The sequence below is a fragment of the Moschus berezovskii genome, chromosome 12, assembly GCF_049115385.1.
Source record: "Moschus berezovskii isolate FMDL1 chromosome 12, NW_MosBer_1.0, whole genome shotgun sequence".
NCBI lineage: Eukaryota > Metazoa > Chordata > Mammalia > Artiodactyla > Moschidae > Moschus > Moschus berezovskii.
The window spans coordinates 79973321-80117499 of NC_142471.1; the positions used below are offsets into that span (position 1 = coordinate 79973321).

Here is a 144179-nt window from a genome sequence, read left to right on the forward strand (position 1 = left end):
ACTGGATAATCCACATATCCACTAGCTGATGATTGAATGAACAAAATGTATTTTCAAACACTGGAATATTATTTGGCCACAAAAAGGAATGGCATACTAATACATGCTATAACATGGATGAACCTTGAAAATATTAACTCAAAAAAGTCAATAACAAAAGACCATGTATTATATTTCATTTATATGAAATGTCCAGAATAGGTAAATCTACAGAGACAGAAAGATTTTTTCTTGCTTATGGTAGTCATTGGCTGGGGGGAGGGGAGCATAGGCCTAGGGAGTTATTGTTAATGGGCATGGGAGTTCTTTGGGGGGTGATAATATAAAATTCATTCTGGCAATGGTTGAATAACTCTGTAAGTATACCAAAATCCATTGAGTTGTACACTTTAAATGGGTAAATGATATGGTATGTGAATTATAATTCAATAAAGCTATTTTAAAAACCCAGAATTTAGCACTCTTTCCATGGATAAAAGACACTAATAAAAAAATTGGCTGATTTAACAAAACAAGGGTATTTGGCCTTTAATCCCCTTCCAGACACTGTTGCTTTTAGTTCATTTACAGTTTTATCTGCTTATCCTGTGTGATATGTAATCAGAGCCTGGAGCCTCGGAAGGAAGTCCACAACAGTTTTTCAAACAAACTTAAAAAAACAGTTTAATAACATTATCTGATAGTGTATTAAAGCATTGCTTTGAGCATTGCTTTATGATTTTAAGCTCCTTGCTTTCCATTTTGAAATAGCAGAAGGACTTACACAGATAATGTATTTTGACTTTATGAAATTTCTTTTTTCATTGGAAAAAATCTATCATATTTAGGACAAAGCAAATAGTGTTCTTAGCTGTTTTTAAATCCCTATGTAATCTACAATAGCTTGATAAGGATTTAAACCACAAAATGCAGTCAAAATAGAAGAGCAGTACTTATATAAACCAAATTTGATTTAAATGAGCTTGTTAAAGACCGGTTCAATTGATCACTCATGAACTGTTTACATATTGTTTCTAAATTAGTTTCACGTGTATTCTATTTCATCAGCTAGCTCATATAACTCCAACCTACCCCAATATCCTTTCTCCATATATAAAGCTACATAAATTTATCTCTTAATAATTTTACATATATTAGCTTTCTTTTCCAGCCCCCTAAGGACATGCTAAGCTCCTCAAAGACAAGGATTTTGTCTTAAATGTCAACATCTCAGATATCCCATAATTATAATGCTTCTCAAGGTTCAACACTTAGCCCAGTTCTCCTGTCAAGCTGTATATATTGTTCATATATGTATTAATATATGTGTTATATATATCAATATCTATCTCACTTTTACTTCATTTCCTATACATGCTGCTAACACCCAAATCCTCAAAAACTTTCAATTTTCTTCAGAATAACCTCCAAACCCCTCAGTAGGGATATCAGAGTTGTTTGCCATCTTCCCCACCTATTCTTTCTAGCCTGAGCTTCACTTGCCAACATACCAATTGCTCAAAGCTCCTCTTCCACACCCTACATCTGCAGTTCCCAACCTTTTTGGCACCAGGGTCTGGTTTTGTGGAAGAAAATTTTTCCACAGACTGAGGCAGGGGGAATGGTTTCAGGATGATTCAAGTGTATTACATTTATTGTGTGCTTTATTTCTATTATTATTATATCAGCTCCACCTCAGATCACTGGGTATTTGATCTGGGAGACTTCAGGACCCCACTGTCTCTTAGTTTTCTCTCCAGCCTATGAAAAGTCTGTTCTTTTAAGGGCTTTGTAAAAAGTCATCTTCTCTATGGACTCTTATCAGAATTAATTCTCCCTTTGAAGTGTTTGGTATTATATCAGTTATCATGGCTGGATTTACATGGTGCCTGGAGACATGTCTTTCTCTTCTAATATTACTTTTTGACATTGAAGACTATTTTATTTATGTGTGAATTTCTGGACAAAGAACATATTTGTATCCCTTTTGCCTTATGCAGAATAAAACTCAATAAATCTTTATTCGATTGAATTAGTCTCACTTTTTTCCCCACAGCACCAAAAAAAGAGTGTGGGCACACAGCAGTTATCAATCAACAACAAATAATGTTGACTGATAGACTATAAGTTCTGGGAGGGAGGATTCAATTACTTACTGATTTTAGTGACCAACTAAAGTGATAAAACTTGACAAAAAAAATTTACTCTTTAAATTGATCATATACTGAAGTAATAGACATTTTAATATACCAAAACAATCAACTGAATAGTTTCAATATATTTTCATTTTTTGTGGTTCTTCTGGAATCAAACTATTTTTGCCTGAGGAAAGCACATAAAAAAGTTTTGGAAGTCAAATTCTTATAATATAGATGGATTTTTCACTGTTTATTCAATTCATTCAAGCATTTACCATCTGTTAGAACTGTCTCTGAACCAGACTAGACACTGAAATAAGCCCTGCCCTGAAAGTGTTTATAATGCCCCAGGTGAAGAATCGCAAAAGAATTTGGGTTTTGGTGCTGGTATAATTAGCTCTATATCAATGAATCTGGAAATTCTTGAAAATATACTTTTCCAAATTCCAGATTATAGTATTTACATAGATATTAAAAACTGTGTATATAAAAAAATATATATATAAACAGTATATATTAAAAACAAAGCTATAGAGATATTCTATTTAGAAAGCCCATTTTGGATTTATCAAAACAGCAAAAAAATGCAATTAGGGGCTAACAATCAGGGCTTAGAACTAGTGTGAGGCAAGAGAGATTTCCTAGTGTTGAGTTTGAGAAGATACTCTCAGCGTCATACAAACATGGGGTCAGCCTTAAAATTAAGACTTTCAACTTTTGCTTTTTTAAATCTTATACTCTAGGCATCTCTCCTGCCTCACCCTAGTTCTGGCCTAGCTATGACTGTTTAACAAAAGAATAAGTCTGTGTTACACACGGTGTTGTATATTTGGTCTACTCCATAACAAGTGTTTTATAAATTATTTGTGGCTTACCAAAAATAGAAATGTGAAATCATAAAGGATTGAGTTCCTAGGCAAAGACAGTATGTCTACTTTCTGGAGAAGGGGTATATACTAGTGGAAAGATGAAATATAATTAGCATATAAAATGACTACTAAGTTAAAAGCTTCTATCTAATCACATTAGAATGAATGGAAAGATGAAATATAATTAGCATATAAAATGACTACTAAGTTAAAAGCTTCTATCTAATCACATTAGAATGAATTCTCTTACTAGATCATTCTATTATTATCCATAACCATTAACTTATAATTTTGTTGATTTCAAATAACTCCTTATTTGGAGTTTTTCTAATATCAATACCAAATGAACTGAATGAACAAGAATAAAACCACCAGAAAAGTTACAAGGCAAAATCAATAGTCTTTGAAGACAGATAATTTTGGATATTAGTACTTGAAGCTCCCTGGTCCAGTATAGATGGTTGTTGTTGCTATTGTTCAGTTGCTAAGTCGTGTCCAACTCTTTGCAACCCCATGGACACCAGCATGCCAGGGCTCCCTGTCCCTCACTGTCTCCCAGAGTACAGATGGTTATTCAGGACCAAATAAGTAAATTCTTGATGTATCTGGTTCACAGGAATATAACTCAACTGAAGAAAGCCAATAATTTAGGAAAACCAGTTTCATATTTAGGGACATTAAAAAACGCAGGGAAAGTGATAAATAACTTAGAAATAAAAGGCACTGACATCAAGTAGAAAAGGTTTTCCTATTAAATCAAAGTCATGATAACTTGAAAACAACCTGTCATGTATTACTGTAACTGGTAATTGAATATTTAATGTCAGATTAAGAGTATCAAGGAGCTTTCTGAAAAGTCCCAAATACATGTAACGTGTAGTAAAGTATTTTCCCCTGCATTGGCTTAACTCTATTTCTCCCTCTCTACTCCTGTTTAGGCTGTTCAAGAGCTGCCGTCCATTTAATTTTTTTCTTCTTTTGTTTTACTTTAAAACTGAAAATTTTTACCTACCAAATTAGGTTGTTAGGCTATTAGAACTAAGAATTTCATATACAGTTCTCAATAGAGCCTTGAAAAGTTTGGTTGTTGCGACTTATTTATAAAATAAATCCCATTTTTGGGATGGTCTCTAAATGAGGTTGTGCATATTCTGCAATAATAACAGCAAAACAAAATCATTCTAAGCTGCCATAAATGGACTATTGTGTAGAAAGATGTTTCTGTACTAGAAAATGAGACAGCTGAGGCTGCTCTTAAATAACATGCCTGGATTTCCAAAGTAAAACATTCAAAATCATGAAAAATCTTTTTGCCAATGAAAAATACAATTCTAGGAAAAAACTATTACTCAAATAATAAGTAATAACCTTAAATGACTATACTATACTGTCTCCCCCATGTTAAAAATTCCTTTATTTGTATAGTCTTTCTAATTATAACTCTTAATAACTTATAAAGTTTAAAACACCAAGCCCAAACAAGTCAAAATATTTTAAATACGTAATTGAAGTCAACTGAGAACATACTTACACTGGATTTATTACTACTAGGCCCCCAAAGCTTTTCCTCCCTTAATGTGATCCCTGTTAACAATTACCTCCATAACAAAGTAAAATCCAAGGTTATGAAAATAAACTTCATTGACAGTACCATCCTTCTGGTGACTGAAACTGTTATGGAAAATAATTTTCTATTAAAACATTTATTAAGAAATCCCTAAATTAATTTCATTGTTAGAGGTAATGCAAGAATTGTTGTTGTTGAGTTGCTAACTCATGTAGGACTCTTATGACCCCATGGACTGTAGCATACCAAGCTCCTCTATCCATGGGATTTCCCAGGCAGGAATACTGAAGTGGGTTGCCATTTCCTCTTTCAGAGGATCTTCCCAACCCAGGGACTGAACCCATGTTTCCAGCATTGGCAGGTGGATTCTTTATTTCTGAGCCACCAGGGAAGCCCAATGCAAAAAATATATTTAAACTCCATTAAAACATTTAAAACACGCATTACCCCAAATTTTCATTTTGGATCAGCTACTTAATCTCTGTTGGAGTGATCAAGATTCATAAATAAATTACATAATCTCACTTAAAAAATTACAGTCTAAGCAAACAATCCAGATAAACATTCATGCGAGCTTTTCTCCATCCTTTATTGGGTAATTATCTAGGCTCTCTGAGTCATCTTCAGAGTCAAATGTTCAATTACTGTCACTGAAATTTTATAAAATTGCATAAACATCAATTACAAATCCTAAAAAAACAAATGACACTATAGCATATTTAAGATTAATTTATTTAAGTATGCATATCATATAAATTTTCTATCTCATAAAAATACACCCCATATTAAATAATTTTAAAGATACGTAATTACTTATATATAATGCTTTCGATCTAGTTCATTATCATAAATTCTTTGGTTCCTGAATTTTGTTTCCCCTCCTACTGCTGGATGCAGAATACAACAGCCCCCACAAGAAGGGGCAAAAAACAAAGGTACTAGGCTGACCAGTCTCAGTTACCATGGATGATGCCAAGATGCTCTCCACAGGCAGCACTATGAACATATTATGCAAATGTAAAGGGGAACGTAAGCAGAATGAGTGACCTTCAAGAGGCTTTTCACATAAAGTGTACTTCATTATCACTGAAGATTTAACCACTAACAAGTGTGGTCTAAGTTATTTAACTGTTTCTGAGCCCTTTGAGGTCATGTCAATATCCAGCTTCCAGTTTCCACTCTTGAAAATATTTCTCCATTGTGCGTCTAGATTTCAAGGTGCCCACATTCACAGTAGGTATGATTTTCTGGGGCTTCAGCCACTGAACAAAACGTTTCATCTCTAGGTAGCTGCTGTGTTCACTGTAAGGAATCCCTGCAACACAAAAGATAGTGCCTACTAAACATCAAACTAATAAAGAAAACTGCACACACCCAAAATAAAATAAAACAGAAAAAGAGAGAAATCTGAGTATTTTTGCCAAAAACTCCTTGGTGCAATTTTTGTGATAACAAAATTTGCTAGTATTTTTTACACATTGTTTTTCCTTTGTTCAGTCGTTAAGTTGTGCTCGATTCTGTGCGACCCCACGGACTGTAGCACGCCAGGATTCTCTATTCATGGGATTCTCCAGGAAAGAATACTGCAGTGGGTTGCCACGCCCTGCTCTAGGGTATCTTTCCAGGTGAGGCATCGAACCTATGTCTCCTGCCTTGGCAGGAGGATTCTTTACCACTGAGCCAGCAGGGAAGCCGTCTTTTACAAATAATAAAGATTAAAATTGCATAAACACTTTTGAACAGTAAAAAATGCTATTACTTTTCTACGTGGGCTTCCCTGTGGCTCAGATGGTAAAGAATCTGCCTGCCAATGAAGGAGAACTGGGTTCAATCCCTGGGTCTTTTCTACTTTTCTATGTAGATACTTAATAATATGCATTTCTATAGATTCTTATTTGTAAATGGATTCTTTCTTTTTCAACAATTCTTCCCTTAAGCACTTCGCCCAGCTACTGATTTCACGAAAATTCTGGAAGAAATATGAGTAAAACCTGAAGGGTAACAAGCACAAGATTCTTGATTTCCAGAGCAAGTAAGCAGATTCCTTCCCCAAATACTGTACACATAAAAAGGGAAAAGAAAAAAGATTAAGTATTCAAAATCTCATTATCTTCTTTCAGTTCAGTTAAGTTCAGTCGCTCAGTCGTGTCCAACTCTTTGCGACCCCATGAATCATAGCACTCCAGGCCTCCCTGTCCATCACCAACTCCCGGAGTTCACTCAAACTCATGTCCATCGAGTCAGTGATGCCATCCAGCCATCTCATTCTCTGTCGTCCCCTTCTCCTCCTGCCCCCAACCCTTCCCAGCATCAGAGTCTTTTCCAGTGAGTCAACTTGTCACAAGGTGGCCAAAGTATTGGAGTTTCAGCTTCAGCATCAGTCCTTCCAATGAACACCCAGGACTGATCTCCTTTAGAATGGACTGGTTGGATCTCCCTGCAGTCCAAGGAACTCTCAAGAGTCTTCTCCAGCACCACAGTTCAAAAGCATCAATTCTTCAGCGCTCAGCTTTCTTCACAGTCCAACTCTCACATGACCACGGGAAAAACCATAGCCTTGACTAGACGGACATTTGTTGGCAAAGTAACGTCTCTGCTTCTTAATATGCTATCTAGGTTGGTCATAACTTTCCTTCCAAGGAGTAAGCGTCTTTTAATTTCATGGCTGCAATCAGCATCTGCAGTGACTGTGGAGCCCAAAAACATAAAGTCTGACACTGTTTCCACTGTTTCCCCGTCTATTTCCCATGAAGTGATGGGACCAGATGCCATGATCTTTGTTTTCTGAATGTTGAGCTTCAAGCCAACCTTTTCACTCTCCTCTTTCACTTTCATCAAGAGGCTTTTGAGTTCCTCTTCACTTTCTGCCATAAGGGTAGTGTCATCTGCATATCTGAGGTTATTGATATTTCTCCCAGCAATCTTGATTCTAGCTTGTGCTTCTTCCAGCCCAGCGTTCCTCATGATGTACTCTGCATATAAGTTAAATAAGCAGGGTGACAATATACAACCTTGACATACTCCTTTTCCTATTTGGAACCAGTCTGTTGTTCCATGTCCAGTTCTAACTGTTGCTTCCTGACCTGCATACAGGTTTCTCAAAAGGCAGGTCAGGTAGTCTGGGATTCCCATCCCTTTCAGAATTTTCCACAGTTTATTGTGATCCACACAGTCAAAGGCTTTGGCATAGTCAATGAAGCAGAAATAGATGTTTCTCTGGAACTCTCCTGCTTTCTCCATGATCCAGCGGATGCTGGCAATTTGATCTCTGGTGCCTCTGCCTTTTCTAAAACCAGCTTGAACATCTGGAAGTTCACGGTTCACATATTGCTGAAGCCTGGCTTGGAGAATTGTGAGCATGACTTTACTAGCGTGTGAGATGAGTGCAATTGTGCGGTAGTTTGAGCATTCTTTGGCATTGCCTTTCTTTGGGATTGGAATGAAGACTGACCTTTTCCAGTCCTGTGGCCACTGGTGAGTTTTCCAAATTTGCTGGCATATTGACTACAGCACTTTCACAGCATCATCTTTCAGGATTTGAAATAGCTCCACTGGAATTCCATCACCTCCACTAGCTTTGTTTGTAGCGATGCTCTCTAAGGCCCATTTGACTTCACATTCCAAGATGTCTGGCTCCAGGTGAGTGATCACGCCATCGTGATTATCTTCGTCGTGCAGATCTTTTTTGTACAGTTCTTCTGTGTATTCTTGCCACCTCTTCTTAATATCTTCTGCTTCTGTTAGGTCCATACTATTTCTGTCCTTTATCGAGCCCATCTTTGCATGAAATGTTCCCTTGGTATCTCTAATTTTCTTGAAGAGATCTCTTGTTTTTCCTATTCTGTTGTTTTCCTCTATTTCTTTGCACTGATCGCTGAGGAAGGCTTTCTTATCTCTCCTTGCTATTCTTTGGAACTCTGCATTCAGATGCTTATATCGTTCCTTTTCTCCTTTGCTTTTCACTTCTCTTCTTTTCACAGCTATTTGTAAGGCCTCCTCAGACAGCCATTTTGCTTTTTTGCATTTCTTTTCCATGGGGATGGTCTTGGTCCCTGTCTCCTGTACAATGTCATGAACCTCAGTCCAGAGTTTATCAGGCACTCTATCTATCAGATCTAGTCCCTTAAATCTATTTCTTACTTCCATTGTATAATCATAAGGGATTTGATTTAGGTCATATCTGAATGGTCTAGTGGTTTTCCCTACTTTCTTCAATTTAAGTCTGAATTTGGCAATAAGCAGTTCATGATCTGAGCCACAGTCAGCTCCTGGTCTTGTTTTCGCTAACTGTATAGAGCTTCTCCATCTTTGGCTGCAAAGAATATAATCAGTCTCATTTTGGTGTTGACCATCTGGTGATGTCCATGTGTAGAGTCTTCTCTTGTGTTGTTGGAAGGGGGTGTTTGCTAGGACCAGTGCATTCTCTTGGCAAAACTCTATTAGCCTTTGCCCTGCTTCATTCCGTGCTCCAAGGCCAAATTTGCCTGTTCCTCCAGGTGTTTCTTGACTTCCTACTTTTGCATTCCAGTCCCCTATAATGAAAAGGACATCTTTTTTGGCTGTTAGTTCTAAAAGCTCTTGTAGGTCTTCATAGAACCGTTCAACTTTGGCTTTACTGGTTGGGGCATAGGCTTGGATTACTGTAATATCTTCTTTACTGAAGACCAAATACCACAGAGAAAGGGTCCTGGTTAGAGTAAACTAGGGTCCAAAAATGTCTCCATTGGCCATTATAGTCATAAGCCAACTTCTGGGGACAGAAATGGTTCGGTTCAGTTCAGTTCAGTTGCTCAGTCGTGTCCGACTCCTTGCGACCCCATGCATCACAGCACGCCAGGCCTCCCTGGCCATCACCAACTCCCGGAGTTCACTCAAACTCATGTCCATCGAGTCGGTGATGCCATCCAGCCATCTCATTCTCTGTCGTCCCCTTCTCCTCCTGCCCCCAATCCTTCCCAGCATCAGATTCTTTTCCAGTGAGTCAACTCGTCGCATGAGGTGGCCAAAGTATTGGAGTTTCAGCTTTAGCATCAGTCCTTCCAATGAACACCCAGGACTGATCTCCTCTAGAATGGAATGTACTCTAACGATGAAAAAACTGAAGTCAAGTCTGTAGCTCTTGCTGTCACCACGTCCATCACTGTCTTCCTATTCTCAGTGCCACAGCATCATTTAAAACACAGGGGTACCACCCACCTCTCCTTTCGAGTAGTATACTGGGTTGGCCAGAATAACGTCACTGATAACACACGTGGGCTCCTCGGTATTAGTCATTGTCTATTAGCTGCACTCCTTGAGTTTACAATGTACTAAAGATACAGGTTTAGAAAGTGAGGAGCAATTTTCACCTGTTAAATTCTTAAAGATACTTTGGTGCCTCTTTTTTTGTTAGATCTTAATTTTACTGCTTTTTTTTAAAAAAAAAATGTAAACGAATTACAAATATTAAGAGTAAAAGCAAAATGAATATACCATATATTGAAATGTTTCCTTTGGTTTGGGGAATAATATCTGCTAGACTAGTTAACTTGTTAGAATGCGTCCAACCTGTAGGTCGAAAAGCCAAAATCTGGTTGTATTTCCCACCACACTTCTTCAAGTGATTCTGTAAACCCTGTTAAAAAAAAAACACAAGATATTTATTTAATGGTCAGTGAAGATGGGCAATGTGGAATAAAACCAGAATGATTAAAATGTTGCGTCGGCACAGTTTTGGGGAGTCTTCAGTTGGTGAGCATTGGAAATACCTAGTGCTATGTTCCTCACCAGAAAATAAAATAAGTGAAAAAAAAAATTTTCCCCTTTACTTTTCTGAAGTTGTGTGTGTGTGTTTGTGTGTGCGTAGCTCAGTTGTGTCTGACTTTTTGCAACGCTTATTAGAGATATGATAGTAACACTGATAAATGTGAGTCCATACTCTCCAGGCATTTACACCAACAGAGGACTGACAGATGGATATAACGATGGAAATGACTTTATAACTGCATCATACTCAGCACAGACACACATTTTAAGATGCACAGTAGCTCTTTTCAAATGTTTACTCCTTTTCACACTTTATACATGTACTAGAATAACTGCAAAACTTCTCAGGCTACTGTAATTAGAAATAAAATGGTAATACATTTTGAGTAGAATAGAACTTTCCAGACTAAGGTTGTCACTAGTGAGGACATTAGGTAAGATTCTTAGAAAATCAATGACCAAGGTTCAACCTTCGAAAGATAAGAAAAACCCAGATAAAGGCAAAACGGCATGAGGGATATTAAAAAAAAAAACTAATACTTTTTGGCTAAAGACTAAACCCAGAGTGTCAAAGGCTTAGTGTAAATTTATAATAACATCCTAGTTTTATTTTATTCCTTGGAGAAGGAAATGGCAAGCCACTCCAGTATTCTTGCCTGGAGAATCCCAGGTACAGAGGAGCCTGGTGGGCTGCCGTCTATGGGGTCGCACAGAGTCGGACACGGCTGAAGTGACTTAGCAGTAGCAGTTTTATTTAAAACAATAAAAAACCTAAACAGTATGTAGTGTCATCTTGGATTTCTAGAAGTCTCCTTTTTCTTCTTTACCCATACATATAAACTACTGAATTTTAAAAAGATGCTGGCAGGAAGTTCTGAAGAAATTGTAAATACAAATCCACTCATCTACCTATTCATTCATCCAATAAGGATCTGTTCCAGGGGCTGATGTTCGAGTGGTCAGTGAGACAGAGCCTTCACCTTCTGGAAGCCTCCAGCACAAGGGGAAGACTTCAATAAACACCACTTTCTGAATCTTTTTCTTTTTTTTAACGGAAACAATGTGCCCTTTCTTTTGAAAACTCTCATCATCTATTACACCATCAGCACCCGGAACCTCAGACTGATCTCTTCAGAAAGGACTTATTTTTTAACAAACTCGTAGAAATGGAATAGCGAGGATTTGTCCCTAATTTCCTCTGTAAGTGGATGAAGAGTGCCACTTTCTCTGAATACTACCTTTTTTAAAAGTATGCCTATTTGGTAGAAGACAAACACATCATTGTGTTTCATTAAAAAATTTTTTTCTTCTTATTATCTAGAGGCTTATGACTTTATTGTGTTTATCAGACATTAATATTTCACTGGTAAATTAATAATAACCACTTGGTTTCTCTTTTATATCAAATAATGATCTTTTGCTAATTTACACACTTAACATTAAACAGTCATTTATCTTACCAACTACTATCCCTCCTCCAAAAAAAAAGTTTCAGTTACAGATACATAAGTTTTCATTACCATATCCCTGGCTCTGCAAATTTCCAGGTTTCTGTCTTGCTTAGTCTAGGATCTAGCTAATGTAATACTGTTTGCTTAATTACTAATCCTCTTCTCTTCCTGTCCTCACAAAGAAAATGACAGGAACCAGGTTTAGAGCAATTATACATGTAATATCATAAACGAAGAGTCTAACTTTCAAAAATAGGTCATCAAATTTATCCATTCTTATGTGTCTCTGTAAAAACACTCGGGAGAACTGAATCAGAAGTAATTTCTGCTTTTCGTGAAACAAATTAGAATTACCACAAAAACATCATTAACCTGTGCCACAAACAAAAACGTACGACATCATCATCTAAGCCAAGCACACAGAAAAGACTGCAACCACCACTAGTCATTCATTAACCACAGCCGGAGGACTACTATCATGAGGAATTTTATTACGATTTAGTCAGCATCAAGTCCCTGATCTATGACTTGTTCCTCTGTTTATTGGTAACCAGTTTGTGATAAAAATGCCTTCAGTAGATGCTACTAAAGTTATTTTTCAGTATGTAAGTTAATCATCTGTAACTAATGTTTTACCACATCCCATCAATCAGGGATGGTAGCCAATTACGTTCTTACGTATATGACCATACATATATGAACATATATGAACCTGGGTTGTTGAACGAGGTAGCATGAGTGCTATTATTTATAGCAAGGGTTTCCAACCCTGGGGTTTAATGTTTGATGATCTGAGGTAGAGCTGATGTAATAGTAACAGAGATAAAGCACCAAGAAATGTCATGTGCTTGAATCATCCCCAAACCATTCCCCTCCCACCTCCCAGTCTGTGGAAAAACGGTCTGCCACGAAACCAGTCTCTGGTGTCAAAAAGGTTGGGGAGCCCTGGTTTACAGTGTGTCTAAGTCTTTCAAGCCTGCCTTGGAAACCCTGACAATTGTACCATGTTTCCATGTTCACAAAAAAGTCATCATCTCTGATGCAATAAAACTATTGTGCCTAGTTTAAAAAATTGCTTTAAGTACTAACTAAAATGTAGCCTTACAGTAACCACCTGCTTCCGTTCCACCTGCGCTTTGAAGATATGAAATTGAAAAAAGAATATCATCATTATCACTTTAATGGAAGAAAGGGAAGGGCTACAGAAAAATACCAACAACATACAACAAATAATGGAAATAAGACAAAGATTTCAGATATTCGTTTTTGTTTTTCTTCAAAGCAGGTAACTCCCAGTTTTTGGTTTTTTTTTAAGCATACAGTGCAGTGGTTGTTGGTATAGTAACAAAGTTGTGTGACTATCATTGCTGTCTAATTCTAGAACATTTTCATCAATACCTCCACCTGCGCCCCCCCCTCCACCCTGTCGAAAGAAAACATTGTTCTCTTTAGCAGTTGCTCCCTATCTCCTCTCCTTCAAGCCCTGGAAACCACTAACCTACTTACTCTCTCCAGATTTACCTATTCTGGACATTACATATAAATGAAATCACAAAATATGTAGCTTTTTGTGTCTCTTTCTCTTGGAATCTTCTCAAGGCTTATTCATACAGTAGCATGAAACAGTAACTGATTTCTTTTTACAGCAGAATATTTCTGTTTTATGTATATAACACTTTTTTTTTATCCATTCATCATTTAATGGACACTGGAGCTGTTTCCAGTTTTATGGCTACTATGAACTATGCTGCCATGAACATCTGTGTAGAAGTTTTCGTGTGGACATTATGTTTTAATTCTCCTAGGCATATACCTAGGACTGCATTTACTGATCATATACTCACTCCATGCTTAACTTTTAAAGACATTAACAAATTGTTTTCTAAAGCAGCTCCACCACTTAACGGTCTTATTAGCAATACATGAAGTTCCAGTTTCTCCATATCCTCATCAACAATTGGCACTATCTTTCTTCCTACAGCTATCCCTGTGAGTGTAAAGTGGTATCTCACTGTGGTTTTGATTTAGTTCCCTGATTGCTAACAGTGCTGATCCCCTTTTTTTCATGTGCTTATTGGCTATCCATATACCTTCTCATTCATGCCTTAGCCCTCTGCTGCCTCTGGCTTCCTCCAACACTACTTCACTGAAATAGTCCTTGTGAACCTCATCTTTTCCTTATATGACCTCTCCACCGCACAAGGTACTCTTAAACATTCGTTCCTGAAAACTCTAGCCCCTTCACTTCCATAATATTCTGAGTCCCCTACCCGTTTTATCCCCTTAAATGGTACATTTGTTCAAATGAAACAAATTAAGCAAGAAATAAGACTGTAAGATAAAAATCATAAACATATGTTATACCCTCCTCAGGATATCAGTGTTCACTTTTTGATTAAACAACATTCTCATTAGCCTCCATGCAAACTGGATACCTCTCAAATGTAACATATGTTTGCAAAGTTGGCTTAAACACTAATGGACAACACTATGACTTGATTATCCTTGACATTTTTATGAATTACATACTCACGGAAATAGGTGCCAAAAGGATTTTATCATAATCTCATGAAAAGAGGAGAATTTCCTTACTCAAGGGATAGAACTAAAATACTAATTTTCCTTACACCATATCAGTGTTCTTATTTATGACAGATATAGTAATCAATACCTACTAAGCTATTTCAAAAGGCTCCATAAAATTGTTTAATTGTTTCATAAACATTATAACAAAATTAAAAATATACTTTTTGGTGTCATCATGTTAGGTTTGATGTATTCCTCTGCAAAGTGTCAAATGTTAGTAAAAGGAATGAATCTTAGTATCTGAATAAATCTGACAAACAAACCCCCATAAATTACAGGGAGGTCACATCATATGTATCTTAATTTATACCTCAGAACTAACACTAGAACTTTCTTTTAAAATACACTTCTACTATTTCATTTAATCCTCATATATATTTTTTCAACATATATCAATGGTATAGTGGCTTAATATTATACAGAATAGACCTGAAGAAAAGTAAGAATGCCTTAGAATTCTTCACGCATTTCCCCACTCATCCAGGAAGAAACGGAAAATAATCTTACAAACAGAAGGTCTGAATGACCAGAGAGATGCATACTTTTTTCTATTTTTGTTTCTTCCTTCCCTAGCTCCTAAACTCCTGGTGAGCATATGAATCACTCTATACAGCTACACCAAAAAAACTTAAAAACATTGCAAATTCCACTTAAAAGATTTTCTAGGGCAAACTTTACTTTGACTCCGTTGTAACTGAATTCCTCTACCTTAAATGCAAGTAAAATGGCATTCTAGTTTACAATCATCAGATTGCCTTTTCTAGTTCATCCTAAGACGTATCTCTTGCATACTTACTTTAAAATTAATTTGCATCATTGGGAGAAGGTGAACCAGTGAATTGCACATGTCTGTAGTGATGAGGGAATTGACTTCTGGTATACTGAAGCACTGTAATGTGTTGTATTTTTCTTTGGACATGCCTACTTTTGAACCTAGAACATCAGCAATGGCTACAGGAAAAGTTCAAAAATAGTAAGTTATAGTTCATGAGAAGATTAAATAACAACTTAATCAACTTTAAAACAAGAATTTACCAAATAGAAATTTAAAACAGTCATATGTTCGCAATAATATCTCAAAAAGGCTGAATAATTTTCTTGGTTAACCATGAAGAATAAATTGTGAGAAATACAAGAACTTATTTTTAAAGAACTAGTCATTCAAAATTGTAAAAGATGGATGGAAAGGGGTTGAGAGAGGGGGAAAAAATAAGGTTGCAGGAGTTAAAAACCTGACTTTATTGTTTTACATCTTAGTATTTGACATTATGGGACCAGAGTTAAGAAATGGAAAATACTTTGCAAAATAGTACCGTACTATCTAGAAAAATTACAGTTACATTTCCAGAAATCATTTAGGACAAAAACTAAACCTGTTCTCTAAAATAATTAATTGATAGTTATCATCAAAAAATGTAGTGAAACTATGCACTAGTCATCTCTCTGTCTGCTAAAATATTAATGTAGCATGGACTTTTGCTCTATAAATACTTTGTAGATATAAAGGCTACCATAAACATACTTATCAAATGTTTCCATTAAGTCTTTCAAAGTTTAAAGGAATTAAACTCTATCAAATTTTTCTTTAGCTTCAAAGGTAATACTGATCTGTTTCAGGAAATAAATATTGAGCACAAGAACGACGCCTGAAAAGGCTTTATGAAAAAAGAATCTGATCCTTGTAATAGAGTAATGTAAATTAGCTATAGCTATCACCCACCTAGGAAGATTTTCTCTTTTCCAATAGAGTAAGTGCCACAGACAACAAGAGCCCGTGGGTTTAGAGTTACAGTCTCAAAGGCAGTGTTGATGGCAAACTGGATAACCTCTTGCTGAGACGGAAAAGAGTATTCTGGGCTGCAATATCTGTAATATGTAAATACAGTCTTACTAAAAAAACAACAAGAAAGCCATAGCATTAAGTCGGATGTTATTTTACAAAAGAAGCTTTATCAAAATTACACACAATAGCAGTAGAGTGTATTAACACCACTGCAGTTACTTCTCCAGTGCCTGTGGTTAAAATATTTGTTAACAGATATTGATTATTTATGATGGAATTACACATTTTCAATATACCTTTTTCACTGTATTTCTTTTATCACTCTCAAATAAAGAAACTGCATTTTCTTCCTTCAAGAATATTTCTAGCTAGCTATTTCAGCTATGAATTGCAAACCTTAATATCTTTTTTTAACCCCAACCCCTATCAAAGAAAATACTACTGATAGGGATTATCTTTATGTTCTAAAGAATTCTGCTTTATCAAATATATATATTTTTAATAATGAAATGGCACATGAATTTGATGAAGTAGCATTAAATCAAATAGTTAATATTCACATGGTTGTTATTCTCTCTTAGGAGATACAGAAATATAGCAGATCTAGTTGTGTCTACCTCAATATAATAACACCCAATGAAAAATACTACTAATAGTATTAACCCTAACACTACTAGTTATAGATATCTGACATGAAAGTTCAGCACTTTTTCAGTAAAAAACTCATAAACATCAAAGAAACATACTCTTTGCTGGTCAGCTGTAAGAGTAGACAAAAAACTCCATCCTCTCTTCTATAAAAACCCATAAAGAAATTAAGAATGGTATGTAGACTAAAGTAACAATAAAAAGGTTTCTTTTAAGACATTATTTTCTTAATTTACCTAGTATTTCAGTACATATTAGCTATAGTGTTAGAAAACTGGATATGGAAGATTATCTCTTACTAAAATATGCCATCCAAACTCAGGTCTTATTGAGACAGACTGAAATAGTTAACATCATTTCTGAAAAACCGATGAGAGGTATTTTAACAATAATAAAAAGACAGGGATTAGATCTGACAGAGTGCCTGAAGAACTATGGACGGAGGTTCATGACACTGTACAGGAGACAGGGATCAAGACCATTCCCAAGAAAAAGAAATGCAAAAAGGCAAAATGGCTGTCTGAGGAGGACTTACAAAGAGCTGAGAAAAGAAGAGAAGTGAAAACCAAAGGAGAAAAGGAAAGGTATACCCATTTGAATGCAGAGTTCCAAAGAACAGCAAGAAGAAATAAAAATACCTTTCTCAGCAAGCAATGCAAAGAAATAGAGGAAAACAATAGAATGGGAAAGACTACAGATCTCTTCAAGAAAATAAGTGCTACCAAGGGAACATTTCATGCAAAGATGGGCACAATAAAGGACAGAAATAATATGGACCTAACAGAAGCAGAAGATAGTAAGAAGAGGTGGCAAGAATACACAGAAGAACTGTACAAAAAAGATCTCATGACCCAGATAATTACGATAGTGTGATCACTCACCTAGAGCCAGACATCCTGGAATGCAAAGTCAAGTGGGCCTTAGGAAGCATCACTAAGAACAAAGCTAGTGGAGGTGATGGAATTCCAGTTGAGCTATTTCAATCCTAAAAGATGAAGCTGTAAAAGTGCTACACTCAATATGCCATCAAATTTGGAAAACTCGGCAGTGACCACAGGACGGGAAAAGCTCAGTTTTCATTCTAATCCCAAAGAAAGGCAATGCCAAAGAATGCTCAAACTACCGCACAATTGCACTCATCTCACATGCTAGCAAAGTAATGCTCAAAATTCTCCAAGCCAGGCTTCAACAGTACGTGAACTGTGAACTTCCAGATGTTCAAGCTGGATTTAGAAAAGGCAGAGGAACCAGAGACCAAATTGCCAATATCTGTTGGATCATCAAAAAAGCAAGAGAATTCCAGGAAATCATCTATTTCTGCTTTATTGACTATGCCAAAGCCTTCGACTGTGTGGATCATGACAAACTGGAAAATTCTTCAAGAGATGAATTCAGACCACCTGACCGGCCTCTTGAGCAATCCCTATGCAGGTCAGCAAGCAATAGTTAGAACTGGACATGGAACAACAGACTGGTTCCAAATAGGGAAAGGAGTACGTCAAGGCTGTATATTGTCACCCTGCTTATTTAACTTATATGCAGAGTGCATCATAAGAAACACTGGGCTGGAAGAAGCACAAGCTGGAATCAAGGTTGCCGGGAGAAATATCAATAACCTCCAATATGCAGATGACACCACCCTTATGGCAGAAAGTGAAGAACTAAAGTGCCTCTTGATGAAAGTGAAAGAGGAGAGTGAAAAAGTTGGCTTAAAACTCAACATTCAGAAAACTAAGATCATGGCATCTACTCCCATCACTTCATGGCAATAGATGGGGAAACGATGGAAACAGTGAGAGACTTTATATTTTTCTGGGCTCCAAAATCACTGCAGATGGTGACTTCAGCCATGAAATTAAAAGACGCTTATTCCTTGAAAGAAAAGTTATGACCAACCTAGACAGCATGTTAAAAAGCAGAGACATTACTTTGCCAACAAAGGTCCATCTAGTGAAAGCTATGGTTTTTCCAGTAGTTATGTATGGATGTGAGAGTTGGACTATAAAGAAAGCTGAACGCAGAAGAATTGATGGTTTTGAACTGTGGTGTTGGAGAAGACTCTTGAGAGTCCCTTGGACAGCAAGGAGATCCATCCAGTGTATTCTAAAGGAAACCAGTCCTGAATATTCATTGGAAGGACTGATGCTGAAGCTGAAACTCCAATACTTTGGCCACCTGATGGGAAGAACTGACTCATTTGAAAAGACCCTGATGCTGGGTAAGATTGAAGGTGGGAGGAGAAGGGGACAACAGAGGATGAGATGGTTGGATGGCATCACCGACTCAATGGACATGAGTTTGAGTAAACTCCGGGAGTTGGTGATGGACAAGAAGGCCTGGTGTGCTGTAGTACATGGGGTCGCAAAGAGTCAGACACAACTGAGCGACTGAACTGAACTGAAAAAGACAATGGGGCTTCCCAGGTGGCGCTAGTAGTCAATAACCCCCATCCAAGGCAGGAGACATAAGAGACATGGGTTCTATCCTGGGTTGGGAAGATCCCCCTGGAGGAGGAAATGGCAACCCATCCCGGCATTCTTGCCTGGAGAATCCTATTAGTCAGAGGAGCCTCGTGGGCTACTGTCCATGGAGTAGCAAAGAGATAGACACAGCTGAAGCACCTTAGCGTGCATGCACTCAAAAAGACAATGGCTTATACTATTATGTTGATAGCACTTAGGAATTCAAGACTATTGCTTATAGATTAGCTTTCGGAGAAAGGAACAATGTAATTCTGAATATTCAGACACAGACCTCATTCTCTGTTTTCTTTTCTTCATAATCACACTTAATTGTTACACAGATACTTTAAAAGGATAACCTTAAAGGATGTTTTCCTAAAGTTTGCGCCCAAATTTCAAATTTCTCTTCCTTGTTTCAGCAACAAGATTCTCACATAAACCATATTTTCAAAGGGATATTATAAAAAAAAATGAGCTGGAGTCAATTAAGACATGTAATCCCAGATTTATCCTGTCTGGTTTTTTAACCATCTTTCTGATAAATACTTAAAATGATAATTGACAATAAGTCATCACTTTGATTACCTAAGCACAAGCTCAAATTATTCACAATATACAGGGAAATGCTGTCAGTAGAAAAAAGCAGCACACAAACAAAGCTTCTCTTACGTTGTATCTAAGTAAAGCGTGTGGACTTTCTGGCATGCAAGTCGAGAACGTTCCATGCTGGGGTCTGCTCTGAAGTCTCCCGTGTGTAGTATGACATGACCGTTAGGAAGATAAAAAAGGATCATGACAGCACCTGGACAGCTGAACACAAACATTTCAAAGGAATATTATTTACACAGATCAAAGCATCTAAAGAAAGAGTATTCATTTCAACATCAACAAGTTAACACACTTTATTAACTGACCACAATGATATAGCATTGTACTACAGAGAAGTGTAGCATTTTAACTTACAGGAATTTATGTCACACAGACACAAAATTGGTGTGCAGGAAAAGGTTAATTCAGCAGGCCAAGGCTGATAAAACTCCACACATCCTCAAGAAAGGCCTGTCTCTAGGACTAGTCCTTGGGAGATGAGTTTTGAGTCCTTGGAGCATTCTGCCTGCTAAGAGTGTTTTGGATGCCTCACCCACTGGGCCATGTGTTACTAGTTGACCCGATAGTTACTAACAGTGGTGAATACTTGTTTTTTGCTTTAGTGGACTGGAGTCTGAGTACCGAGGTCAGTCACATCGGTGCTAGAATTATACACTACTGAATTTTAATAAAATCCCTGGATACTAAGGCTCAGCTGAGCTTCCCTGCTTGGTCACAGGTCCCATGTGTTGTTAGGGCTTCCCTGGTGGCTCAGATGGTAAAGAATCTGCCTGCAATGCAGAAGACCCTGGTTCGATCCCTGGGTCAGGAAGATCCCCTGGAGAAGGGAATGGCAACCCACTCCAGTATTCTTGCCTGGAAAATCCTATGGACAGAGGAGCCTGGGGGGCTACAGACCATGGGGTTGCAAAGAGTCAGACACAACTGAGCGATCAAACAACAGCAAGAATGCCACTCTACTAGAAGAGGACGCCTGGAAGCTCAGACCTGGTTTCTCCTAAATTCACCCTCACTGGCCTTTTTCCCTTTGCTGATTTTAATGTGTCCGTTCACTGTGATAAGCTGTCACCACAAATAAAACAGCTTTTCTGTGTCCTGTTAGTCCTTCCAGTGAGCCTTGAGGTAGTCTTATGGACCCCTGACACAATGGGGTTTGGAAATTACTGCCAAAACACAGAGAACTTTTAAATTCTAGGAAAACACAGGACATAATTACAAACTTCCCTTTACTTCCCTGAACCCAAACCCACACCTCAGTGACTTCACTGGGCAATTGTATGAAACATTTAGGAAAGAAATAATTACAATTACTACATGACATATTTCAGAAAATAGAGAAGGGAATACTTCATGAGGCCAGTATTACTCTGATATCAAAGTAAGACAAAAGTATTATTTAAAAACACCTGTAGACAAATAGGCATTGTAAAAAAGACAAAATTCCTTAACAAAATATTAGCATATCAAATCCACCTATAAATTTTCAAGAAGGAAGACTAAGTGAAGCCTAAGTGGGGTTTATCTCAGTAATATAAGGCTGGTTTAAATTCATCTTTGTCATTTACCACATTAACATTATAGAGGAGAAAAATCATATTATAATCTCAATAGATGCCAAAGAAACATTTGACAAAATTCAACAGCCATTCGTCATCACAAACTTCCAGCAGAGGGGATTTTCCTCAAAACTGATAAAAGGCATCTATGAAAAACCTACTGCTAACGGCTGGAGAAGACTCTTGAGAGTCCCTTGGACTGCAAGGAGATCCAACCAGGCCATTCTAAAGGAGATCAATCCTGGGTGTTCATTGGAAGGACTGATGCTAAAGCTGAAACTCCAATACTTTGGCCACCTCATGCAACAAGTTGACTCACTGGAAAAGACTCTGATGCTGGGAAGGTTTGGGGGTGGGAGAAGGGGACGACAGAGAATGAGATGGCTGGATGGCATCACTGACTCTGTAGACATGAGTTTGAGTGAACTCCGGGAGTTGGTGATGGACAGGGAGGCCTGGCGTGCTGTGATTCATGGGGTCGCAAAGAGTCGGACATGACTGAACTGAACTGAACATCATACTGGTTCCAAATAGGAAAAGGAGTATGTCAAGGCTGTATATTGTCACCCTGCCTATTTAACTTATATGCAGAGTACATCATGAGGAACGCTGGGCTGGAAGAAGCACAAGCTGGTATCAAGATTGCTGGGAGAAATATCAATAACCTCAGATATGCAGATGACACGACCCTTACAGCAGTAAGTGAAGAGGAACTAAAAAGCCTCTTGATGAAAGTGAAAGAGGAGAGTGAAAAAGTTGGCTTAAAGCTCAACATTCAGAAAACTAAGATCATGGCATCTGGTCCCATCACTTCATGGGAAATAAGTGGGGAAACAGTGGAAACAATGTCAGACTTTATTTTTTTGGGCTCCAAAATCACTGCAGATGGTGATTGCAGCCATGAATTTAAAAGACGCTTATTCCTTGGAAGGAAAGTTATGACCAACCTAGATAGCATATTAAAAAGCAGAGATATTACTTTGCCAACCAAGGTCTGTCTAGTCCATGCTATGGTTTTTCCCGTGGTCATGTATGGATGTGAGAGTTGGACTGTGAAGAAAGCTGATCGCCGAAGGATTGATGCTTTTGAACTGTGGTGCTGGAGAAGACTCTTGCAAGTCCTTTGGACTGCAAGGAGGTCCAACCAGTCCATCCTAAAGGAGATCAGTCCTGGATGTTCATTGGAAGGACTGATGCTAAAGCTGAAACTCTAATAATTTGGCCACTTCATGCAAAGAGTTGACTCACTGGAAAAGACTCTGATGCTGTGAGGGATTGGGGGCAGGCGGAGAAGGGGACGACAGAGGATGAGATGGCTGGATGGTATCACTGACTCAATGGACACGAGTTTGAGTAAACTCCAGGAGTTGGTGATGGACAGCGAGGCCTGTCATGCTGTGATTCATGGGGTTGCAAAGAGCCAGACATGACTGAGCGACTGAACTGAACTGAACATCATACTTAATGGAGAAAGACTGAATACTTTCTTAAGATCAAGAACATGGGAACATGTCTGGTCTCACCACTTACATTGGACATTATCTGAAGGTCTAATCCAGTACAATAAATAAGAGAAAAAATACCACTCTAAATGGAAAGAAAGAAGAAAAACGAAATCATCTTTATTTCTGGATGTATGTGGAAAATTTTCAAGAATCTATTAATACAAAAAAACCTACAACAACTAATGATCAGGTTTAGCAAGGTCTCAGGATGCAAAGTCAAAAAACAAAAATCAGTTGTCCATCAAGAACTGAATGGATAAAATAATTGTATTATATCATTCAGTAGATACTATGTAGTAATAAAAAGGAACACATAAAAGCATGGATGAATCTCAAAAATACAACACGTGACAGAAGCCAGACACAAAACAGGAGTTACTATATGATTTCATTCAGATGAATCCCTAGTAAAGACAAATCTAACCCACAGTCACAGAAAACAAGGTTTTCTGAGTCCGAGTTGGCATTTGGGATTGACTGGGAAGGAACAAGGAAAACTGCTGTGGTAGGGAATATTTTCCATATTTTTATTGTGGTGGGAATTACATGGGTGTGTACTTTTGTCAAAATTCAACAAAGACTTAAAATAGGTCCATTTTATTTATGTAAATTACACCTCAATAAAGTTCACACAAAAAAAATCGGAACTGGAGTTGTTATAATTGGTGATTAAAAAAATAAACAGCAGCAAAGTTAGCAGATAAAATCTCACAGGCAATCTGAAAAAAAAAGCAGTGGCCTGGAATTTAGGAGACTTTGGTTTAGTCTTAATTTTAATTCTCTAGGTATCTATGATCTCTAAAGGTACATAAGGATAACATTCCACGGAAAGTGTAAAGACACGTAGCTGACTGACAGTTGTATTTTGGCACTGTGAATCCTGACAGTACTTAACATTAAAAAAAATGAGGTGAAAAAGAAAAAATTATTTCAAGAAGAAAATCTTTAGTATCAAAAACCTAAAGGATTTCTTAAAGGAAAAAAAAAAATCCTCTAGAATCTAAATGGAGTACCAGCTGTTAATTTATATAAGTGATATTAAAGAAAATGGCAAAAGGTTATCTCTTAAAGAACAGCAGCAATAGGTTAAAAGATTAAAAAAAATAGGATAGAGTGTCATATGTAAAGCACAGTAGTTGAAACTGTATTTAAAAAGGGTTAGAGAACACTTAAGAGAATCTCTCTATATTTAATTTTTGTTTCTTTATTGGGTGCATTTTGTTTTTTCAAAAGAAGAAACACGTTTTACTTGTTTTAAGAAATATCAAGCATAATAGTTTCAATAAAAAGTTCTTAAATAACCATGCAATATGTTTTCCTTTTGCATATTTAAAAACAGGTTGTCAGTAAGGTAACTTTAATACTTACTGATTGGCATCTAGCAAAATAACCTTGATACCATTCACTATACATTCAGTGTCTACTGGCAATGGATGAATATATTGTTCTTGTACGTGAAGCTTCCTCTTCAACAAATTGCCAGTTATCTGCAAAACAGGATGTGCTTATTGTTGATACATTAAAACACTAAACAAGTCTTTTATTTCATATCTACTTAAGAACTCATGCATCTTAATAATTTCCTTGTTCTCTCACTTTTATTCATGTAAACCTACCAGAATGCCAGGAAGAACTTTCTAAAATGACCGCATCACAACTTTGCTTAAACACTATCTCCGACTTCTCCCTCAAGTGTAAAAAGTCTATTACCCCAGCAAGGATGTATATTGTCACCTTGCTTATTTAACTTATATGCAGAGTACATCATGAGGAACGCTGGGCTGGAAGAAGCACAAGCTGGAATCAAGATTGCTGGGAGAAATATCAATAACCTCAGATATGCAGATGACACTACCCTTATGGCAGAAAGTGAAGAGGAACTCAAAAGCCTCTTGATGAAAGTGAAAGAGGAGAGTGAAAAGGTTGGCTTGAAGCTCAACATTCAGAAAACAAAGATCATGGCATCTGGTCCCATTACTTCATGGGAAATAGATGGAAAAACTGTGGAAACAGTGTCAGACTTTATTTTTTTGGGCTCCAAAATCACTGCAGATGCTGATTGCAGCCATGAAATTAAAAGACGCTTACTCCTTGGAAGGAAAGTTATGACCAACCTTGATAGTATATTAAAAAGCAGAGACATTACTTTGCCAACAAAGGTCCGTCTAGTCAAGGCAATGGTTTTTCCCGTGGTCATGAATGGATGTGAGAGTTGGACTGTGAAGAAAGCTGATTGCCGAAGAATCGATGCTTTTGAACTGTGGTGTTGGAGAAGACTCTTGAGAGTCCCTTATACTGCAAGGAGATCCAACCAGTCCATTCTAAAGGAGATCAATCCTGGATGTTCTTTGGAAGGACTGATGCTGAAGCTGAAATTGCAATACTTTGGCCACCTCATGCGACGAGTTGACTCACTGGAAAAGACTCTGATGCTGGGAAAGGTTGGGGGCGGGAGGAGAAGGGGACGACTGAGAATGAGATGGCTGGATGGCATCACCGACTCTGTGGACATGAGTTTGAGTGTACTCCGGGAGTTGGTGATGGACAGGGAGGCCTGGCGTGCTGTGATTCATGGGGTCGCGGAGAGTCGGTCACGACTGAGCAACTGAACTGAACTGAACTGAACTGAACCCCAGCATGACACAGAGAAGCCTTCATGATTTGGCCCCTAACAGTTTTATTACTGTTATTCCTTAGGTTGTTTTTAGCAACTGAAGTTCCTGGAATGGCTATACTTCTCAGGTGTCTGTTCCTTTACACATATTCCTCTCTACCTGGAAGGCTCTCTTCTCTTTCTTTTCCCTGGATCTGGAATCAGACAGACCTGTGTTCAAATTTTGTGTCTGTCATTACTAGCTCTGTGACTTGAGCATGCTACTTAACCGCTCTAAGCCTCAGTCGCTTCACTAATAAAAAGAGGATAATTGAAGAATACTTGAGGATTAAATAAAATTCTAGCCAAAGTCCTTAGTAGTACACATTAAAATGCTTACCTTTTAATAATTAGTTCAAGGTGTCTCTTTCACCATGAAACTTTTTCTAAGCTTAGCCTGTTGCTGCTGCTGCTGCTAAGTCGCTTCAGTCGTGTCCGACTCTGTGCGACCCCATAAACAGCAGCCCACCAGGCTCCGCCGTCCCTGGGATTCTCCAGGCAAGAACACTGGAGTGGGTTGCCATTTCCTTCTCCAATGCATGAAAGTGAAAGTGAAGTCGCTCAGTCGTGTCTGACTCTTAGTGACCCCAGGTACTGCAGCCCACCATCCATGGGATTCTCCAGGAAAGAGTACTGGAGTGGGGAACCTTCACCTAGGACACAGTAAAGCCCCTGACTTCTCCCTACTTCTAGGCATTCTGTTTACTTTTCTACTACAAATAGAGAGCCCACAGGAGTACTGTTGAATATGTAGGCTGTAAGCTCCCTGAAGTTAGGTATTTTGCCATGAGTATCTTTTTAGGCATTCAGTAAATATTTACTGAATGAAACGTGTTTCAGTACATCATGAACTAGCTTATCTTTGTCTCCATAAAATAAAGCATATTTTAAAAAATCTAGAGCAACTATCGAAAGTAACTCATTTGATTTTAGAGTCTCAATGTGGAATCTGCATTTTTTATATATTTTCTAGAAAAATGATCTTACAATTTTAATTATTTTTTAACCAGACTGCTTAGAAATTCACTGCATTCCATAAACTCAGAATTTAGAATACTAGAACTTACCTGACTACAATAAATGGGAAACGTGAAGTTTTTAGACAATCCAGCATAATGATCAGAATGGAAATGAGTGAGAAAATAGGCAGTGCAACCTTCAACCCATCCATACTGAAAGGCATCGACTGTAAAGCCAGTTCCTACAATGAAAACACCAAAGCAGCCGCTTTAGCAAGAGTGAAGTAAAAGTTACCCAATTTGCTTATATAGCAAACCGTCTTACATCTTTACATCTCATGTCCAACTTAACGATTTAAAAACCTACGCCACATAAATTCACCAAAGGATGATCCTAGAGATGAAAATGAGTCTTGTAAGTTTACGCTAAATATACCCAGTATAGTATTTTTTAAGAATAACTTTGCCAAAAAAAAAAAAAAAAGTACTAAGCTACCAGTTATTTGGCTAGCTGAATATTTTCATGATACTTACTAGGCACCTAAAAATCCTTTACTTCTGTGAAACAGCAAAAGGAGAATGCTGTCTTTCTTCTAAAACATGAAATCTCAATGGGGGTGACACTGACCTGCTTCTGGCAGGAGAAAAATGGTTGATGACCCAAATGATCTCATTGGCCCTCCAAAGAGTCACAGAACAACAACAGGTAAACAGATATCGGTAGAATTTGAATTTCATTGTGGGAGGTGGGGAGGAGAAAGGGAAATGAGAGAAAAAAAAAAGTCTAAAAAGGCTCCCTAGAGCAGCAATTATGAAAAAAAAAAAAGACTGAGCTGTTCTAAAATATGCAGGCAAATAAGCATACCTCCACAATTCTACAGAGGCCTATCCACACATGGCCCACTAGTTCTGGGCTCACTTTAAATATACAAATTTAATCAAAATGTGCATAAATACTTTTCTTTACATAAATATTTTGAGAAAATTATACATCTATAGTCTCAAAATGGCAGCCCACTCCAGTGTTCTTGCCTGGAGAATCTCAGAGACGGTGGAGCCTGGTGGGCTACCATCTATGGGGTCGCACAGAGTTGGACACGATTGAAGTGACTTAGCAGCAGCAGCAGTATCAAAAAAGCACATTAAAGAATCTTCCTGAAACCAAGTGCATTTTGGCAGTTTTATATTCTTTTCAGAAGGTTACCTGGTTTCTTCAATAATAAAATTCATTTTACTATATATTTTTCTATTAGCTCTTCTATGAAGGCACAAGAAATTAAAAAATATGAAAAGATTACAAAACTAAGTTATGATACGGTTTAAAAATGATTAGCATTTATTATGACCTGTATAACCCATGACATTTTCCTTCTTTGAAGCTTTTTAGTACTTTGCATTTTTCTTCAGGTCTTAGAGGCTATTACTATGGTTACTTACAGAAATCCTTTCCTTCCTCTGTATTAAGCTGATCTGTACTAATTTTTGTTAAATCTGTAATATCTATATAACTAGTACAGTATCTTGTATATGGTGGTGGTGTTAGTCACTCAGTTGTGTCCAGCTCTTTGCGACCCCATGGACTGTAGCCCGCCAGGCTCCTCTGTCCATGGAATTCTCCAGGCAAGAATACTGGAGTGGGTTGCCATTCCCTTCTCCAGGGGATCTTCCTGACCCAGGGATCGAACCTGGGTCTCCCACATTGAAGGCAGATTCTGTACTGTCTGAGTCACCAGGGAAGCCCCATTTTGTATAAAGAATATGTTTAATAGAAGTTTGCTGAACTAAACGGACCAAAAAAAGATTAAATAGGCAAAAAAAAAAATCTGTGACAGGTCAATGAGGTATAAAAAATGAGGGAAACATAAAAAATTGTTTCACATGCACACATGAGCAATGAACATGAAGTTTAAAGAAGTTGCGTCTTTGTAGATATATTAAGCATTGATACTTCGACTTACCAGGTATTTTCTTATAGAATGGACATGTCTTTTTCCTTAATTCTCCTGCATTAGACGACTCTGAGATTTTCGTGTTTTCTCTCTGCACCTGGCCATGAGCTGATTTTATGAAGGCTTTGTCTTTACTTAAATTGACTGTTCCAGATACTGTCTTCTTAGGGTGACCTGGATTCTTCTGACGTCCTCCTTCCTGCAATGAATCTGACTTTTTAAGTCTCTTTCTTTGACGCTGTGACCCCTTATCAGAAAGTTCCACAGAGGGCTGACTTTCACTTAAATTCTTTGCCTCTAATTCTAAATCACTTAAAGATTTTTCTGCTTTCCTCTTGCGCTGCTGGGACCTCTTTTCATTAGGACTTACTGCTGTATTGACGTTCATCCCTTCTAATGAACTTTCCTCCAGCAATTTCTCTTTTCTTTTGGGTGGCAGTCCAAAATACACACCTATATCCATCTGCTTCATTACCTTAGTAGAAGGCTGTGTTACATGACACTTATGGCCAGAAGGCAACATTTTCGAAGGCTTAGCAACAGTAGGTGTACTAGAAAATGTTTCTGAATTTAAAACTGGAACTTTATTGTCCAGCATACCATCTAATGCCTTTCTGCAGAAACATGTTGAATTTGCATTGTTCTTAGCATTGGAATTCTTATTTGATAATTCTCTAGTTTTACTTTGGGCTGGGTGGAAAGAATGACACCCTCCTCCCTGGTTTTCAAAAGGTTTTGACATTTTACTCTTAAGTAATGGAAGAGAATTTTGATTGTAAACAGCTGATTCTTCAATCACCTGTTTCTCTTTATTTGATTGAGATGAGTGAAATCCTGGCTCATCAGGTTTTGCTTTAGAGGCTTGGTAACTAGAAGTAAACCTCTCTGCTAATGCAGGTGGAAGCAACATAAAATCATCATCAGTATATGCTGGATGACCATGTGAAACAATTCTCTTATTTTGGAAAGTAAGTTGAGATGCATCATTAAGAGAGTTGCATTCATACAATTCTTCATTGTATTTATCCTGCGTTAAGAAGCTATCCACTTCGGGGCAGGCCTCCTGGTCCTTCATTAAGGGGTCATACCGTTTTTTAAACAAAGTGGAACTGCTGTCATCTTCTTCTCGGTTGTCCTCTTTAGAGCTTTCCATGAAAAATGGTTCCTGTTGTGAATCATCCAGTTCATTATATGCATCGTAAGTTTCTTCATCACTTTGAAGTGGAGAATAGGAGATTTCACAGTTGCTAAAGTCATTTTCTGGCAACGGCAAATTTCTGTGTTCTGGGTTGTTTTGGCTGTCTAATTCTTCAGCAAGAGGCAAACCAACTCTTACCAGTTTGTCACTGTTAACACGTCCCGTAAATTGTGGGACTTGTTGGGAAGTTTGGATATGTATCGAAGAGGAAATCTTTTTATCGGTTTCAGTTGGAGACTGAGAGCTTTTCAGACATTGGGTCACTAACAAGGGATCAGGTGAAACATTTTTTAAGTTTTCTGTTTGTTTCTGATGTAGAGACCATCTTTCCTCAAGGCTACAAAGAAAGTCTGAATTAGTCTCACTGAAACTCCGACTTGACCCATGGGAAGGATCCCTGAGAGGACTATTACCAGCCCTGCTTTGAGCTAGCAGAAGATGAGTGTATCTCTGGTAATGAGAAGGAATTGTTGAGGAACACTGAAGGCCATCAGGACACTCTGAAAATTTTAATAAAGAAAAAAGTGTTACTGGATCAAAGCACAGACTAAGCTTTGACAGTATCAGCACTATAAATTAACAGGTAAGTGGTTTTACAGCCCTACTTTGCAGCCTTAGGACAACAGCTATCTTTATACCAACAAAAAGTCTACACACAATTATCAGTAATCAAGTATGGTTTTACAAGGTGCTAGTTACTATTTTTAAATCAAATATTCTTCTAAGTTTCCTTTCAAATACTCTTTTATTGGAAAAAAAAAGTTAAGACTAACACCTTTTTCTCCCCACTAAAAACTTTCACAAAGATGAGCTCCTCCAAAATGCATGTCATGCTTGCACGAGAAATCGATCCCATCAGTTTCACTACATCTCTATTGCTCAGGCAAAAAAAGAGTAGAGAAAGCTGGTATGTCTGTATCATAAGTTTAAAATTCCACAGACTAAAATTCTACTCCAATTTTTGTGTTATCAGGCAACACAGAGGTATGACAACTGCAGTAGCAAACTAGGTTCCATTATTTAATAGTCACCCTGTATACAAAAACAATAATCGCAATCTTAATCAGAGCTGTCCATACACTAAACATTTTAGATTCTATTGTAAGATTTGCAATTAAATTTGATAAATTGGCTAATAATAAGGCTTACGTAATCTGGAAACTTCCCTGTCATACTATAATGATTGAGCAACAAGATGGAAACCATCTTGGCACAACCTCCCCCTTGTATGTCACTTTCCAGGCCTATCAAAAAATGACTCCCTCCACCTCCAAAGGGCCAGCCTTGTGGCTCACCTGGTAAAGAATTCGCCTGCAATGTGGGAGACCTGAGTTCCATCCCTAGGGTGGGAAGATGCCCTGGAGAAGGGAAAGGCGACCCACTCCAGTATTCTGGCCTGGAGAATTCTATGGACTGTATAGTCCATGAGGTCACAAAGAGTCAGACATGACTGAGCGACTTTCAAGTCCAAAAAAGATATTATATTAAATTGGAAGACTTCATTGCTTAAAACTTAAAACTACCTCATAAAAGTAAATGTTAAAGAACTCAAGAACAATCCACCTGAGATTCTGTTCAAAGGAGTTTATCAGTGAAAAGCAAAGAGAAAAATCTCTTTGAGGTGGCTTCATCTGTAAGACATTTCACCCTGAGGGGCTCATTATGGGACTTCAATTTCTGATTTTCAAGCCACTGAAAATCAAATTACTAGCATTTGTTGAGGCTTTCACTTTTACAGGAAAGGCTAGTGCCAGGTGTTTTTTTTGTTGTTGTTGTTATTTTGCATCTCTGCAGTACTTTGAAATGAGAACTAGAGGTTAATAATAAATGTCTTTTGAATCATAGTTAACATGAAAGCCATATTGAATATTACTTTTATTTTACTGAATTTCAATTCTTTTGAGATTTAAAATTTTACATATGGTATATAACTTTAAAATATACAAAACAAATCATTAATAACAACTCATTCTCCATATACTATAAGTAGGATTTTCTACATATTAAACATGACATTTACTATATAGTTTAAAAGATAACAAAAACATAATATTACTTCAGTTCTCATTTGGCACAATTTTGTTTACTAGAATCTTAATAAACTAACACTCTTCCTAGTTCTTCTTTCTGTACATTAAGAAGAATGTACAGCATTCTTGACTTCAAGAATCCTGTGGACTACATTCATGATTCTCTAAAAGTCTGTTTCATAAAAGATAAAATGGGCAAATTGTTCAGCTTTTAAGAACACTAAGTGCAGACTGCCGGGAGAAATATCAATAACCTCAGATATGCAGATGACACCACCCTTATGGCAGAAAGTGAAGAGGAACTCAAAAGCCTCAAAGTGAAAGAGGAGAGTGAAAAGGGTGGCTTGAAGCTCAACATTCAGAAAACAAAGATCCCATCACTTCATGGGAAATAGATGGCGAAACAGTGTCAGACTTTATTTTGGGGGGCTCCAAAATCACTGCAGATGCTGACTGCAGCCATGAAATTAAAAGACGCTTACTCCTTGGAAGGAAAGTTATGTCGAACCTAGATAGCATACTAAAAAGCAGAGACATTACTTTGCCAACCAAGGTCCATCTAGTCAAAGTTATGGTTTTTCCCGTAGTCATGTATGGATGTGAGAGTTGGACTGTGAAGAAAGCTGATCGCCGAAGAATTGATGCTTTTGAACTGTGGTGCTGGGGAAGACTGCAAGGAGATCCAACCAGTCCATTCTAAAGGAGATCAATCCTGGCGTTCATTGGAAGGACTGATGCTAAAGCTGAAACTCCAATACTTTGGCTACCTCATGCGACAAGTTGACTCACTGGAAAAGACTCTGATGCTGGGAGGGATTGGGGGCGGGAGGAGACAGGGACGACAGAGAATGAGATGGCTGGTTGGCATCACCAACTCGATGGACATGCATTTGAGTGAACTCCGGGAGCTGGTGATGGACAGGGAGGCCTAGTGTGCTGTGATTCATGGGGTCGCAAAGAGCTGGACATGACTGAACGACTGAACTGACTGACTGACTCAAGTGCTCAGATGGTAAAGAGTCTGCCTGCAGTGAGGAAGACCCGGGTTCTATCCCTGGGTCAGGAAGATCTCCTGGCCAAGGAAATGGCAACCCACTCCATTATTCTTGCCTGGGAAATCCCATGGACAGAGGAGCCTGGCAGGCTACATCCATGGGATTGAAGAGTTGTAAACGACTAAGCAACTTCACTTTACCTCTGTTCTGTTCAGTCGCTCAGTCATGCCCGACTCTTTGCGACCCCGTGGACTGTAGCCTACCAGGCCTCTCCATCCATGGGATTCTCCAGGCAAGAATACTGGAGTGGGTTACCATTTCCTTCTCCAGGGGATCTTCCCAACTGGATATCAATTGCTGTTCTTTAGTCACTAAGTTGAGAAGAGCATGGCAACCCACTCCAGTATTTTTGCCTGGAGAATCCCTATGGACAGAGGAGCCTGGAGGGCTGCAGAGTCTGGGATTGGAAAGGTTTGGACAGGACTGAGTGACTAAGCACAGCACAGTCACTAAGTCATGTCTGACTCTGCGACCCCAGGGACTGTAGCCCCCCAGGCTCCTCTGTCCATGGGATTTCCCAGGCAAGAATACCAGAGTGGATTGCCATTTCCTTCTCCAGATCTTGCCAACCCAGGGATTGAACCCATGTCTTCTGCATAGGCAGGTGGATTCTTTTACCACTGTGCTACCTGGGAAGCCCATTAGAGGTCAACACCACCTACCTTATGCAGGTGAAAGTAGCCTAATATGTGCTCAATTAGCATTTATGAAAAATCACAGGTGTTTTGGAACTCTTATGAAATAATAAAATGCATTAAAACTTTCTTTTTTGACCACGGGTTATAGGATCTTAGTTCTTGAACCAGGAATTGAACCTGTTCCACATGCAGTGGAAGAAAGGAGCCCAATCCACTCACCACCAGGGAATTCCCCATTCAAACTGTTTTCAGGTTTGCAACAGTCTCTACAGTTATACCAATGACTAGTATCTTTTTGCCCTCACAGGAAGGAACAATGCATTATCTCCTTTCCTTCAAAGGTGAGTCTGTAAGAATGGGTTACAAGTCATTCTTAGAGTATCTCATCTCACTTCCAGTTTACTACTTATCTGGTTTCCTTCCTTCCTTCCAGATTGATAAGTCTGGCCTCATGCAGGTCTTGTTGACTATTTCGAGTCCACTGTCTTTTTTGGAATCTTACCTGTTCCGGAGACTGGTGTGGAATCCAAACACTCAAAAACATGCCATCGAGGTGTTTGACCTAGCAAGGAGGAAAAAGGCATCTGGCAGTTGGGACAGTACCCATCATAAACCGGCCGTGTCTTTGGAGACACGTGTTTGTTTTTGTGAGTCTTACAGCGCTTTTCTGGAGTGGCCTCCGTGTCTTGGCACTGTTGAATACCATCTCCACAAATGGAGTTCTGACTGGAAGCTACAGAAGTCTGACTGTCTGTTTCTCTAAGGCACGTTTCCGGGGTCTTGACCTTCTTTTTAGTTTGTACAGTCCTTTTTTTATTTCTATTTCGTTTTGACTGGTGTTGTCCATCTGTTGCTTTTTCAACAGATTCTGGAATATTCTCAGAGCAATTATTTGGATGTACTCGTTTTGGTTTTCTTTTGGATTTGTATTCCCAGATGTCTTCTTCCAAAAAACCATCTTCTAACATGGCAAAATGATTCTGATCATTAAAAAAGCACTAATCTTAAGCAAATTGACAGTCTGTTTCTTGTTACAAAATTATTAAAGGGAATTTTGCTGAGGAAAAAAAAGTAACAAAAAACTAACTTGATGGGACTCTAAAGCTCTGGTAATGAATATATTGGCAAACTTCAAACCTTATACCTAAGAACACTGTGGTGATCCATTTATAGCACAGTAAAATTAACAGGGATAGCATCTGAGTTTTCCATTGTGTATACTTCATTCAGGTCTCTTGGCTTTTTCCAGGACTTGATTCATAAAAATAAGAATCAGTAATACTTTGAATACCAAGCCCTAATGGAAATCATAGGTTTAACAGGCTAATTTTAGAGGGAGCTTTGTAAAATCCTTATAAAGCTCCTGTCAATTCTTTTTCAGCTGGACAGCTGTCCAAATCACCTATCCAAGCACAGTCCCTAGGCAACTGACTCAGCAGGTGTTCCAAATACTTAATGACTACTTCAGCTTGCTAGTAACTCTGCTGCTGCTGCTGCTAAGTCACTTCCGTCGTGTCCGACTCTGTGTGACCCCATAGATAGTCACACCATAATCAAATGTGTGTGATTGGCAAAAGAAAAGTAATCGCCCTTATCCGTGACTCCAGGACATTCAACAACTTCGGTTTCCTGGGTCAGTCCAGTATCTTCCTCCAGCGGCAATGAACAAAGGCTGCACAGTGAACAAACAAAATTCAAGTACGTGAAGTTGTACCTGCACCGAGGCCACCCACACGCCTAAGATCGCAGAGGTGATCTGCCTGCAAGTGATCAGCTTTCTTTCCCACCCAGCCTCAAAAACCAAGGTTCACCTGCCGATGACACCCACCGGCTCGACCTCCTGTTTGGGCATTAGAGGCGGCAAGGCCAGCGGAGGGGCCCTCGTTCCCCTCCCCACCCGCAGGGCTGGGAGTGAGGGAGCTGCCGACACAGCCCGCCCCGCAAAAGCCGTCGGTGCCCCGGCCCTCTTCTGAGGGCGGACGCCGGGCCCTCAGGGACCCGCGCAGGCGCCCGCCTGCCGCCCCGCGAGGAGCTGCGGCCGCGGCCGCTCCTCCCGGCGCGCCTCGCCCGCCGGGTGCCCGCGTTCGCTCCTGCACTGTCACGGCACTGCCTGCTAATAAAACGCAGCGTTGGTGTATAAGCCAAGCCACTGGCTAGTCCCTCCCAACTTAAAAAAGCCTGTTCTTTACCTTTCACGTCGTGGCGGGAACAGCGTCCCGTGACCAACGCTGTGTCGAATCTGCTGTTCCCGCTCTAAAAGGGGAACTTTGAAAAGGAAAAAAAAAATTGGGGCCCTTTAAGGCCTACAGATGTATTTTGTTTTATTTTAGTTCTAAAACCTGCTAATTTCCAAACGGAAGGAGGGGACTTGTTCTCTGGGGGCTCCTAGAACGCCGGCCCGGGAGCCTTCTCCGTGTCGAATCCGGCGTCCTGAACGTCCAGGCTCCCCTGGGGCGAGGAGGCTCAGCGGGGCGGGGTAGCTCGGGAAGGCAGTTTAATTACGGGCCCGGGAGTTGCGCCGATTTACACCTCAGGCTTTGAACAAAGTGCCGTTAGCGTGGAGTGGGGCTGGTGGAAGGGGAGGCGAATGTGCGGTTTGGAAACCAAAGAACAATAAGCGTTCCCTCTCTCTCTCTCCACACGAGCCAGTTGCGCGGGCTGCGCGGCCGCCCCTGGGCCGTCCGGAGAGAACATGGCGGCGCCCGGAGCCCGGAGCCGCAGCCTCGCGGGCCTGCTCCCGGCTCAGACCTCGCTGGAGTACGCCCTGCTCGACGCCGTGACCCAGGAGGAGAAGGACGGCCTGGTCTACCAGTATCTGCAGAAGGTGGACGGCTGGGAGCAGGACTTGTCGGTGCCCGAGTTTCCGGAAGGTGAGGGGCTGGCTTCGGGGTGGGACCCTCCGGAACCTCCCCTTTCTCGCCGACCGCGCCCTCCCCTGAAGCGGTGGGCCAGGCGGCTGTGCAGCCGAGCCGCGGAGAGACGCCTCGCCGGGCGGAGACTCTGTCCCCAGGCGGCAGCGAACGAGGGTTTGTGGAGGGCGGGAACCTGCATCTTCTCTATCCTCCGTCTCTGCCCGGGCCTTGGGTTAACTCAGTACAGCGAGTTAAGGTTTTGTGGCCCCCGTTGGCAGTGATTCCAGGGCCCACGCCATCCTGTCCTTTCAGTCTGGTTGCCCATCATCATCATCATATTTGTGTATCATCCAGGCTACGGATCACTTGTGGGCCACACAGAGTCCTAAACACAAAGTATTTGTTATTTAATCTTTGCGAACCACCGAGGTGGACTTATTGCGTGGGTGCTTAGTCACTCTGCCGTGTCCAACTCTTTGCAGCCTCATGGACTGCAGCCTGCCAGGCTCCTCTGTCCTTGAGGATTCTCCAGGCAAGAATACCGGAGTGGGCTGTCATGCCCTCCTCCAGGGTGTCGTCCCAACACAGGGATTGAACACAGGTGTCCTGCGTTGCAGGTGGATTCTGAGCCACCAGACAATCCCGAGGTGGTCTTGTCAGCTCTGTTTTACAGTTGGGAAACTGAGGCCCGGGAACAGAGTCGTTTGCCTAGGGCCTCGCCGAAGTTGGATTATATAGGCGCTGCCTCCCATGTCGGCCGGTTTCTTAACTGGGCCACACTCCTTTCAAAGTTGTAAAACTTGTCATTTTAAAAACCTAAATCAACTACGGCCCATCTCCAGGTTTGAATCCTGTTGCTGTCAATGTTTGGAGCATGAGAGAACTGATATTCCCAGCAGTGCTGTTTGTGAAGCTCGTCTTGCTATGATAAACGAAACTGAACTTTACCTTCTTTGGTTGGGACTGGCATTGTTTTGCCTGATGGTGTTGGCATGTCTCCTGGCATGACACTGAAACCACATGTATAGTTAATTGGTTGGCTGTGGCAGGGTTCAGTGTCTCATGGGAGGTCTGTTGGAACCCTGCCTCTGATGACAGCCTCGTGTCTTTCCAAGCCTTTTGCTCTGGCCTGCAGAAGTGCTTGTTTTTTTCTGTTATTAATCCTATACTGGACTTGAATTATTGTAGAGTTCTGTCCAAGGAATTGGGTGCATTAGTGCTTATTCTATTCAAGAAACTTTAAAAGTTTATATACATGTTGTTGTTGTTCGGTTGCTAACTCTTGTTGAACTCTTTGGGACCCTATGAACTGCAGCGTGCCAGGCTTCCCTGTCCTTCACTATCTCCTGGAGTTTGCCCAGACTCATATCTGTTGAGTTGGTGATGCTATCTAACCATCTCATCCTCTGCCACCTGCTTCTCCTTTTGCCTTCAGTCTTTCCCAGGATCAGGGTCTTTTCTAACGAGTCGGCTTTTCGCATCAGATGGCCAAAGTATTGGAGCTTCAGCTTCAGTATCAGTCCTTCCAATGAATATTCAGGGTTGATTTCCTTTAGGACTGACTGGTTTGATCTCTTTGCAGTCCAAGGGGCTCTCAAGAATCTTCTACAGCACCACAGTTCTGAAGCATCAATTCTCTCAGCTTTCTTTATGGTTCAACTCTCACATCCATACTTGAGTACTGGAAAAACCATAGCTTTGACTGTACAGACCTTTGCTGGCAAAGTGGTATCTTTGCTTTTAATACACTGTCTAGGTTTGTCATAGCATTCCTTCCAAGGAGCCTGCGTCTTTTAATTTCATGGTTTCAGTCACTCTCCACGGTGATTTTGGAGCCCAAGAAAAGAAAATCTGTCACTACTTCCACTTTCCCCTCTTCTATTTGCCATGAAGTGATGGGCCTGGATGCCATGATGTTAGGCCAACTTTTTCACTCCTCTTTCACCCTCATCAAGAGACTCTTTAGTTCCTCTTCATTTTCTACCTTTAAAGTGGTATCATCTGCGTATCTAAGGTTGTTGGTACTTCTCCGAGCAGTCTTGATTCCAGCGTGTGCTTCATCCAGCCCAGCATTTGAAAAGATGTACTCTGCATACAAGATACGTAAACAGGATGAAAGTATACAGTCTTGTCATACTCTTTTCCAAATTTTGAACCCATCAGTTGTTCCATATGAGGTTCTAACTGTTGGTTCTTGACCTGCACACGAGTTTCTCAGGAGACAGGTAAGGCGGTCTCTTTAAGAATTTTTCACAGTTTGTTTTGATCCACATAGTCAAAGACTTTCACATAGTCACCAAAGGAGAAGTACATGTTTTTCTAGAATTTTCTTGCTTTCTCTACAATCCAACAAATGTTGGCAATTTGATCTCTGGTTCCTCTGCCTTTTCTAAACCGTGTTTGTACATGTAGAAGTTCTTGGTTCATGTATGATTGTATGGTAGTTTGAACATTCTTTAGCACTGCTCTTCTTTGGAGTTGGAATGAAAACTGTTCTCTTCCAGTCCTGTGGCCACTACTGAGTTTCCAAATTTGCTGATGTATTGAGTGCAGCACTTTAACAGCATCATCTTTTAGAATTTTAAGTGGCTCAGCTGGAATTCTATCACCTCCACTAGCTTTATCTGTAATAATGCTTCCTGAGGCCCACTTGACTTCACACTCCAAGATATCTGGCTCTAGGTGAGTGACCACATCATCATGGTTTTCCCAATGAACATGAACAGTGTGAAAAAACAAAAATATTTGACACTGGAAGATGACACCACCACCACCCCCTCAGAAGGTGTCCACTGTGCTACTCGGAAATAGCAGAGGGCAAATACTCATAGTTCCAGAAAGAATAAAGAAGCTGAGCCAAAGTGAAAACAGCACTCAGTTGTGGACCTGTCTGGTGGTGGAAGTAAAGTCTGATGCTGTAAAGAACAATATTGCACAGGAACCTGGAATGTTAGGCCCATCAATCAAGGTAAATTGGAAGTGGTCAAACTCCAGGAGATGGCAAGAGTGAATGAGCATCAGCATTTTAGGAATCAGTGAACTAAAATGGACTGGAATGGGTGAATTTAATTCAGATGACCATTGTATCTGCCAACTGTGGGCAAAAATCCCTTAGAAGAAATGGGGTAGCTCTCATAGTCAACAAAAGTGTCCGAAATGCAGGACTTTAGTGCAGTCTCAAAAACAACAGAATGGTCTTGGCTTGTTTCTAAGGCAAACTATTCAACATCACAGTAATACAAGTCTAGGCCCCAAACACTTATGCCAAAGAAGATGAAGTTGACCAATTCTATGAAGACTTACAAGACCTAGAAATAAAATTTTTAAAAGATGTCTTTTTCATCGCAGGGGATTGGAATGCAAAAGTAGGAAGTCAAGAGATACCTGGAGTAACAGATAAGTTTGGCTTTGGAATACAAAATGAATTGGGGCAAAGGCTAACAGACTTTTGTCAAGAGAACACAGCAATCATAGCAACACCTTTTTCCAACAACACAGGAGATGACTCTATGCATAGACATCATCAAGTTGTTAGTACCGAAATCACCTATATATTGTACACTGTCATAAATCAGCATGCCAGCGGCTAGGATTTTGCCCAGTGCTTTTATTTTCTTGTTGGTATTTACAATGAGTGTATTTTATTACCATGAGATTTGATCTCCATGACTCATACATAATATAATAACAAAATACTCAGTCTTTGTTTTTAACATAATTACTGAGGACAGATTACTGGATATGAGTTTTTTCTTGGTTTATCAATTATGGTAATGAAGTCATAAACATAACTCTCAAAAATACTTTGTTCATTTCTTAAAAGAAACTTGTTTTATGGGAAGCAGCATAGTATAAAGGATTCAGACAGACCTGGAATTAAATCCCAGTTATTCCATTTGTTAGCTATATGATCTTGAGCAAGTTATTTAACTTCTCCAAGCCTTACTTTTCTATTATAAAATGGAACCAGTATTTACTTTTCAGGTTTATTATGCAGTACGGAAGTAATATATCTAAAGTTCTTACTTCATATAAGAGCTCAGTAAATGTTAGCAGCTTTTAACATTCATTGTTATTTTTATTATAAAATGCATTATTATTATTTAAGTCTGGTAAGCACCTAGCACAATAACTGACATATATAATAATACTTTCCCTACTTCCCTAATCTAAATCGCTGGATTATTTATAGAAAATATATTTGAGACTCATAAATATTTTAAAATTAGGGAATATGAAATACACATTAATTAGTTTGAAGTTTTATATGGTCATTTGATCAGGTATATAATTAACACTATTAAAGTTGATAATTAAGACCTTACTGTACTCTGAAACCTCACTGTTGTGCTTAGTCTTTCGTTGTGTTCGACTCTTTGCGACCCTGTGGACTGTAGCCCACCAGGCTCCTCTGTCCATGGGGATTCTCCAGACAAGAATATTGGAGTGTGCCATGTTCTGCTCTAGGGGATCTTCCAACCCAGGAATCAAACCCAGGTCTCCCAGATTGCAGGCAGATTATTTACTGTCTGAGCCACCAGGGAAGCCTCACTAGGTTGGAACAATTGACAGAAATACTAGTTTGATTTGCAGGGTTTTTTTTTTTTTTAGATTTTGTTTTGAGTAACTCCAGTTGCCGTTATCAGTTGTTCAGTTCAGTTCAGTTGCTCAGTCGTGTACGACTCTCCGCGACCCCATGAATCACAGCACGCCAGGCCTCCTTGTCCATCACCAACTCCTGGAGTTCACTCAAACTCATGTCCATCGCATCGGTGATGCCATCCAGCCATCTCTTTCTCTGTCGTCCCCTTCTCCTCCTGCCCCCAATCCTTCCCAGCATCAGAGTCTTTTCTAATGAGTCAACTCTTTGCATGAGATGGCCAAAGTATTGCAGTTTCAGCTTTAGCATCAGTCCTTCCAATGAATACCCAGGATTGATCTCCCTTAGAATGGACTGGTTGGATCTCCTTGCAGTCCAGGGGACTCGCAAGAGTCTTCTCCAGCACCACAGTTCAAAAGCATCAATTCTTCAGCGATCAGCTTTCTTCACAGTCCAACTCTCACAGCCATACATGAACACTGGAAAAACCATAGCTTTGACTAGATGGACCTTAGTTGGCAAAGTAATGTCTTTGCTCTTCAATATACTATCTAGGTTGGTCATAACTTTCCTTCCAAGGAGTAAGTGTCTTTTAATTTCATGGCTGCAGTCAGCATCCTCAGTGATTTTGGAGCCCCCAAAAATAAAATCTGACACTGTTTCCACTGTTTCCCCGTCTATTTCCCATGAAGTGATGGGACCAGATGCCATGATCTTTGTTTTCTGAATGTTGAGCTTCAAGCCAGCCTTTTCACTCTCCTCTTTCACTTTCATCAAGAGGCTTTTGAGTTCCTCTTCACTTTCTGCCATAAGGGTGGTGTCATCTGCATATCTGAGGTTATTGATATTTCTCCCGGCAATCTTGATTCCAGCTTGTGCTTCTTCCAGCCCAGCGTTCCTCATGATGTACTCTGCATATAAGTTAAATAAGCAAGGTGACAATATACAGCCTTGACGTACTCCTTGTCCTATTTGGAACCAGTCTGTTGTTCCATGTCCAGTTCTGACTGTTGCTTCCTGACCTGCATACATGTTTCTCAAGAGGCAGGTCAGGTGGTCTGGTATTCCCATCTCTTTCAGAATTTTCCGGTTTATTGTGATCCACACAGTCAAAGGCTTTGGCATAGTCAATGAAGCAGAAATAGATGTTTTCCTGGAACTCTCTTGCTTTCTCCATGATCCAGCGGATGTTGGCAGTTTGATCTCTGGTGCCTCTGCCTTTTCTAAAACCTGCTTGAACATCTGGGAGTTCACGGTTCACATATTGCTGAAGCCTGGCTTGGAGAATTTTGAGCATGACTTTACTAGCGTGTGAGATGAGTGCAATTGTGCGGTAGTTTGAGCATTCTTTGGCATTGCCTTTCTTTGGGATTGGAATGAAGACTAACCTTTAAGTGTTATTATTCACTTGTTCCACCCAACTTTGGTTTTAGTAGGTACATTTATTTACTTATAAGCAACAAACTCATTATCTTTGTTTCTTAAATTGGTAACAGAGATGCTGCGCTTTTAATCTACTTTTGTTTGACAAAATTTTTCTTCATAGTGTGTAGTTAAAGTTGTAAATTATGGTCTAGTAATTATAAATTCTGACTTATGAAAGCACAGATAAATGAGATTTTATTTTTCTTTGGAGAGAAGGGAACATGCTCTTCAATATTAATATTGCTTTCATGAAATGTTTAACTGTGTTTTGCTTAACTTTTCATTTAAAATATTTTGTATTTAAGGTCTCATTTAAATCCAGAGCATTTTAGCTCTTTCTCTTATGAAATTGGCTTAGGTATTTTGTATGTCTATGCTTTGGTGGCAAAGGTCCATATAGTCAAAGCTATGGTTTTTCCAGTAGTCATGTACAGATATGATAGATGAACCATAAAGAGGGCTGAGTGCTGAAGGATTGATGCTTTTGAACTGTGGTGTTGGAGAAGACTCTTGAGAGTCCGTTGGACTGCAAGTAAATCCAACCAGTCCATTCTAAAGGAGATCAATCCTGGGTGTTCATTGGAAGGGCTGATGCTGAAGCTGAAACTCCAATACTTTGCTTACCTGATGCGAAGAGCCGACTCATTGGAAAAGACAGTGATGTTAGGAGGGATAGAAGGCAGGAGGAGAAGGGCATGACAAAGGACGAGATATTTGGATGGCATCAACAACTCAATAGACAGGAATTTGAGCAAACTCTGGGAGATGGTGAAGGACGGGGAAGCCTGATGTACTGCAGTCTGTGGGGTCGCATTGAGTTGGACATGACTGAGGGACTGCACAACAGCATGTTTATCTTTAAAGTTTAACACTGTTCCTTTTTGATATTTTTTCTATTATTAAGGTTGACTTTCATTTTAAATAGCTCATTTGTACCTAATCAGGTACTTAAGTCCTTTTTAATATTGATTCTTCCTCCCTATAGTTTACCTAAATATGTTGATCTTCCTTTCACACACAGACTAATATGCTGTTTCTGGAAGAATTTAGTAGCTTTTTCTTACTGTATTTGCAGACTGCCTCATAATAGTAGCTTTCTATGTATTAACCCCCCTCTCCCTACCTGTCCCCCCATCGTTTCTTAGAAATGATAATGGTTCACATTTTAATGGAAATTTTAGGTAAATTATCTTCATTGTTTCCTTTAATCATTATTTATTTTGTGTAAATTTCAGGATTAGAATGGCTGAATACGGAAGAACCCATTTCTGTCTATAAGGATCTGTGTGGAAAAGTGGTCGTCCTTGATTTCTTCACCTACTGCTGCATAAACTGTATTCACCTGTTGCCTGATCTTCATGCATTAGAACACACATACTCTGATAAAGGTATCTGCTCTTTTTAATTGGTTTCTGACAGACTGCCCTGGCATAGTCACTGGAGAGTGGCTGACTCATTTTGCTCATAGGAGAATGAACATTTGGCAAGACTTCAGTGATTCTGCAAGTAATTTCTAATCTGTGAATTAAGGACTCGGTGTACCTTTTTGTGAAGAGTTAAGCTTAGTGATAATGGTTTGCCTTCCTAAAGAACCAGCATTTAGTATATGATTTTTCTTTAAAAATAAGGATAAGTTTACTTTTTTCATGATCAAGTATTATAAAAATGTCATTTTGTACATCTAGACTTACCTAAATTTGTTCCTTGAAAAAGAAAATAAAATTCATTACTAATTTTATACTCTTCTCACTCTGATAAAAAGGTTTAAAGTTCTTTTTAGGAAATATAACTAGGCTTCCTTTAATTTCAACTGACCTAAAACTACTACTATTTTAGAAGGCAGAATATTATAACAGATACTTTTTCTTTGACCCTGCTTTATTTATTTATAAAGGTTAAGGCTTTCCAGAGCACACTAGGAAATCCTTTTTTATGGTATTACAAATTTTGAAATTTTAACAAGAGATTATGCTTAGTATTTTCTGTAAAACTTTGACATTTTTCAGAATATGTTTCTTGTTTACTTCTTTCAATAAAAAGAGAACATGTGGAGTAATGAAATAAAGACTCCATTTGATGAGGCTTAAATTAATTGGAGCTGTCCTCTTTGCAGTGACTAAAAAGTGGTCACTGATCTTGTGAGAGTAAAAATGAGAATAGAGTATATATGTACAAAAATGAAGGGTATCGTGAAACTTAGTTATAAAAAAAAAAGAAATGTTGAATAAATCTTCAGTGCAAGTGAAACTTCTGATGCTTCTAATTCGTAATGGACTATATTGGAATTACCTGTTAATGAGATTTATCAAAAACTCAAATATTCCCAGTAATTAAATCATGTTTTTAAAAATTCATCTATATTTAAGAAATAAGAATATTTCATTGTCTCCTAGGTTTGAGATGCTTGTGTATCTTGTTCAAGTCCATGTAATACATGCATTTATTGAGTATGTATTATGTGCAGGATACTCTTAACTGCCAAGGAAATATATAACAAAGTTGAATTAAAGCAGTGGGGAAAGGAGTGACTCACTTTGCCTAAAAGCTTTGGAAGATGTTTCTCAGAGGAGACGATTAGAATGAAACTTGAAAAATGAGCAGAAGTATAGCTGAAAATGAAAATGGGGCAGGAGGGACACTCCTGGCTGAGGAAGTGACAGGTAACAAGCAGGGAAGCAAAGAGGGACTAAAGTTGAAGGAGGAAGACTAGGTTTACATTTTATATCTGTTTGAATTTTTGCCACGTGAATGTATTACCTTTATATAAAATGCTTTTATAAAAATTTTAAAAGAAAAAGATTAAGCATCTTAAAAATTATTTAAGTTAGATTTATAGCTAATGTAAGAGGTAATTAATTCCCCTGATCCATTTAATCAAATTAGGAAGTTTTACAATAAAACAATTAAACAGTGATACTCTGTTCATATAGTCAAAGATTAGAAATGTCCATGAAATGCTTTACTTACAATCCTCCTTCTAGGAAATTGCAAACATTTTCATCTCTCTTAGATACCAAATGGAATGAGTAGATTTGGGAGTGGAAAATAGTTTAGTGTGGCAAGATTGTACGGGCTTCTCGGAAAAGTGAAAGGAGAGAAAGGTAGATTAGGTTCAGACTCACTATGAAGAGCTTTGTATAACATTCTTAATAGTTAAGTTAATAGACTTTTTCATCCATTGAAAATACAGAGACGTTTCAGGTTGTTTTTATTTGCATAATAGGAGAATGACAATATGATTTGTGTCTCAGGATGGCATTTACAGACTGGGTTAAAAGTCCCAAAGTTAACCATTTCTACTTCAGATCACTATTAATAAACTCTTAGGTTAACTCAGTTGGTTAACTTCTATCTGAAGCAAATTCAGTGGCTTCTTAGAATGGATCCTTATAATCTCTTTACTAGTTTTACTGAAAACTAAACTAAGATTATAAGGATTTTACTTTGTGACAAAAAATAATAACGATTTTTACATATAAATACACTTCTGAAAAGTAAAATACTTTGTTAGTAGTTTCAACATTGTAATTTCAAAGAAACAATACTTCAGCAATATGCTACTGTATTAAAATTCTGGTAACTTAGAAATAAAAGATTTTTATATTGCTTAGAAGATAAGTTCAGTTCATATTCACAAAAGCAGGCATAATCAGAATTATCATATGAAAGTTCAATAAGCTGGCACTAAATTAATTTGCTTTTTGCTGCTAAGAGTCTTTTTAAAAAAATTTTTATTGGAATATAGTTGATTTATATGTGTTAGTTTCAGGTACAGCAAAGTGGATCAGCTGTATACACACACACACATATATATGTCCTTTTTCAGATTCTTTTCTCATATAGATTATGTTATTACAGAATATTGAGTAGAATTTACTGTGTTTTATAGTAGGTTCTTGTTATTTATTTTACATATATTAGTGTGTATATGTTAATTCTAGTCTCCTAATTTATCACGCTGCTGTGTCTTATCTCAGTACTATCTGATATATTTATGAATGTATCTGCAGCCATGTTATTTATGTCCTTGAAGAGGCATTCAGCAGCCTGTTCTTATTTCATGGAATTTCAGTTCATTTATCAGTAAGCCAGAAATGCTCAGCTGAGTAAGTGGATTTTAATTTAAAAACACTCTGAAAGAGGGCCAATTTAATACTCAGTCTCCTTCCTCTTTAAAACAGCTTTTAGAATCAGGTTTGTAATCGTGACCAGTATCACTTTCACAGTAGCATATAAGAAATTATAAATGTCAAAGATCTAAAGCAAAAGTAAAAAGATACTTAATAGTAGTGAATGGTTCTCATGTTCAAACAGTTTTTAAGAATGTAGCTGGGCCCTAAGCTTGTTATTAATTCATAATGAGTTAGCATATATTTGTATTAAATTGACAGGTACCTGTTTTTTTTTTCCCTTTTCTCCTTGAGGGTTTCTAATTTTTTTTTAACCTCTTTATACCGGGTATGTTAATGGTGTATTTTTATATAACACGCAAATTTAGCACAGTGGCTATCTAAGGAAAAGCACTGATTTTATAAGAAAACATCTAGTAGGAAAATTTGGCATACTTTTAAATGTGCTTACTAGGTGAATGTTAATATATAATTAAATCAGACTACAGAAATCTAAATTCCATAATACTTTTGAGTAACCACTGGTATTCTCATTATGTAGTATATGCTATTTTTCTGTTTCATACTTTGTTAAAAATTAGAAGAATATATTTCTGATTTTACAGTGAAAGTAAATGTTTAAAAATTTATTTATTTTTAGTTGAAGGATAATTACTTTACAACATTGTGTTGTTTTTTGCCATACATCAGCATGAATCAGCCATCGTTATACATATGTCCCCTCCCTCTTAAACCTCCCTCCCACCTCCCACCCACCCCTCTAGGTTGTCACAGAGCACCAGTTTGAGCTCCCTGAGTCATAGAACGAATTCCGAATGACTGCCTATTTTACATATGGTAATATATAGTTATGACCAACCTAGATAGTATATTAAAAAGCAGAGACATTACTTTGCCAACAAAGGTCCGTCTAGGCAAGGCTATGGTTTTTCCCGTGGTCATGTATGGATGTGAGAGTTGGACTGTGAAGAAAGCTGATCGCCGAAGAATTGATGCTTTTAAACTGTGGTGTTGGAGAAGACTCTTGAGAGTCCCTTGGACTGCAAGGAGATCCAACCAGTCCATTCTAAAGGAGATCAATCCTGGGTGTTTATTAGAAGGACTGATGCTGAAGCTGAAACTGCAATACTTCGGCCACTTCATGCGACGAGTTGACTCACTGGAAAAGACTCTGATGCTGGGAAAGGTTGGGGGCGAAGGGAGAAGGGGACGACAGAGAATGAGATGGTTGGATGGCATCACCGACTCTGTGAACATGAGTTTGAGTGAACTCCGGGAGTTGGTGATGGACAGGGAGGCCTGGCGTGCTGTGATTCATGGGGTCGTGGAGAGTCGGACATGACTGAGCGACTGAACTGAACTGAATATATATATTTCTATGCTACTCTCTGCATTCGTTCCACCCTCTCCTTCCCCGACTGTGTCCACAAGTCTGTTCTGTATATCTGCATCTCCATTGTTGGCCTGGAAAGAGGTTCATCAGTACCATCATTCTAGATTCCATGTATATGCGTTAATATACAATATTTGCTTTTTTCTTTCTAACTTCATTTTGTATAATAGGCTCTAGGTTCATCCACCTCATTAGAACCGACTCAAATGGATTCCTTTTTATAGTTGAGTAGTTTTCCATTGTGTATATGTAACACAGCCAAGCTAGGTTGCTTTCATGTCCTGCTGCTACTGCTAAGTCGCTTCAGTCGTGTCCGACTCTCTGCGACCCCATAGACGGAAGCCCACCAGGCTTCCCCCGTCCCCGGGATTCTCCAGGCAAGAACACTGGAGTGGGTTGCCATTTCCTTCTCCAATGTCCTAGCGTTGTAAATAGTGTTGCAGTGAACATTGGGGTACATGTGTCTTTTTCAATTAAGTTCTTTCAGGGTATATACCCAGTAGTGAGATTGCTGGGTCAAATATGGTAGTTTTATTTCTAGTATTTAAAGGAATCTCCATACTGTTCTCCATAGTGGCTGTATCAATTTGCTTTTCTACCAACAGTGCAAGAGGGTTCCCTTTTCTCCACACTGTCTCCAGCATTTATTGTTTGTAGACTTTTTGATGATGGCTATTCTGACTGGTGTGAGGTGATACTTCCTTGTAGTTTTGATTTGCATTTCTCTAATAATGAGCGATGTTGAACATCTTTTCATGTGTCTGTTAGCCATCTTGAGAGTCCCTTGGATTTCAAGGAGATCAAACCAGTCAATCCTAAAGGAAATCAATCCTGAATATTCGTTGGAAGGACTGATGCTGAAGCTCCAATACTTTGGCCACCTGATGCGAAAAGCTGACTCATTAGAATTTCTAATAAGACCCTGATGCTGGGCAGGGGGAAGAATTGAAGGCAGGAGAAGAGGGTGACAGGATGAGATGGATGGCATCACCGACTCAGTGGACATGAGTTTGAGCAAACTCCAGGAGATGGTAAAGAACAGGGAAGCCTGTCGTGCTGCAGTCCATGAGGTCACAAGGAGTCCGTTGGAATACCACCAAACACAGAAAACAACAACAAAGTAGCTCTGTATGTCTTCTTTGGGAAACGAAACTTCTAATGAGTCATTCTCTGATGATTTTACTCTGTCAGGGTTCCCAAAACCACCCCAAGGTCAGTTCTTTAGGAGGACTCATAGGACTCAGCATGCAGTTGTACTCCTCGTGGCTACAATTTTTTACAACAAAGCAAAATCAGCCAAGGGAGAAGACACGTGGGGCTGAATCCAGGGGAGACCGGGAGCGAGTTTCCAGAGTTGGCCTCTTGATGGAATCACAGAAGATGTGCTTAATTCCCCCAGCAGGGAGTTGTTAGGATAAGTTTGAGATGTTGCCAACCAGGGAAGGTCATTAGAGACAGCACCTGAGGTTTTTGTTGGGTGCTGGCCACAGAGGCATCTTCTGCCTGGTACCATGTACCAAAATTCCAGACTCCCAGAAGGAAAGCAAGTGTTCACCATAAACCATAGTGTTTGTACAAACAGTTTAGGTCTTGTGTGCCACTCTTATCAGTTCTGGGAATGGTGGGAACACTCCCAAAATCCAGGCAAGGACCAGCCCTGAAAGCAGACCTTTGAAAGAATAGCAGTGGGGCCTGCTGTGTTAACTCTTTTTTGTACACACTTCATATTTTCTTTTTGCAGCAACCCATATGTTTATTATTCTTTGTTCCTAAAGTATGATGAAAATATTGGCCAATTTATGATAAACTTCCAATGTTTAATGTGGACACAGGGAAATGTCAGTGTTTGAAATTTAAAAAACATTCAAATTGGCTTCTGGCCTCTGCTTTAATTCAGTGTTCCGTGACTGTGATTTTTTTTTCACCTCATGTTTTCAGTGCTCTTGGTGTAAAACCTAAAATCCTCTCTCTCCACACCTTTCTTGCTTTCTCTCAGGGTCTTCTAACCTCCCTTGTCTGCCTTCATCCTTTCTTGTGTGTGCAATCTCAGTCGCTAAGTTGTGTCTGACTTTTTGCGACCTCGTGGACTGCTGCCTGTCAGGCTCCTCTCTGTGGAATTTCCCAGGCAAGAGTACTGGAGTGGGTTGCTGTTTCCTACTCCATTGGATCCTTTTTTGCTTAGTACTAAAGTCACACTTGTCTTAGATCTCAAGATGTGTCAGTTTACAGTTTTTGTAACAGTAAAACTCCTCAATTATTTTTAGGTTTTGCTTTGAACTAAGTTATTATACTGCCTGTAATCAAACTTTACTGTCTGCTATATACTATATATACACAATATATGAGGCTTTTCAGTGCAGTGGTGAAGAATCTGCCCGCCAATACAGGAGGCACAAGTGATACGGGTTTGATCCCTTGGTCAGGAAGAACCCCTGGAATAGGAAAATGGCAACCCACTCCAGTATTCTTGCCTGGAAAATTCCATGGATGGAGGAGCCGTGTGGAGTACAGTTCATGCGGTTGCAAAGAGTCAGACATAGCTGAGCAACTGAACATACACACACACACATATATATATACTGCTATATATAATTGTATCTATATATCTATACATTTCACAAAAATAAGACCTTAAAAGTTTTTTTAAAGTCTTAACAGGTGTTTGACTGCTTCTGCAAACATCCCCCAGCCAATGATGTGTTAAAAACTTAACTTTATTACTAATATTTTGGAAGCTGTTGCTCTTTGTTTCACCTTCCTTTTTCCCCTTTCTTCTTCCTCTTCCTCTCTCCTCACTTTCTTCCTTTTCCCTCTCTTCCTTTTCTTCCTTCCACATTTTATTTTAAATGCAGTAGTTTTGATCCATGTGATGGCAAAAAATCCAAAAAGGAAGAGTCTTTTACATCCTGTTTTATTTTTTGTGTATGATTAACAGAACAAGCGAAATATTTTAAGAAAAATCTCTGTGTGTGTACTTTAAGGTTGTTGACACTGAAAAAAATTAGATGCAATTATTTGGCAGTTGTTCTTGTATATAGATCAATATAGATATCCTATTTTGTCAATATAATATGGCTTATTGCACACATAAAAGTTCCTTTAGCATTTATACCCTGTTCATTCATTACCTACTTTGTACTAAGCACTGTGCTGGTAAATAATAAAATGGTGTATGGTCCCTAAATAATTATTAGGAATTACAGTCTAACAAGGGGAAAAGTTAAATAACCACATAAATATTTTTATAATTTCTGATTAGTGCTAAGAAGGAAATTACAGTAATCTGGAAGAATAGAAAGTTTTTTCTTCTTTATTGCAGTATATTTGCTTTGCAATGATGTGTTAGTTTCTTCTGTATAGTGAAGTGAATCAGCCATATATTCCCTCTGTCTTGGATCTCCTTTCCTGGACTCCCAAGCCCACCCATCTAGGTCATCACAGAATACCCAGCTGAGCTTCTGTGCTATCTATAGTAGCTAGATATCTAGCTAGTAGATACCTAGTATCTATCTATCTCTCCTTGCTATTCTTTGGAACTCTGCATTCAGATGCTTATATCTTTCCTTTCCTCCTTTACTTTTCGCTTCTCTTCTTTTCACAGCTATTTGTAAGGCCTCCTCAGACAGCCATTTTGCTCTTTTGCATCTTTTCCATGGGGATGGTCTTGGTCCCTGTCTCCTGTACGATGTCACGAACCTCCGTCCAGAGTTCATCAGTCACTCTATCAATCAGATCTAGTCCCTTAAATCTATTTCTCACTTCCACTGTATAATCATAAGGGATTTGATTCAGTTCATATCTGAATGGTCTAGTGGTTTTCCCTACTTTCTTCAGTTTAAGTCTGAATTTGGCAATAAGTAGTTCATGATCTGAGCCACAGTCAGCTCCTGGTCTTGTTTTCGCTAACTGTATACAGCTTCTCCATCTTTGGTTGCAAAGAATATAATCAATCTGATTTCGGTGTTGACCATCTGGTGATGTTCATGTGTAGAGTCTTCTCTTGTGTTGTTGGAAGAGGGTGTTTGCTATGACCAGTGCATTCTCTTGACAAAACTCTATTAGCCTTTGCCCTGCTTCATTCCGTGCTCCAAGGCCAAATTTGCCTGTTCCTCCAGGTGTTTCTTGACTTCCTACTTTTGCATTCCAGTCCCCTATAATGAAAAGGACATCTTTTTTGGGTGTTAGTTCTAAAAGGTCTTGTAGGTCTTCATAGAACCGATTAACTTCGGCTTCTTCAGCATTACTGGTTGGGGCATAGGCCTGGATTACTGTAATATTGAATGGTTTGCCTTGGAAACGAACAGAAATCATTTTGTCATTTTTAAGATTGCATCCAAGTACTGCATTTCGGACTCTTTTGTTGACCATGATGGCTACTCCATTTCTTCTAAGGGATTCCTGCCCGCAGTAGTAGAGATAATGGTCATCCGAGTTAAATTCACCCATTCCAGTCCATTTTAATTCACTGATTCCTAGAATGTCTATGTTCACTCTTGCCATCTCCTGTTTGACCACTTCCAATTTGCCTTGATGCATGGACCTAACATTCTAGGTTCCTGTGCAATATTGCTCTTTACAGCACTGGACCTTGCTTCTATCACTGTGCTTCTATCACCTTGCTTCTATCCTCAGTGATCAATGCAAAGAAATAGAGGAAAACAACAGAATAGGAAAAACAAGAGACCTCTTCAAGAAAATTAGAGATTCCAAGGGAACATTTCATGCAAAGATGGGCTCGATAAAGGACAGAAATGGTATGGACCTAACAGAAGCAGAAGATATTAAGAAGAGGTGGCAGGAATACACAGAAGAACTGTACAAAAAAGATCTTCACGACCAAGATAGTCACGATAACGTGATCACTGACCTAGAGCCAGACATCTTGGAATGTGAAGTCAAGTGGGCCTTAGAAAGCATCACTACTAACAAAGCTAGTGGTGGTGATGGAATTCCAGTTGAGCTATTTCAAGTCTTGAAAGATGATGCTGTGAAAGTGCTGCACTCAATATGCCAGGAGATTTGGAAAACTCAGCAGTGGCCACAGGACTGGAAGAGGTCAGTCTTCATTCCAATCCCAAAGAAAGGCAATGCCAAAGAATGCTCAAACTACCGCACAATTGCACTCATCTCACACGCTAGTAAAGTCATGCTCAAAATTCTTCAAGCCAGGCTTCAGCAGTATGTAAACCGTGAACTCCCAGATGTTCAAGCAGGTTTTAGAAAAAGCAGAGGCACCAGAGATCAAATTGCCAACATCCGCTGGATCATGGAGAAAGCAAGAGAGTTTCAGAAAAACATCTATTTCTGCTTCATTGACTATGCCAAAGCCTTTGTGTCGATCACAATAAACTGTGGAACATTCTGAAAGAGATGGGAATCCCAGACCACCTGACCTGCCTCTTGAGAAACCTGTATGCAGGTCAGGAAGCAACAGTTAGAACTGGTCATGGAACAACAGACTGGTTCCAAATAGGAAAAGGTGTACGTCAAGGTTGTATATTGTCACCCTGCTTATTTAACTTATATGCAGAGTACATCATGAGGAACGCTGGGCTGGAAGAAGCACAAGCTGGAATGAAGATTGCCGGGAGAAATATCAATAACCTCAGATATGCAGATGACACTACCCTTATGGCAGAAAGTGAAGAGGAACTCAAAAGCCTCTTGATGAAAGTGAAAGAGGAGAGTGAAAAGGTTGGCTTGAAGCTCAACATTCAGAAAACAAAGATCATGGCATCTGGTCCCATCATTTCATGGGAAATAGATGGAAAAACAGTGGAAACAGTGTCAGACTTTATTTTTTTAGGCTCCAAAATCACTACAGATGCTGATTGCAGCCATGAAATTAAAAGACGCTTGCTCCTTGGAAGGAAAGTTATGACCAACCTTGATAGTATATTAAAAAGCAGAGACATTACTTTGCCAACCAAGGTCCGTCTAGTCAAGGCAATGGTTTTTCCTGTGGTCATGTATGGATGTGAGAGTTGGACTGTGAAGAAAGCTGATCGCCGAAGAATCGATGCTTTTGAACTGTGGTGTTGGAGAAGACTCTTGAAAGTCCCTTAAACTGCAAGGAGATCCAACCAGCCCATTCTAGAGGAGATCATTCCTGGATGCTCATTGGAGGGACTGATGCTAAAGCTGAAGCTGCAATACTTTGGCCACCTCATGCGACGAGTTGACTCACTGGTAAAGACTCTGATGCTGGGAAAGGTTGGGGGCGGGAGGAGAAGGGGACGACAGAGAAGGAGATGGCTGGATGGCATCACCGACTCGATGGACATGAGTTTGAGTGAACTCCGGGAGTTGGTGATGGATTGGGAGGCCTGGCGTGCTGTGATTCATGGGGTCGCGGAGAGTCGGACACGACTGAGCGACTGAACTGAACTGAACTGAACTGATCTATCTGTCTATTTTACTAGCTATCTATGGTATGGAGATTCCTTAGAAAACTAAAAATAGAACTGCCATATGCCCTAGCAATCCCACTACTGGGCACATACCCTGATAAAGCCGTATTCAAAAGGACACATGTCATGGAAACAAGAAAGCCTTTTTAAGAGTAAAAATGGAGCTTGAGATCTAAAAGACAGGTATGACTTTACCAGGTGAGAGCATTCCAGACACAGAGACACTGTCACGAAGCTTTAAAGTGAGAGAAGTAATGAATGGTATTCTTGAGGCGCTGAAGAAAGCCCTGGTTGCTCGAGCACTCTGAGGGAGGGAAAGGAGGATGTGGAAGAACAGGCGGAAGACAGGACAAGTGGTTTTTGTATGTGGAACGATGGAACGCCCCTGGCCGCTTTTCTGCCAGAGGGTGATGTGATCCGATTTGTGTTTTGTAAAGATCCGTTCCTCTCCTGGGTGGGTAACTGTTAATTAGTGGAGAAGAATGGATCTGTGACAAGGCTGTTGTGTTCCCGGTGAGAGATGATGATAGCTTGAAGTCGGTTTTAGGTAATAAGATCAATAGGACTTGATCATGGATAAACTATGGGTGGTGATAGAGGGCTGGTTGGTTATGACAGAGGTGCCGTAGATAGTTTTCTGGGTTGTATAATTGGGCAGATGGTGGAGCCGTTCTGTGACAGGAAATGCTGTAGAAAGGTCAAGTTTAGAGGGGACGTTCACGAGTTTAGTTGGAAGTATCTTTGAGACTTGCACTTCATTCTTCATCTGACTTGCGTTGTTTTTAAGAATGAAGATCTCCGTGCTTATATGACTCATGAGGCTGTCTCTGTCTGAAGTTTGGTTCTCATCTTGTCCAGTGCTCCCCTTTGTTCTGTGTGTTTACTCACTGACCTTCAGTCTCTTCTGCGTGTGTTGCTCTGTCTCCCTGGAATCTCCTACATTGCTCTCTTCACGCAGGTGACATCTTCTCATCTTTCAAATCTCACCTTACTCATCACTTTTTTGAAGAAGTATTGGGGTTATTGACCAGAAGAAAAAAAAATACATTTTTTGAAGTAATATGATACCATTTCAGTTGCTCAGTCGTGTCTGGCTCCTGGAGACCCCGTGGACTACATACAGCACGCCAGGCTTCCCTGTTCTTCACCCCCTCCCCGAGCTTGTTCAAACTTATGTCCTGTGAGTCGGTGATGCCATCCAGCTGTCTCATATAATGTATATATGATATAAAATATATTTGGACTCAACTCATGAATTCTTGTTTTTACAAAGCATCGCTGTCATTATTTATTTTGATTTTCATAGTTTTCCTATTTGACTAATAGGATCACCTTCAAGCTATTCTATCACCTGTGTCCTTTTGTCCTTATCATTCTCTGCGCACTTCTTGTCAATAACAAAATATTTCCAGGTTCGTCTGGAACTTCCCCAGCCCCATCTCTGAATCAGCCATTTTTCTGATTCCTTTTAGTATTGAATATTTAGAATGGTTTTGAGAAAATAAGGTCTGGACACTAGATGTGCTTGTTGCTACTGGGGCGTCTTTGCTTCTGGTCCCTCTCAGCTAAATTTAAAAATTATTTAAATTAGTTCCTCCGACCCTCCATGAGATTATGTTATTCATTTGAAGTACAGCTGGATTCATTTGTTTTATTTGTATTTTTAGCCCCCCTTCCCCCATTTTTGTTTGATACTGTTTGTTTTTAAGTATGGAAAACTATGGGCTTCCCTGGTGGCTTAGACAGTAAAGATCCTGCTTGCAATGCAGGAGACCGAAGTCAGGAAGATTCCTTGGAAAAGGGAATGGCTACCCACTCCAGTATTCTTGCCTGGAGAACCCCATGGACAGAGGAGCCTTGGAGGCTACAGTCCATGGGGTCACTAAGAGCTGGACACGACTGAGTGACTAACACTTTCATTACTTCATGAAGAATTATAACTTGGTCTAAAAGTCAGAACCACACAGAAAATATAGTTCCATCCACCCATCTCTTCTGCTTATTCTTACCTTCTCATTCTTTCTGTCCTGTTCTTTTTCTTTTCTAAATTTCTTTTTTTAATATTTTATATTATTTTAAGTGACATACCATTGACATTTTTGTGCACTTTACTTTTTATCATGTAAGTTTTCCTGGCAGTCACTCCATATAAATTTATAGAAAACTTCCCGGTTATTTTTAGTAGCTGTGTAGTAGTGTGTGTGTGTGTGTGTGTGTGTGCGCGCGCACATGCGCTATGATTTATTCAGCTACTCTCCTGTCCTGTGTATTGACCCTCCTTGTTGTTCCCTGGCTAAGTTGTGTCTGACTCTTTGTGACCCCAGGGACTGCAGCACACCAGGTTGTTACATTGTTTCTAATATTTAGCAGTTACAAACAGTGAATAATCTTGTGGATACATTTTTGTGCTGGTTAGTTTGTCTACCTGTAGCTGTTGCCTGTATGTCTGATGGCTCTACTCAAAGTCAGAAGGTCAGGCAGTTGAAAAGGAAAGATGGATATGAAGTAGGGGAGAACAGGGCAAACTACAACCTATATTCCTGAACTGGAATCCCTTAAGGATATGTTTGTTTGCTTCATCGTGGAGCTAATAGCTCAACCTGGTCCAGGAGTTGGACACGCTGAGGGAGGCAATCTGGCCAAAGCTGGTGCAGCTGCTGGGGGCCCAGCCGCTCCCCTGCAGCCCTCCAGGTGAACCTACAGGTGAGGAGAGTGTGAAGTGGTGCCCTGCACTAGTCTTCCCATGGAGAGGATCGGGCTGCTGCTGCCTTTTATACCTTCCAGTTCTCTCACAAAATATCTTGTGGTCCAGGATAACCCAGAACTAGACAGGGAATAGACTACTGGAAGAGTTCCAACCTAGCTAAATCAGCAGAATACAACCCAAGAGATGAAGAATAATATAAAATCATATATTCTGACTCTGATGCTGGGAAAGGTTGGGGGCGGGAGGAGAAGGGGACGACGGAGAATGAGATGGCTGGATGGCATCACCGACTCTGTAGACATGAGTTTGAGTGAACTCCGGGAGTTGGTGATGGACAGGGAGGCCTGGCGTGCTGTGATTCATGGGGTCGCGGAGAGTCAGACACGACTGAGCGACTGAACTGAACTGAACTGAACTGAACTGAATTCTGACAGAATTAGAAAGAATGCAGCTAAAGAAAAATGGAACTAAAAGGGAAAGTGGGTAAACAGACTATTGATAATTGTGTAGGTAATAAGTGGCAGTTAAAGAATACCATTTAAAAGTGATAGACCAGATCATAAAAGATGATAAAAATGGGAATTAATACTTTTACAATATGATAAAAAAAAATACTAATAGACAATAACCAGTGGAACAAAAATACATACCTTCCTAAAACCCCAAAAAAATCTTAAAGGAAAGTGGGCATACCAAATAGAGAAACACACTGTAACATAATATACAGTAATTACAGCATAGAGAAATACAAAACGTTTGATCGACAAACCATCACATCAATAAATGTGATTAAGGTTAACTTTCCTACTGAAAGAAAATACCCATCAATTCCTATTTTCTGTTTTTCAGTTTTTTATATTTTTTTGTCAGGAAGTGAATGCTGAATTTTAAAAAACATTTTGTGTCTTATGAATTTCTTGTTTATTTTTATTACTTACTTTCTTTTGATTTATTTTCTTTTCCTGACCATGATTAGAAGCTTGATTAGTTCAGGCCCCTACCCCCTCACCCCCCCCACCTCCCATCCCTCTTCTCCAGAAAGGGGAAGAGGCTGGAAATGGAGTTAATGATGGACCATGCCTCTGTGAGGAAGCCTTTTTAAAATTTCCAAGGGTATAGAGCTCAAAGAACTTAAGTTGGTGAACGCAGGAGGAGCTGGGGTAGTAGCAGGCTGGGAGCGTACATGGAAGCTCTGTACCCCTTCCCACATACCTAGCCTTGTGTTCTCTCTTCCATCTGGATGTCTGGCTGTATGTTTTATCATACTCTTGTACAATACACCAGTAAAGCATAAGTGTTTCTCTGAGTTCTGTTATTCTAGCAAATAATCTAATCCAAGGGAAGGGTCACGGAGATCTGATTTGTAGCCAAGTTGAACAGAAGTGTGGGTAGCTTGGGAACCTATGACTTGCTGTTGGCATCAGAAGTGGGAGGGCAGTCTTGTGAGTGACTGTCCCCGTGTTAGAATTGAGAACACCCAAAAGTTGTCACAAACAGTTGCCTAGTGTGGGGGGAAACACCCACCCATCTGGCGTCAGCAGTGTTGTAAGTGGTATTAGTGTAGGAGTAAAGGAGAAACATGCAAGAATAGTGGAGTTTTTCTGAAACAAAAGACAGTTTTTTTGTTGTCAATACCAGTTTTACTGTATTGTGGTTTAGAATGTAATCTTTGTAATCCTTTCTTTGTGATCAGTATTTATAAATATCCCATGTACAGTTGAGAGGAAAGTATATTTTTTATTATCGGAGTGTGTCTGCTTTATCAAGTTGCTTCCTTTATTGCTTGGGGGTATTCCTAGTTGTTTTATCTTTGTTGAAAATGCTTTTCACGTGAAAAAATTTCTTCCTTTGTTTAATGCTGTGAGGATTGACATCTACCTTGTCAGATATATCCTACTGCTGCTGCTAAGTTGCATCAGTCATGTCCGACTCTGTGCGACCCCATAGCCAGCAACCCACCAGGAGCAATCCCAGGCTCCTCTGTCCCTGGGATTCTCCAGGCAAGAACACTGGAGTGGGTTGCCATTTCTTTCTCCAATGCATGCATGCATGCTAAGGTGCTTCAGTCATGTCCGACTCTGTGCCACCCCATGATAGCAGCCCACCAGGCTCTTCTGTCCACAGGATTCTCTAGGCAAGAATACTGGAGTGGGTTGCCATTTCCTTCTCCCAGATATATCCTACTTACCAGAATTACACCCTTCTGTTCCTATCCTTTCATTTGTCCACATATCTTTATTTTTTGCTTTTCTGATTCACTTTGTTTTCGATGTGTTTCTGATGTACAGAATGTGTCCAAATCTTTTTAATAGATGAATTAAACCCATTCACATTTATTTTAAAGTATTATTATGTATAGTTACGTGTTATTTTGTATATTAGCTTTTATTTGTTGTTTCTCAATATGCTATGCTTTTTTTCTATTTTACATTACTAATTTCTTTTGATACATAGAAAATGTTATATTTCTTTTTTATTGGTTATCTTTGTACTTATAACTTAAATAATAATAGTGAACATTTGTTGAAGTTTTACAGTGTGCTAGGTACTATGCTAAATGTCTTATACAGATTATATCCTCAAAGTTGGCCTGTGAGGCAATTTACTATTATTTTCCCATTTTACAAATAAGAGAACTGATATACGGAGAGATTTAGTGCCATGCCCGAGGTAACTCAGCAAGTAGTAAAGGCAGAATTTGACTTCAGGGAGCTTATCTGTTTTTTTACGACCCTTATTGCTGCATGTTTGACATACAGTGTGTTTTAAGTGTGCAGGCCTTCCCGCTCCTCCGCACTGCCCTTCTATCTGGTTCTCTGAGGTGCCACTCATCCCTGCATCGTTTCTTCTGCAGCTGCTTTCAAGACGGTTGTGGGTTTTTTTCAATCTTTGGTTTTCAAAACTTAATGATGTGTGTAGGCATGGTTTTCTTTTAGTTTATCTTCTTTAAGCTGAACTAACCTTCTTGAATTCTTTGAATTTATATCTTTAATTACATTTCGGAAGTTCTGGTGTTACGTACTTTTTCTGCCCCAGTCTCTTGCTCCTCTCCTTCTAAAATTCCTGTTGCATGCATAGTAGATCTTCTGAAACTTCCACAGGCTCACTGGGGCCCATTCTCAAAGCAAAGCTGTGAAAGGGGAAACAAAATACAGCTGAAAACTCGCCCGTCTGTAATTTGCTTTTCCAAGTTCTGACCCCTCTCTAACAGTCTACCTGCTTTTGTTTACTATTCTCAGTCGTCAGGCATGTGTTTGTGTATGTGTTTTGATTTGGAGTTATTATTGTAATGGAAGGATGGGGGCTGTCTGGTACTTAGACCTCCCAATTCGTGTGGTTTATTTTTTCTTCATACTGGTTTGTATAGTTTTTAATGAATATGTTGGGAGATTATAATTTACATGGCTATTATTACCTCTATCACCTTGGTAGTCAATACTGAGTTTTTCTCTGAATCCAGCCTAACACTTCATACTTTTTTTAGGTAAAAGAAATATGTTGCTTTTAGTTTTCGGCAATTCTGTTGTCTATAATATGGTCTGTTCTAAGAGCTATACATAGGAATTTTAAATAAGTCAAGGATCTTATGGAAACATCTTGTTCCTGTTCATTCTGTTAATCTATGATGTAGTTAGATCAGAAAAATGTAAGAGGATAATATGACAGTCAGTACCAGCAGAAAGCAATAATAGTCTTTGTGAATTTTAAAGGAGCTTAAAATAGGTGGGAAAAGGTTACAAAATTTCAACATCTTTTTAATAAAATAAAAAATTATTTTACAGCTTTATCTAGGTAAAGGACACAGGGTTTTAAACTTAAAGTTGCTATATGATTTTGATCATATGTGGTTTTTATGTAGTTATCAAGATTGAGTTTAGATTTAAATGTTAATTTTTTATTCATGAGTTTAAATACAGTTGAAGATACTAATTTAGTCCAACTTCTCTTTTTTTATCTGTTTATACTTATTAATGACCCCAACCCTAATATATGGATGGTGATAGTCAGATTTTAATACTTAATAATGTTCAACTTTTAATTTTTCGCATTTAGATGGTCTTCTGATTGTTGGTGTTCATTCGGCTAAGTTTCCAAATGAAAAAGTCCTGGATAACATTAGGAGTGCTGTTCTTCGATACAACATCACCCACCCTGTGGTTAATGATGCAGAGGCCAGCCTTTGGCAAGAACTAGAAGTTTCCTGCTGGCCAACTCTGATCATACTCGGACCCCGTGGAAACATGTTGTTTTCTTTGATTGGAGAAGGACAGAAAGAGAAATTATTTTTATATACTTCAATAGCTTTAAAGTATTACAAAGACAGGGGACAAATCAGAGCTAATAAAATTGGAATAAAACTCTATAAAGATTCCTTGCCACCTTCACCATTGCTGTTTCCTGGCAAAATAACAGTGGACCATGTTTCTAATAGACTGGTAATAGCAGACACTGGACATCATAGAATTTTGGTCATCTGGAAGAATGGACAAATTCAGTACAGCATTGGAGGTAAAGTTTGCTGATTATGATATATAATGTATTTTGCATTATATATGTAAAAATTATTCAGAGAAATTATTAAAATGGAAATTTATAAATAACTATAGAAGGGCAATATATGTTGACTGTTAACTTCATCAGAAATTATTTTGTTAATTACTGTGGGGTATCTGAATTAATGTCTTCTCCTCAAAAACAACCAAAACTACCTAAAAAAATTCCGTTAAGATCAAAAGGAGGAAATCTTTTGTGTAATTTTCAAGTATATCTGTATATCCCATCTTGTTTTTTCAAAAACATGCCACTTTATTGTCTCTTATGAAAATGTTGTATACATTTTAGATTTGGGGCATTTTATATGGAACTATTATATTTCCCTTTCTTTGAAAATACAGACTTTTTTTTTTAAGACCAAGATTATACCCTAAGAACTTGAGACTTAGATTATAAAATAAATAACCTAGGATTTATGTAACATTATACCTTTCTCTCCGTCCATAAGAACTTAGGCATACTTTTGAACCCATTGCCTTTGGTTGTAGCAAAATTAAAGTATCATATAGGCAGAGGTCATTTTCTTCCGTATCTCCCTGGTCTGTATTTAAGAAGGGCTCTTATTGACATCTTACATAATTAATAAAATCTACTAAGTACACTATTAATCCTGCTCATCCAGGTGGAAATGACATCCAACAACATATTAGTCAAAGAGAAAAGTAATTCATCTCTTTGCAGTCTTGATTTAGTCACACATATACTGTTAGTACCCAAGGTAGGATGCAAATAAACTAATCATACCCTAAGCCCTGGGGCTGTTCTTATTATGCCAAGATAATATTCCCTTAGCTCTTGAATGCATTTGTTTGTTGTTCTGTTAGAGTTTGTGTGTGTTCTGTGTTGTTTATTTTGCTTTGGCAACTTTGTATTTTAATTTATAACAGGCAGAGAAGTTTTACTCAAAAACGTGTTATAGCAAGTTACATTTAAATAATTAAAAGTATTTTTAATAGCTTCTAAAATTTTCAAAGTAGTTTAGATGGATATTCTCCTTTGTTAAACAGAGAAACCAGTAGCAAACACCTTTTCCAAGAATGTTTCTAGCAGTACTGTTATCTTGTGATGAATTTATAGTTATTCTGCAAGTTTTAAAAGAGAATTCTATGGTCAGATGCACTCAGGAGACACTGATCGGATGTGCTTTAAAAGGTTCCTGGTGGCGATGGTCTCGTTCTACGTGATCTTTTACTCTCCTAACATGGCTCAGGAGTATATGCGAAGGGATTATATAGTACAAAGGACTCGCCAATCTGAAGTGACCGCAGTACTCTCCCTTTTTTGTCCCTCAGAGAGCTCTCATCATCAATAATAATAGTGTTATTAATAATGACAAAAAAAATGCCTGGCATTATTCTGAGCACTTTACCTGTATTAATGTACACAGTGCTATAAGTTAGGTATATTATTAGTTCCATTTTACAAAAGAGAAACTTTCGTAAACTTTCATCACACAGAACATGCCTAGGTCAACAGCTAAGTAGAGCTGGGGTTTAAACCAAATCTGTTAAGTCGGGATTCATGGGCTATTAAGAAATGCTTGAATGATCCTCATGACCTGTGAACCCCTTGAAATTGTTTGTGACATTTAATGCTGCTGTTGCTAAGGCACTTCAGTCGTGTGCGACTCTGTGCAACCCCCATAGACGGCAGCTCATCAGGCTCCTCCATCCCTGGGATTCTCCAGGCAAGAACACTGGAGTGGGTTGCCATTTCCTTCTCCAATGCATGAAAGTGAAAGGTGAAAGTGAAATCGCTCAGTCGTGCCCGACTCTTAGCGACATGGGCTATAGCCTACCAGGCTCCTCCATCCATGGGATTCTCCAGGCAAGAGTACTGGAGTGGGTTGCCATTTCCTTCTCCAGACATTTAATGGGCATGTGTATTTTTGTAAGGGAAGGGCTCATAATTTTCATTGTTATCATCAAAGGAGTTTATCTTCCAAAATTGTTAAAAATTATTCATCTAGATGCTGAAAGATTTAAATTATTTTTAATTCTTTCTAGTCTAGGTAATAGATGCCTTTTGAATTAATTTCTGATCCAAACTCCTAAAGTATTCTAGTAACCATTATCTAGTAAGTCCTGTCACTTGCAAAACTTATTCCTGAGAAAAACGGGTGTCTTGGGAAACAGTTTAGTGTTTAGGTGGTCGTTGCTGTTCAGTGGCTCAGCCATGTCTGACTCTTTGCGACCCCGTGGACTACAGAACTATCACTTATATTAAAATCCCAGCTTTAAATACAAGTTTTTGTTTTGGGGTTTTTGTTTGTTTGTTTTACTTTGAGATAAGAAAATTTTTCTCTTATGGTTGTTTTGTCTTTTAGGACCCAGCCCTGGAAGAAAAGATGGAATCTTTTCAGAGTCAAGTTTTAACTCACCACAAGGTGTGGCCATAATGAATAATATCATATATGTGGCAGATACAGAAAATCACCTTATAAGAAAGGTAATTTTCCATTTTGAATAAAGTTTTAATACTTCTAATCAGAAAGACATACATATTTGCTACATAAATATTTGAAATGAGAGGGTGTTGCTTAAATATTTCACATCATCCTCATTCAGTTTTTCTCAGAGGTACTTGCTGTAACTTTATTCTTATGTAACTTGTGTTTCTGTGTGTCAGCATATTGTCACAGAGGGCAAATCCATCAAGTCCTTTTTTTAATCCTTTATTTCAAAGTCATGTGCCTAATCACCCTAAGGCTCCTCATTTTGAGGTATTTCCTTAATCAGTTTGTAAAGTGGTACTTTGTCCCTTTTCAGTTAAATTTTCTCAAATCTAAGAAAAAAGCAAACACTCCTGCCTCCCTTCAGCTCTTACGTTTTCTCTGGGAATACTTATGTGTCAATTAGACTTAAATATTTTTTTAGTCTCATTATAGTAGTAATATATGATCTCGTGTTTTTAAAAGGATGTAATACTTAAAGACTTTAAAAGTCCCCAGTGATCTATTTGGACTCCCCAGTGGTAACCACGGAGAAGGCAATCGCAACCCACTGCAGTACTCTTGCCTGGAAAATCCCATGGATGGAGGAGCCTGGTAGACTGCAGTCCATGGGGTCACTAAGAGTCGGACATGACTGAGCGACTTAACTTTCACTTTTCACTTTCACACATTGGAGAAGGAAATGGCAACCCACTCCAGTGTTCTTGCCTGGAGAATTCCAGGGATGTGGGAACCTGGTGGGCTGCCATCTATGGGGTCGCACAGAGTTGGACATGACTGAAGTGACTTAGCAGCAGCAGTAGTGGTAACCAACCATTGTTAAAATTTGTGTTTTCAGAAGTTTTCTACTCATACACAAATTAATTTTGTCTTTAGAGAATCTTCTTTTTTAAACAAATGGAATCGTAATGAATATACATAATTTTTGCATTCTTCTTTAACTTTTTTTTCCATATTAGTCATATGAATATGACTGCATAATATTACCTAGTTATTTTAAGCATTTCTAACTGATGAGTATTTTGGCTGTAATTTATTGGTCTTTAACTTATTTGGAAAATAAGTTCATCTAACCCATTCTGTCTGAACATACTATTTCAGGCACTTCCCTTGCTTTTCTCACTATTTCGCTCTCTTGATGTTTTTGCCTACTTACACTGACAAAATTGTCAACTAATATACTTAGTTGATAATTATACATAAAATAGGAAAAAACATGTAGAACATATAATGATAATCACTGTAATGTAAATCCCCACACGGGCATGAAATTTGTTTTCTTTACTACTGAAATCCTAAGCACCTAAAACAGAGCCTGGCCCACAGTAGGTATATTTAATAGATATTTATTGAATGAATTTATGAGCAAGTAACATCTGTTGAATGAGGCATTTTCTAAAGTGTATATTCATCCTAATATGAAAAGATGTTACATGAGAAAAAGATTTTGTGGCTTTGTAAATTAAAGCAGATTTGTTTTTTAAACACCTTAGAGAACTTCTTAGATTTTAATATGCCAGTATATTGTGTATACATTAGTGGGGGGATATGTGTGCATTATTTCTAAACTTACTTGACCAAGAAGCCCTATCTAGCAGAACTTTTCATAGGACTAATAACTTAATGTTGTGTACTTTGGGCAAATGTGGTTTTACGTTGCTCTGTAAAGGTTAGTATTTCTTTATCATTATCTTTTTTGGGTTCCGTGCTTCAAAAATTTATCATAGTATTGTAAATATCAAAGAGAATAATGAGGTAGTAAGGTATTTAGCCCACAAGGTAGAGGGAATACTTGTCCTTTTTTGATTACACGTTAATTTCTCTTGCTTTAGAACTTAGTGGGTTTTAGAGTATTGATAGCATAATCATAACAAATATAGGTTACTTGGAGTCATTTTTATATTTTATGACAGTTTAGTATCTTCAGAAAATGGAAATGATGTAGAATTATTTATTTCTCTCTTTTTAAATCTATAAAAATGTTTATTTTATGTTTTTAAGATCTCATTTACAGAGGGTGGATCATACTCCTATATTTATACCTCACGAACATCATTGTTCCATGTCAGCCTGTTTCCTGTTAGAAATAATTTACTTACTTATTTGTAAATTTGTACACCTATAGGCAGCCTTTCTGATGTGTATAATTTGCATCTTTTTATTTGTTTGTGACCTTATAAAACCTGTAGTATTTTATTTGGGTGACCTTATAAAATCTGTAGTATTTTAAGAACTTTATTGTGATATATTTTCCATAGAATAAAGGTCACCCATTTCAAGTATGTAATTTAGGAATTTTTAGTAAATTTAACAAGTTGTGAAACCATTATCATAAATCATTTTTAGAACATTTTCATCTTCCTACTAAGAACCCTCATACCGTTATAATTAATCCCCTTTTCCATTCCCCAGTTTCTATCTCTATAAATTTGCCTCTTTTGAACATTTATATAAATAGAATCATATAATGTATGGTCTGTGTGTCTGGCTTCTTTCATTCTGTGTAATGTTTTTGAGGTTCACTGATGATGTAACATATCAGGAGTTCCTTTATACCGCTGAAGAGCATTCCATTGCATGTATAAACCACATTTTATCCAGTAACCAGTTGGTGACATTTAGGGTGTTTCCAATTTTTGGCTATTACAGATAATTCACATAGAAGTTTTGTGTGGGCATACATTTTTATTTCTTTTGGGTTCTTGTTGTTCAGTCCGACTCTTTGTGAGCCCCATGGACTGCAGCGCGCCAGGCTTCCCTGTCCTTCACCATCTCCTGGAGCTTGCTCACACTTATGTCGATTGAGTCGGTGATGCCATCCACCCATCTCGTCCTCTGTTGTCTCCTTCTCCTCCTGCCTTCAATCTTTTCCAGCATCAGGGTCTTTTCTAATGAGTCAGTTCTTTGCATCAGGTGGCCAAAGAATTAGAGCTTCAGCATCAGCCCTTCCAGTGAATATTTAGGACTGATTTCCTTTAGGATGGACTGGTTTGCTCTCCTTGCAGTCCAAGGGACTCTCAATAGTTTTCTCAACACCACAGTTCAAAAGCATCAGTTCTTCAGTGTTCAGCCTTCTTTAGGGTCCAACTGTTATATCCATATGTGACTACTGGAAAAACCATAGCTTCGACTAGATGGACCTTTGTCTCTGCTTTTTAATATGCTGTCTAGGTTTGTCATAGCTAAGGGTTCAACTTCATTTTTTTACATGTGGACATCCAGTTATCCCAGAACCATTTATGGAAGAGACTGTTCTTTCTCCTTTGAGTAGTCTTGGCAGCCTTTAGAAAATCAGTTATTCATACATGCATGGGTTTATTTCCAGACTTTCACATCTATTCCATTGGTCTCTTTATCTGTCTTTATGGTAATATCACACTGTTTTGGTTGCCATAACTTAATAAGTTGTGAAATCAGAAAGTATGAGTCTTCCTACTTACTTCTTTGTCAACATTTTTTGACTGTTCCTGAATCCCTCGCGATTCTATATGAATTTTAGGATCAATTTATCTATTTCTGCAGAAACTTCTGTTTCTTTCTCATGTGAATATATTGTTTGAAAAACACACAAAACAGTTTTATCTTTTCCCTCTTCATTTTTATACTTCATTACTTTTTATTATATTTTTTTAAGTGTTATGGTAATAGTAGATATCTTGTCATGCTCATAGTCTTAAATAGAATGCAAGTAAACTTTCTCCAGAAGTTTGCATGCATTTTCTGTAGCTTTGGAAAATAAAATATTTATGAAGTTAAGAAATTTTCTCTTAGTTACTAAGAATTATTATATGATTTTATTAAATGCATTTTCTATATTTATGAAATAATTGTATACTTTTTTGCCCTTAGTATACTGGTGTAATGAATTATATTATTAGGTGTATTTGATGTCGAATCATCTTTTTATCCCTGGAATAAAACTTACCTAATCATGATTTTTTAAAAGCCAAATTAGATTTGATTATCCAAAATTACATTCAATGTTATAAATTCATATTCATAAATTCTATATTTTCTTGTACTGTTCTCACCTGATTTTGGAATCAAGGTCATACTGATCTCATCAAGTGAGGTTTTTTTCTTTTTTTCTGTTTTTTTGGAATAATTTGTCTCACATAGGAATTAATGGTTCTTGAATATTTATTAAAACTCCTATAACATTACCGAGGCCCAGGTTTTCTCCAAGAGGAATTTTTAAATTATCCTATCAGTTTCTGTGAAAAGAAAGTGAAAATGAAGTCGCTCAGTCGTGTCCAACTCTTTGCAACCTCATGGACTGTAGCCTATCATGCTCCTCCATCCATGGGATTTTCCAGGCAAGAGTACTGGAGTGGTTTGCCATTTCCTTCTCCAGGGGATCTTCCCGACCCAGGGGTCAAACCCAGATCTCCCACATTGTAGGCAGATGCTTTACCACCTGAGCAACCAGGGAAGTCTTAAATCAAGATCTATTTCAAGAACCCATCCCTGGCTGCCTATTGTATTTTTGCAGATTATATGTTGCAATAAAAATATAAAGTTACATTGATGAACATGTTTTATAATTTCAGAAGATTATAGAGCAGCTACTAAAAATAATGCAAGAGGATATCACCAAAATAAATCAATGTAATTTACCATAATAGAATGAAATAGCCATCTGATGCTTTACGAGATTCAGAAATACACTGGAAAACATTTAATCATGTTAAAATTAATAAACCTGAAATGGAAATGAATGTCCACAGTAGATAAATATCATCTACAAAAAGCCTACAGCTACACTTAATGCAAAGTATTGAATACTTTCGCCTCATGACTGGGAACAAGACAAGGCATGATCACGTTCATCATGCCTGTTAAACATTGTACTGAAAGTACTAGCTATTATAATGAGGGAGAAAAGAGGAACAGAAGGCATATAGGATAAAAAGGAAGAATAACAACTATTTGCCAGAGACCTGTCATGTACATAGAAGATTCTGAGAAATCTATACAAAGTTACTCAAACTAATAAGTGAATTTGGAAGGTTACAAATTACAAAGTCAATATAAAAAGACCTATATTTCTATATACTAGTAACAGTCAACTGGAAATGGAATTTTAAAATTCTGTTTATTTAGCAACCAAAACAGAATATTGGAATACATTTTTAGAAATGCATAGCTATAAAACATTGCAGTCACTGCAGGTGGTGACTGCAGCCATGAAATTAAAAGACGCTTGCTCCTTGGGAGAAAAGCCATGACCAGCTTAGACAGTATATTAAAAAGCAGAGACATTACTTTGCCAACAAAGGTCCATCTAGTCGAAGCTATGATTTTTCAAGTAGTCATGTATGGATATGAGAGTTGGACCATAAAGAAAACTGAGCGCTGAAGAATCGATGCTTTTGAACTGTGGTGTTGGGGTAAACACTTTTTTTTTTTTTTAATTTTATTGTAGTGGTTTTGCCATACATTGACATCAGTCTGCCACGGGTGTACATGTGTTCCCCATCCTGAACCCCCACCGTCTTCCATCCCCATCCTATCCCTCTGGGTCATCCCAGTGCACCAGCCCCAAGCACCCTGTCTCATTCATTGAACCTGTACTGGAGATCCATTTCACATATGATAATATATGTTTCAATTCCATTCGCCCAAATCATCACACCCTCGCCGTCTCCCACAGAGTCCAAAAGACTGTTTTATACATCTGTGTCTCTTTTTCTGTCTCGCTTATAGGGCCATTGTTACCATCTTTCTAAATTCCATATATATGCGTTAGTATACTATATTGGTGTTTTTCTTTCTGGCATACTTCACTCTGTACAATAGGCTCCAGTTTCATCCACCTCGTTAGAACTGATTCAAATGTATTCTTTTAATGGCTGAGCAATACTCCATTGTGTATGTGTACCACAGCTTTCTTATCCATTCATCTGCTGATGGACATCTAGGTTGCTTCCATGTCCTGGCTATTATGAACAGTGCTGCAGTGAACATTGGAGTACATGTGTCTCTTTCAATTCTGGTTTCGTCGGTGTGTGTGCCCAGGAGTGGGATTGCTGGGTCATATGGCAGTTCTCGGAGAAGGCAATGGCAAGCCACTCCAGTACTCTTGCCTAGAAAATCCCATGGATGGAGGAGCCTGGTGGGTTGCAGTCCGTGGGGTCGCTAAGGGTCAGACACGACTGAGCAATTTCACTTTCACTTTTCACTTTGACACATTGGAGAAGGAAATGGCAATCCACTCCAGTGTTCTTGCCTGGAGAATCCCAGGGACGGGGGACCCTGGTGGGCTTCTGTCTATGGCGTCACACAGAGTCAGACACGACTGAAGTGATGCAGCAGCAGCAGCAGCATGAATCTTCACACTGTTCTCCACAGTGGTTATACTAGTTTGCATTCCCACCAACAGTGTCAGAGAGTTCCCTTTTCTCCACACCCTCTCCAGCATTTATTGCATGTAGACTTTTGGATAGCAGCCATTCTGACTGGCGTGAAATGGTACCTCATTGTGGTTTTGATTTCCTTTTCTCTGATAATGAGTGATGTTGAGCATCTTTTCATGTGTTTGTTAGCCATCTGTATGTCTTTTTTGGAGAAATGTCTGTTTAGTTCATTGGCCCTTTTTTGATTGGGTCATTTATTTTTCTGGAATTGAGCTGCAGGAGTTGCTTGTATATTTTTGAGATTAATTCTTTGTCAGTTGCTTTGTTTGCTATTATTTTCTCCCATTCTGAAGGCTGTCTTTTCACCTTGCTTATAGTTTCCTTCGTTATGCAAAAGCTTTTAAGTTTAATTAGGTCCCATTTGTTTATTTTTGCTTTCATTTCCAATACTCCGGGAGGTGGGTCATAGAAGATCCTGCTGTGATTTATGTCGAAGAGTGTTTTGCCTATGTTCTCCTCTAGGAGTTTTATAGTTTCTGGTCTTACATTTAGATCTTTAATCCATTTTGAGTTTATTTTTGTGTATGGTGTTAGAAAGTGTTCTAGTTTCATTCTTTTACAAGTGGTTGGCCAGTTTTCCCAGCACCACTTGTTAAAGAGATTGTCTTTTTTCCATTGTATATTCTTGCCTCCTTTGCTGAAGATAAGCTGTCCATAGATGCGTGAATTTATCTCTGGGCTTTCTATTTTGTTCCGTTGATCCATGTTTCTGTCTTTGGAGTTAACTCTTGAGCATCCCTTGAACTGCAAGGAGATCAAACCAGTCAATCCTAAAGGAAATCAGTCCTGAATATTCATTGGAAGGACTGATGCTGAAGCTGAAGCTCCAATTCTTTGGCTACCTGATGCAAAGAACTGACTCATTTGAAAAGGCCCTGACACTGGGAAAGATCGAAGGCAGGAGGAGAAGGGGATGACTGAGGATGAGATGGTTGGATGGCATCACTGACTCAAAGGACATGAGTTTGATTGCGCAAGCTCCAGGAGCTGATGCTGGACAGGGAGGCCTGGTGTGCTGCAGTCCATGGGGTCACAAAGAGTCCGACATGACTGAGCAACTGAACTGAGCTGAGAAAAATTAACTCAGTACTGAACTGCAAAACTCAGAATTCATTTTGTTCTAAATTGATCTGTAGACTTAATGCAGTCCCAGTGCAAACACCCTCAGACTTTTTGGGTAGATATTAACAAAAGGTTTCTAAAATTTATGTGGAAATGCAAGCCAAGGATTATTACATCTAAAACAGTGTTGAAAAAGAACAAAGTTAAAAGACTTGTACTACCTGATTTCAAGACCCTATGATTCTATGCAGTATACTAATGCTATACTATATACTAATCAAGACAATGTAATAGTTTTGTAAGGATAGATATATAGATCAGTTAAAAAAGAAAACAGCACCCAAGGTAACCATACTACTACTACTACTAAGTCACTTCAGTCGTGTCTGACTCTGTGCGACCCCATAGACGGAAGCCCACCAGGCTCCCCCATCTCTGGGATTCTCCAGGCAAGAACACTGGAGTGGGTTGCCATTTCCTTCTCCAATGTGTGAAAGTGAAAAGTGAAAGTGAAGTCGCTCAGTCGTGTCCGACCCTTAGCGACCCCATGGACTACAGCCAACCAGGCTCCTCCATCCATGGGATTTTCTAGGCAATAGTACTGGAGTGGCTTGCCATTGCCTTCTCCGAAGGTAACCATACACCTATGCAATTACTTGTATTTCTAAAAAGCATCAAAGCAGTCAGTCGGGAGAAAGGAGAGTCATTTCTGCACATTGTGCTTGAAAAACTAATTACCCACATGGGGAAAAAGTAAACATGACCCCTACTTCACACACCAAGTGCAAACATCAGTTCAAGATGCATCACAGACCAAAATTAAATGCTAAAACTATGAAGCTTTTAGAAGAAAACGTACAGGAATATCTTTGTGACTTGCATGTAGGCAGAGGTCTCTCAAAGACAGGACACAGTAACAAAAATCACAAAAGAAAAAAATCTGTAGATTCAAATTTATCTAACTATAAAACTTCTGCTTATTATTAAAGTTTTACTGTTCAAGTGAAAAGCCGTGGGAATTCCCTGGCGGTCCAGTGGTTAGGACTCTGTGCTTTCACTTCTGAGGGTCCAGTTCGGATCCTAGTTGGGGAACAAAGATCCCACAAACCACATGGTGTGGCCACAAAATTATTAAAATAAGGTGAAAGGCCACAGTCTATTAGAAAATAGTCACAAAAATTCACAAAAATACATCTATGAAGAAGATTAGTATATGTGTAATATAAGGTATCTACAGCTGAAAAATGGGATGACAACCCAATAGAAAATGAGCCAAAGATTTTAACATTTTTCAAAAGAAGAGATGACAATAACCACAAGTACAGAGAAAAATGATCAACATTGTAAGTTGAGAAGGAAATGTGAGTTCAAACCACAATAAATATCACTGTATATCCACTGTAATGATGAAAATTAAAAAGACTGGGAGATGGGAGGGAGGTTCAAAAGAGAGGGGATATATGTGTACAAGACTCTGATGCTGGGAGGGATTGGGGGCAGGAGGAGACGGGGACGACAGAGAATGAGATGGCTGGATGGCATCACCGACTCGATGGACATGAATTTGAGTGAACTCCGGGAGTTGGTGATGGACAGGGAGGCCTGGCGTGCTGTGATTCATGGGGTCGCAAAGAGTTGGCCACGACTGTGCTACTGAACTGATGACTGATTCATGTTGAGGTTTGACAGAAAACAGCAAAATTCTGTAAAGAAATTATCCTTCAATTAAAAAATTAAAAAGACCGACAATACCAGAGGCTGGTGAGGATGTGGAGCAATTTGAACTCTCATACATTATTGGTAGAAATAGAAACTGATAGACCATTGGAGAGACCTTCTGGAAGTTTTTATATCAAGCTGCTAATGTACCTGCCCTTTAACATAGCAGAGATTATCTTGCGTACATACCCAAGAAAAGTGAAAGCATGTCCACAAAAAGGCTCATATAAGAATATTAATAGCATCCCTACTTAAAGGGCCCCAAGCTGGAACTAGCCCAGGTGGCCATCAGTAAGAAAATATATAAATGAGGGGCTTTGTAGTCCAGTGGTTAAGACCCTGAGCTCCCAAGGCAGGGGGCCCAGGTTCAATCCCTGGTCAGGAAGCTAGTTCTCACATGCTGCAACTAAAGATCCCACATGCCTCAGCTAAGACCCAGTGCAGCCAAATAAATAATAATACATTTTAAAAATATGTAAATGAGCTGTGATATATTCCTTCGATGGAATACTATTCAGCAATCAAAAGGAATATGAATAAATTTCAAACATGTTAAATGAAAGAAGCCTCACACAAAGAGTTCATTACTGTATCATTTATCTGAAATCCTAGAAAAGTTACAGCTCATCTATGATGGAAAAAAAAATTAGTACTGTTTGCCACTGGGGTTGGGGATGACTGGAAAGAGGTGTGAGGGAACTTTCTGGAGTGATGGTAACACTCTGTATGTTTATGTATGTTGGGGCTACACAAGTTTTTGTATCTGTGAGAATTTATCAGATGGTACACTTATGATTTGTACATTTGTTGTAAATTTTGCCTCAAAAAAAGGAAAACGGATCTCGGAAAAAATGAAGTTCTTGAGTTAAATTCTTTTAGCTTTTCTCTGTGTTTGAAAATTTTCATAAGATGTTGAAAAGTCTCCAGAGATGAAACCAGAGTATCTTTTTTTTCAGTGGAATGCGTTAGTTTTTTGGTTTATGAAGCAGAGGCATGTAGTAGAGCTGGAAGTGGTTCAGATCCAAGATTCTGGACTTACTGGCTGTGGGGTGTTGGGATCTTAGTTAATGATCTGTGCCTCAGTTTCCTCTGAAATAATCAAAATCACAATTGTAGGGATATGTGAGTTTGGATGAATAGATGAGGTCAGTGCTTGCCACATGTTGAACTTTAAATGTGTTAATTACTAACCAAGCACAGTTGAAATATACGTTTAATTTTAAGAAGTGTTTTTCTTGATGCTGCTTTACATTTTCAAATGTCACCTTCTTTTAAAATATTTTATAGTTGAGATGAGTTCAATACCAGTTTTGGTAGAGGCATGATGAAGGTGAGTGAGTAAGGGGAAAGTTGGGGAATGGATGGATAGAGAAATGAAAAGGACTAAGTTTTATGCATTTTAATAACAAGATCACCATGTACTTGATAAGCCTTTTTCTTAAGCTTTTTTTAAAGTATTTATGTTGCACATGTTTCCTTTTTTATTTTACATACTAAAACCACTCAGTTTTTTAAATATATAATAAGTTCACACAAAGTATAAATAAAGCACATGTTTTCTATATGTTCTATTGGAAATAAATGCATTGTATACAACCTGTATTAATTTCTATAGATTGACCTAGAAGCTGAGATGGTGAGCACTGTGGCTGGCATTGGAATTCAAGGTACAGATAAAGAAGGTGGAGCTCAAGGAGATGAACAGCCCATTAGTTCCCCTTGGGATGTAGTTTTTGGAAGGTCAGGTATGTAAACTTGATATTAAATAAGTAAATGTTGCTTAGTTAAAGTAAGATTTTTAAAATATAGGAACATTCATTTGGATTAATCGTTGCTAGTTATTTTATGCTTTTATATCCATGACTTGGGATTTGTTAATTGCATAAAAGCAAAGCTACCAATAATATATAGAAGGTAGGATAACTATATCATTATATATAACGTGACATTGCATGCATATTTTATATACAAGATAGATTATATATTTCTCAAATGTTAAAGAATTTCATCTTAGTTGCAGTTTTCAATTAAGATAGTTCTGAATATCCTTAAATTGGAAGGATTATAGTTTCAAAATTTCAAAAGGTTATTCATGCAGTATACTGTTTAACAGTGTCTGTTTTATTTACTGCCATGTGAAATACAAATCAAGAAATAACTGGGGCTTTTTTAGATTATTAAAATTTTAATTTAATAATTATAGCTTATTTTGAGTAGTTTAAAAATAATAATAATACTTATATATAATGGAATATTGCTCAGTCATAGAAAAGAATGAAATCTTGCCATTTGTGACAACATGGATGGACCTGGAAGGTGTTATATTACGTGAAGTATATCAGAGAAAGACAAATACTGTCTAATTTCGCCTATAATCAGAATTTATATTGTTTAAACACAGGGTGTACTTTACCAGATGCTTTAATATGTTGGGTTCACTTAGTAGAGTACTTACATATTTTTCTAGGCTAAAAATTTTTTGGTCCTACTTTATGGCATGGAATTTCTGGTTGTTTATCTCATATTGAGACTGTACCCAAATTGCTTTCTAAGAAAAATATTGGCTGTTGACAAGTACTCCCTCAGCTTCCAACTGGAGTGATGTGCTGAGGCTTATATCTTTATTAGGCTCAGTTTTTAGAAAGGAAATGAGTGCTACCTTAGCTCAATAGATCATTAAAAGCATGTGTACGTGCTAAGTTGCTTCAGTCATGTCCGACTCTGTGCGACCCTATGAAGTGCAGCCTGCCAGGCTCCTCTGTCCATGGGATTCTCCAGGCAAAAATACTAGTGAGGTTTGCTGTGCCCTCCTCCAGAGGATCTTCCTGACCAAGGGATCAAACCCATATCTCTTGCATCCCTTGCATTGGCAGGCAGTTTCTTTACCTCTGGTGCCACCTGGGAAGCATCATTAAAAGCATATGGCTCTGCATTTAACTTAACAGTTTAAAGAGATGGGAATACCAGACCACCTTACCTGTCTCCTGAGAAATATGTATGCAGGTCAAGAAGCAAGTTAGAACCAGACATGGAAGAACGGACTGGTTCCAAAATGGGAAAGGAGTATGTCAAGACTGTATATTATCACCCTGCTTATTTAACGTATATGCAGAGTACATCATGAAAAATGCTGAACTGGAATCAAGATTGCCAGGAGAAACATCAGTAATCTCAGATACAGATGACACTACCCTTATGGCAGAAAACAAAGAAGAACTAAAGAGCCTATTGGTGATGAAAGTGAAAGAGGAGAGTGAAGAAGTTCGCTTGAAACTCAACATTCAAAAAACTAAGATCACGGCATCCAGTCCCATCATTTCATGGCAAATAGATGGGGAAACAATGGAAACAGTGAGAGACTTGATATTTTTGGGCTCCAAAATCACTGCTGATGGTGACTGCAGCCATGAAATTCAAAGACGCTTGCTCCTTGAAAGAGAAATTATGACCAATCTAGGCAACATATTAAAAAACAGAGACATTACTTTGCCAACAAAAGTCCATCTAGTCAAAACTATAGTTTTTACAGTAGTCATGTATGGATGTGAGAGTTGGACTATAAAGAAAACTGAGCACCAAAGAATTGATGCTTTTGAACTGTGGTGTTGGAGAAAACTCTTGAGAGTCCCTTGGACTACAAGGAGATCAAACTAGTCAATCCTAAAGGAAATCAGTCCTGAGTATTCGTTGGAAGGACTGATGCTGAAGCTGAAGTTCCAATCCTTTGGCCACCTGATGCGAAGAGTTGACTCATTGTAAAAGACCCTGATGCTGGGAAAGATCAAAGGCAGGAGGTTGGATGACATCACTGACTCAATGGACATGAGTTTGAGCAAGCTCTGGGGGATGATGATGGACAGGGAGGTCTGGCATGCTGCCGTCCATGGGATCGCAAAGAGTCAGACACAATTGAGCGACTGAACTGAACTTCAAGTGACTTCGATTCCAGATACTTGGCAAGAGGAATAATCTTGAGTTTGCTGCTGCTGCTGCTAAGTCACTTCAGTCGTGTCCGACTCTGTGCGACCCCATAGACGGCAGCCCACCAGGCTCCCCCGTCTCTGGGATTCTCCAGGCAAGAACACTGGAGTGGGTTGCCATTTCTTTCTCCAATGTGTGAAAGTGAAAAGTGAAAGTGAAGTCGCTCAGTCGTGTCCGACTAGTAGCGACCCCATGGACTGCAGCCCACCAGGCTCCTCTGTCCATGTGATTTTCTAGGCAAGAGTACTGGAGTGGCTTGCCATTGCCTTCTCCGAATCTTAAGTTTAAATAACCTTAAATAAGCTCAGTACCTTTCAGATGCTAAGAGTAAATGGTTTTCAAATACTGTAGGAAGGTCCTGTAATCACAATGACTACAAGAGTGTTCTTTTCTTTTTTTTTTAACCATAAGAGTTTTTAACCTTGACTTAATATACCCAGGGCATTTGTGGTTAGACTTTGTGAAGTACTTAAATTTCCCAGAAATTCTACTTAAGGTTTGGGGGGAATTGGTCAGATTCTCATCAGAGTTTCAAAGTGGTATGTTACCCAAAATCATTTTTAGAACCACCGCTTTAAATCACTCTGAAATATAATCCTGGATTAATGTGTTTTGTCAGGGTATGGGGAAATTGGATCATAGACTACTTCCTCTCCTTACAATTGTTTTTACTAAACTATATTTTGGCATTGTATCATTCATTTACAAATATTTTAACATATCAATGTATCTTACATTCATTTTTATTTATATGTTTCATATTTATATTTCATCAAAACACAGTCCTGTGGGACTGTTAACTGTTTTTACTGTAAGGGCTTGCTGCTAATTTAGTTATTATCTTAACCTCTCTGAACATCTACTAGAGAATTTCTTTTCTGTGTTATAGATAATTATACTTTTTTCTCAGTATCAAGTTTATTTTTAAGCTCCTGGATAATTTAAATATCTTAACTGATTGTGTTTGCATTGTTATATTGATTTCTAAGAAACTTAGAGACAGATTTGTCTTTAGCAAAGTATAATGGAAACATGACATTCATATTTTAATATTAGTATGGCTGCATCTTATTTTTCTTCTCTCTTTACCTATTGCTTCAATTTTATTATTTTAAATTTATTTATCTTACTAGGGTTTATTTCTTTGTGAACTACCTAAATACTTTGTAAAATAAAAGTGGAAGTGAATAAATCCAGTAGAATCCTTTATTGAAGTGATTGGCTATGATAAGTGATCCATAGAGAAAAAAATTGTTAAATCGAAGAATCATAAAACTAAAAATGCTTTAAGAACTATAAATATACATGTGTCCCCTGCCACTCAAAATGTATTATTTTGGTTTTCTTAAACCATGATGAGAGTTTTTTAAATACCTGCAAAATAAACTGAGGGCTGAAATTTTTAAAAGCTATTCTTTCCAGTTATCTTTCCACATCTAGTTCACTAATAATTTGACTTAGCTACTTTTCTTTTACTGAGTCTTTCCAAAGTATTAACTTTGTTTTCAGAGAAATAGCTTCCCTTTTGCATTCATGTTGAATTGATTCATATATATTTAAGTTATATAATTGTAGAACTGGTTTAAGCAGATGTGGGATTAAATGCAATTTGACAGGGATTGTAATTAAGAAAAATTGTTTTTGTAAACACTTAAATTCTTTGATACTTTAAAAATTATATAGAATATTTCTGAAATTCTACCATAGTTAGGAATATGAAAGAGGATGGAATTATCAGAAGGAAAACATGAAAAATAGGTTGTATTTATTGTAATATCTTCATATATTAAGCTGTTGTGCAGTACAAACAAGAGCCCACAGCTGTACCTAGTAACATGGATGAGTGTTAGGAAATCTGTTGAGCAGAAAAATGTTCGGTCTTTGTAGAATGTTCAGTAGCAAGCAAGGCTAATTATACAATGAGAGAACCATTCAAACATGGTAATTTTGAAAAACTGAAGAATATAATAAACATTTTTAGACTGGTAGAGAGGAGGAGGATATATTCATAAAGGGATGCAGGAGGTTTCAGATAATACTGGCTTTTGTTGAGCTGGTGGTATGCACGTGGATATTTACTTACTATTTAAACTTTATAATGAACACTTATCTATTCATATGCATATTTAAAGAAAAAGTAAATCTTAAAAGGAAATAAAATAGGTCAGGTAAAGAGAATGAAAAATAAAAGATAAATACACAGTTGAATATATATTCCCCCAAGAGACTCAGCATACTTAAAGAAGACATTAAGGAAAGGAATTTGAAATACCTCTGATTATTTTAAATATATATGTAATATGTAAATGTGTGTTTTTATTTTAAATAGTATGTGAATATTTAACCCAGTTATGCTGTAACAGTGATAAAAGCATGAAAATAATTAACATTTATGCCAAAGTTTTTTCATCTTTATTTTTGACTGTCACTCTAAATATGGTCAGAACTTTGTCATCCACTAAAAATAATTAAAAATAACTCCAATAAAATCATTTTTCAGCAGAAACATTGCCGTGTTTCTAATGTGCATATTAAGTCTGTGCTGACTTACTCGTACAAGACAATAACCCAAGAATTATTTTTTTTTATAAAGAATTTTTTTTTTCAGTAATCCCTGCTAGTCTCTAATTCAGACTTTACCTGATTTAAAATCACTTAAGAAAAGATAGTATGCCTGAATCTCATTAACCTTCCTTGGCCCTTTAATCAGCATTTCCCTAGATAGAAATTTAGCTGTACTTATTTGCCCTTTAATGATTGAAATCCAACTATTTAGTATGCTCGTCTGGTAATTTACAGCTTAGATAATATGCTTCTCTGACTTCCATTAATATGCTCTAAAATAACATTTCTTCTAATCAGGTGAAACAGTTTTTTTGAGGAATAAATCTTATATAATGTGACTAGTATGTTTTTATTTTAATAAAATAAAACAGTTGTGTTTTTGTATCTGAATATTATCACATTGACTTGGTGTTTATAAAGCACAAGCTCACTTCTGTAGTTCCTTCATTCTGATCATAGCACTAATAATCTGGATTTGGCCTCACTGCTGTGTGCTGCTGTGTTAGTCACTCAGTCCTGTCCAACTCTTTGTGACCCCAAGGTCTGTAGCCTGCCAGGCTCCTCTGTCAATAGAATTCTACAGGCAAGAATACTGGCTGCTGCTGCTGCTAAGTCACTTCAGTCGTGTCCAACTCTGTGCGACCCCATAGATGGCAGCCCACCAGGCTCCCCCGTCCCTGGGATTCTCCAGGCAAGAACACTGAAGTGGGTCGCCATTTCCTTCTCCATGTGTGAAAGTGAAAAGTGAAAGTGAAGTCGCTCAGTCGTGTCCAACTCTTAGTGACCCCATGGACCGCAGCCTTCTAGGCTCCTCTGTCCATGGGATTTTCCAGGCAAGTGTTCTGGAATGGGTTGCCATTTGCCTTCTCCCAGGGATCTTCCCATCCCAGTCATCGAACCTGGGTCTTCTGCCTTACAGACAGATTCTTTACCATCTGAGCCACCAGGGAGTTGAACTTAGGTATTATTATTCCAGGTTTAGCTGTGTGAATACCAACAAATTATTTAACCCCTTTGAATTTCAGTTTCTTTATAAAATAGAGATGATAATAATAAGACTTGCTAATGTTGTCAAATTAAACGAAATAATCCATGTAAAGGGCTTATTATTAGCTCAGTGCCTTAAACTAGGAAGTGTTCTGAATGTTTATCCTTTTCACCACCACACCCCCCATCATTATCCTCGTCAGTTGGTGTGTAGAATCATAAACTCCTGAATCCCAGTCTGATACAGCCTCTGCTTCTGCACTCTTTTTCGTACCTCCAGCTTCTAAAAGAAATGAGTACACAGAGACCAAGAACAAACAGAGGCTCACACTAATATTACTTTGAAGCTTTGGCCTCTTACAGTCAACCCTAGTTGAACTAGACTGGCCTTTTGGAGAAGTTGGACACCTGATTTGATCTTTTACTCGTGTATAAACCGGACAGTTCTTTGGCCAAGTTAGAGAGGCTTTAAACTCATGTCATCTTCTAATGATTACAGTTTTATTTCCAATCTTTATGCTTTTTGCTTCTTTTTCTTACTTGTATGAATTAGGACCTTCATATGATGCTAAATAAGTGTTGATAGCAGATCTCCTTGTCTCATTTCTGTTCTCAGGGGGAATATCTTAGCTCGGGCTGCCATAACAAAATGCTACAGACTGGGTGGCTTAAACAACAGAATTTTATTTTCTCACAGTTCTGGAGGCTAGAAGTCCAAGGTCAAGGTGCCAGCATGATTGGTTTCTGGTGAGAGCTCTCTTCTGACTTATAGAAGGTCACCTTTAAGCTTTGTCTTCACATGGCAGGGGCAAAATAAAATAAGAATATAATAATGAAGAGCTTTTGATCTAGTTTTAAAGTGATTAAGCAGAGACTGAGTCCCCAGAGCATATGGATGCCATTGTCACTTTTAATACAGTTTTTGTTTATAAAAGTATTTGACTATGAAAAATTAAATTGAAATAAACTATCTTCCTTTAGATTTCAATGATAGCAATTAATAGAGAAAGGAACAACATGTTAAATAGAATTTTCTGTTGGATTGCTTGGGTTCAGATTCCAGTTCCTTCATTTACTAGCTCTGTGATCCTGTCAAGTTACATGACCTCTCTGAGTCTCAGTTTCTTCTGTAAAGGGCCTATAAAAATGACTTAATAACATCACCCGTCTTCCGGGGCTTTTGAGAAAATTTGGGTAATATTCTCTATAACATGCTTGGGATACAGTGCCACAATTTGTTGATCATCACCATTATTTTTGTTGCTGTGAAAGACACTTGAAAATAATACAAGTTCATGAAGAAAAATTTCTTCTGGACACAACTACTTAAAGTAAAAATAAAATAATCTTACCAAGATATTTCTTTTAGCATAAGATACGTCTGACCAAGTTATTTTAGTGAAAATGTCTCGACTACATGTAAAAGTAGCCTCAGAATTCAGTTTAAATTAAAATAATTAAATATTTTAACAATAGAATTAATTTTAGAAATGGAACCTTGTCACATTGTAATAAGTTGTAATGTCAATCTTAAAAAACAATTATTTATTAATTTTAGAAAACAGGTACAATATATTGTACTTTTAGCTTTGTTACATTTCAACTATATCTTTTTGAGATAGGTTCACAGCAATTAAACAGTAGGTTTTTGAATAGCAGTAGTGATGTGAGTCTAAGCCTAAAAGCTAATATGTGGTGGAAATATACATTTCTTAAACTATTAAAAGGTACAGTTCTTCCATGAGAAATTGTTCAAAGAACTATTCCTGTATTCTTGAAGCATGTAATTTAGGTTCTTGACTGCCAAAGTTTCTTTGGAGCGTGTGCGTCAAGCCATTTCTTGTCACATAAAATAAGAAATCAAATGTTTAAAAACATCATGCCCAGAGATGCAGAGGGACATTTTGCTACTGAGAATACTTTGGATTTCTGTGAATGTATATTTTTAAGTCTAGAGAAGTAAAACTTTCGCAAGGAAAATGGAAAAATTTCCAAAAAGACTTAAAACATTGCAAATGTTTTTACTTCCTTCTATCAGATGATTTATAAACATACTGTTGTCTCCCTTAATTTAAATTTCTGAAACAACTGGGGGTGTTTGTTAACCAGATACATATGTGATAATTACTGTTTCTTTTCATAAAGGTTCAGAGGTCCAAAGTGATAACATTCTGTGGATAGCCATGGCAGGGACTCATCAGATATGGGCACTCTTGCTGGACTGTGGCAGATTACCAAAGAAAAAGTAAGTGGTGACATCTCTCTTTGGGTAAACATGGAGTTCACAGAATTCCTTTTCCGAAAGTCTCCGTCCTTGTAACACCCACTGTACTAGACAGGGTATGCGGGGCTGCGCTGCCATAATGAACAGCTCTGGTTCTTGGTGGCTTAAGACAAGGTTTGTTTGCAGGAGGAGTGCTACTCTGCCACCTTAGCTGATGCAGCAGCCGCCATCTGGAGCTTTGCCAGTTGTCCTGGCAGAGAGAGAGAGAGGTGGTGAGGTGTTCACTGGCTCTTAAAACTTTTCCTCAGAAGTGACATATCACTGCTACTCACATTTCATCAGCCCGAGTATGTCTTAGGACCACACCCAACCTTGAGTAGCTTAGGAAGAGCAGTCTCACCAGGCATTCACAAAGAGAACCAGAAACATCTTTTAACACATATTTCTAATATCCCTGATCAGATATTTGAAGACTGCATGGGAGAATGGTTAATAGCTCCGGTTTTATCGTCAGGCCTGAAATTGAGCCTGGCTCTGCCACTTCTTATCTACATGAGCTTAGGAGAGTCACTTTAACGTTCTAAGCCTCAGTTTTCCTTATTTGTATCTACCTCATAGGTTTTGTTTTGAGAATTCATATGTGTGAAAAGCCCCGCCTAGTGCCTGGCCTGTACAGTGAGTGCAGGTGGCATTGCTGCCACTGTTAGGGGTGTAAAGATGGAAAAGTAATGTCTCTGCAAAGTTTCTTGTGTTTTTCCTGTAAAGCCTTTCCTCTTCCTCTAACACCCCAGCCTTTCTCTTGCCCTCCCATGTCTCCCTTCTTCCCTCCCTCTCCCCCTTCACCCCGCCATCCTCCCCTCTTCTCTCTCTCAACTTCTGTATTTTTGTTTGCACTTATTTGTTTCCATGGCTGTTGTCTCCCACTCGACGGCCTCTTTAAGGAAGGGACCCTTTCTCATTCACTTCTTGTCCCCTGCACCTAGCACAGTATCTGGTCCATGACAGGAGCTCAGTGAAGGTCTGCGGAAGTAAATGCGTGAAATTCATTGACCATAAAGACTGTCCAATCACTGTAGAAAGTAAGTGCCAGTCACTGCAGTTACCTTTATCAGTAGAGAGGAGCGGTTGTATAGATAATCCAGAATACCAGATATTCTGAATTGTGTGTGTGTTGCTTTGTAAGATTGTTTAGCAGCATTTAATCATCCATTGAAAAATATTTATTAAGCAAACAAGGCACTATGCTATGCAGTAGGGATGAAATGGTATGGTCTCTTACGTAAATAAGAGGAACATCCAATATAAATAAAATTTGAGGTATCGAAGGAAGGCTTGCTGGAAGAAGCTACTAAGATCTCCTTTTCAGCTTCTAACCGAACCTGACAGAAGGGTAGGAAGGAGTTCAGAAGGGTAGAGGTTTTCCAGGCAAGAAATGACCCTTGTGATGTCAGTAGAAGCCAGATCCTTAGAATCTTTCTAAGAGATTTGAAAGTTCTTCTACATGACTTTATGGGAAGTTTTAAACTGGGAAGTGATACGGTAAGATTTGTTTTGAAAGAACACTGGTAGCATTTGGAGTGTGGCAGTACTCCAGACAGGTTCAAGGAGGAGGCCACTGCTGTTACCCAGGCCAGAGCTGAAGAAACTGAATAGTAGGTTGACCAACGACGTAGATGAGGAAAAAAGAAGCAGCAGAGATGACCAGACTGTGTTTTTCTAAACGGTGACTCTTTTGGACCTCGACCGTCAGGAGTGGTCTGAATTTCACTAAGTAGAGTTGTCACTCGTTCACAATAGAAAAGTGTCCAGTCTGATCACAGTGACTTGGATTATAATTTCAAGGATGCGTTATTTGTCACTGACCTTCAAGTGGTAATAACTCCTGAACTTTTAGAAGTTGCTGTTTCTCCCTACTATTTCTAGCTTTTACTAAGAGCGCTTCTTTGTAAAATTGTTATAAATCCTTTATTTGGCCTATTTGTTATTACATATAAATAGGCCTTGAATAAATGGCAGTATTTATACATTTTCTATCCCTTTGCTTCCATTCCTTGTTCCCTACCTACGTTAACATTGGGATCATATTAACCAGTAAGTGACTGATGGTCATTTTAGACTTATTTTTTGCATGTTTTACAGTATTAGAATATGATACAGAGTCTCTCATTGCTTTGTATCCCAAGTCAGCTTCTTCTCTCCCCTCAATACAGGACACTAGCATGTCTTCCTTACAGTTCCCCTGACATAAACTTAGAAACCAAGGTATAAAACTTTCTCCATATTACAAAGAAATCATTACAATAGTCCTTTAAATAGAAATTTCCCTAATATACATAGGAAATGGATTTGTACAATTGATTAAAGCAGTGAAATCATATTATTACTTTAAAATGAGCACCCATCTTTCACAAATGATTCTTTTAATTCTTTTTGCTAGTCTCTTCTTATATTTTTTGTTATTTAGTCGCGAAGTCATATCCAACTCTTTTGCAACCCCATAGACTGTAGCCCTCCAGGCTCCTCCGTCCATGGAATTTTCTAGGCAAGAATACTGGAGTGGGTTGCCATTTCCTACTCCAGGGGATCTTCCCAGCCCAAGGATTGAATCCATGTCTCCTGGTTGGCAGGATTCTTTTCCACTTAGCCACCAGGGAAGCCTGGTCTCTACTTATGTACAAGAAAATAAAACATTTTTAATGAAAATTTAAGCTCAGAACTATCAAGAGCTAGAAGAGATTACCTAGATCTTTTTAATTCCCTTTCAGAATCTAATATTGCATGAAGCCAAGAAGAGACCAGGATGTAAGGGTGGGATCTAGCTGTACCTACCTCTGATCATTTGGAGAAAAACTGTCCCATCAGTGATGTGATCTTTATTCATGTATTTTTAACTTTGTCGGGGATCTCCTGTTTAATCATTGAGAATAGTTTCACTTTTGTGTATGTTTAAAAAAAAAGAAAGGTTGAAAGGTTCCTATACATTAAATAATGATTAGAAAAACTACAATGAAAGCTTATTTGCACAATTTAACTAGGTCAAAATCAGCAGATTTTTTTTTAATATATAATACTGTACCATTGGCTTCATCATTTTCATTCATTTGTTTAATAATTAAATTGGGCACAATGTAACAGTGTTGACACTTCACCTGTGAATTTGTTTTCTTTAGTGAGTTAAAAAAAGGAACCTGCCTTCGGTTTGCTGGAAGTGGAAATGAAGAGAATCGAAATAATGCATACCCTCACAAGGCAGGCTTTGCCCAGCCTTCAGGTCTGTCTCTGGCCTCAGAGGATCCCTGGAGCTGCCTGTTTGTGGCGGATAGTGAGAGCAGCACAGTGAGAACCGTCTCGCTGAAAGACGGAGCAGTGAAGCACCTCGTGGGAGGAGAGAGAGATCCCATGGTAACGCAAAGCACTTTTACGCGGTGTGCCTGTTTAGCGAGCTTGCGATTTCCTGCAATTTCGTGAAGTTAATAAGACATAGGAAGGAGAAAATTCTTGGACTTATCCATGTTAAAATGACAGTCAAACCAAAGGAAATGTGACTATAAAGAAGCACAAATAACAAAACCACCTAAGAAAAGTTAACTGATCTGATTTGATTCTGTATAAATGTCAAGGCTTCCGAGAGAAAGGAAGGATAAAATTGTGATTACTGAGCAAGGAGAAAATGAAGAGTAGGTATTTGGCAGGAGGGTGGAAAGAGCTCCAGAGTAGTAGACCTGACCTGTCCAGATCAGATGTGTCATTTTTATGAATAAGATTCCCTAGAACCACAAATTAAATCAGGTTCAGAATTCTGTCATTTTTTTCTAGTTTTAGTCAAATGCCCAACCCTATTTATATGAAATCAGACTTTTCCCCCTTTAACTTAAAGTAGCATGTACAGCCATCTGAATTTTCACTTTATACCCTAACAAAGTTCTGTGAAAAAATTTTTATACATGCTGTTTCTTTTCTTTTAAAAAAAAAAAAAAGAATTTATTTGCTTTTGGTGATGTTGATGGAGTAGGAATCAATGCAAGGCTTCAGCACCCACTTGGAGTAACTTGGGACAAGAAAAGAAATTTACTGTATGTGGCAGACTCTTACAATCACAAGGTGAGTCTTGACAGAATTATATAATACCCTGCTTTTTACTTGTGGTATTTAAAATGCTGAAAGATCTGTGAGCCTCCTACAACTGCCACTCTTGTAGAGAGGAATAACAGTCTTTGACAACTGTACATAGACTTTCTGTTCCTTTTTTGGTCCTTTCTTTGCAGAAATGATGTGATAGTACTCTGAGCTGGGGAAAGGACTAAACAAATTCCCAATGACAATAGCCAAAAATTGGGAATTGCAAGCCACTAAAGCTGTTTAGTAATATCTTCATAAATAAGGAGAAGGCAGGTAACAGGGAAATTAATATGTCAGTTATCAAATGAACATTTTTGAGCCTTTGCATAGTCGCCGTGCCTGTTAGCAAATAATTCGTTTTCATCAACATTTCTGTTTTCTTTGTCTATTTCATTTTTACTGTGCATTTTAAAATAAAATCATTGGGACATAAATATTAGTATTTTGTGATGAGAAGCTTATGAATTTAATGTAATTGAAACATAGAAATCACAGTGTCTAACGTAAGTAGCAAATCCTCAGCCAGTATTAGATGTTCCTAAGAAGGAGGTCAGTTCAACTGTGTCCCATTGTGAGGGAAAAGAATAACATGAAATAATTTTTTCAAAGATTTCTTCTAGAAGACAGGCTGTAACTGAGGATTTTATAGTGTTTAGCTCTCAGGATGAAATATCTCCCGTTAGACTAATTTGAATGTTTGGTTGTTCAAGAAAATCTGGAAGTGTCTGTTCTTTCTCTGATGTTTATTAAGAATACTAATAGCAGTCAGGAATTCTCTGCCTTCCCTATTAATATGTTACTCTTCCATACCACAAATGTGAAACTGAGCTTCAGATAAATAAATTTTTGTTCTTTTTTAGATTAAAGTTGTGGATCCAAAAACAAAAAACTGTACAACATTAGCAGGAACTGGTAATGCAAGTAATATTATCGGTTCCAGTTTTACCGAGTCAACTTTTAATGAACCAGGAGGCTTATGTATTGGAGAGAATGGTCAATTATTATATGTGGCAGACACCAATAACCATCAAATTAAAGTGCTGGATTTAGAAACCAAAACAGTTTCCGTGGTAAGTAATCTTTAAGTTAAGGGGCATCATTTTAAGAAAGATTCTGAAATCCCCTAGCAACAACTGAGGCACTTTTGGTTAGGCCAACACTAGTGGTGAAAGTGAAACGTATAGACAGAGTAGTGAGTGGGTGCCTTTTCCAAGGGTATCCTGTTATTTTTAAAATAAAAATTCCATCTGTGCCAAGAGTGTTTGAGAAAAACACTAGAAGTTGGAGAGAATTTGATGAACTTTCAGAAAAGGAAAAAAAAGGACTCATCTGTTTTTAAATGTATGGACATTTTGGCATTGTGCTTTGTACCATTTATTAAATAAAAATTTAAAAAAATTAAATGTATGGACACACTATGTGGGTTGGATTGTTTAATCGAGTGTTTTTAATTTTTAAACAATCCTCAGACTATTGTGGAATCATTGTTTCCTATGGTGAATCCATTACCAAATAATCTTTAAAGAAAGGTCTAGAAGGCACATTTCTCAGGACTTAAAAATAAGATGAAACTTAAATACGTTCTAATTTTAAAGATATGGACATGGTCTCTAATAAAATTTCAAGTTATCCCTTTCTATGTCCCATTTGCCCAGAAAATGCAGGAATTCTTTGTCTAAAATTCTAGGAATTTCCAAGATGTTTTTTAAAATAAAAATACAGATTGCCATCATAACATAAGTTAGTTTCTCTTGACATAGATCTATGATATGGGATGAATGACATCTTATAGTTGGCAGTGAAAATTATAAGAGGGTGTGTATTACATCCACTACATTTAAATTGATAACATTTTATTTTAATTTCCTGCTATCTATAAACATATTGAAAAATTAATTTCATTCCATTTCATTCATGAATGTTGATGGTCTTTTGGCCAAGATGAAGTTTTTTTGAACCTACAAAATAATCATGAGGAAGTCTTAAGTAAACACATTCTGATTCAGAAGAAAATGGCAATCCAGTTTCCTTGACACTGAACCTCACTTTTGTACTGAAGTCGGAAAATAAGCTCTCTCAGTCTGCAATACTGTAAAGTACTTGTGCTTTAGAAAACAGATTTTCTTATTTTCAGTTCCCAGTCTTCAGATCTGAAAATGCTGTGGTGGATGGTCCATGTCTAGCAGAAAAACCAAAGACCTTACCCAAACTACCTAAATCTGCTCCGGGCATTAGACTTTCCCCGGTGGCTGCGTCCCCTGGACAGACTCTTCAGTTTAAGCTGAGATTAGACCTCCCATCAGGAACAAAGCTAACTGAGGGAGCATCCAGTTGCTGGTTTCTGTCAGCTGAAGGTATGGCAATAACCTTTGCAAATGCAAATATTTCATGAATACTTGATGTTTGAACTAGAAATTTTTCTCATTTGTTATGTGATACTCTAACAGTTAGGCAGGATTTGAAGGGGGTCTTATAACACAAAAAGATCCAGATCTAACCCCACTTTAGCAGTTTTCTTTAGTCTTTGAGATTCTTTCTCTCTCTTTATTAAATAACTGTGTAACTCACCCATTGTTAATCATAATTGCTGCCACTTGCTCCTAGGCAAGTTCATCACATGAGGTAGACTGTTGTTGTCTTAGAATGATAGGTCCTTGAATATTAGAACTTAAAGGCATCAAAAGACACCCTCTGTTCTAAGCCTCTTATAAATGAGGAGACTAGTGGCTCAAAGAAATAAAATTATTGGCTTAAGGGCATATATTTAATTAGGTCAGAAGATGGAATTTGAACCCAGCTCTGCTAGTTCTTGATTTAGTATCTTTCCCTCTGTGCTGTGTGTGCTGCTTAGTCACTCAATCATGTTCGACTCTTTGCAGCCCCATGGACTATAGCCAGCCAGGCTACTCTGTCCATGGAATTTTCTAAGCAAGACTTTTGGAATGGGGTGCCATTTTCTCCTCCAGGGAATCTTCCCAACCCAGGGATCAAAACCACATCTCTTACGTCTCTTGCATTGACTGGCAAATTCTTTACTGCTAGCACCACTTGGGAAGCCCTTTCATTGTGCCACTCCATCTCAAACCAGCTCTAGGGTTACTCATGCTTGAAATGAACTTAATTTTCTAAAGACATATAAAATTCAAGGCCACCAGTTACACATTTGGATGTTACAGAAGTTTCCAAACCTTATTCTTCGTTTCTGCACTTAACATCATTGTGTTAACACATTGTGTTGTGGACCAGCACCCATCCATAGGTTATACTTTGGTGGCTCTGTTCTGGCACATTGCAGCATAGAGATCACGGAGGGGAAGAGGGACCCTAACAGGAGACTGAAGAATGAATAAATAAGCACAGGCAAAACTCAAAGAGGGTATTTTCCTAGAGCAGGTGTTTTAAGGAGAGAGTGATCAGCTGTGTCAAGTGCTGTTGATAGATGAGCTAAGATAAGGGCTAAGAATTGATCTTTGATTCAACATTATAGTTAATTTATATCCTCGACCAGAGCTATTTCAGAATGATGAAAGAGGTGCCTGATGAGAGCAGATTAAGAAAGAAGAAAGGAACTGGAGAAAGCAAATGTAGGTAGCTCTTTGAGGAGTTTAGTTAGAAAGATAACAGGAAAGAGAGCAGTTGCTTGAAGGGGAAAGCAGAGTTGGGAGAGCAGTGTGTTTGCTGTTATTGATCGCAAAGATCAGTAGAGAAAAGATGATGTGTGGTAGCCGTGGATATCCTTCAGGAAGATATGAGAGAGGATGGGCTCGAGTGCACAGGTGGAAAACTGGTCTTTGCCAGGAAAGTGGGCAGCATTTCCATGGTAAGGAGGGCAGGCTCCAGGTGTGACCCAGAGATCTGGATAGGAAGTTGTGGAGACGAACGCTTGCAGAAGTTTTTCTGCATGCTTGTTTTCTTAGTATTAATATGTTGGGGAGTATGACCATCAGCTGAGAGTGAGAAGGGGATGGGAAGAAGGTTTTGGAGGTTTGAAGAAAGAGGGTCCAAAGGGTGAAAGGGTGACTACGTGAGGGAAATACAGTATGACTGCTGAACAGCTGAAAGGCTGCATTTGAGGCTGGCTGTCATGAATTGAAAGTCAGTCTAGTCCACATGGAAGTGGTTTTTCTCCAGCCAAAGTTATGCACAAGGGAGCAGCTCTGTGTCAACCTGGGGCGGGGGGCTTGGGAGGGAGGTTCAAGAGGGAGGAAATGTATGTATACTTACAGCTGATTCACGTTGCACAGCACAGACCAACACATTGTGAAGCAATTGTCCTCCAATTAAAAAGAAATTTTTAAAAGTGTAGTTACTAAGTAGTTTAATCAGAAGTTCTCTGAAGTCCTGATCCAGTATTAATTGTGATTACCACTATACCATTAAATCTCACAGATTCTTAAGAATTATATTTCCCCCTTGAGTATGATTTTTTTTTGAAATTTTATTCTTGTTTTTAACTGAAATAGCTTGACAGATTTTAATTCAGTTCTTTGGTTGTTTTATTATCTTTCACTTTTCCAGATAGTTTCTTGTCAAATACTTTAGAGCTTTCAATTGCTGTTCATTTTATTTCAATAGTATCATTAAGACTTGACTTGTTCAGTTGCTCAGTCATATCTGACTCTTTGTGACCTCATGGACTACAGCACACCAGGCTTCTCTGTCCTTCACTGTCTCCCAGAGTTTGCTCAGATTCATGTCCATTGAGACTAGTTATTAAGTCTGCTGCTGCTGCTAAGTCACTTCAGTTGTGTCCGACTCTGTGCGACCCCATAGACGGCAGCCCACCAGGCTCCCCTGTCCCTGGGATTCTCCAGGCAAGAACACTGAAGTGGGTTGCCATTTCCTTCTCCAATGTGTGAAAGTGAAAAGTGAAAGTGAAGTCGCTCAGTCGTGTCTGACCCTCAGTGACCCCATGGACTGCAGCCTACCAGGCTCCTCCGTCCATGGGATTTTCCAGGCAAGAGTACTGGAGTGGGGTGCCATTGCCTTCTCCTATTAAGCCTAAATCTGTGTTTTCTTCTCTAGAGATTCCCAAAGTAGAACTTGAGCCCCATTAACTTGCTTGCTACAAGAAAATGAATGCCAAAGCCATTGCTTAAAAGTATGCCATTTGAGTAGAAGAAAAAACATTGTTGGAGGAGGATGTGTAATTGAATACAAACGAATTACTATGATTAGAATCCAGGCAGAGCCTTTGTCCTCACTGTCTAATTTGTGATCTTTTAGCCTAAGAACACTTCTTGTTTGAGCCTATTCTCAAAGTATTCAGTTACTGTAAATTATGTTAAGATTTGGGTGTGTATTTGAATCAGTGTGAACTTATTTCATGAATTTACAAGTAATCAGTATACTGCTTGTCTTATAGCAGTGCTTTCCAGCATCTCTAACAGAGTAGACAATAATTTCAAAGTGAAATAGTTGTAGTCCATAATTGAATTCTGACTTCTTGTCTCTAGTGATCTTCTGTCCTAGTCTCCCACGCTCTTTCACATGTTCTCACTCCGTTTTCAGTTTCTTGCCCTACTCCGCCTCTCTCATGCCCTCTCACACACTTTTCTTTTTGCACATTACCCAGATCCAGGCTTCATGCCTTCTTACCTTGGTACATTCTCAGGGCAGCAGCTGTTGTCCTGCAACTGCCCACTTGGAATCCACAGCAAGAGAGCAGAGAGCTCTTGGTAGGCTAGCCACAAGAAACTGTGCTGGCTCTGGAGGGACCAACTGAGCCTGTGAGAAGATCACCGCCACCCACTCCCTGCAGAGGAGAGTTCTGAGCCATGCAGCACTAGAGGATGTTTGGAGCTAGCTTTGTGGGCAGAAGAGCACTCAGACCCTGGCCATTCATTCCTCAGTAAGTTTAGAGCAAGCCCTCAACTGCCAGTTCAGCTGTTCTGCCTAGGTCCATTAGTCTGAAAGCATTGCATCACTGGGAGATCATGTTAATTTAATTTCTCTCCGTGAAATTAAACATATTTTTAAGTAGGATATTGGTAAATTAACATGCTTATTTTAACTCTACTTTGTCAGTTACACAAGTTAATGATATTAATATTGAGTTATTAGGATACAAAATATAGATAGTGTTTAAAAAAAGTGAAATAATCTAGAGAGAAAATTCTTAGTTATCTTAACACTTATCCAAGGCATTGGTTCTATTTTTATTGTATTGTTGTGCATTTGTTGCCAACTCATGTGCGACTCTTTGTGACCCAATGGACTATAGCCCACCAGGCTCCTCTATCCATGGGATTTCCCAAGCAATGGAAAATGGATTGCCATTACTGGAATGGGTTGCCATTTCCTTCTTTGGGGGATCTTCCTCACCCTAGGATCAAACCTGCATCTCCTGCACTGCAGGTGGATTCTTTTCCACTGAGCCACCAGGGAAACAATATATATATATATATATTTTTTTTTTGGTATAGGGACAAATAAACTTTCAAGCAAGAATCCTAATAATTTAAGTCTTTGAGTATATTATTTTATAGGGTATATTTGTATACCTGTGATTAAAGGACATTTTTTCCTTTTGGCCTGTTATTTAGAGACCGTAACACTAAATTTTGGTGGGTCTAAAAGCTGCCAGCATTTATGGGAAGGTTTTAAACCAATAAATTAATAAATAAGTGGCAGTATAAAAGCCCCAAGGGCATATTGTACTTCACAAATCCTTCATGTGAAGTATCTGAAAATTGTCTACAGAAACACTTTTATTTCTAAACCTGGACATTAAAATAGTATAATTTATTATTTTCCTGTTTTCATTTAAAATATAAGAAGTTCCCTTACTAATCTGCTGTATAACAAAATCAAACATATTCCTCAGTCCAGAAATAAGCAAAGAAGGCCAGAGACTTTAAAAAGAATTATGTTTAAAAGCTCTGCATTTAACTCTTTAGAGTCTCACCTTTCACATTTTACTTACTTGATATATTTTTCTCAAATTTAATTTTTCAATCAACAGAAAATTAGAAGCAATAAACTAAAGGAGAGATGAAGAGGACAGGTAGAGACAGGTACTGTAGTCTGTTGACTCATCCTGAGGTCAAAAAAGAGAAGCTAAAAAATAGACATAGAATTTCATCACTGCTCAGTAGATGGTCCAGTTTTTGTTCAGATAGCCCTGAGTCGTTGTTAAGTCATTAGATTTTGTTCAGTGTTTTCTGTTTCAGATGGCAGGAAAGCATGCCTTCCATTTCCCAAACACTGGCTCTTAATAGCTCAGCCCCTCTAATGCTGTCAGCCTAAGTATGTGCTTCCTCAGGGTGACACACATGTTCCTTTGGAGAGAAGGCACTGGGCGAATGAAGACGTTTTAAAAACTTTAATACTAGAAGACAGATTTTTAGTGATTTTTAGATATTTGTTGTATAGATGGTCTATATATTTATGTCTCAGAGGAGTCTTACATATTAAAATGAAGTAAACAAAGATCTGTTTTTTACATTGAGTCCATTGGAATAATGTATGCAGTGTTACTTGTTTCTGGGGAAAAAATCAATTTTTTTTATTACCTTTGGATAGTGAATAATTCATCACTGTCTTTAATGGAAAGTCACTGCAGAGTTGTACATACGTTTGTATTCCCTAGCTTGTTTTGTAATTTGCATATTATATTTCTAGACACTTTTATCTGGTAAAAATTAACTATTTTCTGAAGTGTCTTATGTTTATTTCTAGGACTTATTAACAGGTTTCATTTTTACATTTTCATTTTAATTTTAACACATTTTAAATCTATAACCATACTTGTAATATTCATCTTGATTTCAGTAAAAATTAATTTGTATTTATGTTTGCAGTGTTCAAAGAAAGAATTTTAATTTGATATCAAGGTGACTAGATTAGGGGCTTCTTATATGTTGTGTCCTTCACACAGAGCACAATGCCTGGCATTTAGAGGCTTTCAGTAAATATTGTTGGAGAAGGCAATGGCACCCCACTCCAGTGGAACTCTTGCCTAGAAAATCCCATGGACAGAGGAGCCTGGTGGACTGCAGTCCATGGGGTCTCAAAGAGTCGGACACGACTGAGTGACTTCACTTTCTCTTTTCCCTTTCATGCATTGGAGAAGGAAATGGCAACCCACTCCAGTGTTCTTGCCTGGAGAATTCCAGGGACGGGGGAGCCTGGTGGGCTGCCATCTATGGGGTTGTACAGAGTCGGACATGACTGAAGCGACTTAGCAGCAGCAGCAGCAGTAAATATTGTTAGTTGAGTAAATCTAGTGTTTGTAAAGTTTGTCTGATTTCCTACTCAACTTCTTATGTAGTCTTAATAATTTACCTCTTTATTTTCTAGGCAATGAATGGCTTCTTCGAGGACAGATACCATCTGGAGAGATAGAGAGCATTTCCAATCAACCAACAATCTCGCTGCGGATTCCTGGAGACTGTTTATCGCTTGAGGCCGTTCTGTCTATCAGCGTATTTCTCTATTACTGTAGTGCAGACAGTAGCGCCTGTATGATGAAGGGGATTTTGTTCAGTCAGCCTTTACAAATAACTGATACACAGCAAGACTGCATACCTCCAGTAGAACTCAAGTATATATTTTAGCAAGCTGGCTAGCAACCCAGTGCCGCCTCTTCTCAATCCCCACCATCACTGTAATTTATAAAAAGAAACTTTATTTCTGCCTCTGGGTACCCAGAAACCCATTGTTCAGTTCTATCAAATGATATTAAAATAAAGTATGTTCCTTATTTAATTATTTATTAAAGACAAATTCCTTCATTCTGGCTGTGTACCAGCAAAGTCACTGACCATGATTTGAACCATGATTCTGTAATCTGTGCTGTTACTTGGCACAAGCCTTAAGTCCATGTTACAGGAAAGAATATTATCATGAGATGATTTTCAGTGAATACTGTTAACAATAATAATACCAAATATTTTAACTAACTTTTTTACCTTTTATGAAGCAGCACATCTGAATGTGTAAATTGCACAGTAACTTTAAACAGAGCTTAAGATCCAGTCCACGTGTTGGTATAAGGACACCTGCCATTCAAGGTGTAAGGTCTGTTTTAGGTTAACAAAAAATTGTCTTTTCATAACAGTAGTGGCTTAAAGAGCATCTAGGTGGTAAAAATGTTCCTTGTTCTCTTCTGTGATTTTCTCATTTGAGATATATTTATGGTTATAAATTATTTGCTATTTTAGCATACCATTATTAATGGTATGTTAAATATTCTGTATATTTCTATATACAGAAAATATATTTCTGAAAGAGTCTCTAAGGACATATACAGACTCCTTTTAACGTTTTTCTGAATGAACAGTCTTAGTAATGAATGACTCCTTAGAAATATTAGGACTTTCAAGGAGAAAGGGACTTCAGAACACATTACTGCATATGACACCACTTAATGGTAAAGAATTAATTGTTATGCTAAGTCTGATGCAAATGGGTATGTATGTTGTATTAGAAATTTACATTTCAGTTGAAGCATTAAATGCAGATTTGCTGGGTTTGGGGTTTTTTTGGTTCCCATATTGAGAATTTAAATGATCATTATTGTGATGTTTTTAAAAATATCTGTTAAGCCTTCAAGGTGAAAATTTTAATATGAAGCACTTTTATGCTTTCATTATGTATACTATATCTTAATATATTACTTTAAAATATTAAGGCTGAAACATACAGTGACTTGATGATCCTGTTTTTGGTGTGTTTTTTTCTAACCTTAAAAGAAATAGTCACCAGAAGATATTGGAAAGGCTTTTTTTTTTTCAGTGATGCTTTCTCTTTATAACTATTTTAAAAGACTGCTTGTTTTTACTAAAACTGATTCCACGTTTGTGGTTTAATCAGCTTACAAGATTTTAAAAACAACAGGTGAATCATACTTATTCAATAAATATTTATAGACAATATAGCATAATATGCCTTGTCACTTCAAAACCAGTGCTCAATTTGAATTGTAATTTTTTAAGCATAATCATCTGCCCATATCTTTATATTATTTTGAAATATAGTTTTGAACATACTATTTCAGATTACCTAAATATGAAGTAAGGGAATGCATAGATCATGACTATTTAATTTGTAGCCTCCTAAAGCTATTTTTAAAGAGAAGAATAAATGTAAAGTTAAAAGAAATTCTGTTTAAAATTATATATATATATATATAAGTACCTCATAAACCTTTTCTCTCCATTAAAAAAAAATGTTCTGTAATAAAAGAATGTATAATATTGACATTCTCTTTTATGGAGAATAGGCCATAGTCATTTTTAAAATCTCATTTTATTATTATACTTCTCGTTTCCAGCTGAACAGAATGAAAATAGTTTGGCTTAATTTTTTCCTATTTAAGGACATAAACAATTTCACTTTCTGAAGAAAATATATACACTTTTAACTTGCTAATTCAGAAATGCTTGATAATTATTTTTTCAGTATTATGCATGAACTTAACACACAGTATATATTTTCATGTACATTAAAATACAAAAATATTTCTAGAATATATTAATGTTCATTTTGTCTGTATAGTTTTCTGTTAGTATTAAGCTTATGCTCTTCTTGATTTTTAACTACAGTTCTATTGAACATTCTTATTCTTACCCAGCCAGTAATCTACATTGTTTTTCACATTCAAAATATTATGTATACAGATTACATGATTTTTTGTAAATCATGTTAAGCAATATAAATAGGTTCTTAGAATTTATGACTAACATAATAAACCTCTTACATAAGAGAAAGCACTAGAAAGTTCATTTTTAAAAACTTTTGTGATTCCTGACTCTGTTTTTGAATTTATGGCATGAAGAAAAGCAAAAGTTATGTTCAGTAATAGTTTGAAAAACAATTTTAGTGTTAGTCACCGTAATCAAAATGCCAGTAACGTGGCATTACATACACTTGGTCACAATACATGGAATCTTTGCCCTAAATTATTCTGCTTCTTTGTTACTGTTTTTTTCCACCATTCTTTATGTCACTTGACAAATGGTAAAATTTTCTTTTCTGAATTTATACTCAGGATTGATATCTCTGAAAAGAATTTTGGTTTTCTTGGAAATGTTCAAGCAAATATTTAACCTGTCGACAAGGGAAAACTTTACAGTTTAATCACCCATAAGTGTAACTTTGGCAAAGTTCAATGACTAAGCAACTTTCTTCTAAACTATTGTAATACTATATTTACCTATAGTATTATCAGGCCTGCAGAAAGCTATAAATCTTAACACAGCCCCCCAAAAACTTAGTATATGTAGATGAATGTACATGTCTATATACTTAACACAGATACAAAGATCAACTAAATTTCTCGTATGGCCAGTGTACTGAGATAGTACCACTGAGATAAGTTGCTCTCTGCTTGCTTTTCCATAGTTGGAAAATTTGGAAAGACATTAACAATACATATCTCTGTAATATAGTAATTTTCTACTCGCCCAACATTTAGTATTAGTTTATATCTGCCGATTAGAAACAGTCTAACCATTATATTTGACATAAGAACAGTCATCAAAAACTAAATTTCTTAACTCATGAATTGCATGAAAATATATGCAGAGGGACTGTGTCATGTGGTGGACTATGAATGGTGGAATTGTGAATATTTTCTACTTTTTCTGTTTTTTTAAATTGAGCAATGGGTTATTAAAAAAAAGACTGGGAATATGCTTTTAAAGACTTAAAATGAACTGAACAGTAAGCACTAGTATATAATAACTTTTTCTGAAGTCACTTTTATCACGAAAGATCAGAACTCAGGTTAGAGCTCTTTGATCTACCAGTTCTCTTCAGTTTGTGATTTGGTGGAGACAAAAATAATTGTGGCTTTTGCTGCTAGTGCTTTTATTGTGTGATGTAGTATATAGCGTTTATGAACACAGACTTTGCAGTCACTTGGATTCTGCCCTATAAAATGGGGTCGCTATACCTGCCTTTTGGGGTTGCCATTAAGGGTTCAGTAAAATAGTATCTGTATAGCAGTTAGTAGATAATGAAACTGCCAGTTATTGGTCTAGTTAATGATAATAATTTATGACCATAAAACACATGCTTCACACTTTTGCAACTGCAGTTTCTAAAGGAAACTATTCCTCTACCAACTGTGTGGTATGTTTACTCTCCACAGTGCTATGATTCAAGAAGAGAAATAATTTTATAATAAATATATTACTGTTTTATAAACGATGTTATAAATAAACAAACCTACAATTTTAAGTTTTTTAAGACCTGTAATGATGACTGATGAACTTCCTTTGAGAGAGTCCAGACATACCCTAAACCATGTTCCTGGAATATCCGCTGATGGTGCTTTCCCAAGCCTTCTAAGTGCCTTCATGCATTTTGCCTCACGAATCAGACAGGTAGATCTTATGTCCATTTTACAGATGAGGAAGCAGCTTTAGAATGCTGGCTTCACGTCTCAAGTTCAGCACTCCCCGGATAATGCCTGCTGCTGGAGAGGCGTCCGGTGCACGCCGTTGCTCAGCCAGTTTTGTTGAATGATTAAGAGTGACTAGTAGGTGATGGATCTTTTATTTGAACAAAGATTTCCTACTAATTTCTAGCTCTGCTCCTAGACATAGAGTGAAAACAAACTGGGATTAGGAGTATTTATTTTTGTGAATGCTTTCTTAAGCCTTTGCAGTATTTGAATAAAGTTATGAGAATAATAGCTAAATCTATTCAGTGCTAACTATGTGCCTGGCACTTTTCTAAGTGCTTCCTGTGTATTAATTAATTTAATCCTCACAACCACCTTATTAGAGAGGTTCTAGTTTTCCTTATTTCTCTGATGGGGAAACTGAGACACACAGAAGTGGTAAGCAGTTAGACCAGCGTAATTGAGATCAGACATTTAGGACTGGCTGAACCTGGGTGCATCTACTCAACTACCATGCTTTTATGCCTGCCTTTAAAAGTGTTTGTTTGGTTTTTTTTTTAAGCATAAATCTTCCATAGTTATTTATAGTAACTAATCAACCCAAAGAACTTCAAAAGTCCTAGTAGTGATTGTTTTTGAAGTTTAAAGTAAATCCATTTAATTATATCAGCTTTTTGGACTTTTCATTATACACAGTTATCCTTCAGGGTTTGGAACAGTCTGTATAATTGTTTCTCCCAAAAGATTTTATGTACCATTCTTTCTTAAATTCAGATATTATCAAGAGTTTTTCTTGGCAGATGGATGTATTAAAGAATTAACTAGCCGTTCAGTATCAGTTCCAACAATGCTATTTTAATTGGTCTTCAGAAGGTAATTATAAGACCTCATTACAAGTATAACTGGATTCTTAGTACAGAACTGTCTCAAACCTTTGAAAGCTTGTTCATATTTAAGAAAATAACTGTTTTAATGACCAAAGTGAGCTATAGAAACATAATACTCGGCCCGTCTGTTAACACACAGAATCATCTGCCTACTTGATTCATAACTACTGCAGTATATAGGCCTCATCCCACCCTGCCCCCCAAGACTCAAGATCTATGCAATCCTAGTAAAGTTTTCACCAGATCACCCTATTATTCCAGCTTTAGGTTCTATTAAAAGGTGTGATGTAAAATGCTGCCTACCGCTGATTATGATTCATGAGCATCCAGATACAAGAATGTAAATGTTTTTCATTTATTATCTGTTAATTTAAATCTTATTAGAATTCGTTAATATTGTTATAAAATTCCAAATCAGAAATCTATCAGGAAATGTACGTCAACTTTAAGAGATGGGAGTGTTATACTTTACAAGTAGAATTAGCTGTTAATCACCAAGATTTCCTCCTTTTTCCTCTTCCAGTGGCACACAGTTTATTTAAATGAATTCACAGTAACCATAAATCATGATTTTGTCCTAAATATTTAAAAGTGTGTCTCCACCCCCCTCTTTTCCTTGCAGTAGGATAATAGAAAGCATGGCATTAAGAACTAGTGGCTGGACTAACCTCCTGTGTGTATTCCATGCCCTGCACACCTTGGCCCTTTCATATATTATTAGACTGCAGGTCAGCCTAGCTGCTTTGGGCCAAGGCTGCCGGTCTGACCACAGCCTGGGAAAAGCAGAACAGGAGGCAGCGTGGTCAGCTTCTCTGACTGCCTCTCCTTTGTTTCTCAGTGTGCTGATTTGGTTTCGTTTTTGTCAAAAGTTGGAGTTGGAAAGTGGAACCCTGGATACCTGTGGACTGTTAGCCTGGCTATAGTTATTCCTTGTTTGGGATGTCCCTTTTCCACACTGGCATGTTGCTCTCAAGTGGACCAAAAGACATTTTATTCTGCTGAAAGCCCCATGACCAAAAGGAAAGAACTGGAAGTACTTCCAAATCTACTTCCTGGCCTGTACCAACCATATCCTGAAAAGCCCTGAACAAGCATGGTGAAGCACTAAACAACCACATATTCACAAGCATTTTTGGAACACGTCAGGGCATGGTGCGAATTCCTTCCTCTTAAAGGAGCAACTTTCAGACCTGGTACTTTTCAGTAATACAGAATTAAGCAAAATTGTCCGATTTTTTAATAAGTTAAAGGGACAGTGGAATTTATTACCTTTTGCTTTTAATATACTGGGTTACATATTTATGTTTGAAATGAGGCCTCATAATATTGAGGGGAAAAAAAGCAATCCTCAAATTTTGAATAGAACCAGTTTAAATAGTAGTTTTGATTATCTAGTGTGCTATGCTCATAAAAAATATGTGTTAAGGTATATAGGGCAAAACAGTTGATAAACCATGGTAGTGAAGGGTAAAAATAGACACGTTAATTTCTGAAAAAGAAGGGCTCAGTCTAGAAACTATCTTCTGTTTTTAGATTTTTGTCCTCATTATTCTTAGTCCCACCAGAAATGTGTTCATTCTGTGAGCATGTGCAGAAGGGGCTACCTGTTGTGTTCATTCCGTGTTCAGATGCTAACAAGTGTGTGTGTGTGGAGTTGGAGTGTACTTTCTCTGTGTGCCTCTGATGTTCATCACCCAGATTTACCTGTAGAAATACACAACCACATCCTCTCCACACTTTAGGCTTCCCTCTCTTTGAAAACAGTAGTGTCTGTAGAAGTTTCAATGAGGAACTATATGGTTCCACAAAAGACAGATATAGTAGATTGGTTTTGTTGTGGTAAATTTTTTTTTTCTAAAATTCTTAATATGTCAGTTTCTGAAGAAGGAGAACAGTGTGCTACATGACTTTAAAATCAATTTTACTCTACTTGGAGGTATATGTTTCTAATTACATTATACATAGGTTAATATTTTTTAAAAGTTTGAAGTTTTCACTGTTAGGATGCATTGAGAGCCAGTTTAGAAATGCTTTAATTTCTGTCATTACTTTACATGTGGATTATTGATTAATCAAAGTTTGCTGTGATACATATATATCACATACATACACATATACATACATATATACACACAATCACTTTCAAATTGTAACATTTCATAAATTTGTCAAGTTTTAAAAACTCAGATCTTCCCCTCTTGTGTGTATATAAAGTTGTGGTTTTATCTTTGAGAATAGAGTTGGTCTGCTATGCTGACTTCATCTCTGTCATTGCAAGAGTTTGATTATATCTATTTTTTCTTCAAAGATGATAAATGCAATTGAAATCCAATTTACAGGATCATGTATTAGACTTAGTTGAGTTCTAAAAGAATTGACTTGGTCTGCATTTGTAAGCATTTCATGTAGATAGAGTAATATATTTTTGTACAACACTGTATTTCTACATTTATTTCAAGTCTGTTTTCAGTGACTTTTTAAGTACATGTGTTAAGATGGTTTGGAATGAGAGCACAGTGGCCTTGATTACCAACTCCAAAGAAGTGTATAATGTGATTATAGAAAACCAGAATGTGTTTATACTGTACACTGAAACCGGATGCCTCTTTTCTAAAGCTTTGTACATTTTTTTCATGAAATAGATTAAATATTTTCCCTCTAAAGCTATGTTTCTCTTTTTTATGCTTTCTGTTTTAAGTATACCATGAGATCATTTTACTGCTTGGAATCCTATCATCCAGATTAAAAATGGTGCTTAGTTTGGGTGGGAGGAGGCAGGGAGGCAAGATGACGGTGACCAACAGATGTGAGTCATATGATCCTAGCTTTTGTTTTAAGTGATTCAGGAGTTTTAGGGAGAGGGGTTAAAATCAGGGATTATGGATAACACAACTGCATGTACTTCATTCCATTAAAAAAGAGACGGCAATGAGGCTGCCCTGGATGGGGGTCAGGAGGATGGGACAATGTCAGGAGGGTAGGCAGCAGCCAAATTGAGTGATGTGCAGCCTCTAGCATTTCAATAAGCTAGAAGCCATTAAGGAATTTTTAACGGGGAGTCCTGTGATCTAGTTTGTTTTTAAAGATCTCTGTGCCTGCTATGTGAAAAATGGCTTATGAGAAATGGGACCAAGAGAGAGGAAGCAGTTAGAATGCTATTAGTCCAAGCAATAAAGAGTTAACTGAGCAAGACAATATGATCCTAGCACAAAAACAAAAATACAGATCAGTGGAACAGAAGAGAAAGCCCAGAGATAAATCCACACACCTGTGATCACCTAATCTATGACAAAGGAGGCCAGAACACACAACAGAGCAAAGATTGCCTCCTTCAATAAGTAGTGCAGGAAAAACTGGACAGCTACATGTAGAAGACTGAAATTAGAACACTCCCTAACACCATACATAAAATAGATTAAAGACCTATGTGTAAGGCCAGACACTATAAAATTCTTAGAGGAAAGCATAGAATACTCTTGGACATAAATTGCAGCAAGATCTTTCTTTGATCTTTCTCCTAGAGTAATGAGAATAAATAGGACCTAATTAAACTTTAAAACTTTTGTTTTTAAGCAAAGGAAACCATAAACAGCAAAGGAAACCATAAACAAGGCAAAAAGACAATTCTCAGAATGGGAGGAAATATTTGCAAATGAAAAAGATGAGTTTCCAAAATATACAAACATGCAGCTCAATGTCACAAAAACAACCCAATAAAAAAGTGTGGAAGGTCCAAATAGACATTTCTCCGAAAAAGATGGGACAGATGGCCAAGAGACACATGAAAAGATGCTCACTATCACTTACAGAAATGCAAATCAAAACTACAATGAGGTATCACCTCACACCTGTCAGGTTGACCATCGTCACAAAATTCTACAAACATTAAATGTTGGAGAGAGTGTGGAGAAAAGGGAACCCTCTTGCACTGTTGGTGGGAATGTAAATTGATACAGCTACTATGGGAAACAGTCTGAAGGTTCCTTTCAAAACTAAAAATAGGACTACCATGTGACCCAGCAATCACACTACTGGACATGTACCCAAGAGAAAACCATAATTTGAAAAGGCACACACCCCAGTGTTCATTACAGCACTATTTACAATAGCCAGGACGTGGAAACAACCTAAATGTCCATCAACACAGGAATGGATGAAGGGGATACGGTACATAAATACAAGGGCTTCCCCAGCAGCTCAGCAGTCAAGAATCTGCCTGCAACACAAGACGTGGGTTCTGTCCCTGGGTGGGGAAGATCCCCTGGAAAGGAAAACGGCAGCCCACTCCAGTATTCTTGCCTGGGAAATTCCATGGACAGAGGAGCCTGGCGGGCTACAGTCCGTTGGGTTGCAAAAATCAAACACAACTTAGCAACTAATCAACAACAACATATATACAGTGGAATAGTAATATTAAACATAAAAAGGAATGAAATTGGGTCATTTGCAGAGATGTAGGTGGACCTAGAGACTCATTCAGAGTAAAGTAAGTCAGAGAAAAACTAATATTGAATATTAACAGATACATGTGGAATCTGAACAGATCAGTATAGACGATCTTATTAACAAAGCAGAAATAGAGATGCAGATGTTGAGAACAAACAGTCAGATTCAAAGTGGGGAAAGGGGGAACGGAATGAATTGGGAGGTTGGGATTGATGTATATACACTGCTGCTGCTGCTGCTAAGTCGCTTCAGTTTTGTCCGACTTTGTGCGACCCCATAGATGGCAGCCCACCACGCTACCCCATCCCTGGGATTCTCCAGGCAAGGACACTGGAGTGGGTTGCCATTTCCTTCTCCAATACATGAAAGGAAAAATGAAAGTGAAGTCGCTCAGTCGTGTCTGACTCTTTGCGACCCCATGGACTGCAGCCTACCAGGCTCCTCTGTCCATGGGATTTTCCAGGCGAGAGTACTGGAGTGGGTTGCCATTGCCTTCTCCCTGTATATACACTGCTGCTGCTGACTATGTATAAATTAGACAGCTAATGAGAACCTACTGTATAGCACGGGGAACTCAGTGCTCTGTGGTGACCTAAATGGGAAGGAAATCCAAAAAAGAGGAGATATATGTATACGTATAACTGATTAACTTTGCTGTGCAGTGGAAACTAAACAACTATACTCCAATAAGTATTTTAAAACTTTTTTGAAAAGTTAATTATGTATTGGGTTAGTATGGGAGAACTGGATAGAACTAACACATGGAAGTAAACCCATTAAGATTTGCTGGTAGATTTTATTTTTTTGCCCATGAAATTGGCAAGATTTAAGAAGACTTGGTGAGGTCACATGGAAATGGGCACTTTTATAATGGCTTAAAGGAATATAAATTATACATCTCTTTCAAGGGCTATTTGGCAATGTCTATCAAAGTTTTAAATGCATAAATGTCTTGACCTGGTAGTTGCACTTACAGAAATTCATTCATCAGAGTACTTGCCTACGTGGACAAAAGAATGTCAGCAACCCTAATAGTGAAAAACTTAAAACAACCTAAATGTCCATCAACAGAATTGGTAATGTAAATATCCTATTATGTTTTTTAACTACATATATTACCCAAAAGACAAAAAACAGTGTTGGTGACAATGTAGAAATGTATGTACTGTTGGTGAGAATGCAAATTGGTGCAGCCATCACGAAATCATGGAAAACATTATGTGCTTAGTTGCTCAGTCATGTCCAACTCTTTGTGACCCCATGGACTGTAGCCCACCAGGCTCCTCTGTCCATGGGGATTCTCCAGACAAGAATACTGGAGTGGGTGCCCTGCCCTCCTCCAGGGGATCTTCCCAACCCAGGGATCAAACCCAGGTCTCCCGAATTGCAGGCAGATTCTTTACTGTCTGAGCCACCAGGGAAGCCAAGAATCCTGGAGTGGGTAGCCTATCCCTTCTCCAGGAAAACTTCCAGACCCAGGAATCAAACTGGTGTCTCCTGCATTGCAGGTAGATTCTTTAGCAGCTGAGATACCTGGGAAGCCCTGGAAAACAGCATAGAAGTTCCTAAAAAAACTAAAAATAGACCTATCATATGACTTAGCAATTCCATTTCTGGGTATTTATCTGGAGAAATTGAATAACTTGAAAAGACACATACACCCTCATGATCTTTGCAGAATTATTTATAAGAGCCAAGATATGAGGGGAAAAAAAACCTGTGTCCATTTATGGATGAGTGGATTAAGAAAATGTGATACATGTATGTGTGCGTAGTATATGTATATATGTGTGTATATATGAATATACACAGTAGAATATTATTTAGCCATAAAAAGGGAGCTCTTGCCACTTACACCAACTTGAATGGACCTTGAGGGCATTATAATAAGCAAATTTAAGTCGGACAGACAAACACCCTATGATCTCGGTTTCATGTGAATCTAAGAACAAAAAAGTGAGCTCGTAGATGTGGAGAACGGATGGGTGGTTGGGAGGTGAGGAATAGGCAAGATGGGTGAAGGGTCAAAAGGTACGAAGTTCTACTTAATCAACTAGCTCTAGAGAGGCACACATTTGCTTACACACACAAGTTACATCATTGCAATGTCCAGTAATGCAAGATTATAAAAATGACCATGCATGCAAGCTGAAACTACAAAGCAATCTTGATAATCCACGGAAGAAAGTATTATTTTTCCACAATCTTTAAAACTATTTGTTAATTAAAATATTAAAAATTTTCATGTTGATTATAAATGTATGGGGAAAATTTAACAATAAAGCTAAATTTATTTTTTATTTAGCACACTGTAATTTAACACTTTATAAATATTGAGAGTTAAAGTTTTTATTTCTTCATTAAGAAAACTTACCAAGACTATTTGAACGGTGTTTGCTTTCTTCTCATCACAAATTTATGAGACAGAGCAGGTGTCCTTTCTCTGCCCTGGCAAAGCGTCACGCTCCTTTCTAAGTTTGGAGCAGCTACCAGCATTTTAATCTTTGTGCTTTCAGTGCTGTCTTATCTCTATTCCTTTAACGTGATTTTTTTTTTTTTTTTGCCACTGTCACTTCCTCTGAGACAGCAAATTCTTTTCATTACACTCACTTTCCTCGTTTACGTTAATAAGTTTACCCTCACTAAGTTTCTCTGGTTGTTTACCTAGAGTCCATCAAACATTCTCCTGGGCAGCAATTTTCTCTGAAACTGTATTTACATTCCATATTCCATTCCAGTTTCACTTCCACTGTTTTCACTTTTCATTCCTTTGCTATACATTTTGTCTTTTAGGCCAATTCCCTCTTTTGATTTTCCACTTTTGTAAAATGTCACATGGCTCTGTGCCTAGAAAGCAAAAGGGCAACACAACTACATGATTTGCTGTCTGTGCATGAACTAAAAGCATGAACAGTGACCAGTCACTAATAGGCTTTGAGGGTGGCATTATGAATCACTGGTCATGGGATGCATCTGTTCATTGGTAAATTACTCACAGGTAATATACCAGGATAACTGAAGCTGAAAGTTGTGTTGTTGGGCAACTGGTGTTATTTAAACTGTAGTCCCTGAAACTGTGCACACCAGAATTGTTCAAAGCAAGGGCTGCCTTGAATATAGACAGAAATAAGAAATAGATAATAGAAGGGACACAATAATTTCCTAATAACTATACAGAGTTAAGACCCTGATGTTGGGAAAGATTGAAGGCAGGAGAAGGGGACGACAGAGGATGAGATGGTTGGATGGTATCACCAAATCAATGCACAGAAGTTTGAGCAAACTCTGGGAGGTGGTGAAGGACAGGGAAGCCTGGCATAATGCAGTCCACGGGGTCACAAAGAGTCGGACACGACTGAGCGATTTAACAACAGCAACAAAATATAGAGTTAAATACAGGAGATAAGTAAGGACTAGTATTTACTGACCTGATATATTTTTCTATTGTTTTATCTTTTGCAAATTAATATTTATAGCTTTGAGGGCAAAGGAAAGTGGGAAAAAGATGACTTCTGTCTCCCAAAATCTCATTCTGTCTCCCACAATCGGCATCCTGGTAAAGGTAACCAGAAGGACATTGAGAAGTATTAATAATATAAGAAACAGTGCTGAATAAGAAACTCTTTCCTGGGGACATAGGGGTCAGGAAAGCCTGTGATGGTTATCTTAGAATATGTGAAGAGAAATCACGTAGAGAGTGAATTTGTAAATAGCATAGTGGCATGTCTAAAACACTGAATTTGTGTCAACTGACCTGACACTATCACTAAATAACAGAATGGCCTTGAGCAAGTAACTTCACCTCTGACATTGCTTCTTCATCTGTCAAACTGAGTATTAATACCTCACAGAGTTATTTTATGATAACATTAGAAAAGAACTTAGCCCAGTGACTAACAACTAGTCCATGCTCCAACACTGAGTCATTCATCTGCCAAGAGCACTGAGTTCTCTGCCCATGAATGTCTTCAGATAGAGGTTGTAAGATAGTTGGATCCAGTATTTATCACAGTGGGTGGTAAATAAAACCAGATGACCTCAAGTTCTGAATCACTCTAAGAGTCTGTGATTTGGAATACATATGGAAAATTCTGTTAACTTTTACTTCAAAATAATAACAATTCATTATTTATGCCTTAGGACTTTAAAACATTTTTTAGAATGAAATACATACACTACAAACCAACTCAAATACTAGTACATTTAAAGATACACAGATTTTTAATAGAACTCAGAAAATTATTTAAAACACTTATAGATAACCCAATGTTGTTAGTATAAATAATTTTGTATAACTTCTCTTCTGCTTTATGAATATGCCACAATAAATATTTTAAGTATCCTTTATGTACATAAAACCTTGCTTAGAGTATTTTTTAAATCCATTAAAATGAAGGCTTTCAGAAAGTCATGGGCTATCCAATATACAGTAATTGTACTGTTTTACAGATTTGTGGCCTTAATCTTAACTGCTTTCCAAAATATATATTGCTCTTTATTTTGTGATTTTTTTTTTCATGATACATGGGATACATCAAGACACTGATGATGTTTTGTTCTTAATTCTTATCTAGTCAGCTGTTTAGGAGCAGACATAATCAAGGAACTTGGATACTGAAATGACAGGCAAATGTATTTCCAAGCTTATGCGATCTGAAATTTGCCTTTCAGTAGGTGAAAGGTAAAGGCAAAGGAGAAAAGGAAAGATATAAGCATCTGAATGCAGAGTCAAGAACAGTAAAGAGAGATAAGAAAGCCTTCCTCAGTTATCAATGCAAAGAAAAAGAGGAAAACAATAGAATGGAAAAGACTAGAGATCTCTTCAAGAAAATCAGAAATACCAAGGGAATATTTCATGCAAAGATGGGCACAATAAAGGACAGAAATGGTATGGACCTAACAGAAGCAGAAGATGTTAAGAAGAGGTAGCAAGAATACACAGAAGAACTATACAAAAAAGATCTTCATGATCCAGATAACCACGAAGGTGTAATCACTCACCTAGAGCCAGGCATCCTGGAATGCCAAGTCAAGTGAGCCTTAGGAAGCATCACTATGAACAAAGCTAGTGGAGGTGACGGAATTCCAGTTGAGCTATTTCAAATCCTAAAAGATGATGCTGTGAAATTGCTGCACTCAATATGCCAGCAAATCTGGAAAACTCAGCAGTGGTCACAGGACTGGAAAAGGTCAGTTTTCATTCCAATCCCAAAGAAAGGCAATGCCAAAGAATGCTCAAGCTACCTCACAATTGCACTTATCTCACACGCTAGCACAGTAAAGTTCAAAATTCTCCAAGCCAGGCTTCAACTGTATGTGAACCGAGAACTTCCAGATATTCAAGTTGGATTTAGAAAAGGCAGAGGAACCAGAGATCAAATTGCTAACATCTTCTGGATCATCAAAAAAGCACAAGAGTTCCAGAAAAACATTTACTTCTGCTTTATTGACTGTGCCAAAGCCTTTGACTGTGTGGATCACAACAAACTGTGGAAAATTCTGAAAGAGATGGGAATACCAGACTACCTGACCTGCCTCCTGAGAAATCTGTATGCAAGTCAAGAAGCAACAGTTAGAACTGGACATGGAAAAACAGACTGGTTCCAAATCGGGAAAGGAGTATGTTGGCTGTATATTGTCACCCTGCTTATTTAGCTTATATGCAGAGTACATCATACAAAATGCCGGGCTGGATGAAGCACAAGCTGAAATCAAGATTGCTGGGAGAAATCTCAATAACCTCAGATATGCAGATGACACCACCCTTATGGCAGAAAGCGAAGAAGCACTAAAGAGCCTCTTGATTAAAGTAAAAGAGCAGAGTGAAAAAGTTGGCTTAAAATTTAACATTCAGAAAACTGAGATCATGGCACCTGGTCCCATCACTTCATGGCAAATAGATGAGGAAACAATAGAAACAGTGAGAGACTTATTTTGGGGGCTCCAAAATCACTGCAAATGGTAACTGCAGCCATGAAATTAAAAGACGCTTGCTCCTTGGGAAAAAAGCTATGACCAACCTAGACAGCATATTAAAAAGCAGAGACATTACTTTACCAACAAAGGTCCATCTAGTCAAAGCCATGGTTTTTCCAGTAGTCATGTATGGATGTGAGAGTTGGACTATAAAGAAAGCTGACCACCAAAGAATTGATGCTTTTGAACTGTGGTGTTGGGCAAGACTCTTGAGAGTCCCTTGGACTGCAAGGAGATCCAACCAGTCCATTCTAAAGGAAATCAGTCCTGAATATTCATTGGAAGGACTGATGCTGAAACTGAAGCTCCAATACTTTGGCCACCTGATGCAAAGAACCGATCACTGGAAAAGACCCTGATGCTGGGAATGTTTGAAGGCGGGAGGAGAAGGGGACAACAGAGGATGAGATGGTTGGATGGCATCACCAACGCAATGGACATGAGTTTGAGTAAGCTCCAGGAGTTGGTGATGGAGGGGGAAGCCTGGCATGCTGCAGTCTATGGGGTCTCAAAGAGTCGGACACAACTGAGCGACCGAACTAAACTGAACTGAGATGAACAACGCTTTTTCAGTATCCACAATGTGTCAGTGCAGCTATTTTCCAAGGGGGATAAGCCCCTCAAAATAAACAAACAGGATTGCTTCAAATCAGGTTTTAAATTGTCTGTTGCTGTTGTTTAGTCGCTAAATCATGTCTGACTCTTTTGCGACCCCATGGACTCTAGCCCACTAGGCTCCTCAGTCCATGGGATTTCCCAGGCAATAATACTGTAGTGGGTTGCCATTTCCTTCTATAGGGGATCTTCCTGATAACAGGGTGGGAACCCGTGTCTCCTGCATTGCAGGCAGGTTCTTTACCACTGGACCACCAAGGGAAGCCCTTTTAAATCATTAGGTTTTAGTGAACTAGGATGAGAATTTTTTTCACATTAAAGAGTATTGTACTTCATTTTGCTATTCATCAAAGCACTTTAAGTTGACTTTCTTTTAGCTCAGACAGAATTTAGCTTTTTAGCTCTATCCGTTGAAAGTGAAAGGGTTACTTGCTCAGTCATGTCCAACTCTTTGCGACCCCATGGACTACTGTAGCCTACCAGACTGCTCCGTCCACGGAATTCTCCAGGCAAGAATAGTGAAGTGGGTTGCCATTTCCTTCTCCAGGGGATCTTACTGACTCAGGGAGAGAACCCGGATCACCTGCATTTCAGGCAAATTCTTTACCATCTGAGCCACCAGGGAGCTATAATACTCAGTATAAATATATATTGATCACTATATCTATCTGTATATCTATATGAATATAATCATAACATACATATGAAATTACATATGTAATTCATAGTTTACATATAATTTTTGTGTATTTCACCAACTGTAGTTCCTAGTTTTTCCTTTTGGACTCAACAGTCAAATTCTAGTATCCTAGAGCACAACTTTAATAAGTAGTCATTTTAACCATTCTGTGCAAATGATCATTTAAATATATGTTCAGAATACTCTGTGTTGCTAAGAGAAGTTGTCAGTTAGCATCACTGTATCTGCTACTTCTTCCTCTTATTGAAGAAATTACTGAACTGCCACTGGAAGAGTGGGAGGATCCCAAAGAAAGACCAAGTTCTATATCAAGGCAACGTGTGAGAACATGCATTTCCTTTAAGATGTTTAGATTTTAACTTGCAAAGAGGCATCTCATTAAATAATATATATCTTTTTAACTTGAAATCATTCTATATTTGGCATTTCATTCGAAATGACACTGCAACCAAGTGCCTTACTAGAGTAAGCAAGATATGGAGGATAAATATTTGAAGTATGATTTATCTCCTCATCCTGGAAAGGGAAAAGCAATAGCTTACCCATGTTCCGGAAGCTGACATGCCCTAAGAACCCAAGCATTGCAGGGATCTAACGAGGCTGTTTACCCTGTGCTCCAGTCTGGGCAGCAACATAGCTAACAGCCTTGCCAGAAGTCAAGAAGGAAAGATAGTTGTTTTTATTTGTTTCACTTCCTGGTGAAGTGAAGTCACTCAGTCATGTCTGACTCTTTGCGACCCCACGGACTGTGGCCTACTACGCTCTTCCATCCATGGGATTTTCGAGGCAAGAGTACTGGAGTGGGTTGCCATTTCCTTCTCCAGAGGATCTTCCCGACCCAGGGATTGAACCTGGGTCTCCTGCCTTGTAGGCAGACGCTTTACCATCTGAGCCACCAGGGAAATCCTTAACTTCCGGGAGGAAGAATAAAGTACTCATTTGCCTGGCCCAGAACATCATTTGGTTTAATTGCACTTTGCTATTAAAAACTTTGGTGGCTCAAGTGGTTAAGAATCTGCCTGCAATTCAGGAGAACCAGGTTTGATCCCTGAATTGGGAAGATCCCCTGGAATAGGGCTGGAAGAAGCACAAGCTGGAATCAAGATTGCCGGGAGAAATATCAAAAACCTCAGATATGCAGATGACACCACCCTTATGGCAGAAAGTGAAGAGGAACTAAAAAGCCTCTTAATGAAAGTGAAAGAGGAGAGTGAAAGAGTTGGCTTAAAGCTCAACATTCAGAATACTAAGATCATGGCATCTGGTCCCATCACTTCATGGGAAATAGGTGGGGTAACAGTGGAAACAGTGTCAGACTTCATTTTTTTGGGTTCCAAAATCACTGCGGATGCTGATTGCAGCCATGAAATTAAAAGACGCTTACTCCTTGGAAGGAAAGTTGTGACCAGCCTGGATAGCATATTGAAAAGCAGAAACATTACTTTGCCAACCAAGGTCCATCTAGTCAAGGCTATGGTTTTTCCAGTGGTCATGTATGGATATGAGAGTTGGACTGTGAAGTAAGCTGAGCACAGAAGAATTGATGCTTTTGAACTGTGGTGTTGGAGAAGACTCTTGAGAGTCCCTTGGACTGCAAGGAGATCCAAACCAGTCCATTCTAAAGGAAATCAGTCCTGGGTGTTCATTGGAAGGATTCATGCTAAAGCTGAAACTCCAATACTTTGGCCACCTCATGCAAAGAGTTGACTCACTGGAAAAGACTCTGATGCTGGGAGGGATTTGGGGCAGGAGGAGAAGGGGATGACAGAAGATGAGATGGCTGGATGGCATCACCGACTCGATGGACATGAGTTTGAGTGAACTCCGGGAGTTGGTGATGGACAGGGAGGCCTGGTGTGCTGATTCATGGGGTCACAAAGAGTTGGACACGACTGAGCGACTGAACTGAACTGAACTGAACCCATTCGAGTATTCTTGTCTGGAGAATCCCATGGACAAAGGAGCGTGGTGGGCTGCAATCCCTGGGGACTCAAAGAGTCAGACACAACTGAGCACACACACATATTAAAAATTTTTTAATATTTGTATTTTGCTCTGACTGAATATTATAGATAAAATGTACAACACTGATGCTATTTTAATACTTTATGTTAATAAAGTACCTCTGTCAAATTCTTTCATAATGAATGTGGTGATAGGGAAGCTGTGTTTTACTTACTCAGGAGATCAATCATCTAAAGTTGAGGATCCAGTTTGTTTTAAAGTGCTATTCTACAAGCTTTATGGGCAGCACACTCTGCTATTTAACAACCTTTGAAAGAGATTATTTGTGTCTAAGTTATGTGTCTTGCTCTCCATTGCAAGCATTCCACTTTTCTGTTGCTCAATGAACATGTCCTAAGCTCTTCACAACTTTAAACTTTACTTTTCAAAGGTAATTATTTCATATTTTAACACTTTCTCCAACTCAATATTAATTCCTCACATATACGTCTCCTATGGGGTCTTTGTGTCCTATTTTCTGTCAGCCCTCCCTGAACTGTTCACAGCCACCTAAAGTTACAAAGCCAAGACTTGAAGTGCATTGCGGCAAGGCTGGAGATGGGGCATACTTCTAGAATCTCATGTGAGGAGCCCTGAGGACCCTCTTTCCAGTGAATAACCTTAATTGGTGGCATTATCTATAAATAACCATCTCTGTAAATTGTCCAGTTGCATTCAGCAAAGGAAGAAATACTGAACCAAGAAAATCTACTTAAATGTCAAGAATCTGTGGCACTAGAGCTATGATCCATACTGTTGCAGCCTTTGCCCCAGATTAGTGTGATAGAAGGCTCACTCTGGCAGTCCAAGAAGACTGAACCACCTCTCCCCAGTTCCCATAAAGAGCTGTAGTGGTTCTGCAGGCGGGCAGGCCATCTGCAGGTCTATCTCGCCTACCCCACCGGCCTCTGTTGAAATTCCAGGTGAGTGTAGCCAAGAGGTCATGGCCTCCTTACCTTTAACCAGCCTCACTTATACCGTGATATACTCCAGGTTTAGCAAGCCAAGAACCCTGGGGCCTGAGCCCCTCATCCCACCTCACTCATTTGGCAGAGGTTCCACAGCATAAGACTCAAGCCAAGAAGACCAGAGTCTACCACCCCTGCCCACTGCCATGCTCATGAACCATGAGTGTCACTCCAAAAACATAGGGCAGTATCTTCATTACCATCTCCAGAACAGTGGACAAAGAAGCAGAAATGAAAAAGAGGTGTTACTACTGACCTTACAAATATAAAAGTTTAAAAAAAGGATTATGAATAAAAAATACAAATGATTCAACTTACATAAAATGGACACATTTCCATAAAGACAAAAATGACTGAAACTGACTCAAGAAGAAATAGAAAGTCTTAAAAGATTTAAGAAAATCGATAGATTGAATTATTAATTGCAAAACTGTTCACAAAAATTTTTCCAAGAATAGATGACTTCACTGGTAAATTCTACCAAATGTTGAAAGAGGAATTAACGTTAATTCTTCACAAATTCTTCCAAAAAAATAACAGAATACTCCCCAGTTCATACTATGAGCCTGATACCAAAAATAAGACAAAGACATCTATAAAGGAAATCTGTAAACCAATATCTCTTTTGAATACAGATGCAAACATTCTCAATTAAAAATACCTACAAACTGAATGTTTGTGTCAACAGTGTCAGACTTTATTTTTCTGGGCTCCAAAATCACTGCGGATGCTGACTGCAGCCATGAAATTAAAAGACGCTTACTCCTTGGAAGGAAAGTTATGACCAACCTAGATAGCGTATTAAAGAGCAGAGACATTACTTTGCCAACAAAGGTCCGTCTAGTCAAGGCTATGGTTTTTCCCGTGGTCATGTATGGATGTGAGAGTTGGACTGTAAAGAAAGCTGATCGCCGAAGAATTGGTGATTTTGAACTGCGGTGTTGGAGAAGACTCTTGAGAGTCCCTTGGACTGCAAGGAGATCCAACCAGTCCATTCTAAAGGAGATCAGTCCTGGGTGTTCACTGGAAGGATTCATGCTAAAGCTGAAACTCCAATACATTGGCCACCTCATGCGAAGAGTTGACTCACTGGAAAAGACTCTGATGCTGGGAGAGATTGGGGGCAGGAGGAGAAGGGGACGACAGAGGTGAGATGGCTGGATGGCATCACTGACTCGATGGACATGAGTTTGACAGAACTCCGGGAGTTGGTGATGGACAGGGAGGCCTGGTGTGCTGTGATTCATAGGGTCGCGGAGAGTCGGACACGACTGAGCGACTGAATTGAACCGAACAAACTGAATGTAGCAACATAATAATATAAAAGGAATGGCACACGATGATTGCTGTATTATAAATGATCTGTCTGTTCTTTGCCCAGGGTTCCTGGCATGGAATTTCCAAAATCCTTGGAATTTCCTGAGTGATGAAGTACCTTCATTATTTGTGAGCCCCTTGGATTACACCTAAGTTTGTGCCAATGAGTTGACTCACAGTGAACCCCTGGTTAGCATCAGGATGGAGACTGGTCATGCTGGAAAGAACCCTGTGATTAGAGAGTTGGAACTTTGAGTCACATGATATCAGCCTGACCTCCTGATCTCCAGGGACGAGAGGGGAGGAAAGAGCTGAAGACGAGAGTTCAATGGCCAATGTTCAATGCAATGATAACCTAATAAAAACTCTAGGCATGACTGGTGGAGCTTCCTGGTTAGCAAACACATCAGTGTGCCCGAAGGGGGACATACACTGATTCCCTGGGGAGAAGGCATTGAAACTCCGTGTTTGGGATCCTCCCAGACCCCACACTACCTGTATCTTCATTTGCAGGTTAACTATGGTGTTGTCCTGAGTTCTGTGGCTTGTTCTGGTAAGTTATTGAACCCCTCTGGCTTGTAGTCAGTTGATCTGACATAGGATCAATCTCATTGTGGGCCATACCCTTCAACTTGGGGTCTATACTAACTCTGTCTGGTTGACACATTTTCTTTGAGCACTTTGAACATGTTATTCCCCAATCTCAGGCCTCTATTGTTTCTGCTGAGAAGTCAGATGTTAATCTTATTGAGGTGCCCTTGAATGTAACGAGTTTTTTTTTCTTGTTTTCAAGATTTTTCTCTTGTCTTTCACCATTTTTACCATGATATGTCTATTTGTGAATCTCTCTGTATTTATCCTACTTGAAGTTCATTGAATTTCTGAGTTGTGTAGGTTATTCTTCATTACTGTTTGTCCTTGGGATCATTTCCAGAAGTGTTAATGGCTCTTTCTTATAATTTTAACTGGTTTCATCAGAGAGTGAGTCAGCTGAGCTCTACACACCGTCACTGCACAGGGTAACCTCCTCTCCCCCATCCTCTTGGGTTGTATTCCAGGTAAGGACCATCATTCCCTGCCTTGCACTCATGAGATTGTTATTCCATTATAACTGTCAATAGCAGCCATCTCCAAAGTCATTGTGAATCTTTTAAAAGATAAAAAAAAAAAGGTCTTTACTCAAAAGATCATGAAAATGTTATATAGTACTTGTAGAAATTCCAAAACAGTCTACTAAAACCAAAAGCTCAAAGTGGGATTCAGTGGTTCAATGTGTGTGTGTATATGAAGTATTAGGACTTGAAGATATGAAGAACTAAAGAGTCTCTTGATGAAAGTGAAAGAGGAAAGTGAAAAAGTTGGCTTAAATCTCAACATTCAGAAAACTAATATCATGGCATCCGGTCCCATCACTTCATGGCAGATAGATGGGGAAACAGTGGTAACAGTGGCTGACTTTATTTGTCTGGGCTCCAAAATCACGGCAGATGGTGATTGCAGCCATGAAATTAAAAGACACTTACTCCTTGGAAGGAAAGTTATTATCAACCTAGATAGCATATTAAAAAGCAGAGACATTACTTTGCCAACCAATGTCTGTCTAGTCAAGGCTATGGTTTTTCCAGTGGTCATGTATGGATGTGAGAGTTGGACTATAAAGAAAGCTGAGCACAGAAGAACTGATGCTTTTGAACTGTGGTGTTGGAGAAGACTCTTGAGAATCCCATGGACTGCAAGGAGATCCAACCAATCCATCCTAAAGGAGATCAGTCCTGGGTGTTCACTGGAAGGACTGATGCTAAAGCTGAAACTCCAGTACTTTGGCCACCTGATGCAAAGAGCTGACTCATTGGAAAAGACCGTGATGCTGGGAAAGATTGAGGGCAGGAGGAAAAGGGGACGACAGAGGATGAGATGGTTGGATGGCATCACCAACTCAATGGACATGGGTTTGGTTAGACTCCAGGAGTTGGTGACAGATAGGGAGGCATGGAATGCTGCAGTTCATGTGGTTGCAAAGAGTTGGACATGACTCAACGACTGAACTGAACTGAACTTAGTCTGTTTAGTCTACTTATAACAAAGCATCATATCCTGAGTAGCTTGTAGACAATATCAATTTCTCCAAGTTCTGGAGTCTGGAAGTCCAAGGTCAGGGTGCCAGCATGCTTGGGTTCAAGTGAAAGCCCTCTCCTAGTTTTTGGATTGTCAATGTCTCACATGTCCTCACATGGTGCAATGGAGGAGCTAACTCTCTGAGTCTATTTTATTAGGGCATTAATCCCTTTCACCAGGGCTCTACCATCATGACCTCAGCAATTTTCAACAGCTCCACCTCCTAATACTATCACCTTGGGGGTTAGGATTTCAACATATGAATGAGGGGTGGTGGGAAAGACATAAACATGAAGACCACATCCCTACATCTCTAGTTTTATTCCTTTTACTGGATAAAATTCTTAAATTGATCTTCCTCAAGGTGTGTCTAGGAAATCCAAGTCTGAAGAGTTTGCATGAGAAAAGATTCCTTGCTTAATAATTTTCACATTCCATGAAAATAATTCCACAGGAAGTTTGGCTTCCCATCTTACCAGACCTCAGGAGTAAGACTCAAAGAATAGGTCTTATTGGAGAATGGTTAATAATACATCCACTACCCTAAAACCAAGCATGAACCAGAAATATGATTCCCACTATATGGATGGAAACTTGGAGACAGTGAAATGGTAACTGTCAGAATGTGACCTTATTTGATAAGGAAGTCTTTGCTAATGTTGTTAGTTAAGATGTGGTTATAGTGTATTCAGGTGGCCCTAATTCAACAACCAGGGCTTCTCTGATAGCTCAGCTGGTAAAGAATTTGCCTGCAATGCAGGAGATACCAGCTTGATTCCTGGGTTGGGAAGATCCCCTGGAGAAGGGATAGGCGAGCCACTCCAATATTCATGGGCTTCCCTGGTGGCTCAGATGGTAAAGAATTTGCCTGCAAAGCCAGAGACCTGGGTTCGATCGCTGGGTTGGGAAGATCCCCTGGAGGAGGGCATGGGAATCCACTCCAGTACCCTTGCCTGGAGAATCCCCATGGACAGAGGAAGCTGGTGGGGTATGGGCCATGAGATCACAAAGAATCAATCACAACTGAGCAACTAAGCACAGCACAACACAATCCAACAACCAGTGTCCTTTGAAAAAGAAGGAAATTTGGACACAGACGCATGAGAGAGACCATTGGAAGACATAGAGCTCCAGAGACACGCAGAGATAAGGCTACACAAAGAGACTGGAGTGATATGGCTACCAACTAAAGACCAAGAAGAGCTGCCGGAAGTCCTCAGAGGCGAGGGAGAGGAATGAGATAGATCATTCCCCGAACTCAGAGGAAGCGTGGTTCTGTCAATCCCTTGGATTGCCAACACCTTGAATTTGGACTTACAGCCTCCAGAACTGGGAGAGAAAATTTTCTCTTGTTTTACGCCACCAAGTTTGTGGTACTTTGATATAGAAGCCTCAGGAAACTGATACAAATTAATTCTATACAAATATTTACTATTATATAAAAAAATAACAACAAAGCAATATTGAATTCTAACAAGGTAGAATTCTTACTGGTTTAAATGTTACCTCATAAATATAGTTTATCTAGAGGTGTCTCTACCCCATGGGCACTGTCAAATTACTATTATCAGTTGATGCTTAATTGTGTTCTCTAAAAGAATCGTGGGCATTTGTTTCTCTTGAGTTAAAAGCTCAAGAATTTGGAATAAAATCTATGTTCTCCGTCCAGGCCAGCTTAAGTTTTCAAAAATTTTATTAATAAAAGAAATCATTAAGCATTTTTGCAGACGTTTCTGAAATTTTTTTTCTCTTTTTTTCCAGCATATTGCCACTGCCAATCCAGCTTGTCCTCAAAATAAGGTCTTTTAATTAACTAATCCTTCAGAAACAACATATGGTGACCAGATTAAGGATTAAAGCAAGGGCATAAAATTGGTCTTTGTCAAAGAATGATTAGCTCGCCTGATGTACCAGCATCAGTCTGGGTGGGAAGCATTCACTGATTTGTGGATGGTTTCTCAAGTTCATCGCTTTCTTTATTCACCAACATCCTACCCTTTGCTCACCCGGTATATCAGTGTGCTCCTCATAATCACACATTCAATCCTGAGTCTCAGTACCAGTCTTTGCTTTTAAAATACGATTGATTAAATAAGCCCTTCTTTCTTTAAACTTGACTCACTCATTTATGTCATGAATGAAAATAAAAAATAATTAAGAAAATAGCAAGAGTGTCACTCACTTTGTGGAAAGCAAGCCCACCCATCATGGCAGCAAAGCCTGTCTCATGATACCCTTACTATGAATGTCACTGTACCTGATCAGTTGATGGAAGGTAAACAACTTATGGGAAACAAGGCATTCTTTGTGTGAATTCTGCTTTTATGCTGCTATGTTATCTCTTGAAAAGGACATCTATACTTTGACAAGTTATGAGCAATTAAACCAGACACACGACCAAACTAGTGGCCCATTGTCCAGCAAAAGGCTGCTCTCCGCATCTAGGAACCACAGAGATCTGTGTTGGATTTTCCAGTTCTTCTGGTTAGGGCCAGTGGACTCCGCTTTCAAACGGAGCAAGCACGACAGTGTCAAGCAAACCCACGTCAGGAAAAAACAGCAGCACGCACTCCCACTGAGAGACAGCTGGCTGGCTTGCAGAATGGTGACAAGGACGTGCAGTTTGAAACTAAATATGGAAAGTCCTAAAACTCCCTGGGAAGACCTTCCATCATGCTAATGGAGACTGGGTAGGTTTTTACGGCCATCTGGTTAATCGCTGCGGGTTTCAGTGAAAGGTGTTTCTTCTCCAAATGGAGATGCCTCTGTTTAACTATGGCTCCCACCAGCCTCATACTGGGAAGTGACCCTGAAAGGACCCCTCCAAGTAGACCCCCATGAGAGATGGTGGCTGGGCTGCCTTGTGTCACCCCAGAGAATAGCGAGGCTGGGGGAGGCGTCTTTTTCCCTGGACTCATTTATCTGGGAAGAAAAACACATCTTGCTTTGAGGCTTTTTCTAGGGCTCTATAGAGTGCCTTTCGGAGAAGGCAAAGGCAAGCCACTCCAGTACTCTTGCCTAGAAAATCCCATGGATGGAGGAGCCTGGTAGGCAGCAGTCCGTGGGGTCGCTAAGGGTCGGACACGACTGAGCAACTTCACTTTCACTTTTCACTTTCACACATTGGAGAAGGAAATGGCAACCCACTCCAGTGTTCTTGCCTGGAGAATCCCAGGGATGGGGGAGCCTGGTGGGCTTCCGTCTATGGGGTCACACAGAGTCAGACACGACTGAAGTGACTTAGCAGCAGCAGCAGCATAGAGTGCCTTTATTGACTCCCAGAGTGGGAAGTGACACCCTGGGAGAGCTGATGAGGACTCAGAAGTTCACAGGGCCATGGAGACCCACTAGCTGAGCCATCATATTCTCAGGGAAAATCAGACCCGCGGAGCTTGTGACTTAACACAGTCCTACTGTTAGTGGCAGAACTGGGCTTGGAACCTAGGCATCTAGCAAGGCCATTACACTTACCACCATCGTGGTCTTATTTACCACACGGCAGATGCCCCAAAGGCTGCTGAGACTCTCATAATGGTATTTTCTCACTCTATACATCAGAAAACTTGGAAAAAATGATGCCCTTTCATCTCCTGTTTACTTTGTCTGAAGACTGATAAAATATTTCTGTACCCGTAACAAAATGCTCTTGCTCCCTGTGAGATTATATCTGATATTTACTTAGGGTTTAAACCTGGGCACAACCAGGAGGTTCTGGCTGTCTGGTTTGGTCCTAGGAAGGGTGGCAGAGAGCAGAGACATTTACAGATGCAAGTGTTTGCCTGATGAGTCATAAACTCTCAGTCCCATTCTCCTCTGAAATCCCTGGATACCAGTTAATGTTCTTGACATCAGGTGCCCAGCCCTGGTATCAGTGACTATGTACAGTATGTCATCCTACCCTTCACAGCACCTCCAGGAAGTGAGGCTGTTATTATTCCCCATTTACCGTCTGGAGCCTCGGAGTCACACCCCCAATATCACCTGGGCAACACTGCCAAGTCAGGACTCAAACCTAAGTCTGTGCAACTCTGCAGTTGCTGATACAGCTTCATAGTGGTCAACAAAACCCTTTTTGTTAAAACATTGTCAATTTAGCATCTGACACATTTTAGATAGGTAAATGAAAGTATAAAAAGATCTTAGGAGGTAGCGTTAAAATTATATCCGAGAATAAATTCTAAAACACAAAGTCTATAAAAAGGACAAATGACATTAATTACTTTTTTTTTTTTTGGCTGCACCACATGGCGTGTTCCCCAACCAGGGATCAAACCCCTGACCCCTGCAGTGAATGCACAGAGCGTAAACCACTGGGACCCTAGGGAAGTCCCTAATTACAAATATTTGTTATTCTTTCATTTGAGCAATTCCCCTAAAGACCTCCCTCTCCCAAGTGATTTTTTGTTTCTCTAGGTTGAGAGTAAGGAAGTTGCATTTCCTTGATAATAACCTAATCCTGACTTTGTATGCATTTTTCGGGATGACCTTGACTTCTCACCTGAAAGATTACTTTCCTTGTTCAGGTACAAGAATAAGTTTTAAAGAGTAACAAATAAGACAACTGATACATCCTTAGTGCCCAGAAAAAAGAAGGTTTCAGAAAGAGGCTTACAGTAAAATTAGAGGATATTACAAAGCCACACCCAGCTCTCACAAAAAAGTCCCTAATTGTCTTCACTGGTGCCTCAGATGGTAAAGAATCTGACTGCAATTCAGGAGACCCGGGTTCAGTCCCTGGGTTGGGAAGCTCCCCTGGAGAAGGGACTGGCTACCCACTCTAGTATTCTTGCCTGGAGAATGCCATGGACAAAGGAGCCTGGTGGGTCCATGGGGTCCCAAAGAGTCAGATACGGCTGAGCGACTGACACTTTCACTTTAAAGAAATCAGCATCAGGCTCCAGAAGAGCCAGATGTCTTCAGTGTGTACAGCTGGCACCTATTTCTTTCTGTTTCCTATCCAAATCCATTCTCTCTTCGATGTCCCTTTCCTTTGCACGTGCAGGTATAATATAACTTAATTCCAGGCGTCATCAGCCTGGCTTTGAAAACCACCTCCAATAATACTGCTCTAGTTTACCCTTAGAAAAAGGACTATTAGCTCAGTCGGTAAAGAATCTGCCTGCAGTGCAGGAGATCTGGGTTCGATCCCTGGGTCTGGAAGAACCCCTGGAGAAGGAAATGGCAACCCACTCCAGCATCCTTGCCTGGAAAATCTCATGGACAGAAGAGCCTGGTGGGCTGCAGTCCAGCGGGTCACAAAGAGTCAGGCATGGCTGGGCGACTAACACTTACTTACGGTTACTTACTACCCTTAGGATTAGGGTACTGGAAAGCGTTCTTACATATGAAATTGGTATCTGTAGCGCTTGTTCATAATCCTCATTACAATCACTCCTGGGAGCTTAAAAGGGTGGGATTGCTTTCTTTGGAGGAAAGGGTAAGCTGATTTTCATGATGCTGTTTTGGGGGCAGGGTATTCTAGCCATGTCTGAATGAGATGCCCTCATTTAACCTGGCTGCATGAAGAAGGAAGGGGAAGTTCTCTGGAGAACTAGATAGAAATATGCCACCGGGGCAGTCTGAGAACTGTGAGGTTTCCTGCTGATGTACTTCTCATTTGGGGCAAGGCATGTCAGAGCAGTGGGCTCATGAGAAAGTGGAAAGCACATGTTAAACTAGGCAGAGTTCTGAAATCTTATTTCTGCTGAGGCGTTGCCAAATAGAGTGCCTGGGAGATTTAGCTTTGAAAGCTGAGGGAAGGATGCAGGAATGTCCATGGAAAAGCCCGACAGCCACAGAGGAGCCCATGGCTCCATGGGCACCAGCTCAATCACATGCCCCTCTTCATTGTTCGTTGCTTCTGCAACAACTGTACAAGGTGGCACTGTGTCTACACCAGCCCTCAAAGCAAGTAGATGCACAGGCCAGAGAGGAATCCATTTGGGATTTAGAGACCTTGGCTGATGCCCACAGGACTTCAAAGAGGCAGCCCCCCAAAATGAAGAAAATCAGAACAGTTTCTGTTGATCACTTCATGGCATATATAAAGGGAAAGGTAGAAACAGGGACAGATTTTATTTTCTTGGGCTCTAAAATCACTGCAGATGGTGACTGCAGCCATTTAATTTAAAAATGTTTGCTGCTTGGGGAAAAAGCTATGACAAACCTATGCAACATATTAAAAAGCAGAGACATCACCTTGCCAGCAAATATCTGTAAAGTCAAAGCTATGGTTTTCCCAGTAGTCATGTACGGACATGACAACTAGAAAATTAAGAAGGCTGAGTGCTGAAAAACTGATCCTTTTGAATTATGGTGCTGGATTTTGAATTACAGTGCTGGAGAAGACTCTTGAAAATCCCTTGGACAGCAAGGAGATCAAATCAGTTAATCCTAAAGGAAATCAATCCTAAATATTCATTGGAAGGACTGATGCTAAAGCTCTAATACTTTGGCCACCTGATGCAAAGAGCCAACTCATTGGAAAAGATCCTGATGCTGGAAAAGATTGAAAACAAAAGGAGAAGGAGGTGGCAGAAGATGAGCTGGTTAGATAACATCATCAAATCAAAGGACACAAGTTTGAGCAAACTCCAGGAGATAGTGGAGGACAGAGAATCTTGGTGTGCTGAGGTCCAGAGAAGCCTCAAAGAGTCAGACATGATTTAGTGACTGATCCCATCTACAGAACCCAGAAAGATCTGAATTGTTCTCCTTCATGTGATGCAAATCCAAATGGCCTAAAAAAGGAAAGCTTTAAATCTTTTAAAAGAAATCCTTAGAGCCCATCACCCTCTGGCATCACGATGTGAAATGCGACTAATAAGAAGAATCATTTGAACAGGGCATTACTTAAAGAAACCCAAGTGTGTATTCAGTGGCTGCCCTCTGGTCTATTCCCGCAGAACCACAGGTTTGCACCTGAATGAGTGAAATTGATCACTTGGTTCTTTCACCTCACCTGCTTCCTCTCTAGGTTAAAAGAACATAGATGTCAAGACCAGTTACTTGCACCACACAGAACTTTCATTTTTTTCTCTTCTAGGAATCCTCTGCAATATCATGAATCCTGCTGAAGCTTGCTACATTGCAGCTATGCAAAACTGTCATAAAATTATTTGGTCCTTGATTTGTTCCTCTTTGTTCCTTTCCAGTTAACTTAAAAAAAAATTTCCCCCTCCAACATCTCCCACTTCAGCAAAGACTCTGACAACCCCTCATAAGCCTGAACGTTTGGTGACAGATCTATGATTATATTTAAGCAGGCTTGTCAGGGGAAGCACACGCAAGCTTTTAGTTGTTGTTGCCTGATTTTAAAGAGTGCAGTGAACTCATTCATGTTCTAATGAGAGCCTTCTGCACTTCAGAAAGGAATGGAAAATGGGTGGGACTTTTTGAAGGTGATGGTTATCATTAATACATAAAAGCAAAATAAATAAACATACTAAACTACACTAAAGGAAGTCTGTCTGGACCTAACCCTCACTGGAAACTAAGGCAGCGCAAGCTTAGCGGTCAAATCAGTAAAGGGATTCACTGGGAGGTGGGGGTGGAGAGGGGGTTGGAGGCAGGCAGGGAGGGTAACTGCCCTGGGACTCAGAAGGCTCAGGGTTTTGTTCTGGTGGCTCTGAAAGCAGCTGTCAGCAGACAGCAGGAAAGTAGATGCCCTCTGATTACAGAAAAGGGCGAGACAACAATTAGACACGTCTGTGAATGGAATGGACAGGAAAAATTGTGTCGCCCCACAGCCGGAAGTGTTCAAGCAGAGGCTGAGTGATCACCTGGCAAAGAGTGTGGAAAGTGTTTCTCCTTTGGGTGAGAGATGAAGCTAGATCACAAAAGACCAAAGGTGTCTTCCATCTCTAAAAGCATACAATTCCACGGAGACACAGACATAGAGAATGGACTTAGGGACACAGTTGGGGAAGGAGAGGGTGGGATGAATTGAGAAAGTAGCTTTGACAAATATATACTACCATGCGTAAAACAGAGAGTTAGTGGGAAGCTGCTCTATAACACAGGAAGTCCAGCCTGGCGCTCTGTGACGACCTAATGGGGCAGGATGGTGGGGGGTAGGGTAGGAGGGAGGCTCAATAGAGAGGCTTAATAGGCAGGATAGTGGGGGTGAGTGGGAGGGAGACTTCCTCGGGAGGAGGGCTCAGTTATGACTGATTCATGATGCTGAATGGCAGAAACCAACACAACATTATAAAGCAATTATCCTCCAATTAAAAACAATGAAAGTGAATGAAAGCATAAGGTTCCATGGCTTTGGACAAAGCGTAGTCCACTCTGGTCTCAGTTTTCGTTTCTGAAAAGTGAGAGCTTTGACACCTAGTGAGAGCTTTTGACCACATAGCTATGACCACAATGTCTAAGGTCGTTCCTTGCCAGAGGCAAGATAAACGTATGGCCTGGAAAACTGGTTTATGTGGGAGGCCATGCCTGGCAGCCCCACTCTCTGTCTAACCCAGACGAGGTCCCTGAGCTTCTCTGAGATTTGCCCCCAGGTCTTTCCTGTAATCCGCAGTCAAATGGCAGACTGGGCAGACACAAGCTCACCACCGAGGGGGAAAGCAACAGGTCGGATGACTGAAGTCAAAACATTGTGAAACAGGGGGTAAGAGGAAGGCCCAAGAGGGAGTAGATACATGTATACATACAGCTGATTCACGTTGTTGTACAGCAGAAACTAACACAACATTGTAAAGCAATTTTACTCCAATAATCAAATAAAATTTAAATTAAAAAAATCATTGATAAAACAGAGGTTTTCTGAACTTTGTTTCAGACAATATCGATGGCGAGGAACATTGGGACAACAACTTAGATTCCTTGTCATGGATTTAAGGGAGTCTCTCAGGCGACTTGCATTGATGGCGTGTCTTATAGAACAGTTTGAGGTCTAAAGAAGGAATGCCCCCCAGCAAGGACAAGTCACCAGTCCTGCTTGTTCCCAGAAGGTACAACTCACCCACACTGGTAATTCTTGCCTTCTCAGCCACATTTGTGTTTGGTAAACAGTTGGTGCCCAAAATATATTTAAATGAACAAAATAGGTTTTCTCGAGGGAAAATGTTTATAACAAGCCTATTCTAAGCTTGTGCATCCACTTCAGCTATGCATGCTATAGAGCATATTTGAAAATTACCTTGACAACTGGAGTTGAATCCCTAGTAAGCAAAGTCTCTGCGGGGAAGGGGGCCTCTCTGACATCACAGGGACATGGGTCAGGGCTGCCAGGCTAGAGGAAGCTCTGATGCCTTGAGGCCATTCCCTGGCATGCTCCCTGATTTCTGGTTACGTGTTTCCATGATTGAGTGAATTTTTGCCTCTCAGGGAGCTATTTGTCCCTATACAAAGAGAAAAGGTGTTTTCACTCACCTAAAAAGCCATGCTGATATATTTTTCTTTCTAAACTGTTAGGGAAAGAGAGAGCTATGCTGTGTTTAGTTGCTCAGTTGTGTCCAACACTTTGAAACCCCATGGACTATAGCCCTTTGGGCTCTTTTGTCCATGGTGATTCTCCAGGCAAGAATACTGGAGTGGGTTGCCATGCCCTCCTCCAGGGCATCTTCCCAACCCGAGGATCGAATCCAGATCTGCCACACAGCAGGCGGATTCTTGGCCATCTGAGCCACCAGGGAAGCCCCAGAGAGCAGGGTGCACTTTTTCTATAAAACTGAAATGCAAAGACTTGGAAGACCCTCTCTTGTAACAGTTTGTCTCCATGGCCTGAGCCTGTGAGCTGTCCAATAGAGCTGACACGGGGCAAAGTGATGAAATGGCCAAAAGAATCTCTCTGATTCTCTTTCACTTCTTACAGTCTTCTCTCAGTGCCTTCCCAGTCACCCCCAATACTTGTTCCAAGTCCCGGGGATAATATCCCACAACCATTCAGTTGGTGCTTATTTCTTGATATTTATAAGATTCCGTCCTATTCAGCCCAATAGCCCAGTACTCCTGGACACACTTAAGCACCTTAAGCTCCATCCAAAGCAGGGCTTCAGGTGACTGATGAGCATGTTCCTGATATTAATGCATGGTTTAGGGTGTTACCCTTCCAAGGACATATACATTGTAACAAGGTTGAAGTTCAAAGAATGAATCTGTCTGAGGTAGAGAAGATAGGTAGAGAAAACTCTAGACTACACGACATCCAGCTTTTCCTGACCAATAGTTAAGACACATGGACTGAAATGATAATAATATACTTAAAATCAGAGCTACTTTGAAAAATTGAACTATAATATACATTCCGCTAATTTTTCAAATTATATATGTTAATAGAAGACCATGTCCTCTAGTCATCATATGCTCTATTTCTTCTCTGCTTCTTCAGATGATTTGATAGATGGGGAGCTAGTCTGTATTTCATTGCAGGAGTCTTGCTGGAGGTCTAGTTATTTGCATACAAGTTTCCTCTCTCTGATGAGACTATACGCTTGTTAGGCAAGACTCTTGCCCTAATAATCTCCACATCCTTGGTTCATAGTGGAAGACTTATAGCAGTTTGTTCAACCGTTACGTGATGGGTGGATGAATGGATGATGGAAGGCTGGTTACATCTACTGGAGCCCACAGTTAAACTGTAGGTGCTGCAGGAATGGAGACTGGATTTAAGAAGAAGACAACAGAGAGGCAAGTACTACAAGAAACAGAGCAGAGCCCTTGGGGCATCTGGTTCAGGGGCAGGACAGGAAAGGCTTTGAGAAGACTGAAGAGGGTTTCTGGGCCTTCACTACTCTGTCTGCCAAGTGAGTAGGTTTAGATCACTGTAAAGTCGCTTGCAGCCTGAGAACCTTTTGGATCACAGATTGTGAATTACTAGCCACTGGGCCCTGATGGATGCAAATAGCCCAGAGTCTCTCATCAGAGGATGCACTGGAGAGTGGCAATCATTTCTGAGCATTATTTTAAGAATTATTTAACCTTTAAGCCTTAATCATAATTCTCATGATGAGCTATTTGTCCTCCTTTGAAATTCTTGCAGTTCAAAGACTCTGCAAACATGAGCATGAGCCCCTCGCATGGCATTGAATCTGAAGAACATCCTTTCAGCCTCCCCTCCTTTGTACAATGCTGCTGATTCCTCTGTGTGAACCTGCCAACTTGGATGCATAGAATGTGTCCCACAGCCACTCCCCCCTTCACAGCCACCTCTATTGCCGCTGAACCCTGACCTCTGCTTCTTATTATAAACTGGCATGATTACGAGGCAGCTGAGACAACCAAAAACTCTACACTCACATATACAAGAGCTGCTGTCAACAAACTGCTCCAAGTCCATCCAAGTTCCAGAACATGATGGGGAGAAGGGCAGAGGGATTTTAATCTTTGGCCTATCACATGGAAGAAAGGAGACAATCTCACGTACCCATGCTTGTGTCCTGTGATGTTCACCATCTGAAATCACAGGCAATGAATCTATTCACTGTGTCCCCTCTCCTCCCCCAACCCTGGGTTAGGGCTGCTGGCCTGGAGTTAGAGAGGACAGGATGCCCCTCCCCAGAGAGGAACCAGGAGACTGAACTCCAGATGGAGCCTCCAGGGGCTTGGTAAATGGGGCCTGAACCAAGGCAACTGTGCATCTTGACTCACTGTCAGAAACCCCTTGGACTTACTGCAGACACTGGGAGGTTTGCCTGGAATCTTTTTCCAAGGAGATAATACATGTACTGCTTCTAGGGTCTGCTGTGTGAGAGGTACATTGTTGCAATAGCAGCCTCCAAGGCCACCACCAGGCTGGCTAAACCAGAAGTCACAGAACTTTAGGTGATAGGCAGCTTCTAGGTCAGTCCCCAGTAATTCCTGCCTCCTGGAATTCAGATCCTTGTGTAATCCCCTCCCCTTGTGTAGTGGCTGGACCTGTGACTTCCTTCTAATGGATCTTGCAAGAGATGGGATTATAGGGTTATGAAGAGGCTCTGGCTTCTGTCTTGCTTACTCTTTCTTGCTTTCTTATGCCCTCCCTGTGATAGAAGGCAGATCCACATTGTAAGCTGCCCTCCAGAGAGGCCCACATGGCAAGAAACTGAGGGTGGCCTCTCTCCAGCCTGTGAGAAATTGGAGCATCCTGCCAATACCACTTAGGAGGCCTTAGAAATAAATTCTCCCCAGTTATCCTTGGGAGGGCTGCAACCAGGCCAACACCTTGATTACAGCCTATGAGAGACCCTGAGCAGAGGACTATATCCAGATTCCTGACCTATAGAAATTATGAAATAATAAATATTTATTTAAAGTCACTAATTTTGGGGTAACTTGTTATACAACCTTAGATAACAAATTACTGTGGACTGAATGTTTTTGTCTCCCCCAAAAATTCATGTTGAAGCCTAATCCCCAGTGAGATGTATTTAGGAAGTGGAGCCTTTGGGAAGTGATTAGGTCATAAGGGTGAAGCCCTCATGAATGAGATTAGTGCCTTTTTAAAAGAGACCCCAGGTTGCTCCCTCATCCCTCGACCACATGAGGACATAACCAAGAAATTAGTCATCTATGAACCAGAAGGCAGGTCTTCATCAGACATTGAATCTGCTAGCATTTTGCTCCTGGAATTCTAAAGCTCTAAAATTGTGAGAAAGTTCTGTTGTTTATAAGCCACCCAACCTACGATATTATGTTATAGCAGCCAGAACAGACTGAGACATTAATGCAGCTTATTAAAGCAATTAAAAAATGAGAAACAAGAGGAAGGAGATGGGGTGGGGTCCACGTGAAATGAAAGCCCACATAACTGAAACCCTCCCCAATGAAAGACCCACTTTTGCATATTAATTTTTAAAAATTACAATTAAAAACTCTTTAAAAGGTGGGTATAGAGGGAACATACCTCAGTATAATAAAGGTCAGATATGACAAGTCCACAGCTAATGTATTCAACAATGAAAAGCTGAAAGATTTTCCTCAAAGATCAAGAACAAGAAAAGATGCCCACCCTTGCCACTTTTATTCAACAAAGTATTGAAAGTCCTAGCCATGAAAATTAGATAAGAAAAAGAAAGAAAATGCATCCAAGTTGAAAAGGAAGAAGTAAAACTGTCTCTATTTTCAGATGGCATGTTACATACTGCTGCTAAGTCACTTCAGTCGTGTCCGACTCTGTGCGACCCCATAGACGGCAGCCCACCAGGCTCCCCCGTCCCTGGGATTCTCCAGGCAAGAACACTGGAGTGGGTTGCCATTTCCTTCTCCAATGTGTGAAAGTGAAAAGTGAAAGTGAAGTCGCTCAGTCATGTCTGACTTGTAGCGATCCCATGGACTGCAGCCTACCAGGCTCCTCCGTCCATGGGATTTTCTACAAGAGTACTGGAGTGGCTTGCCATTACCTTCTCTGATGTTACGTACAGAAAACCGTAAAAACTCCACCCAAAAAAAAAGAAAGAAAGAAAGAAAAACTGTTAGAATAAATAAATAAGGTAAAATTGTAGGATACAAATCAATTTTACAAAAATATAACCAATCAATATACAAAAATCAGTTGCATTTCTATACACTATAGAAAGAGAGAAATTAAGAAACCAATCCTATTTAGAATTGCATCAAAAGAATAAAGTTCCAAGGAATAAATTTAACTAAGGAGTTGACCACTCCAGTATTCTTGGGCCTCCCTTGTGGTTCAGCTGGTAAAGAACCCACCTGCAATGTGGAAAACCTGGGTTCATTACCTGAGTTGGAAAGATCCCCTGAAGAAGGGAAAGGCTACCCATTCCAGTATTCTGGTGAAAGAATTCCATGGGCTGTATAGCCATGGGATTGCAAAGAGTCAGACATGACTGAATGACTGTCACTTCACTTCAAGAAGGTGAAACTATAAGATATTGGTGAAAGAAATCAAAGAAGACACAGATAAATATATTCCATGCTCATAGATTATAAGAATATTGTTAAAATGTCCATACTCCCTAAAGAACAGAGTCAATGCAATCCCTACCAAAATTCCAATGACATTTTTCACAGAAATAGAACAAAAAGCTTAAAATTTGTATGGAACCACAAAAGGCTCCAAATAACCAAAGCAATCTTGAGAAAGAAGAACAAAGCTGATGATATCATGTGTCCTGATTTCAAACTGTATTATAAAGCTATAGAAATCAAAACAGTATAGTATTGGCATAAAAGACACATACACCAATGGAACAGCATAGAGAGAGCCCAGAAATAAACGTACATACCTATACACACACACGACAAATTTATGACAAACGAGTCAAGAATATACCACGGGGGGAATGGACAGTCTCTTCAATAAAAAATGTTGGGAAAACTGGGCAGCCACATGCAGAAGAATGAAACTGGACCACTATCTTCCACCATACACAAAAATTAACTCAAAATCAGTTCAGTTCAGTTCAGTTGCTCAGTCGTGTCCAACTCTCCGTGACCTCATGAATCACAGTACGCCAGGCCTTCCTGTCCATCACCAACTCCTGGAGTTCACTCAAACTCATGTCCACAGAGTCAGTGATGCCATCCAGCCATCTCATTCTCCGTCGTCCCCTTCTCCTCCCACCCCCAACCTTTCCTAGCATCAGAGTCTTTTCCAGTGAGTCAACTCGTCGCATGAGGTGGCCAAAGTATTGCAGTTTCAGCTTTAGCATCAGTCCTTCCAATGAACATCCAGGACTGATCTCCTTTAGAACGGACTGGTTGGATCTCCTTGCAGTCCAAGGGACTCTCAAGAGTCTTCTCCAACACCACAGTTCAAAAGTATCAATTCTTCGGCGCTCAGCTTTCTTCACAGTCCAACTCTCACATCCATACATGACCACGGGAAAAACCATAGCCTTGACTAGATGGACCTTTGTTGGCAAAGTAATATCTCTGTTTTTTAATATACTATCAAGGTTGGTCATAACTTTCCTCCCAAGGAGTAAGCGTCTTTTAATTTCATGGCTGCGATCAACATCTGCAGTGATTTTGGAGCCCAAAAAAATAAAGTCTGACACTGTTTCCACTGTTTCCCCATCTATTTCCCATGAAGTGATGGGACCAGATGCCATGATCTTTGTTTTCTGAATGTTGAGCTTCAAGCCAACCTTTTCACTCTCGTCTTTCACTTTCATCAAGAGGCTTTTGAGTTCCTCTTCACTTTCTGCCATAAGGGTAGTGTCATCTGCATATCTGAGGTTATTAATATTTCTCCCGGCAATCTTGATTCCAGCTTGTGCTTCTTCCAGTCCAGCGTTCCTCATGATGTACTCTGCATATAAGTTAAATAAGCAAGGTGACAATATACAGCCTTGACGTACTCCTTTTCCTATTTGGAACCAGTCTGTTGTTCCATGTACAGTTCTGACTGTTGCTTCCTGACCTGCATACAGGTTTCTCAAGAGGCAGGTCAGGTGGTCTGGTATTCCCATCTCTTTCAGAATTTTCCACAGTTTATTGTGATCCACACAGTCAAAGGCTTTGGCATAGTCAATGAAGCAGAAATAGATGTTTAAAGACCTTAATATAAGACCTGAAACCATAAAGAAGAGAACATAGACAGTAAACTCTTTGGCATTGGTGTTGCAAATGGTTTTGATTTTGGATTTGACACAAAAAGCAAAGGCAACAAATGCAAAGTAAACAAGTGGGACTATATCAAACTGAAAACAGATGAATGGATAAAGAAGATGCAATACTTATATACATGGAATATTAATCAGCCATTAAAAGGAATGATGCTTTTGAACTGTGGTGTTGGAGAAGACTCTTGAGAGTCCCTTGGACTGCAAGGAGATCCAACCAGTCCATCCTAAAGGAAATCAGTCCTGAATATTCACTGGAAGGACTGATGCTGAAGCTGAAACTCCAATACTTTGGCCTCCTGATGCAAAGAACTGACTCATTTGAAAAGACCCTGATGCTGGGAAAGATTGAGGGCAGGAGGAGAAGGGGATGACAGAGGATGAGATGGTTGGATGGCATCACTGACTCAATGGACATGAGTATGAGTAAGCTGCGGGAGCTGGTGATGGACAGGGAGTCCTGGCGTGCTAAAGTAAACGGGGTCGCAAAGAGTCGGACATGACTGAGTGACTGAACTGAACTGAACTGAAAAAGAATGAGATTATGCCATTTGTAGGAACAAGGAAGTATCTAGAGATTGTCATGTTAAGCAAAGTCAGATAAAGACAAATATATATTGCTAACATGTGGAATCTAAATACAGGTTACAAATGAACTTATGTTTCTACAAAACAGAAATAGAATAACACGTGTATACTACAAACTTATAAGAGGGTAAGATGAGAGGGATAAATTGAGAGATTGGGATTGATATACACACCACTATATACAAAATAGGTAACTAATGATGACCTATTATATAACACAGGGAGCTCTACTCAATGCTCTGTAATGACCTATATGGGAAACTGATCTAAAAAAGAGTGAATATATGCATATGTATAAATGATTCAGTTTGCAGGACACATGAAGCTAACACAGCACTGTAAATCAACTATAGTCCAATAACATTTTTTTTTTTAAGAAAAACTTTTTTTACTTTATTCCCTCATCACCCCTGACCCTGTTTTTTTGAAGGAGGGCAGCAAATGTTTGATGTGGGGTCAGATGCTGCTGCCAGAAACCAGTTTTTCCACAAGACAGTTCCCACATGGAAGTTGTCCTGCTTCTCCCCAGAGTCTCCAAAGCCAGGTTTCAGAGGCTGTTCTGACAGCCTGGACTCAGGCTGATGCCAGGAGTTCCAGGTCTGAAGCACCCCTTGGAGGAATTTAATGTTCTTGACAGACTATTAAAATACTCATGTCTTCATTTGGAGTTTCCATCTCCGTGTTTGAACTGAGCTCCATCCAGCTAAAAAGGGAAAGAAAATACTTGATGTGTTCTTTACTGCAAGGTCCAGCCAGACACCAACCAAACTTTATTGTCAGTGGCACCAAATTCTGCACCATCTGCCCAACCTGGAAACTCTAAATGACTCCCCAAGGCCACGATGCTCGTGTGGACTTGGGGTTCGGAAGAGGGCAATCTGGTTCTGGCAAGTGCATGCAGGCCACCTCCCAAGCCTGAAAACACCCACGGAATGATTTTTAGTGCAAATGAACATCAGCTGGCTTTAGCCACAGTGCCCCATTTATGTTATAAAATCATGCATTCTTAGAGCTAGAAAGGATCCTGGAGATCTTCTAGGACAACATCCTCATCCTACAGCAGTAAGTTGAAATGCGTCATTGAAGGAAACCTTCTGGTTGGTAACAGATATGGGACTGGAACCCAACCAGGCCTCCTGACCCCCTAGCCCTGATCCAAAATTGTATCCATTTACTACAATTCAGCAGGGTTTCGAGATAACCAAAACATGGAATAGACCCTGCCAGAGGCCCACCAATTTCAGTCTATATTTGCTATGACAGTGTTCCAACAGAACCTAGAGATTTTGCCATTTCCCTTCATGGTGTTGGATGTGGCCAGTAGGAGAAAGATGCTCTTTGACTTTTCTATATAAGTGATCTGTTTATTGAGTTTGCCCAGTTGAGTGTTCTATACTCCTTTACCAGATTCATGCCTGGTAAATGTTTCACAAACATCTAGCCCATTTCTGCTGCTTCTGTAGCCCCCAGAAAAGATTCACATGACAAACACCTTCTGGTCCCCTAAGGCAGGCTGAGGTTGAAAAGTAGATGAGAATTGGAATTTTCTGCTATTTGGTTCTGGTGGCTTCAGTTAATGGAGCCATTGAACCAGAAGTCAGGGGGACCTGGGGTTGAGTGTGGATCTGGTCCATCTCTGCCTGGCTCCCTTGGAAAGCTTCAGTCTTAGCCTGGCTTGTAGAAGCCAGGAGGGATGTAAGCAGCTCTGCCCTGGGCTCTCAGTTTTGACTTTTGCCAACTGCCTGTCTCCTAGGTGGGCATCTGTGCTTGGCTCTTCTGCGCCCACGGTATCACCTACCAGGCTCCTTGCTCTGCTCTACCCTGAACACTCACTCATTCTTCCCCACAACCCTGTCTGTGCCAGACGTCCTAAGAGTTGGGTTCTGCATCCCCTGCCCTTAAGTCCTGCCAACATCTCGGAACAAGGAACAATCTTAGACTAGACCTCTCTGGTGCCAAAGTCTTACCTGGCTGGGTTGGAATGAAGCACATGGTGGTTCAGAGTCTGTACATCTGTGTACATGCAGGTTCCCAATCTGATGTCCCACCAGGACTGGGAACCACTAGGCTCAACCTCTCTCTGGCTTTCCTCCTGGTTTCAGCCAGCTTTGCCTGGACCCCTCTGCCCCTCCCATTCCTCCTTCAGCCCCTTGGACGGGTCTAATTTCAGATTAATCCCACCGTGTCTTATGGAAGCCAAGGGGGCCAGGCTGGACACCATGACTTAAGGAAGTGCTGACATACACAAATACGCAGCACATGTATGATTTCTCTGGTTATTGGCATGAGAGGCATAAAAGAGAGGGTATGAAAAACTTGGCCACTAGAAAAACAAGGCTGCTGGGTCTCCTGAGGTGAGTTTGATTATTTATTAATGTCTTTAAAGTGATCTGAGTTTATTTGGGAGTAGAAATATATCCACTTAATAAAGATGACAACTGAGGATCTGAACATGGTAATGGGTCGGTCCTGACCCCAGACTCAGATGGATGTCACCGACGTGTGGAAACTCAGCGATAGGAAAGATAACGAAACAAGACTTTGAATTCTGAGGGCATGTTTTTTAAGCCTATGTGTATGTGCTCCCGGAGAAGGCAATGGCAAGCCACTCCAGTACTCTTGCCTAGAAAATCCCATGGACGGAGGAGCCTGGTAGGCTGCAGTCCATGGGGTCGCTACGAGTCAGACATGACTGAGTGACTTCACTTTCACTTTTCACTTTCACACATTGGAGAAGGAAATGGCAACCCATTCCAGTGTTCTTGCCTGGAGAATCCCAGGGACGGGGGAGCCTGGTGGGCTGCCGTCTATGGGGTCACACAGAGTCGGACACGACTGAAGTGACTCAGCAGCAGCAGCAGCAGCATGTGCTCCAAGTTGCTTGCTCTTTGCAAGGAAAGTTATGACAAACCTAAACGGCATATTAAAAAGCAGAGACACAGGTCTATATAGTCAAAGCTATGGTTTCTCCAGTAGTCATGTATGAATGTGAGAGTTGGAACATAAAGAAGGCTGAGTGCCAAAGAATTGATGCTTTTGAATTGTGGTGCTGGAGAAACTCTTGTGAGTCCCTTGGACAGCAAGGAGAGCAAACCAGAGCAAACCAGTCAATTCTAAAGGAAATCAACCCTGAATATTCATTGAAATGATTGAAGCTAAAGGTTCAATACTTCAGCCACTTAATGGGAAGAGCCAACTGGTTGGAAAAGACCCTGGTGCTGGAAAAGATTGAAGGTAAAAGGAGAAGAGCACAGCAGAAGATGAGATGGTTAGATAGAATCACCGACTCAATAGACATGAATCTGAGCAAACTCCAGGAGATAGTGGAGGACAGAGGAGCCTGGCATGCTGAGTCCATGGGGTCACAAAGAGTCAGACATGACTTAGTGACTGAACAACAACAAACGTATTCCTTGTGAAAAGTACTAAATCTGGTGATATAACAAAATGGCCGTCATTTCTGTTTACATTCTGTTGATCAAAAATCTGGGTTAACCATTTGCCCCCCTGACAGTTTCCAAAAGTAAGTGCCTTCCTGATACAGCTCTCAAAAGGGAATCTAGTCTGGGCCCTTGTCCTAAGCTCAGGACTTTGCCTTTCTTCTGGAGCCCTGAGAAAGGTCACACAGGGAGGGGAGTGGGAACATGCTGATGATCCTTGGGTGGAAAATGGTGCCGATTTAGCAGACAGAGCAGTGGAGGAGGTCCCCTGAGACCCAGGAAGATGAAAGCTCCTAGTTGTTGGGACAGCACATGGACGTCGATTGTGCTGAGTATGTTATGAAACAATTAGCTTCAGGTCATCTTTTGAACTTTTGTTCTGTCCTGACCCCAATACTTCAGAGATGGAAGATTTGCAGTCAGTTCTGCAGTTATTTCAAATGGCAATTTCTCACATTATGTTTCACTTGTAAATTTTCAAAATGCTCATAAATTGTCTTCAGTGGGGTCCCTCAGATATGGACTCAGGAGAAGGTTTATCGGCAAGTGATTTACAATGGAGATGCTCGCAAGACAAACCGGCCAGGGGCTGGGAGAAGCAGCTCCAGCAGCTCAAGTACCATCCTCCAAAGGTGGGCTCAGCTTGGAGCCTTTGGAAGCAAAATGCTAAGAACCTGGGGGATAGGCACACAGAACCAGTCAAAGGGCTCTAAGGAGGCCAGGGTACAGCCCTGACAGTGTCTGCTACCCCTGGGCTACCTTGCTTGGTCCTTAAACAACTCTAGGAGACAGGAAAGAATACAACCTCCATTGACGTCTGGAGTCTCCAACCTCAGATCTAATGCCTCTGAGGTGGAGCCGAAAATGTAATGCACTTGAATCATCCTGAAACCACCCTTCTGTCCTGGTCCTGTGGAAAAAAGTTGTCTTCCACAGGACTGGACCCTGGTGCCATGACGTTTGGGGACCGCTGATTTACAGAACGTGGGAGCTAAGATAAACAGAAGCTATGCCCAAGGTCCCAGTGTAGATAACTAGGCACATAGGACTCACCTCTCTGTGCTCTGCCTTCTAGGCTCTTCCTTCTCTGCCATGTGAATGCTCGCCTTCCGCAGTGGCTTCCCACCTGGTCAAGATGATGACATCCAAGGTGATTAGGAAGTCAAGCCAGCTGGAGACTACTTTTGGGTTTGTTGATGCTGATTACTCAGCTTTTAGCTCCCCTAAACTAGAAGAGGTAATCAGGAATTGGAAGAAATTTTGTACTTCTTAATCTCAACGCCTCTGGGAAACAGACATCAGAATAGCGTTTCAAGTACACAAACTTGCCACTCTCCTGGCATGCCTGGCTGCATCTCACTGCATATCTATGCTGGTCTCGTCTGTGAAATGTACCCAACCCCTCCCACCACTACTGAAGACCCCACCTAAGCCAGTGAATGAGTCTTGCCAGATCCCCTAAACCCCCCAAGGGGTCTGACCTCCTTGGACTTGGGTTGTGTAGCCTTTTGGTGGCATCTTGTCCCACTTACCTTGTGAAACAAGTTTGCTTCTTTCTGCTCAAAGAGAAGAACTGCTTTTTAGGACTGGCCTCACATCCAGTGGGGAAGCCCAAGTGGTGCAATGGTAAAGAATCTGCCTGGCGAGGCAGGAGATGCGAGACGTGGGTTTGATCCTTGGGTCAGGTCGATCCCCTGGAGTAGGAAATGGCAGCCTGCTCCAGTATTCTTGTCTGGAGAATTTCATGGACAGAGGAGCCTGGTAGGCTTCAGTCCATGGGGTCACAAGGAGCCAGACATGACAGAATACGCACACACACTCACACCTGATGCCACTCTATATTCTCTGCTAAGTACAGCATGCTGCTTCAGAAATAAATGTTTGAAGAACTTTCAGTCATTCAACTTTGGAGACAGAAATGGAAACAGCAAGAGCAACCTACCCAGACAAATCACAGGCCACGGGTTTGCAGACACTTCCTCTTGGTTTTCCTCTTTGAAACCAGAAGGACTGAAGAGAACTTGGTTCAAGACCACCCCTTTTAGGGCTGACAAGAAAGGGGCGGGCTCTGGAGTCTACCTGCCTTCCGAAGTGGTTAACTGTGGAGCCTCAGGCAAACCCACTTCACTTTCCTCTGCCTCTGTTTTCTGCTCTGTTAAATGGGGTTATTGATAGCACCATTTTCATAGAATTATGGAGCTTGAGTTTCATGTATATAAAGACCTTTAAAAGGTACAGAGGAAGCACTTTAAATAGATTTATCTAGTATTATTACTATTACTGCTGTTATTTTATGAGTCCAAAAGAATAAGGAGTTTGCCTAAACGTTTCATAACTAGGAAGATTGTACTCAGTCGTCAGCTCTTCACTGAAGCATTCCCTGACCACCCTATTTAAATAGGAATTTTTCTTCTTTGTATTCTTTGTCTCCCTTCCCTGCTGCTGCTGCTGCTGCTAAGTCACTGCAGTCGTGTCTGACTCTGTGCGACCCCAGAGACGTCAGCCCACCAGGCTCCCCTGCCCCTGGATCCTCCAGGCAAGAACACTGGAGTGGGTTGCCATTTCCTTCCCCAAGGCATGAAAGTGAAAAGGGAAAGTGAAGTCGCTCAGTCATGTCCGACTCTTAGTGACCCCATGGACCTCAGCCTACCAGGCTCCTCCGCCTATGGGATTTTCCAGGCAAGAGTACTGGAGTGGGGTGCCATTGCCTTCTCCGCTCCCTTCCCTACTTGTCACCTTTTAACCTACGCTGTAATGTACTCACTCCACATTATTTGTTCTCCTCACTAGTGGGGAGGCAAAGGCTGGTTTTCTGCCCATTTTGCTCACAGCTGTGTCCTGCCCCACTCCCTCACCCCCCGAACCTGGAACAGTGCCTAGCATGCAGGAGGGGCACCATAAATGTCTACTGAATGATGAAGTGGCAAATCTGGGATGCGGTGTCACCTTTGGTGGCTGTGGGTACCACCATATGCCGGTCTGGGTGGTATGACTTGCAGTGGACTGACCTCCCTCTCCATACCCCCACCCTCAGCACCCACAGATACGCAGTGACACTTCAGAGGCAAAGCACAGAAAAGGTCCGTGTCTCTGCCCGGGTGCTGCGTGAATTGGAGGCAGGACAGTTGGGCTGCCAGTCAGAACCACATCCCAGGCCTAGGCCAGCCTCCCTCTAGGCGTGTGTACCTTGGGGAAGGGCCCTCTGTCTCTTGGGACCCTCCTCTGGGCGTGGTAGTCTCCAGGCCTCTCCCAGCTTCCTCGATCTCAGTTTTAAGGCTTGCTTCAGTCAGTCAGTCAGTTCAGTCGCTCAGTCGTGTCCGACTCTCCGCAACCCCATGAATCACAGCACGCCAGGCCTCCCTGTCCATCACCAACTCCCGGAGTTCACTCAAACTCATGTCCATCGAGTCGGTGATGCCATCCAGCCATCTCATTCTCTGTTGTCCCCGTCTCCTCCCACCCCCAATCCCTCCCAGCAGCAGAGTCTTTTCCAGTGAGTCAACTCGTCACATGAGGTGGCCAAAGTATTGGAGTTTCAGCTTCAGCATCAGTCCTTCCAATGAACACCTAGGATTGATCTCCTCTAAAATGGACTGGTTGGATCTCCTTACAGTCCAAGGGACTCTCAAGAGTCTTCTCCAGCACCACAGTTCAAAAGCATCAATTCTTCGGCGATCAGCTTTCTTCACAGTCTAACTCTCACATCCATACATGACCACTGGAAAAACTATAGCCTTGACTAGACGGACCTTTTTTGACAAAGTAATGTCCCTGCTTTTTCATATGCTATCTAGGTTGGTCATAACTTTCCTTCCAAGGAGTAAGCATCTTTTAATTTCATGGCTGCAATCACCATCTGCAGTGATTTTGGAACCCCCCAAAAAATCTGACACTGTTTCCACTGTTTCCCCATCCATTTCCCATGAAGTGATGGGACCAGATGCCATCTTACTTGCAGAACAAAGAACACTTAGGGGTTTTAAAATCAGCAAGGGCCACTCTGGGCACCGTTGTTCTCCACGCAGCCAGCCCTGGCCCCAGGGAGAGGAAGGGAAATGAGTAGGCTACACTGGCTGCCCCGGCCAACTCTCCCAGGACTGGCTCCCATGCAACAGAGCCTGAACACTTGCTGAATCCTTTGAAGCTGGGACTGTCGCTTGGAGCTGGGTCTGGGAGGGGGTGGCAGGCAAGTGTCTGCCTGGGCAAGCTTTTTGCTTTTTTTTTTTTCCTTATTGCAGAGAATTTCCGCTTCCAATGGCATTCATCTTCCCCCGGAACTCCCTTCAGCTTAAAGAGAAAAGAAAAAGCAAACAAAAGAAACTCTCCCTGGACAAGTAGATTTTCTTTCTCTGACTGTGAGTCGCTGATAAGAAAAACCCTCTGCCAGCTGTGGCATCCTGTTGTAGACCTGCCTGCTACTCTTCTCCTTGGCAAGGCCATTGTGTCTCTCTGTCTCCCAGACCCACTTTTTAATAACAACTTATACACATTGCCTACTAGACAATGTGTTTTAAAAAGATAAAAGTGACCATATTATCTTTTCTAATCTGAGACACCTCTTTCACTTTAATAATGAAACCCTCAGGCCTGAACCCACCAGAGACTGAATGCTGCTGTACAGGGCAGAATCACCATCCAATATGGAAGCCACCTGCCACATATGGCTTCCTGGGCACTGGAATGTAGTGACTCCAAACTAAGATCGGTTGTAATTGTAGATATGCGCCAGGTTCCAAAGGCTTAATATGACCAATATGTAAAAATAGTAAGTTTTGTACTGATTACCTGTGGACATGATAATGTTAAGGATATATCGGGTTAAATAGATGACTGAAATTAATTTTTACTTTTTTAATGTGACCACTAGGAAATTTAAAATTATGTATATGGTTCGCATTATATTCTATGGATTGTGCTTTTTCTTTTCTCTTTCAGCTGAAGGAAGTTCTTGGGGATGATGAATGTCATTGGGAGCGGAAATTTCTTATTTTCTTAGAATTACTTCTAGTCTCTACATTCTAGCAAAGACTAATATTTTGCCCTGCACATCTTCCTTGGATATTCAAATCCACATTTCCCAGACTGCAAGATGAGAAAGAACAATCCTTTATTTCTTGCTAGTTACTGACTCCAAAAGTCCCGAGAAGGGAGGTAAGCACAGGACTCCGGTCAGTTTGTCAAGTTAAAGGAGGATAAGTTCCCATTTTCCTCCATAAAGAAGCTATGGTAGTTTCTGTGGATGACCATCATTTCCAATTGTACCTTTTACTTAGAAATACTTGTTATTTCAGAATCTTCTTTGTAAAACCACTGTTTTCCTAATTGACCAATTAGCAGGAAGTGCTTGGAAAGGCATTTGTGAGCAGATGAGTTAGGGATAGCTCTGCTGGAACTCTTTAAGAATAAGTCATATGCTTGTTGCTATGCTCTGCCTTAACCTGCACCTTGTAAGAGCAATGATAAGACTAGTAGTACTCAGGAGACACGAATGCCGACCCCAGCTCTTTGACTAGTAACTGCATGACCTTAAGAAAGCCACTTCTCTGGCCTGCAATTCTGTCATCTGTAGAGCTGGCAGGTGGCTTCTAAAGTTCCTTGTTCCTTTTGGACTAGATTTAAAATTCTAGACTTGAAAATAAAACACTCAATTTTTCAATATGCATCTTGAGTAAGACAGCTTAATGATAATGTCATATTCAAGATGCAATAACAAAATATTGAATTTTTGTAGTCAATTTTTTGACATTATGCAGGTGTTTCTGATTATCTTATAAAGATTTTTCATCTCTTAAGTTTGGAATTATCAAATCTAAGGAGTAGAAGGACCTAGAGCATGTTCATAATTATTTTATAATAAAAACCACATCTGGTTTGTGCAGATCACCCCATAGTAGCAGTTTGGTAATAAATATAAAGAATGGCAAAACTCATCTCCTGTGATCCCTTCTTGGAATCCATCATAAGGAATTTGAACAAAGATTTGTATGGGGACACAACACTGTGAATCAACTATACTCAATATAAAATGAATTTGAATTTAAAAAGATTCATATGGAGAGTTAATAAGCAAGTTAATATGTTAAGTATAACATGTAACAGCAATAATAATAAAATTCAGATGTCCAGTAACAGATGAACAGTAAAAACAGATGAAGTAAATCCATACAGTAGATTATTATTACAGAAATTGTTTTACAAAGTTATTTCACAACACAAGAAAGTATTTTTTCTATTTTTAAAATTTGAAGAAAATTCTTCAATCCTAGCAATAGTTTTC

General features: G+C 39.4%; 2 protein-coding genes across 3 annotated transcripts; one reads left to right on the top strand and one right to left on the bottom strand.

Annotated features, from left to right (window-relative positions):
• Positions 1-3871: 3871 nt before the first annotated feature.
• Positions 3872-35611, bottom strand: DCLRE1A (DNA cross-link repair 1A). 2 transcript variants are annotated; one of them, XM_055424606.2, is made up of 10 exons: positions 35570-35611; positions 33883-35052; positions 28469-30157; positions 26619-26752; positions 24267-24385; positions 19898-20038; positions 16056-16201; positions 15132-15286; positions 10026-10167; positions 3872-5868 (listed from the first exon to the last, which is right to left on the bottom strand). In XM_055424606.2, the coding sequence occupies exons 2-10, from the start codon at positions 34346-34348 to the stop codon at positions 5708-5710; spliced, it is 3153 nt and encodes a 1050-aa protein (XP_055280581.2). In that variant the 5' UTR covers positions 34349-35052; positions 35570-35611; the 3' UTR covers positions 3872-5707. The 2 variants fall into 2 exon arrangements, with proteins under 2 accessions (XP_055280581.2, XP_055280583.2); XM_055424608.2 differs by lacking the exon at positions 35570-35611 and adding an exon at positions 35209-35486.
• Positions 35612-35825: 214 nt separating this feature from the next.
• Positions 35826-95714, top strand: NHLRC2 (NHL repeat containing 2). Its single transcript, XM_088842344.1, has 11 exons — positions 35826-36250; positions 43493-43645; positions 60951-61406; positions 63778-63899; positions 74716-74845; positions 82779-82878; positions 86028-86259; positions 86836-86958; positions 87837-88046; positions 89111-89330; positions 95278-95714. Exons 1-11 carry the CDS (start codon positions 36073-36075, stop codon positions 95532-95534), a joined length of 2181 nt encoding a protein of 726 aa, XP_088698470.1. The 5' UTR covers positions 35826-36072; the 3' UTR covers positions 95535-95714.
• The last annotated feature ends 48465 nt before the right edge of the window (positions 95715-144179 follow it).

Coding starts and splice junctions, on each gene's coding strand:
- NHLRC2 (XM_088842344.1), top strand. CDS start 36,073: ATGGCGGCGCCCGGAGCCCGGAGCCGCAGCCTCGCGGGCCTGCTCCCG. Junction 86,260..86,835: donor GAGGAGAGAGAGATCCCATG/GTAACGCAAAGC, acceptor AAAAAAAAAAAG/AATTTATTTGCTTTTGGTGA. Junction 89,331..95,277: donor CTGGTTTCTGTCAGCTGAAG/GTATGGCAATAA, acceptor TTTATTTTCTAG/GCAATGAATGGCTTCTTCGA.
- DCLRE1A (XM_055424606.2), bottom strand. CDS start 34,348: ATGTTAGAAGATGGTTTTTTGGAAGAAGACATCTGGGAATACAAATCC. Junction 30,158..33,882: donor CACACCAGTCTCCGGAACAG/GTAAGATTCCAA, acceptor TAAAATTTTCAG/AGTGTCCTGATGGCCTTCAG. Junction 15,287..16,055: donor AAAAGAGAAAATCTTCCTAG/GTGGGTGATAGC, acceptor CTTTTCCTGTAG/CCATTGCTGATGTTCTAGGT.